Source organism: Myxocyprinus asiaticus, chromosome 26 (genome assembly GCF_019703515.2).
Source record: "Myxocyprinus asiaticus isolate MX2 ecotype Aquarium Trade chromosome 26, UBuf_Myxa_2, whole genome shotgun sequence".
In the NCBI taxonomy this organism is placed as follows: Eukaryota; Metazoa; Chordata; class Actinopteri; order Cypriniformes; family Catostomidae; genus Myxocyprinus; species Myxocyprinus asiaticus.
This window is the reverse complement of record NC_059369.1, coordinates 42,337,501-42,439,767: the sequence shown is the minus strand read 5'-3', so window position 1 is coordinate 42,439,767 and position 102,267 is coordinate 42,337,501. Positions and strand designations below refer to the sequence as shown.

General features: G+C 37.6%; 2 protein-coding genes across 2 annotated transcripts; one reads left to right on the top strand and one right to left on the bottom strand.

Annotated features, from left to right (window-relative positions):
- Window positions 1–29,500: 29,500 nt before the first annotated feature.
- On the top strand, window positions 29,501–32,945 carry gcsha (glycine cleavage system protein H (aminomethyl carrier), a). The gene is made up of 5 exons (XM_051656546.1): window positions 29,501–29,687; window positions 29,986–30,065; window positions 31,832–31,895; window positions 32,007–32,138; window positions 32,474–32,945. The coding sequence occupies exons 1-5, from the start codon at window positions 29,537–29,539 to the stop codon at window positions 32,569–32,571; spliced, it is 525 nt and encodes a 174-aa protein (XP_051512506.1). The 5' UTR covers window positions 29,501–29,536; the 3' UTR covers window positions 32,572–32,945.
- A 33,122-nt stretch (window positions 32,946–66,067) lies between these two features.
- Window positions 66,068–92,112, bottom strand: LOC127416897 (zinc finger homeobox protein 3-like). Its single transcript, XM_051656487.1, has 8 exons — window positions 89,395–92,112; window positions 87,611–87,836; window positions 78,718–78,807; window positions 78,464–78,585; window positions 77,435–77,635; window positions 75,547–75,655; window positions 69,671–74,986; window positions 66,068–69,504 (listed from the first exon to the last, which is right to left on the bottom strand). The coding sequence occupies exons 1-8, from the start codon at window positions 92,110–92,112 to the stop codon at window positions 68,225–68,227; spliced, it is 10,062 nt and encodes a 3,353-aa protein (XP_051512447.1). The 3' UTR covers window positions 66,068–68,224.
- Window positions 92,113–102,267: the final 10,155 nt, after the last annotated feature.

The following is a 102,267-nucleotide window of genomic DNA, read 5'->3' as shown; positions in this document are numbered from 1 at the left end:
ACACTGGGCGTGTCCTTTGACATGACGCGCCGCAACGGCTTGAGGCTGTCTACACTGGATGCGTCGACACGAACGCCCTAATTTGTGTAGTGGTGCCAGCACGTGCAGCGCGGCACCCGCTTATTGTCGCCGCAACGGACGCGCCGCATCAGATGCTTCCAGTGTAAACAGCATCATTGTTTATAATGGGGTTCTATTGTTTTTGACGCCACACACCGCTCGCGTCCGGTGTAGACAGGGTGTAATGCTTCACTCCAGCGAGTCATGTGAATGCAGCTTTTCACAGGTCCAATCTGGGTTTCTTTTGTACAAAAAATTAGAGGCTGACACGTCGCAATGTTTCTGCCCTATTCCAACCAGTGTTCAGAACTCACACAGAGCTGAGTAAAATTTAGGATATAATGTGAAAATTGGCAAATACATTAATGCTCGTAAAAAATAGTAGTGCGTTAAACATTTTAAATCAATCGCATGCATAACCGTGGTAATTACGACAGCTCAAATTTTAACATTTTAAATTTATTATTATTAATATTCTATTATTTATTCAAAACAAGCGTTGAAGTGTGACATCATATCCTGATGAAAACAAACATTTTTTCTGTTTTTTAGAAAAATGTGCACTAATGAATCATGCACATTAAGACCAGGGATATTTATTAAGCACGTAAAGCATGGAAAAGCATGGAGCTACACCAAGACCATGGGTTTAATTTCCAAGGAACAAACAAACTGAAAAATGTGCGTAATTTGAATGCACTGTATGTTACTTTAGATACAAATGTCTGCCAAATGCATAAATGTAAATGTGTGAATTTTGATTTGTGTCTATAAAGTGCAATGTTGTCACACACTGACCGCAGAGCCCTCTAGTGGAGGTGTTATCAGGAGCGGTGTATTGTAACACCATAATGCCAGTGCTGTGGTACCACTTTATGTTGATGCCACCAGGTGTGTTGATGACATACATGGTCCCGGTGTCGTCCATATGGATGCTCTGCCTTGTGAGCGGCAGCCGGGCTGTAATCTGATTCACCGACACCTGCGTCAGATCAAACCGTCATTACAAACCAACATACAGTACATCACACCCACAAGCAGAGATTTAGAGAAAGTATTACAAACAAAATGATGATTTTGACTTTCCAAAATATTTTCAGCATCCCAAACTATAGCAAACAAAATTTCTGAACACGTATTTTTTTTTAAAGATTTTATAGCACATTTAGCGCTGGTCATACATTAGCATTGGTTAGCATCTTTCAACACCCGTTTTCTCAATGTGATATTTTGCTCAATTAGCGTTATAACTTGTTCAGACCCCTACTTTGAAATTTTACTTCTAAAATTTACATTCCTGTTAATTCTCAGTACTTTTCATTAAAATTTAATTGGGAATTTTAACTCTTGTTAAAGAAATATTCCAGGTTCAAAACAAGTTAAGTGCAATGGACAGCATTTGTGGCATAATGTTGATTACCACAAAAATGAATTTCAACTCGTCCCTCCTTTTCTTTAACAAAAGCAAAAATCGAGGTTACAGTGAGGCACTTACAATGGAAGTCAATGGGGCCAATTTTTGGAGGGTTTAAATGCAGAAATTTGAAGATTGTAATATTATAAAAGCACTTACATTAATTCTTCATGTATTATTTGAGCTGTAAAGTTGTTTAAATTGTAATTTTTACAGTTGTTTTAGGGTTAGTTGAAATTACATCATCCATGTAAGGAAGTTGTAAAATTTGCTATATCTTTACACAGATGTGGTTAGTAAGTTATTTTATCACGCTAAAATCATGTTAACACACATATTGTTTATGTCTTGTGGCTATACTTTTGAAAAAGTGAGTATTTTAACATAAAAAAATATTGGCCACCATTCACTTCCATTGTAAGTGTCTCACTGTAAGCTCAATTTTTGCTTTTTTTAAAGAAAAGGAGGGACGAGTGGAAAATAACTTTTGTGGTAATCAACACTATGCCACAAATTCTGTCGATTGATCTTAACTTGTATTGAACCCGGAATATTCCTTTAATCTATCATGCTTGAACAATTTGTTGTATGGCAACTTCATTGCACACAGAATGCTTGTTTACATTTGTGTTGCACTTTAAATTGTGACCATTTATTTATTTACCATATATGTATTTATTTTGTTGTTTTTTGTTTGTTAGTTTTTTCCTTTGTTACTGTTTTTTCTTTTTTCATTATGCTTAAAAGTACCTTAAAATGTTTATAACAAATTATAAATAAAAAGAAAACATTTTATAGAGCAGTTCATCTTAAAAACAACATCAAGATGCTCATTTACTTTTATGCACAAAGCTTTTCAATAAACATTTTGCTAAACAAGCTTTCGAAAAAAGAGTCTGACAATTACAAACCACTGAATTGATCATATTAAAACAACCACAGCAAGTTGCGACATATTCTGAGGGGTCTATTTTACTTTTGTTATAATAAGTAAACTTTTGCATATTTAAAGGGATAGTTCACCCAAAAATTATCTCATCATATACTCAACCCTCATGCTATCCCAGATGTGTATGACTTTCTATCTTCAGCAGAACACAAAGATTTTTAGAAGAATATCTCAGCTCTGTAGGTCCATATGATGCAAGTGAATGGTGACCAGAACTTTGTAGCTCCAAAAATCACATAAAGGAAACATAAAAGTAATGCATAAGACTCCAGTGTTTTAATTCATGTCGTCAGAAGTGATATGATAGGTGTGGGTGAGAAACAGATCAATTTCTAAGTCATTTTTTTACTATAAATTCTCCTCCCTGCCCAGTCGGTGGCGATATGCAAAAAGAATATGAATCGCCAAAAACAAAAGGAGAAGAACTCTTAGGAGGGCTGTTTGAAAGTGGAGCTTTATAGTTAAAAGGACTTAAATATTTATCTGTTTCTCACCCACACCAATCATATCACTTCTGAAGACATGGATTAAACCACTGGAGTCATATGGATTACGTTTATGCTGCCTTTATCTGCTTTTATGAGCTTAAAAGTTTTGGTCACCATTCACTTGCATTGTATGAACCTACAGAGCTGAGATATTCTCCTAAAAATATTAATTTGCGTTCAGCAGAAGAAAGAAAGTCATACACATCTGGGATGGAAATGGCATCGATTTGAAAATGGAAAATTGGGACATGGTCTGTAGCGCCACCTATAGGCTCATGTGGGCCACTTTTGGTGTAGTAGTTAATCGTGGCCTGTAGTATCAATGTGCCAAATTTCAAAACTTTTTACCAAGGAGATCTTGAGTTATTGGGCAATTAATAGCTACAGGAATAAGAATAAGAATGAGAATACTAACAAAAACAATAGGTTTCCTCCTACCGGAGGAATCCTAATAATAATAATAATAACTGAAAAATATACCATGAACCAGAGCGTTTAACACAAATAGCATACATTCTTGTTTCATAAAACGGCTACAACAGTGATCGTCAGGAACATTATTTGATGTTTTCAGAGTTTGGACATAAACTTTATTACTACCTGCTGGTGGAATCTCCAAACTGCAAATACAGGAACTGAAAATGTCTGAAATGTCTTAGCACAATAATCTATTTCCCAGGAAATTGCAAAATGCACTTTGCGGCACTTCATTAACATACAATACACCCACAGTTTGCGTGCATACACCCACAGATAGCGCAAACAGTTCCACCCAAGCCCACTTGCCCTTTGCGCTGGCATGAATATTGTGCTTAGAATTAGCTCGTTGCACATAGCACTACACTTAGCGTACTCGTGAAAATAGAGCACTTGAACTGTATTTATTATTAAAGCATCCAGCCTGATGTCATGAAAATTACGTGAATGTAGAAAATAATATAATATGGCTCCTTACACCTATTTTGGCAGTTCTTAGGTGAAATGTCCTCTGTGTGGTACTAAAAGCTAGTTTTTCTCACAAACAGATGAGGCTTTTAAGGTTAATGCTCTATCTTGAAATCAAGCTTGAAATCACCAAAACCTACCTTTCTACCCTACCTTAAACATAAACCTAACCAAATGTGTCATAAAATCAAATGTGAGGTGAAAAACGCAATTGCTGAAGCATCCACGTCATTTTGTGGTGCTTCTGTGACACTTTCGTCTCACGTGTCATCTCGCTTGCTCTTCAGGACTCATACCTTTGCATCGCAAGTGCAACGCTCCATCAGTTGAGTTATCGCGCAATTGAATCACACTAAAACAAGCTTGTAAATGTAGCTGGTTATGTAATGCAAACGCTAAAATGCATTGCTTGACAACAAGTCAACTGCTATAGTAAAAGTGCTTGGATGTCATAAGATAGCATTGTGTGAGTGGGCGAAAAGTATGTGTTTATGAACTGATAATCTGCCATTTTACAGGTGATTTGTGTGAAAGTGAATAAAAGTCGTTGTTGTTGAAAGTGCAAAGCATGTCAAAATAATTTTGCACAAATATAGATATAGTAATGTGATTCTATATGAGACCAGGCTGAAAGCATCCAGTGTGGACTAAATGTCCTTGTGTGTGTCTTACATGGGCACTGCCACAACGGGCAGCAGGGGTCTGTGTTGGTCTGGATTGGTGTGCCCAGCAGGTTACACTGCGGTTGACTGATGTTGTATCTACAGTGTTGGGAGGAGTTATGCAGCATCAGCTGTCCATTAAAGCAGATATACTCACTGCACTCATCCACACGCAATGAATCCGGAGGCTGAATGGACACAAAACAGAAAGACATCAATAGTTTGAGAGAGAATATAAACCCTGTATGCCCCATAATAACAGCACTTTTGATGTATTCTGATAGTGCGCTCTATGTATGCAGTGATGTACTGTCTTTGAGCAGCATTTATGGATGCCTGTGATCTGTTTCTGGGTAATATTGGGCATCAGCATCCTGGCAACAGGACAGGAAAGACTCAGGAATTTTGTGGAGTAATGCGTGATTGGCTGACCGAGGCATTTATGGATTAATGTTTTCAGAGTGTGTTTGGGTGTGTATATTTATGTGCAACTGTATGCAAGTCTGAGAGGGGAAATGGAAGATTTCAAGTCTCACTTCATACTGGTGAAATAATCACTGATGTCTTCTGAAATTCGTGTCAACAGTTCTAAAGTAACTGAGAGCAAAACTTATTTTCTTTGGAGAGCACATGTAACCAGTCCAGCTTGACCCGTTCAAAGCGGGATTCGAACCGGTGTCAGCCAGCATGGAAGGTGGGCGCGCTAATGAGGAGGCTAAAGGCTACAGCCCCTATCGTCAGTTGCTAGTGCACCTCTTGAGGCCAGGGGAGTGAGGTTTTACACATACCGCACAGCTTTCACGTACTAGCTTGCTCCTGTTACACACACACACACACACACACACACACACACAAAGGACTGGAATTGTAAGGAATTCAATGATTATGTTTCCACTTAACAATTCTTGTTTCTTAATGATTTAATTAATAATGCTTTATTATTTTGTGGCCCAGTCTTTCCTTCTTATCACAGTCAACTCAGATCGCAAACTCACAACTCTGCTAAACAGGCACGTGCAGAGGGGGTGGCTCTACGGTCTCGAGCCCCTGCCCTTTTGCTGAGGTGCCCCTCTGAGCTGTCCCAGGATGTGCAAATGCCACCCAAAATGAAAGCTTGCACACCCAGAACGTTTTTTACACTTAGCAATAGTATGTAGGGGTGTAAAAAACATCGATATTATGCTGATATTTTGATGCATTCTTTACAGAATTTATAAATCAATTATAATGACTATGATAATACCCAATATATTGCAGAGACTCCATGCGCACTCTCGAAATAGACGTGGGGCACGTGACTGAGGGAAAAAACACGCTCTTTAAAGTAAGAAGGTTTAGATCTAATTTCCACCTCATTGTTCATAATTGCGCATGTCTATATTAGCAAAATAAGTTAATTGCTGTTCTTTGCTTCCCCAATTGCAATCTATTATGCATATTGTGGAATATTTGGAGAATACACTTGGAAAGGAAGGTGACACTGTTCTGCACCTACTCGCGATCAGGATTTGTCCTTAACGTGTAACACGCCATTAAGTTTTTAATTCTGTGAGCCTGCCTGGTTTAAAGATCACAATTATCTGCCTGTATAGATGACAGATTTAATGTATATTTCAGTTGTTGGATCGGTAAATGTTCCTGTGCTGATATGCAAATCTGTTATGCATAATCAGCAGTCTACTCACCATCTGTTTGTGTTAGTTTGCATGAAGTCAGACATGATATTATCCTTTATTCATATTAATGTAACAACAGTATTATTATTAGGATTCCAGTCCAGTCAGGAGGAAAAAATTTCTGAAACCTGATATATATGCCACATTTCTCATGAGGAACAAAAAAGACTCTAGAACCCATAAAGTCCACCATGATGGATTTTCCTGTACAGTGAAAATTTGGGAAAACATACAAAAATCTACTCCTCCTGAACCATAGCTCCAATTGACTTGAAACTCAGTATGTATGTGTAGGATACATGTCTTTCAATTTGATATTTAGCAAAAAGGAATATAATCCAAAATGGCTGAAAGGTGCACATTTATGTAAATGTCCACATTGTCTCAATACCTCTATGCCCATAAATTGAACGCCATTTTGATGGATGGTTTTTCAAACATAACAGGCTTCAAGATGACATGACTCTGTACTACTCTGCCAATTTTCACCTTGATATGTGAAAAGATGTTGGAAGATGATGGAATTAGAGCCAAATCTGACCCAAGCTAATAAACTAGTCTCTGCTTATTTCAACATTTCCACTATAAATATTTTACTATTATGCGAGTATACTCTTGTCCAATGGTAATGCTACAAAATCAGCCATTGCTACAATTGCTTTGAAATGTTGTGTACATGTTTGAAGTACATGTCTCTACCATGTCAATTTTTAAATAATTTGCAGTTTTGAGAAGGAATCCGCATTGCTGCTTACAGCTATATTTATTATTATTATTATTATTATTATTTATTATTATGAACCAAACCTCCAAGTATCCATAAATACAGGCTTATCTACTACCTAAAAACCACCCCAAAAATTATTACGTTCCAGTATCTGTAACTGGTCTGTATCTGTAAAAAGCTACTATTATCTTTTATTTTCGAAATTAAGAAAAAAGTTACGAGTATTTTCTATTGTAACCAGCAAGTAAAATCTCTAATGACAGTTCATGTTGTTGAACCCATCTACCACACGTTACATTCGTGAGGAGCTTGCTACTTAAAAGAAAGTTAATAGAAGGATAAACTTATTGTTAAAATTTACCGGTGTTGAAGTATTTAATTTGTTATTAGACAAGGCAACTTCATGAGTAGGCTAGTATACAAGGTTAAAGCCTGTAATTTTATTCTTAAGAAAAAAATTAAGACAAGAATTCTTAAAAATACTTTAACATGCTCTCATTCTTACAATCTTCCTATAATTTATTCTAAGAATTTTCTTATTTTTTTCCTAGAAGGAATATTCCGGGTTCAATACAAGTTAAGCTCATTCCACAGCATTTGTGTCATGATGTTAATTACCCCAAAAATACGTAAATAAACAAATTATTTTGACTCGTTCCTCCTTTTCTTTAAAAAAAGCAAAAATTCGAGGTTACAGTGAGGCACTTACAATAGAAGTGAATGGGGCCAAATTTTGGAGAGTTTAAAGGCAGAAATGTGAAGTTTATAATTTCTGTTAAAACTTGTGTATTATTTATCTTTGTGTATTAAAGTTTTTTAAAACATAGTTTTTACTGTCATTTTACGGTTTACGGCGTTATACCCTCATGGCAGAAAAGCTGTAAAATTGGATATAACTTTACACAAAAAAGGTTAGTTAAGTTATTTTATTACACTAAAATCACAATAACACACATACTGTTTAAGTCTTGTAGCAATATTTTTTGAAACAGTGAGTATTTTGACATTTACGGATTGGCCCCATTGACTTCCATTGTAAGTGCTTTACTGTCACAGACTTTTTTGTTTTTGTTTTTTAAAGAAAAGGAAGGACGAGTCGAAATTTATTTTTGAGGTTAATCAGCATTATGCCAAAAATGCTGTCGATTGAGCTTTAACTTACAGTGAATCATGTATATTCCTTTAAGAAGATTTTCATGAACCCGGAACCCCGGTTCTCGATCTCCAACCCCAAAACACACAAACACACACACACTCTTACTGTGGGTAGAAGGAACGGAGGAAGAATGGTTGTTATTCCAGCTGTTTCCGGTGAAGGTATCACCTCAGAGGATGTTGGAAGAGCAGCTGTTGTTGTTGAGGGCTCCTCAGTTGTCGTGGAGACAGATGTTGTTTCCGTAGTGATGGTTGTTGAAGTAGGTTCTGGTGTTGAGGTCTCGGTTGTAATGAAAGGGGTGGTGGTTGTTGGGGAGGTGGTCTCTAGTTCGGTGGAGGTCTCGGTTATATTCCAGGTGGGTGGTATTGATGTGGTTAAAAACGCTGTTGTGGGCTCCGAAGTGGGCATAGCTGTGGTGGTGGATGGGACTGTACTGACAAAAGAGGTTTCTGTGGTTGGTGGAGAGGCAGTTGTGGGAGTTTGAGTGTGAGTGGTTGTAGCCAAAGTGGGTGTAGAAGAGGGTGTAGTTGGTGGTAATGTGGGTGTGGTTGGACTGCCAATCAAATCATCAGTTTTCACAGGAGTAATTAGGACTGTAGTACTGGCAGAAGTTGTTGGCACTGTTGTGGTGGAGGGAGTCATTGTGGTAGTGATTGTAGTTATAGTTTTGGTAGTAGGAGCGGAAGTGGGTGCTGCCGTGGTTCAGTTTGATCGGGTCACAAACATGTAAGGAGTTGGTGTAGGAGACAGAATTACACCTGTAAAGACAAACACATCAGAACCAGCACAGGTGCTGAAAACATTTAAAGGAGATAGTTCACTCAAAAAAAAAAGTCATCATTTACTTACTCACTTATGACATTCCAAACCTGTATGACTTTCATTCCTCTGTGGAAAACAAAAGGAGAAGTGTTCTGGCAGCATTTTAGTATTCAATGGTCTGTCAAGCTTAAAAAATGACAAAAGAGCACCATTAAAGAGATATTTCACCCAAAAATATACATTCTCTCATCATTTACTCACTCTTGTGCCATCCCAGATGTGTATGACTTTCTTTCTTCTGTTGAACACAAATGAAGATTTTTAGAAGAATATTTCAGCTCTGTAGGTCCATACAATGCAAGTGAATGGTGACCAGAACTTTGCAGCTCCAAAAAAGCAGATAAAGGCAACATTAAAGTAATCCATTCGACTCCAGTGGTTTAATCCATGTCTACTGGAGTGATCCAGTCAGTTTTGAGTGAGAACAGATCAAAATAAAACTCCATTTTCACTGCACATCTTGCCATTGCAGAATTTTGCCACGATCATTATTTCAAGCTCTATTACATTTCCTAGTGCTTGACACATGTGCAGAGCACTAGATGGTGCTATAGGAAGTGTAATCGAGCTTGAAATCATGATCACCAAGGAGACTTCTGGAAGATTTATAATAAAAAAGGAGTCACATTTTGGACAGTTCTCACTCTAAACGGAATCGATCACTTCAGATGACATTAAACCATGGAGTTTTATGGATTACTTTATCACTGCTTTTATGTGCTTTTTGGAGCTTCACAGATCTGGTCACCATTCACTTGCATTGTATGGACCTACAGAGCTGAGATATTGTTCTAAAAATCTTCATTTGTGTTCTGCAGAGGAAAGAAAGTCATACACATCTGGGATGGCATGAGGGTGAGTAAATGATGAGAGAATTTTCATCTTTGGATGAACATCCCTTTAAATGGCTTATTTAATGTTCTATCCTAACTATGCACAATTATATGGATAGTTGCATTTTATTATTAATTTTTAACAGTAGTTTTTCTCCGCTGTCTGTAACCCTCTCAGAACAGACCTGCAGTTGAAATCAAACTTATACAGCCCCCTTGTGGCCAGATGATAAACTGCAAAGAGTCTCTTTCAGTTGGTTCATCACAGACAGTGCGCATGTGTGTGTGTGTGTGTGTGTGTGTGTGTGTGTGTGTGTCTGATAATGTCTTCCAGCCTGTGTGCGGCTGTGGGTACAATGTGGCCTTTTTATCTGTAGGCCAAGTGTGTATTTAAAGCCCAAAGGGGATCTGCTCACCACATTGTGACATGGAGCAAATACATCACTGTACAGGAGCCCCCACTCTCTCTTGGCATATGGCTGTCGGCTGAGATCCCCTCACGTGGCCTGCGAACTACAAAATCACTCTCACACTGCATACAACAAACACATAAACCCAAAGGAAAAGAGCGATATAGTCAGAAGTTTAAAGGTTTAGATCAACTTCAGAGCAAAGTTTATTAAATCTTTCAAAGATCCATTTATTTAGCAATTAAATAACTGTCATTCGGGCACTTTAATCATTTTTAATATAACTCCAATAGATTTTTTTAGGTTTAAAATATTTGCTAGTATATAAATATTTGACTGAATGACAATAATAATAATAAAAAAGTATATTTTGCAAAAAGGAAGCCTTTAAAAAAAAACACTGTTTAGATTATTGTCATTGGGACATTCTTTTAATAACAGTTAAGCACATTTCCCCCAATTTCTCATTACTGTATTATCCCAAAATCTGTGTACAGTACCTTAAATCAAACAATGATATATTATTTAGAATTTTAAAGTATTTTACATCATGAAAGCATTAACTGTACTGCCTTTAATTTGTGCCAATATTAATAATAATAATAATAATAATACAAAAATCTGAGTAACACTTAACTATAAGGTTGAATTTGTTAACATTTATGTTGACCACATTAGTTAACATGGATAACAATGAGCAATACTTTTTCAACACTTTTTAATCTTGGTCAATGTTATTTTCTACATACACTAATACACTAATACATTTTTTATATGTTAATATAATTGTGGGGTTAAATGTGGGGTATATGTTAACATTAGTTAATGCATTCTGAACTAACATGAACTAACAATGACCAATGGGGGTTTCATAAATTCACATTAACTCAGATTAATAAATACTGTAAAAAAATTATAATCAATGTTTGTTCATGATAATTAATGCTTATTTAGTCATGATAATTACTAATATTAAAGGGATAGTTCACCCAAAAATGAAAATTCTCTCATAATTTACTCACCCTCATGCCATCCCGGATGTGTATGACTTTATTTCTTCTGCAGAACACAAATTAAAATTTTTAGAAGAAAATCTCCATTATGTTGGCCCACACAAAGTAAATGCATGGTGACCAAAACTCAAAATGTCCAAAAAGGACATAAAGTCAGCATAAAAGTAATCCGTAAGACTTCAGTGGTTAAATCCATGTCTTCTGAAGTGATACGATAGGTGTGGGTGAGAAACAGAACAATATTTAAGTACTTTTTTACTGAAAATCTACACTTTCACTTTCACATTCAGCCACCTACTGGTTGGGGCTGGTCAAATGTGGAGATTGACAGTAAAAAAGGACTTAAATGTTGATCTGTTTCTCAACCACACTTATCATATAGTTTCTGAAGACATGGATTAAACCACTGAAGTCTTATGGATTACTTTTATGCTGACTTTATGTCCTTTTTGGACCTTCTGAGTTCTGGTCACCATTCACTTGCATTGTATGGACCAACAGAGCTGAAATATTATTCTAAAAATCTTAATTTGTGTTCTGCAGAAGATAGAAAGTCTTACACATCTGGAACGGCACGAGGGTGAGTAAATGATGAGAGAATTTTCATTTTTGGGTGAACTATCCCTTTAAGACACAGAACCTTACTGTAAAATGTTACTAGCAAATGTATCCAGATATGATGAATTCTATTACTGTTTCACAGTAATTACAATCTAACAAGAATCGTCACTGAGAATAATGAGAATTACAAACAAACTCAAATGAAAAACATCTGTAATGTATGTATTACAGTTACATAAAAACACATTCTTGACAGGCATCATGAGATTTACCGTGGTGCTAAGTGTTTCCAGTTATCCTCTTATTTAACAAGACTATCTTTAATTACCTCAAAGTATTTGTGAGTAACAATCTCATGATACCCTAGACTCTCTATTGAAACCCAAAGCTATGTATTACTATATTTTCATGTAACATTCATACCTGTCCGACGGCCCAGCTGTCTCCAAAGGCCTGAGCGTTACTGACCTCCATGTTTCCGGCTGTGGTCATGTCATTTACTGTTACCATGTCAAAGTTTACACACAGACCACTCAGCTGACCCTGAAACACACACACACACACAAAGACATAATAGTAAAAAACTGCAATAGCAAATTAAAATATTTGATTAAATCTTTCTAAAAGTTTGTGTAGGTATGAGACCTTCCATTGTGGTCCAGCACGAACATGGACAGTCATTTTCCAGTCCCGTAAAACAGTTAAGTCCTGAGCGTGGAAGTGGACCACAGTGTAGTAGCCAGCACCCCACAGCTGAAACTCATGACCTCTTCCCACAACAGTAGATGAGCTCTGGGGTTAAACACACAGACAATGCCATCCACATCAAACACAGGTTACATACACACTTCAAGATCCAACAACATCCATTCAACAACACAAAAAGACACTCCTTCAAAGGTTCTTTGAAGCCCCGTAGATTCAGCAAGGAATCCTTATCCTATCAAGAACCATTTTATAATGAAGAGGGATTCTTGAGTTGGCTATATAAAAAAAAATCGTTATATTCAAAATTACATTAAATTATATAGTTGTATTGGTTATCGATACTGTATTGAGGAAAAGTAAAGCCCTCCAGTGTTCTTTGAAGCACCAGTACATAAATGGTTTTCTGAAGAATTTAAACAGGTTCTCCTATGATATCAGGCTGTAAAACCCATTTTCAAACCTTTATTTAAAAAAATGCTGGTTAAGACTGCTTATGTGCTTAGAAATGCAATACTCACAGGTTTCCCAGAGTTATCACTGAAGTAGATTTTGGTGAGCCCAACATAGATGAGCAGATTCTTCATGCAAACAATCCCGCTTTCATAGCAGTCTTTATTCTGAGCCATGATGGAGACCTCCGTGTCCCCAACAGTCTACAATTAGACACACGATTAACACAATACACTTCATTGTGTCTATCTCTGAAAACATCTTTGTTGTTGTAGTTGGGACATGGGAAATGCTAAAAAAAGGAGTGATTTGTAAATTCTATTCACCACGTGTTATGTTGAAAGCATTACAACAACACATTATTAGATGTTTTACCTTTTGACTTGAATTTTATTTTTTTTATTTTTTTAAACATACACTCATTTCGGATCAGATGATTGCAACAAGCTCCAAAACATTTACAAAAATCTTGTGTCTTCTGTGCCCAAATGCTAAATAAGTGTTATCAGAAGAAATGGTGATGTTAAACAGTGTTAAACACTAAACTGTCCCAAGTATTTTTTATTTATTATTTTCTTTTTTTAATTGGTGTTGTACTTAGGGCTAGAGATTTGTTCAAATCCCTAACACTAAGCAGGGCCGTAACTATAATATACACTGAGGGGGAAAAGTCCCCCCCAATAATCAGATATGGCCAGATTCCAGCGCCACGCAGCATGCATGCATCAGTGTCAGCAGTTCAGGTTAAGAGTGTAAGTGTCATGTAAGATGTCAGTATACACCAATCAGCCACAACATTAAAACCACCTGCCTAATATTGTATAGATCCCCCTCGTGTCGCCAAAACAGCACCAACCTGCAACCCAGAACAGCATTCTGAGATGACTATTCTTCTCACCACAGTTTTACAGAGTGGTTATCTGAGTTACTGTAGACTTTGTCAGTTCAAACCAGTCTGGCCATTCTCTGTTGACCTCTCTCATCAACAAGACATTTCCATCCACAGAACTGCCACTCACTGGATGTTTTTTGGTTTTGGTGCTTTGTTTACTCTAAATCTCCACTTTCACTTTTACATCTGAAAGTAACATGTGGTGCCTGTTTAATTTCACTTTCACATCTGAAAGTAAAAGTTACAGCAGAGATTAAGAGTAAAAAAGGACTTAAATATTGTTCTGTTTCTCACCCACACCTATTATAATGCTTCTGAAGATATGGGGTCATATGGATGACTTTTAAGTTTCCTTTATGTGATTTTTGGAGCTACAAAGGTCTGATCACCATTCACTTGCAGCCTGATATCATGAAATTGATGTGAACGTGACAACATTTTTGCAATTCAAAATTTAAGTGCTGTATAACATGTTTGGCTGCAGGTTTCCAGTTAAATGTCCAGCTGGGGGTGCCAAAAGCGAGTAAAATAGCGTCGTGTTCAGACGAGGTTTTAAGGTGAATTTTAGAAAGATGTTTTTAAAACATTCCTCCCTAACATAAAACTTTTGCCTGAACCTAACCAATTGTGTTTTAAAATATAAATGAGACGTTAAAAAAGACATCATTAACTTATCAATGTCTAAACCAAACCATTAGTGTTTTAAAATGCAGAAGCAAAATGAAAAATCACATTTTCTGGACCAACCAGATCATTTCATGCCACTTCTATGATTATAATGACTATGTAATGTCAGCTTGAAGTTCATAGCTGGACTTGAACCGTGGTCCTCTGAGTCCAACGCCCTATCAGGTGAGCAACCACACAAGCTAATCATGAGGGAATACGTGTATATAAGTAGGTGGGTCTGTAATGCAAGCATTAAAATGTATTGTTTTTCAAAAGATGTGTTTGAGTAAAAGTGTGTCTATATCATACAATAGCAGGGTCTGAGTAATAAAGAGAAAAATAAGTATTAATAAAGTCGTAATCAGCCATTAAAGTCATGATTTGAGTGAATAAAACACACAGCCGTTGTAGTGCCTCTAGTGTTCATTTTACCTGGAATCTGCAGGGAATTGTACCTAGAGACACTTACAGTATAACAAGTTTTGCAAAAATATATATAGAGTCACGTTTTCACAATGAGACCAGGTTGTTCACTTGCATTGTATGGACCTACAGAGCTGAGATATTCTTTTAAAAATCTTCATTTGTGTTCAGCAGAAGAAAGAAAGTCATACACATCTGGGATTGCATGAGGGTGAGTAAATGATGAGATCATTTTCATTTCTGGGTGAACTATCCCTTTAACAATCAGGATTCCCAAACAATCCTTCCAACCTGCCCCCTTCTATAATTGGTCGTACACACAGGTTGTCCCGCCCCAACCTCACACCATTGGTTGAGCTAGAAATTGACATGTCAGACCACTCAAACAAACAGAACCTAGTGTGTTCTGTGAGTATATGCATGTATGATGTGTGTGACTAAAGCAGTTTCTTTTTGGCATAATGGATGCAATGGCCATGCATTTGGATAAATGCATGGCGTAGTCTGATCGGTAACAGATTGCCCTTTGTTATGTGCGGCTCTTTGCTGGGTTCCTGTGCTGGGACTGATATTAACTCTGCTTCCATTACTGCAATCCTGTTCTAATTAAAAATCCCTGCTGATTTTCCCAAGATTACAGGCGGTAGAAGCATATCTCTTTTCCTGCTACTCTATCCACCCATACTGAAGTCCGAAAAGTGTGAGAGCATGCAGACACACTCCTTGGCCCTTCGTTAAAAATTCTTCGGCTTTAAAAGGGTGACACTTTCAACTGGTGAAACACAGTCTTTGTTAAAGTAAAGTTGGTAAACGCCTTTCCACTTGGTCCTAAGACTTGCACACAAGGCAAATGATCATCAGCGTTCTACAGCATTAGTATACAAAGATACACTTACTGTACTCTTAAAAAAAAGAGTGGTACCATGGTAAAATGATGGTATCAAATGGTAATATCATGGACTTAAAATGATACATGATAAATACAATTTACTGAATGATAACCTTGTTCATCTCCCATGGTTAAACTTTAAATAATTCGATGGTATAACCAATATGCATGTCCAAAAAACATTGTATTATCATGGTATATACCTAAAAAAGCAATTATTGGGCGACTGATAAAGCAGATATTGAAAGTGGAGGGTATATTATACCACATACTCTATATTGGTATATTATAAATAATTCAATTTAATGTTGGAAAATATACATAAATATATTAATAAATAATATGTATATAAAATTGCTGAAATTACATAAACACTTATTTCACACTCTAATTACTTAATATTCACAAGAAAATGTTTATTATTACAATATTCACTAAATAGGGTTTACTTATGTTGATAAGGCTGTTATTAAGTTTATATAGTGCAACAGCCTGATTTCGCACAGGTAAATAGATTTTTAAGGAAATCTTATTAACCTTAAAAACAGACCTACTGTAAGCTCTGAGGTTGTTAATCAATGGTATATGCTTCTTTTGAAGCCATCACTTCCTGTAGTTAATTTTTAAAAAATTTAGTCTAATAGCAGTTTTCTGGTGAAGAACTACACTACCCATAATCCTGAAGAGAAAGATCCACCAATCAGAGAATCACGATAAAGAAAGCATGCTAAAAGAACTCTGTAGGAACCGCCCACTCCCATGATGCACTGTGAATGACGCAACTGAATCTCTACACTCTCAAACTGCTTATATATTTGTATATATAGGGGTATTTTGTAGGAATGTCATAAAATATTGATACATCGATTATTGATGTATTATTGGAAAACTATGTAAGTTGTGCTCCGTGGTGCTGCAGATTTTTGAGCAGCCTCCGTAGTCCGGCGCCGCAGGTGTGCGTACCTTCTTAGAAAATGATTGTTTCTAATTTTAGAACATGCAATGTTGTCCGCCATACGCGTCCGGAGTGCGACACCCTTTAAGTTACCCTGCCGCTCACACTTGATCAAAGTTGCATTGAGAAATATATATGAAGAAACAAAAACTATTGTGCTACGAGTAGCCTTATTTATATCTGAGAAAAATGCAAATATATATATATATATATATATATATATATATATATATATATATATATATATATATATATATATCGATAATCATCTGGAAAATTTTCTGCATGAAAAAGGCATTGATCCCAAGTCCTGTATTTTGCAATAAAAATTAAAACATATTGTTTCTCTACGCATCAACGGTAGTGTATCAACAACTTTAAGTCAATAATAAAAATAATTTTGGGGGGGAATTTTTCCCCTTTTTCTCCCAATTTGGCATGCCCAATTTCCAATGTGCTCTAAGTCTTTGTGGTGGTGTAGTGACTCGCCTCAGTCTGGGTGGTGGTGGATGAATCTCAGCTGCCTCCACGTCTGAGACCGTCAACCTGCGCATCATCACATGGCTTGTTGAGCGTGTTACTGTGGAGATATAGCACATGTGGAGGCTTCACACTATCCACCGCGGCATCCATGCACAACTCACCACATGCCCCACTAAGAGCGAACCACATTATAGCGATCACAAGGAGGTTACCCCGTGTGACTCTACCCTCCTTAGCAACCGGGCCAATTTGGTTGCTTAGGAGACCCGGCTGGAGTCACTCAGCACACCCTGGGATTTGAACTAGCGAACTCCAGGGGTGGTTGCCAGCATCTTTACCACTGAGCTACCAAGGCACCTCTAAATCAATAGTTTTATATTTTTCCATAATTTTTTATTTGATTACGACATTCGCAATGCATCATGGGATTGTGATTCATTCCTTCGTGAAAGATGTTAAGTACATAGTCTTGTACCTTTGTCTTTTTGTCTGATTTTCAAATACTTTTTTGCTTCAAATCAAAGTTTGTAATGATGTGATTCACCTCGGAGCTGGTTGGTTTGGTTCATGACTTAGAACTCTTTGATGAAGGATTTTAAGTAATCCCAATGGAAAAAATGAATGGGAAAAACACTTCCAAGGCGCCTGAAAAAGTGGATGTGCACTGTTTGCCGATAATGTTACAATGTTGGCTGATATATCACCCTGATAGATTATATATTGATCACACATTGAGGATGTACCTTCACCAGATACACCTGGCAGTCGGTGACGTAGTCGTATTCCAGACCATCAAATGTATGGTAATGACAGTCGCTGTATATGGTACACACAGCTGGACATGGTGAATACGTGCAGTTAAAGAAGCCACAATGACACACACTGGAGAGAGAGAGAGAGAGAGAGAGAGAGAGAGAGAGAGAGAGAGAGAGAGACCCCATGTCATCCATTACTAAAATAAACATACACAACCAGTCAAAGGTTTGGACACATAGACTGAATGTATCCATTCTTCTGTTAAAACTTGTGCAACTATAAAGTTGTTTAAATTGTCGTTTTTATGGACGTTTTAGGGTTTACAGTGCCATGTCGTCATGGCAACGAAATTGTTGACAATGACAGACTCTGTCTGTCGTGTGTGTGTGTGTGTGTGTGTGTGTGTGTGTGTGTGTGTGTGTGTGTGTGTATCTGAATTTAAGATCTGTCCAGTATTCACTGTACTCAACGCTTTACCTCTGAGGAATGTACTGTTGACCCTCCAAGATGGAAACAGTTTTTCCAGAGGTAGATCGAGGTGAATGGGAATAAAGGGTGGGAGACTGATAAAATGAAGAAAAGTAAAAAGGAGAGTGAACGTTTACCTCTCTCTTCTGGGACACACTCCATATGACCATTTCTGCAGAGGCTGAAGAGAAATCACACAATAATATATTATTATTAGCATGTGAGCTAACCACAAGGCCACAGTTTCTGACAGTCAAACTAATTAAAGCTAAACATTTAACAACAAAATCCTCATGTCCACACACTTACCATGGTCCAGAGGAGCTGACGGACACTTCTCCAGGTTGATATATTGAGCCCATGAAATAACAGTGACACTGGGAACTGAAGACACCTGACACCCAATTAGAAATGTATAAAACACATCCTTTTACGCTAGTACAGTGAAATTGCGAGTGTATTCAGACGTACAGTAACACACAGCGCTGGCGAGCGTGATCATAGAACGTTCCATCAGTGCAGCTGCATCCTTCAGCACAATCACCATCACACACTTCACCACTGCTGATTGATTGACAGGTTCTCCTGCACACTAATGTGCATGGGTGATACATCATTCCACCTAAACACACCATACATACACAAACACACACACACACACATTTAAGATATTATGAATATTATGAATATTACAGTATATCAGACAGACAGAATTAGAAATCGGACAGACAGATAGATAGATAGAATGAGAAATAGACAGATAGACAGAAGAATGAAAAATTGACAGACAGACGGAATGACAGAGAAACAGACATACATACATACATAAAGACAGAATGAGAAATCGGCAGGCAGGCAGATAGATAGAATGAGAAATAGACAGACAGACAGACAGACAGACAGACAGAATGAGAAATGGATGGATGGACGGATGGACGGACGGACAGACAGTATAGATAAATAGACAGACAGACAGACAGACAGACAGACAGACAGACAGTATAGATAGATATATAGACAGACAGACAGACAGACAGACAGATAGATAGATAGATAGATAGATAGATAGATAGATAGATAGATAGATAGATAGAATGAGAAATAGACACAGACAGACAGACAGACAGATGGACAGACAGGCAGATAGATAGATGATAGATAGACAGACAGACAGACAGACAGATAGAACAACAGACAGACAGAACGAAAGACAGATAGATAGATAGACAGACAGACAGACAGACAGACAGAGAGATAGATAGATAGACAGATAGAACAACAGACAGACAGACAGACAGACAGACAGACAGACAGACAGACAGATAGATAGATAGATAGATAGATAGATAGATAGATAGATAGAATGAGAAACAGACAGACAGATAGACAGACAGAATGAGAAATCGACAGACAGACAGGCAGATAGACAGACAGACAGACAGACAGATAGAATGAGAAATAGACAGACAGACAGACAGAGAGATAGAACAACAGACAGACAGACATAACGACAGACAGATAGAACAACAGACAGACAGAACGACAGACAGACAGACAGATAGATAGATAGACAGACAGACAAAGAGACAGATAGATAGATAGACAGACAGACAGACAGACAGAATGAAAAATCGACAGACAGACAGACAGACAGACAGACAGACAGAACAACAGACAGACAGATAGATGGAACGACAGATAAATAAACAGACAGATAGAACAGACAGACAGAACGACAGACAGACAGACAGATAGATAGACAGACAGACAGAGAGAGAGACAGATAGAACGACAGACAAACAGACTGACAGACAGACAGAACGACAGATAGACAGACAGACAGAATGACAGACAGACAAACAGACAGATAGATAGACAGACAGACAGATAGATAAATAGATACTCCAACTCATCCATTACAATAAATAACTTCATAATTAATTGAATTTTAAGTTACTAAAGAAATTTCTGCACAATTTATATTTCCCCACGGAATTAATTTTAATCATTTAATCATAAACCTTTAGATCAAAAGACTTTTAAGATTTTGACAAACATAAATTCAGTCAAGTGTGACAAAATTTTTGACTGGTAGTGAAGACAACTGGATGGATGGATGGATGGATGGATGTTTGAAGTGATGCAGAGACTAGAATAATGTTTATAAATATTTAAATGAGAGAATAAGCAACGAACCACACTCAGAGACATGTGCTCTGAAGTTGATGATGACGTGATGTTCGGCGCAGATGAAGGTGTAGTGTGACAGTGCAGTACAGAGGCAGGTGCTGTCACATCGACAGGCCTGGTATCGGCATTGCTGGTGATACACGCTGGGACTCACGTAGGTGTGGCACAGTGCAAACACTTCCTCCAATAGCACATCACACTGCGCCGCGTGCAATACTGAAACATACATTAACTGTGTCACATGATGGTCTTTACATATTAGGTAGAGTGTAAATGTAAGAATTGTTTAAATAACTGGCTTTATTTGCAGTGGTTTGTTTCTATTAACGGTCCTGCTCGACCTGCTCCGAGCGGGATTCAAACCAGCGTCTCCGGCATGGGAAGCGGGCACCCTAATGAGGAGGCTAAAGGCTATAGCCCCTAGCATCAGTCGCTAGTGCACCTCTTGAGGTCAGGAAAGTGAGGTTTATACACATTGCACAGCTATCTATCAGCTGGTAGCCAGCTTGTAGGTAGCTGTGCAGTATGTAAACCTCACTCTCCTGGCCTCAAGAGGTGCACTAGAAACTGACATTAGAGGCTGTAGCCTTTAGCCTCCTCATTAGTATGCCCACCTCCCATGCTGGAGACTCGGATCCCGTTCGGAGTGGGTCGAGTAGGACCAGTTACATATACAGGTCCCATTCTGCAAGATTTGCCCTGAGATAGAGGCCATGAGTGTCAGCATGCATTGTTTTAACACAGGGGTTACCATTCACTTTACAATAATTCACTGAAATCTTATTAAAATGATTTACAAATCACTTCAACTTGCATTTTTTAAGAAAAAAAAAGCACATTTCTTTTGATGCAAACATTTATGAATATTACTATTACTTTATTTTTACTATTATAACTATTTTAATACTTGGCACATGATTTCAGATCTTACCATCGGGGCAGTAACATCCATCCAGACAGTGTAGGTGGGTGCCCAAACACTCCTTCTCAAACGTGCATGTTGGTGGACAGCAGCTAATACAGTCTCTGTGGACAAAGCTGTCGCCACATCCATCCGCTGAAACACAAACTGTGTTAGGTTTTCTTTCTGGAGCTGCAAAGCTTGTGTCATGCATTTGTGTCAACTTTATAATGTGTGACTTCAGGTTAAGGGTAGCCATGTTTCCATCCAAGTTGCGAATTTAATTTAAGCGAAAAACCATATCACAAAAATGATGTGCAAACAAGCACCGTTTCCATCCCATGTGTTGAAAATGTCTGGGAGCCACAGTGCATCACTATAATATACTGTATTTTTCAAAAGTGTCAATAAACCTGCTCTTTGCACAGTTCAAATTTGTATTCAACTTATTTGCTCTGCAAACTCTTTGCAGGCTTTGGATTTTAAGGACACTGTTATTTCAGGATGACCAGAGCAACATTTCAGCACTTCTGGTTGGTCCAGCTATGAACTAATTATTCAGTCACATTACTTTTTTTATGTGCATCTTGTATTCCTAATAAATTCAAAAGGAGTTTATCTGGAAAATGTGTTTCCATCATAGTTTATGCGCATTTGTTCTTATCGCATAAAAAATGTATCCACCTCAAGCGAGCGTATACGTTTTTATGCGCATTTTGAGGCAGTTTTCATGTGATATCCCAAAATGTGCATTTTGCGGTTTGAAACCCAGCTAGTGATGTCACTGAAAGCAGACTGACCGCATGTGGGAAAACTGTCTCTCCATTCTCTGATGGGGTATCCTACATGAGAACAGGCTCTGGTGTACTCAACCAGAGTCCGGCAAAATCTGATCTGGAATTAAAACATTCATTAATGTGAATGAACACAAAACAGCCCAGAAATACAAGTAGCTCTAAGACCACAGGGAAAAGGTCAATAAAGGCAAGACCGGGACTAGTTATCACACTTTTTACACCAGTGAATATTTCTCAGGGCTACTCAACATTCAACAGAGCTATACAATATTCAACACAGTTTTTGCCCTGGAAAGAATATACTATCATTAAACACACACAGCCCTTTTGTGACAACTTGCCCCAATTGTGGTAAGATTAAATGTGACAACATGCCCCGACCTGACTGTCATGAAAAATACCTATGTCCTAAGAACCCATTTCAATCTACATAGAAAATAGGATTATTCATTAAGGATATATAAGACTAAATGAAACTGTAAAGGCAGTACAGCTGCTCTTATGACCTCTTCAGTCAACAGCTGGGTCTAAACATTTTCATAACTCCAGCAGCTATTTCATCACTGTAAACAGTGTGCAAAAGAACACAAGCATACATACACAGACTTGCACACACACAAACATACATGTATACATTAACAAACACACTCTTGTGCCCTATGCACACTACTGTCATTACTATAATTAATCCTGTAATTATAATCCTGTTGGAATTGGGAGGTGTGGAATGCTGGATATAGGCTAGAGAGAAAAAACGGGAATGAAAGAGAAAGAGAGAGCAGGTCGACTTGTAAAAGCTTAAAACAAAAATAACGATCATTATTGACATTATTGAAATGGCACATCTAGAATTTGACACTGTGATCACTTTACAATCAATAGTGTTCCCATATTATTATGCAGATCACTGCAAATGGTAAAATTAAAGAGTTTTCATACATTTAATTGCACTGAACTTTAAGATACATTACCTGGAAGAACTTTCTAGTCTGAATAGATTCATTAAGATAAGTCAGAATCTCAACTTATAGAATCTGTAACTCAGACAGTTACTTGTAGACAGTAACGTTACACTTACACACACATGTCGGAAACACAGCTGGCGACAAATGGATTTGGGTCAATGTTCTCATGACAGGAGACGAAAGGGAAGAAAAGCAAGAACTGCACTTCTCAATGGCATCCTGCTCAGAGAACACACACACACACACACACACACACACACACAAACAATGTTTTAAACAAAAAGCATTGCAAAAACATGTTTTAAGATGAACAATCCTCCAAGTCAAAAAAAAATAAAATAAAAATAAATACAAATAAAAAAAATATATATATATATACTACTTGGTATGCAATGTTTATATTTTTATATAAGGGTAAATCTCATGAAAACTGCAAAGAAATGTCCAAGTCTTATTTAATCCCATGCTGTAAGAAAATAAATAAGAAATTATATTTTGCATAAAGAGCATTTAAGCACAACAACCCCCTCCTAGTAGCCTACAAATTCTACCATAATACCATACTGTACAATTTTACTTAACAATAGAAAAATACTTAACAAATATATATATGTGTGTGTGTGTGTGTGTGTGTGTGTGTGTGTATATATATATATATATATATATATATATATATATATATATATATATATATATATATATAATATTTAAAATTGCATTCAAATATACATCTGAATGAAAAAAATAATAGTTAATATGGGATGTCATTCAAACCATGCTCAGTCATTTTTCTTTCTTTCTATCTTATTTTCTATAACAGTGGTGGCAAAATTACCAGTTTTATGGCATTTTAGTGGAAACTATGGTAATCAATTTTTGTACAGGTCATCTGCAATGGATTCAAATGTAACCTACCTTGGAGCACAACGAGTTCAAAGGTGAAAAGTGTACAGAGTGAAAACAGTTTAATGTCCCGCTGGTCGTTCATCTCACGTGCGTCCTTCAACGATCATGAAATGATGAGTTTCATTTTAAGAGGGTCGATTGAAACCACCGACGAATGATACAAATTATTCCTACAGGACTGATCAGGTTAAAATCACTCGGTGAATCAAACTAATGGGGTTCATGCCCGAGTAGTGACGGTTTCAGTGAGAGGAAGAGGATACCTGCGCGCGCTTGCGGAATCAGGACAGAGGCACGCGCACCTGCGCGCAGGTAAGAGCGCACCTTTATCATCTACCCGATTAATGAAGTAAAAACATCTAACAGGTAGCCTAATATTTCACTTTACTTTCCTTCAGCTTTATACAGTCAGATCCAATTCTGCACAACGCGGATGTCAAAAACTCAAATGAATAAATAATAAAACTCTAATAAAACTCTATCTGGCTGTCAGAAAGATCAACGGATAGTTCCAATTCTATCTAAACTCAATTTAAAATACCGATAACACACACGTGACAGATAGGAGACAAAAGTCACGTCCTGTTCGAAGCGTAAAATAAATATAATATATTATAATATAATTTAAAGTCAGTTAAAATATAAGTCAGCTTACTGTACTTGGAGTTAATTCATCAAATGTATATATTAAAACAATTAAATAATAACTATGTTAAAAATGGGTAAAAACTACACTCTGAACTGTATCACAACAACAGTTTTGGTGGGGAAACAAATCTGCATATTGAATATCACTGCTTGCTAAAGTCACATAAAACAAAACATCAGTATTTGTATAATTAGTGGAATTACTAAAAACACTTTCAAGGAGGAAAAAGGAAAATATCATGAATATCAATGCTTGGGTCTCTAAAGGGGTTAAGATAATAAATAAGTAAGTAATAGTCTATAAACTGTGCTATTCAACTGAACTTCAAAATAGCTAAAAGTTAATAAAAATAGCCTATAAACTGCACTATTAAAGTAAACTGCAAAATAGCAAAAGTGAATGAAAACAGCCTAAACCGCAATATTAAATAGGGATAGACCCAAAAATGAAAATTCTCTCATCATTTTCTCACCCTCCTTCCATCCCAGATGAGTATGACTTTCTTTCTCCTGAAGAACACAAATGAAGATTTTTAGGAGAATATCTCAGCTCTGTAGGTCCATACAATGCAAGTGAATGCTGACCAAAACTTTGAAGCTCCAAAAAGCACATAAAGGCAGCATAAAAGTAATCCATAAGACTCTAGTGGTTTAATCCATGTCTTTAGAAACTACGTATATGATAAGTGTGGGTGAGAAACAGATCAATATTTAAGTCCTTTTTTACTATAAATCTCCACTTTTAAACAGCCCTCCTAAGCGCTCTTCTCTCCTAAAAGTTCTTCTCACAATGCGTTTGGTCATGTAAATGCAATAAACGGCGTTCCTTTATCGGTGTATGGTCAAAAACGGCATAAGAGTAAGAATAAACCGGTCTACACAGGTCGATTTTTGCCCATTACGCCGATTCCCAGTGGTATGTAAACACCTTAAACAGTTTTATACCGGCTTATCCAATGTGCGCAAGTGTTGAGCGTGTTCATCTTCACGGTTTGATGTTAAAAGCTGAGCATAATGCAGTTATTTAAAAATTCATGAAAACACTAATTTTTTTAAATGAGTTGATTTTTGAGAGTAATCAGCATATTGGTGTGCATATAAGCACTCGATTCGTTCATTGACCATATTTGCAAGTTACACCTTTGCACCTGTAGATGGCGCTAAATAAAAGTTTTTTACTTCATTGCATGGAACCAAAAGCAGACATTCATGACCAGAAGTCTAATTATCCTTAATTAAAATGTGCCTGTCTACAGTGCTACTAAAACACTTCAGCACTGCAGAGTGATTTTCTCTCATTCAGTCGTTACTACTCATTCACGAACCAGATGACTGAGTGAGTCGTTCGTTTCATTACTTTTACTAGTTCAGTGAAGGGGTGAATTCGTTCAGCGGGTCGAACCACTGATATGCTGCTATACAAACCTCACTCGAATACTATTTTCTCATGATATAGTCAGTCTTTACAGGCATGAAAAGCCACCAAAGCAGTCTCGCGCTTCAAACAAGAGCTTATTGACTTCGAAAGGGAGAGACGTCAGTGAACGAGAAATATGAGTTAGTGTATGGAAGTGAACGAGAACGATTCATTCACTTAAAAGATTTGTTCAAAAAGCTGTTTCGCTCACAAACAAAACATCACTATGACCCATACCTATCATATCGTTTCTGAAGACATGGATACAACCAGTGTTGGGCAAGTTGTTGCATAAGTAATTGCATTACTTATTACTAATTACTTTCTAAAACCCTGATCAACCTCGACCAGATGAAAAATACAAGGATAGACATGCAATCTTTCAAATAAATCCTATAAAATCAAATAAATTATTCATAAGCTGGCCAAAGAATTTAAAGAGGCGGCATTAAATTAGAAAACATACATTTTAACATTAGACGTTAAATTTCGATTTTAAATTCACTATTGTTTTATATAGAATTGTTCTAGAGTCTATACAGTATTTAACGCAATTACATCAGAAGTAACTGTAATTTAATTACTGTAATTAATTACTTAGTAATGCATTACACCCAACACTGGATACATCCACTATAGTTGTTTGGAATTGATTACTTTTATGCTATCTTTATATGCTTTTTGCAGCTTACAAGTTCGGGCCACCATTCACTTCTATTGAATGGACCAGCTCAGATATTTTTCTGAAAATCTTTGTTTGTTTTCAGCAGAAGAAAAAAAAAGTAATACACATATGGGATGGCCTGAGAGTGAGTAAATGATGTGAGAATTTTCATTTTTATGGTGAACTGTTCCTTTAAAGGGGTCATGAATTGGAAAATCAAACTTACCATGATATCTTGACATATAAGAGTTCATAGCACTATAAAAACATACCGTAAATTTTAGAACCGAAAACTTCTTCGTTAGTCCAAAAAAAGGCTTTATTGAAACCAAGGTGGCAAAATGGCTTGTTCTTTACTTCCAACTCACTAATACATCATAGTGAGGTATTACATCAGCACAGGCCAGCCTCTGAATAAACTGATTACATTTGAAGAAAACACTTAAAGGAAATTGTGACCAGTTACAGCAACTAAAATATACACTTTCGCTTAAACGTATCGTGGTGCCCAAAAGTACACATTTAACATAAACACGTGCATTTAACCCTAAAATTTTGATGTTTAAAATGTCACACGTGATGCGAGTTCTCACGCAAAAAACAATATAAATAACAATGATAAGATCTGTATTAGATTAAGGAAGCTTGGCATATGGGACAGCAGCAAAATCCCATTTAGTTAAACTGGACAGGATTCAAGCACAGGCATTAAGAACTTGCTGCGGAGCATATCAACGCCATTTTCAACACTACAGGTAGAAGCAGGTGAAATGCCTCTTTATATTAGAAGACAGCAACTGATGGCAATGTACTGGACAAACCTTAAAAGTCAGGATGCACCACATCCAACGCTGAAGATATTAGAGACATGTTGGGAAAGGGGGATGAATAAGCATAACAGTTTTGGGTGGATAATTGAAGAGATGATAAATGAAATGGGTCTAACTACATACAAGTATGCACCAAGAGTGGTACTGACACCAATTCCTTTGTGGATTCTTCCACAACCAGCGGTGGATCTAACATTATTGGAGGCCAGACAAAAAGAGAGTAAAGATGAACAGGAAGTAACAAGAGTAAAGGAGTGTATTTGGCTAAAATACAGAAATAATATTCATATATTCACAGATGCTTCAAAAAATCCAAATGGAGGACAAGTAGGAGTTGCAGTTACTATTCCAAAATTAAAGATCTCAAAGAAGAAAAGAATAACTGACCAGGTATCGGTATATACAGAAGAATTGATGGCTGTTCTGTTAGCAGTACAATGGATAAAATATTCAAAAATACATCATGCGATTATATGCTCAGACTCATGCTCGGCATTAGCAAGTCTTGACATACAACATTCAGAAACAAGGCAAGATATAATATTGGACATTCTTCAAAAGGTATACATCTTACAACAACGTGGAAATGAGTTACAGTTCGTGTGGGAGTTAAAGAAAATGAGGAAGTGGATAGATTAGCAAAGCAAGGTATGGAAGAAGAGGTGGTAGAAATTGAAATATCACATTGTAGGTCAGAAAGCAAATCAATAATAAACAAAAGATGCTACAGAAATGGCAACAGTATTGGAATGATGAAATTAAAGGAAGACATTTATATGCAATTCAAGCAAAGGTTGGGAAGGGAAGAAACAGTGGAAGAAATAAAAGGGAAGACAATATAATATCAAGACTAAGGCTGGGGCATACAGGTCTGAATAAAACATTGCAGTTAATATCCAAACATCAACTGGTGTGGACAGAATGAAGCAGTAGAACATGTGATTATTCACTGTAGGAATTATGAATGTTATTGGAGGAAATGAGGAGGATAGGAGAACAAGTATTAACACTAAAGAATATATTAAATCTAGAAATAGGAAATAATACAATTACTGCAATATTAAGGTTCCTGAAAAATAAGTGGAATATAAGATATAAACGAATCTGAGTTTCTGATCCAAGCTGTCATGTGCTAATAAGGGCGATCTGCCAATATACAGAAGAAGAGGAAGAAGAAGAAGAAGAATTCTCACGCATACTTCGCCTTATCTTTTTTCCCCCTTTTTTTCTTTCTTTTTTTTAATTGCAATACTTTTTTTTCTTTCTTTTTTTTTTAATGAACTTTAATAAGAACAAAACATAATTTACATACAAGAGTACATATAACCATACATGTCAGGGGTAAAAAGTAAATAAATAAAAAATTAATAAAACAAATAAAGAAAGAAAAAATAAAGAAAGAAAGGTATTTTACAGGAAAAAAAACAACTTATACCTATTAAACAGCTGTAAAGTTTTCCTTGCTTTAAAGTTTCTACTTTTGGATATTATTTCTAAATATATTTTAACATCGATTTTAAATTGTTCAAAATTTGGCATTTTTTCATTCCATTTGACTTTATGAATAAAATAACGGGCAATTATAATAATTAAATCAAATATAAACAAGATATTTTTATCACCAACAAATGAAAGACATTTTAGCATAACATCAACTTCTTCAAAGTTAACAAGAATCATAGCTTTTCTTTGTAAGTAATTATTGAGTTCTTTCCAAAACAATCACACATATTTCGCGCGCACGTTCCATTCGAATGATGACATCATCGTAGCGCGCCGACGTCCATTCATGTGCGCCTTTGAGAAAAAATGGCGATGTGCACAGTATTGCGATGTGCTTCTGTAAGTTTGACCTCCTCACTGCCTCGAATTTCACACAGAAACGCGCTGAATCAAGCTAGACTGTTGGTGAGGACATGCTGTAACAGATCGCTGAGCACAACCACTCGATCCTGCGCAGGTATCCACACTTATGAATGGTTATAGGTGCCACGCGTAAAAGTTTGTGATCACACTTATATTGACGTTTGATATTTGGAGAGTAGAGTGGAAAACGCTTACAAATATTGCTATAGTGCTGTTGTGTTGTTTTGGCAGTGATCAATCAAGTTACATCCGAGTTAACAACATTACATGCATAATTGACAGCATGTTTATGGACATAGTGTAGTTATGTTAAATTTAGGTTGTCTAGGTTACCTGTTATCTTGATCCAGCTGCGATCCAAACAAACCTGCTCTCTGTTTGTATCTCTGCAGCACTGAAGTTCACAGACAAACACGAATGGGTTCGTGTGGATAGTGGCTTGGCAACCGTGGGCATTAGTCATTTTGCTCAGGTGGGTGGGTGAACCTTGGGAACCATTAATAGACAATATTTGCCCGCCCCCATCATACAGTGCATTCTCAATATGAACTACTAGATTGAGAATTTACCTCTTAAATTCAATCAGAACTTTTGTCAAAAATATATTTTAAAAACCTCATAAAGGGATCACCATCCATGTTATTGTATTTTAACTTGTTAAATCCGGTGCTGTAACGTATTACGTGTAATCTGGATTACGTAATCAGATTACAAAAATCAAGTACTTTTAATTGGGTTAAATTACATTTTAAAATACTTGTGGTCGAATTAGTTACTTTTTTATGGATTACATGTTAAATAGGCTACGGCATTGAATTGCTCATAATTTACTGATCACAGTAAATAAAAAAAAACTTAAAACTTTTTTAATTTTTCACTCTAAATCAGTCTACCTACAAAATACGTTTGGGAGTGTTTTGAGAAGAGAGGGGGAGGGTTGTGAAATTGCACACATATGAAATTATACTTGTCATTAGCTATGTGTTTGGAAGGGTTTTGTCCAACAAAATGCCCAAATACACATCATTTCATATTCACAATGTAAACCAATTAGCGCCGTAAAGTTTTAGTTTCGTGAATTGCTTTTGCACTAGGCTTTAAAAATGTAAATGAATGCACTTTTGCTTTAGTAATAACTTTGAGGCCTTTTTTGTGACATTCATTCTTAAATATAACTGGTCTGGGTTGCGTTTCCCAAAAGCATCGTAAGCCTAAACAGATCGTAGAAATCTTTGGCGCCAATGGTCTCTACGATCAATTTAATCTTGGGATGCTTTTGAGAAATTCAGCCCTGATCTCTTACCACACATGGATGGCGTTTGTCCAACAGGTCCATATTTCTAGAAACTTCCATAAGAAATGCCTGTTAAACTCAAACATAAACTCAAATAAAGAGTTAGGATGGAAGAAATCCAAAAGTAATCGGATTAGATTACTATACTGACTGCAATTTGTGTCATATATTTTGTAATTAGTATTGATTACAATTCAGTAATAATCTACCCAGCATTGGTTAAATCACTTACAAACGAACCATTTAATCAGTCAACATTAGTTTATCACATATATAAATATGCTTAAATAAAGGAATAATTTTTTCTCCCCATTATTTGAATTTAGGGGGCATTTTTGGCCCTTTCAGTGGCATTTTTGCCTGTGCCCCCGCTTAATTTCTGACCCTGTCCGAGTTGTCATATTTTATCCCCAAAATAAAAACAAATAAGGTAGTTGTATTTTGCTTAACCATGACATTTTCGCAATAATTAAGCACCCCAGTTACCATAATGCAGAACAACAAAAAAATTTAATGATGAAGAATTATTTTATTTAAATTATAAAATATTCATACATAATGGTAGAATTTGTTGTACTGCTTTAATTTATGCTTTTTGTAAATGTTTATATTCACCCTATTCCAGTAAAGACAATCAAATGAAAATCACCATAATGGGAATTTCAACGATGAGAATAATAGGAATTGCAAGTAAAATGTGTGGACACGTTACTGAGGATTTGGGGAAAATGTGCCTTCTTGTCATGAAAATGATGTCTTATTGCAAAAGGTGTTAATGGTCCAAATGATAGGCTTTCTTTTCTTTTGATTGTGGGTTGAAATTGATATGTCCTGGATTTTTGTTTTTTGTGTGAAGCCCTGTAATGGCTTTATTGTTGTACCCCGGGGTTTGTATAAACATTAAATGAGGTATACTCACTGTAGTTGTGTTCTGATGCTTTCAGGAAGCACTGGGGGACGTAGTGTACTGTGGGCTTCCTGAAGTTGGCACAAAGTTATCACAATCGGGTATATCTGCTTCTTAAACGTTTACATAAAATTGTTCTGTAAGCATCGGTGAGCGTAATGCATAATCAGCTGTTGTTTTATTTGGTTATGTACACCCTGTTTGTGCTGTAGATGAATTTGGTGCTCTCGAGAGTGTTAAAGCAGCGAGTGAGTTGTACTCTCCTCTGACGGGGGAGGTGACGCAAGTTAACCACGACCTGGCAGACAACCCTGGACTGGTAAACAAGTCCTGCTATAAAGACGGTGAGACCTGGGATGCCTTTATCCTAACTTATCTTGACTCAAACAAGCCTGAAGTCTTTTAAGGTAAAAGGTAGTGCACCCAAAAATGAACATTCATGTTGTTCCAAACCTGTAAGTTTTCTTCACACAAAATGAGAAGTTACGCAGAATGTTCACGCTGCTCTTTTCCATGCACTATGTTTTCTAAAGCCAGTTATTCACTGAAAATCTGAGCATAAGAGGGTACATTGTTGATTTGCTATAAGAGTATTATAATATAGATGCACATTAACAATTCTAGTGTTTCTGAGTTGTTACTGTAATGGATTTCAATGAAGTGTGCGTTTTGTTTGCAGGCTGGCTGATGAAGATGACTGTATCTGTTCCTGAGGAATTGGATGGATTAATGGATGAAGCAGCTTATGAGAGATACATCAAATCTATAGAAGACTAGACTAGCATGCTGCTGGCTTGTGTGAACTGGGGGAGAATTTATAAAGAATTAAGGAATGTGCATTTCATCATCAAATGCATTTCTGTTTGTAGTTGATTTAGTTTAGATATACTTATCTGAAATAAATATCCACATGAACCCACACTCAGTGAATGAGGACCACATGGACAATATTATGCACTAGGCTTCAAAAGCAACAAGCAAATGTGTTATATTCATTATGTTTTCTAGCCACAGAGATCTGGATGTCAGACAAACAGCTTATGTAACAGTTTCAACTCCTTAACAGATGTTACACTGATGTTCCTGTGAAAGCGTGTCAATGCTTGGAATAAGCTAGAAATGAAATAAATGGAAATTTGAATATTAAGCAATTGTCCGGGTGACTGAAGAGTGGAGGACTGCTATGTTAGGAGGTGAAATAGTCTATTTGTTGATTTTAATGAGTGACTGCGACTGGTAAAGCTATTAACATTAATATCATTAAACAAATATCCAAACTCACCTGCTTTAAAGAGATTAAAAGTTATTTCAAACACAACACTGCAAATTAACTGTACTATATAAATGTAAGAAACCCTCTTTAAAGAAAACATTTTAAAATGTACATTTATGTTAAATTTGAATGTTTCAAGACCGTATCAAACACCATAAAGTGGGAGTGTAGACAGGTTTGAGAAATGTAATAATGCTGCATATGGCTCGGTCCCTCCTTCGGTGTAAGTCTATGAGGTTTTTCACCTGTTTTATTGCCCACCAGGTGAACTTAAAGCCAACTCCTCATAATACCACTCGATTTGAGGTATCATTAATCTCCGTAGCATAAATGGTGTTCTTTGTAGAATAATAAACCAAAGTAAACAAAGAGTTTGAAAATGTTTTCCATTCTAACAAATAAGAATGAAGTTGTAGCATCATTCCTGAGTTCATTGAGTAGTTTTACATGCACAGTATTGCATCGATTATGCTTAGTAAGCTGACAATGTATGCGGTCATGTAAACGCCTTAAACAGCTTTCCTTATCAGGGTAAGGTCGTAAATGGGATTTTTGCCCATTGCTGAGATTTTGTGTTGCATGTAAACACCTTTACCGGGTTATCCAATGTGCGCAAGTGTTGTGTGCATATCTGTTTACATTTGATTACAAGATTTTTTTAATAAACTGACTTTTTGGCAGTTATAAGCATATTAGTGTGCATGTAGGGTTGCCAACTTTCTACCAGGCAAATAAGGGACTCTATTTTCAGATGGGCTCCTGCTCGAGATGCTGTATAATGGTTAAAGAGGTCCATCTAGAGCTTGTTTACATAGGAAAACAATTGAAAAACATTGCGGATGGATGCGAAAACGTAAAATGCTTAAAATGAAAACCACCTTAATACAACAACCAGGAAGAACCAAATTTCTATCAATCTTGACTTCTAATAAATACTTTTTTAAAGTATGAAGCTGCAATCAATGGAGAAAGACTATATTTTTCTGTCAAGTGTTTTCTTCCCTATAATTAAGCTTAAGCCTTTTCCGTTTTCAAAGCTCAACTAACCTGCTTTCCATTTAAACTTGGGCTCATCAGTTTGTAGACAGTATTTGACTAATGTGTTAAAATAGTAGGCCTATTTATCACTTTCAGGGCCACTGTCTAAGTTCAAGTCTTAGTACCATTTTAAGCAATCATGCATTATAACCTACTGAGACCCAAGCTTGACTGCTGTGTGCATTTTAAATTTCCATTTTTGATTTGTAACTAGTAGCACCTAATAAATATGCAAAAAATGTTTTTTTTTAGTTTTCCTAAAAATTAATGTCCAATGTTCTTTCTTTGCACTGTCAAACAAACAAGTGATAGCCAGTGCTGAAGCATTTCACCAATCAGAAATTAGCATAATTTATTCTGATACAAGTAATGTCCAGCATCAGTGCCAACCATGTTCAAATAAAATTATACATGATAAATTCTGAATCTATGCACTGATTATCATTGTCCCATGTCTGCCAAACATGTTGAGTGGTCCAAACATCATCTGCAGCCAGAAAATGAACTTTTGACCGAATGTTAAATGTCAATGCACTTGGATGAATAGAAAGCTATAGGATGATCCCTTGCTCCCTATTTAGTGAATGACTTAACCACCAGTGTGCTGTCTGTTTGCACTGGTTTCAGAACAGTTTGAAATGCACCTTATTTTCATCCTAACTCCTTATAAAGCCTCTGAAAGCAACATTGTTCCGCTTTTGGATGAACCCATTGCATCTCAATGTGATAATGCACAGTTAATATAGTATTTCTAAGGAAGAAATGCACTAAAGTACACATTAATGTACATTGTGTTATGCAGCATGGCATTCCGCAAATAAATCGCTCAAATTTAAAAAATGGCATGTCGGATGAAACTAGAGACACTAATCTTTTGACTCAAACAGGTTTTAATGTTAAAACTTCATTAGGTTTCTTACCAGATGTAGTTTTGTTGCCGTTTCACCCAAAGACAAACACGGCTGTGATCGGCGCCATGTTGTTTGGTCACATGACCCCAGAAGTCAAAATGTAACCCTTTACTGACAGCACAGAGTCTTTGGAACTAAGATCAGACAGTTTAAATCAGAGGTGCCCAAACTTTTTGTGTCCTCATTTGTGAGTCACTTTAGATAAAATGTCTGCTAAACGACTAAATGTAAGTGTCTCTTAAAACATGGTTACTGTCTCTTTAAGAACAGCGCATCTCCTCACAGTGAACACATGGTACTTCTGTGCAGTTTTGCGGAGTTTTGGAGAGATGGAGATACAATGGCTTGATGTAATACTATCAAGTAGGATATTGTTTTGTTTTGTGAAGATATTAAATATATGTCTTATCATAGACCTATGCTACACTGTCCTGGATTTCACACAGTATTACCATTTATTGGGACTGCCAAATGTAATGGGATTATTTAATTAAACAATGCTGCATTTAGCCTACTTTTATTTGACATTAAACCTGTTTTCCTGTTGTGATATCAAAAACATGAATTGTACTTTTGCTTCTTTTCTTAAGAGGCGATTAAGGCTGAATGCTTGACATTATGAAAGGAAATAAAAGCTATGAAGCACATTTCTGCAAATGAAAAAATTGATAGGCCTATTAATTTCGTTGACTCCAAAATATGATTATTATTAAGATCCTGCCGAAATATGGCATTTGTAATGCAAAAATACAACAAAAAATGTTAAAACAAATAGATAAATTAAAAACGAAGAGCTGCATCAATGGCATATTCCATCAATGCCCTCCCCCCCCATTATCTATGGCAAGGGGGCCAAATAAAAGGTCATCACGGGCCATTTGGGCAGCTCTGTTTAAATGAATTCAAATTATGCATTACTTATAGCGAAACCAAAACAAAACGTCGATGCAAGTAAATAGGCTAGTGTTTATCACAAGGGAAATGTAAGAAAATCACAGTAAGCGTTTTAACTAAACCTGTTCTGCACTCTACTTTTGTACAAAAAATAAAGCATTTTTTTCTCACCTTTACTGAACCTCTCTTGCAGAACATGTGAAAGGTGTGTGTTTAAGGTCCGTTTCTCTCTATTTGTAAAACACTCTCAGCAGTTTGGATATGAGATGCTAAAATACGAGACAAACGACATCCTGTATGGATTTCATATAGAACGCAACTTTATATTAAATACAGGATGGTTGGCAACCCTATGTGCATGTAAACACACTCTTTGGCTCTAGGCACTGGCATGTCAGTTCATCTGTTATCTGAGGGCGACACCTCCGGGCACTTTGCTGTATGGGTCTCTGGTAGGTGTCCGCCTGGCCCTTCCTCGTGAGGCTGTGGGCTGAGGTAGATCCTCCATGAGACAACAGTCCCTCTCTAACCACTCTTTACACTGTGCACTCTCGCACATCACACTGGCTGTGAAGTCTCGTTCATTTAGGAAGGCAATGGTTTCGTCACGTTTGCGGCTGACGTAGCCTTTCAGCACAGCGTTGTACGGGTTATCATGGCCATCTGGATCCTCAGACTGCTGTTTAAACTCTATGTGTGTGATGACTGGGAAGAAGAACCTGGTCCCTTCACAACATCCTTCATACTGCCCAGAGCTTCCTGCACCAGTCTGGCAGGCAGAGGCAACAGGTCGCAGCCTGATCGCTGGACTACATACTCCCTGAAACGCTGCCTCACCAATGCAACATCCTGCAGAGACTGTGCACACTGCTTCTCAAGGTCAACAATGATCCGCTATGGGTAGTTACCTCCTAAAACCACACCTGTGAACACAAAATAAGGAAAGATGAAAGAGGCTATTGGACGTGTTAATGTTTTGCAATTTAGTTTTTAGTAAAGTGAACCAAACAATTTAACTGATATTATGGTGAGTCTCTGGAAAACATGTCCAGGTTAGATTCCACCTCAAAAACAAAGGAAAAAAGTAAGAAATTATATTTTGCATAAAGAAAATGAAATCTATTTTTTGGACCACATATATATATATATATATATATTGTATTATCTCATTATTTTAATCACAATTAAGCACCATTCCCACCTCCCAAAATTCTAATTACCTTTATGAGTCCTGGTCCATTTTTTTAAAGGTATTTTAAGGTATTTTAGGATTTGTTTTTTTCATTATCATTACTGTAATACAGTGACAATTATTGTATTATAATGACACAATTTAAAATTTTTATAAGCATAAATTACAGGAAATACAACAAATTGTACCATAAAGTATACATATGTTACAGTGTAAATAATATATAACTATTTTTATTTATTTTGAGAATGGGGGAGGGAGGTGCTTAATTGTCATGTAAAGTTGTTTCTTCAACTTTGGGCACTTTTATGTCCCAGGGGTTGTTTTTAGTAAAACAAACAACATTTTTATTTTTTTTATTTATTCCTTTTTGTTATATGAAGGTCTCATTAAAACTGAATTGGAAACTTTTTGCTAGGCCTTCATCTTTTATATTTTGCACTTTTCAGATGCCTTTTGTGTGTATAGATTTTACTATTCATTAATCTATGAATATCCATTATAAAAATACAAATTATTACAGGTTTAAAAATTTTTATAATATAAAAAAAGAGTAAAATATATATATAACCATTTCAACATTTATTGATTTCTATAATTTTTAATTTATTTTTAATTACGGCTGTCCCACAGGTGTGACTTATTTCCACCACACCAAACAATTTTGCCCCTAATACATTTTTCTTCAAAAGTTAGTGTACTTGTTAACCAAGTCAAGAAAAGTGTCATGCTTGAGATGGAATATGAGACAAGTGATGTTTGAGAGAAAAAAACAACAAAACAAGGTAAATACAGAATATCGTGAGCAGAGTATTTTTATTGGGTGTCATTTCCAATCAAGCTTTTTATGGCTATGAAATTAGCCTTAGCAAGACAAAGGAGTCTGATATTTTATTTTAAAAATGTTAAAAATGTCATTTCCATTAGTGTCATTTCCAACGCTGAATTCTGTTGATCACAATACAGAATTTGAGTTGTGCTGGAAATGACACTGTGGTGGGAATTTTCATGACTTTCAGACACAAATGACTAAAATGTTATACATTTCTGATGTGTATGTACTGTTGGACAATGTTAGAAGACAAATAAAAATAAAAAAATATTGAGAGTGTGAAAAATGTTTTTATGAAACTTAATAAAAATCCAGAACTAAAAGTGGCCAAAGTTGTAGGAACGCCCTTAAGACAGTTGTTGACATGAAAAATATACCTTGATAAAGCACATTTTAAATGGTAAAATGAAAAATGTATCTTCATCACAAATTTAAATCTGAATATTGAACACTTGTGTGTTGTCTCTCATCTACATAAACATTTTTTTCATTTTGATTATTCCTTTCAAGTTCAGAGCTACTTTTTTTTATCAGATATATCTGTATTTGCCCAGGTTGATATACTGTATTTGATTTATTTTGCAGTGACAGGAAAGTGCAGTTATGTAATGATACCAGCAGGGGGTAATCTTCAGATTTCATGTAAAAACATCAGATGATCTTCGCCTAGCTAGCACCATCATCATCATTTAATCGATATACTTGTTTAAGAATTATTCAATATTCAGACATTTAAAAGTTTTACAGCTTTTAGATGGGTTTTCTCCAAACTACTGGAATTTTAACACTAGCACACTACTTGATTTAATAATTGAATAATGTTCATTAAAATGTATTATATTTATATCCACTTTTAAAACGTATTAATTCGTTCTCTTGGAAGCATAGACATACTGTAGATACCTGTATAGACACACTGAGACACACACATACGCCGTGCATGATGTAAAACAATGTGTTACTATCTTTTTCTTTCATGTGTATTGACTTACAAGTGGACTAAAGCCTTTCTAAAGAGGAACAAATAGCTTTAAAATGAGAACTGAACAGGGAGCTTGTGCTTGAGGAGAGTGTAATCAATAATGTTTAGACGGTAGAACAAGTCTAACAGACAGCAGATCAATACCAGCTCGCCCACACCTCCCTCCCTCCCTCCCGCTCTGTCCCACTGACCTCATTGTATGATCTGATCAAGTCTTTATTTAAAGCTCAGTGGCTGGTGAGTGAAGGCCGAGAGAGGGGAAGAGAGAGAGAGAGCAGTTAACCAATCAATATAAAAATGAAATGAGAACTAAAGGGCTACCCAAGACTACCACAAACTAGATTTTAACTGTACATTTTCTGAAGAAAAGGTGAATGGTGCTTCCTGTGCAAAACTCACTTGCCACAATGGTAGAGTGCTGTGGGTGGTTACCAGGGCATTGCTATGTGGTTGATAAAGTGTTACGAATGTTTTTAATGTTGTGCTGCTGTATGTGATTGCAAGGGTTTGGGTAGTTGCTAGGGTGTTCAGAGTGGTTGCAAGGGTTTTCTGGGTGGTTGTTATGATTTTCTGGGTGGTTGCCTGGGTGTTTTGGGTGGATGCAAGGGTTTTCTGAGTGGCCTATTTGAGTTTCTGCATGGTTACTATGGTTTTCTGGGTGGCTGCTATGCGTGGTTACGAGGGTATTGCTATGTGGTTGCTAAAGTGTTTCGAATGTTTTTAGTGAGGTGCTACTGTATGTGATTGCAAGGGTTTTGGGTAGTTGCTAGAGTGTTCAGAGTGGTTGCTTGGGTTTTATGGATGGTGGCTGTGGTGTTCTGGGTGGTTGCTAGGGTTTTTTGGGGGTTACTAGGTTGCTCTGGGTGGTTGCTATGTTTTTCTGGTTGGTTGCTAGGGTGTTCTAGGTGGTTGCTAGGGAGTTTTGGGTGGTTGCTAGATTGTTTTGGGTGGTTGCTATGGTATTCTGGGTGGTTGCTAGGGTTTTCTTGGTGATTGCTAGGGTGTTCTGGTTGGCTACTTGCTGGCACAGGTCAAACGAGCCCAAGTTAAGTCGCTATACTATTCTGTATATAGATATGGTTCAGGTCCCTTCTTCAACTATGGGATTTTCTGTTTTATCTTCTGCCAAAAAACAAAACAAAGAAAACTGTGTGTCTGATCACATAGAAAAGTAATAGCAAACTCCTCAATGAGCCCTGTGTTTTGAGGTATCATTCCTCTCCATAATATAAATGGTGTGGGACAATTTTAAGTTTGAAGGGATAGTTCATCCAAAAATGAAAATTCTCTCATCATTTACTCACCCTCATGCCATCCCAGATGTGTATGACTTTTTTTCTTCTGCAGAACACAACTTAAGATATTTAGAAGAATATCTCAGCTCTGTTGGTCCTCACAATGCAAGTGAATGGTGACTAGAACTCAGAAGGTCCAAAAAGGACATAAAAGCAGCTTATAAGTACCAGTAATCCCTACGACTCCAGAGGTTAAATCTGTGTCTTCATAAGTTATCTGATAGGTGTGGGTGAGCAACAGATCAATATTTAAGTCCTCTTTTCTGTAAGTCTCTACCTTTGACATGCCCCTACCAGTAGGTGGCTGAATGTGAAAGTGAAAGTAACTTCCACACCAGAATGTGGACGTGAACTTGTTGATTTACAGACTTAAATATTGATCTGTTTCTCACCCATACTTAACATATCACCTCAGAAGATATAGATTAAACCACTAGAGTCTTATGTATTACTTCTATGCTGCCTTTATGTCCCTTTTGGACCTTCAAAGTTTTGATCACCATTCACTTGCATTGTATGGACCTACAGAGCTGAGATATTCTTCTAAAAATCTCAGACTATCCCTTTAATTTCCATTCTTTGGGTTTATTTTTTATTTTTTTATTTTTTATAAATAAATAAATATATGTATGAGCAATAGTAGTATTCATGCTCCTTGGCAAACATGAGTGGATACAATTAAATACATAAAATAACACATCAGTTTTGAAAGTTGTGTATTTTTTTAAATGAAAATGGACAGTTGTCGAACAATTCTCATTGAAAGAGAGAGAGAGGAAGGAAATAAAAGGATGCGTAAAGAAAATAAGGTATATAGGTGGAATCTCATATGGAGTGTGTTGCCATGGAAACGCAGGGACTCCTTTCAGTTGGCTACTTTGAGACTGATCTCCAGTTTCACTGACTGCTCATACACAGCCACATGAAGTGACATAACTCACCACACAAAATCTAGGGTAAAATCTATTGCCACAATCTTGTATGCCATATTTGCCATTCATTTGCTATTGTATTCTGGCTTTTTAATATACATAAGCAAATATGAATATGTTTCTGAATCTGCCTCTCATATCCCACTTTTTTGTCTCACTTTCTCATTAACGCTCTGTTCAGACACTGTATAGCAGGTGACAGGGAGAACTAATCGCTATGAAGATTAAAAATAAATGAAGAGAAACGTGTTTTAGAAAAACAGTGGAACGAGAATCATAAATCATCCAGGCTGGATCAGGTTCCTCTTCACTGTCTGAACACTGACACACACACACACACACACACACACACACACTGACACACATTAAAAATTACATTACTGAAATCACATTACTACTGCCTTTCAGGAAGGACACATGAAGGGGAAAAAGAGGAAGAAGTTGACAAAAAGAGAGTCACATTAGATATGGTATGAAGTGGTAGAGTTTAAAAAGAGGAGAACCAAAATATGTCATTTTTGTCTCTAAGATTTTAAAGTTGAATGCAAGTTATTATTGAGAGGCATGAGAGCATATTTTTTATTATTATTATCATCATATTTTAATATTTTTTTTACTAATACGTAGTATTGTTATTACGTAGTTATATCATTAATACATAGGTATATTAAATATCATTACATTACATATACAGTATATAATTTATTTAATTATCTCTATATACACTGGCGCCCAAATATTTGGAATAATGTACAGATTTTGCTCTTATGGAAAGAAATTGGTACTTTTATTCACTAAAGTGGCATTCAACTGATCACAATGTATAGTCAGGACATTAATAACGTGAAAAATTACTATTACAATTTGGAAAAAATGTTCAGAACTTCTTAAACTACTTCAAAGAGTTCTCATGAAAAAATCCTCCATGTACAGCAATGACAGCTTTGCAGATCCTTGTTATTCTAGCTGTCAGTTTGTCCAGATACTCAGGTGACGTTTCACCCCACACTTCCTGTAGCACTTGCCATAGATGTGACTGTCTTGTCGGGCACTTCTCACGCACCTTACAGTCTAGCTGATCCTACAAAAGCTCAATGTGTTAAGATCCATAACACTCTTTTCCAATTATCTGTTGTCCAATGTCTGTGTTTCTTTGCCCACTCTAACCTTTTCTTTTTGTTTTTCAAAAGTGGCTTTTTCTTTGCAATTCTTCCCATAAGGCCTGCACCCCTGAGTCTTCTCTTTACTGTTGTCCATGAAACTGGTGTTGAGCAGGTAGAATTCAATGAAGCTGTCAGCTGAGGACATGTGAGGTGTCTATTTCTCAAACTAGAGACTCTGATGTACTTATCCTCTTGTTTAGTTGTACATCTGGTCTTCCACATCTCTTTCTGTCCTTGTTAGAGACAGTTGTCCTTTATCTTTGAAGACTGTAGTGTACACCTTTGGATGAAATCTTCAGTTTTTGGCAATTTCAAGCATTGTATAGCCTTCATTCCTCAAAACAATGATTGACTGATGAGTTTCTAGAGAAAGCTGTTTCTTTTTTTGCCATTTTTGACCTAATATTGATCTTAAGACATGCCAGTCTATTGCATACTGTGGCAACTCAAAAACAAACACAAAGACAATGTTAAGCTTCATTTAATGAACCAAATGTCTTTCAGCTGTGTTTGATATAATGGCAAGTGATTTTCTAGTACCAAATGATCAATTTATCATGATTACTCAAGGATAAGGTGTTGGAGTGATGGCTGCTGTCTAGATTTGATCAAAAATGACTTTTTTCAAATAGTGATGGTGCTGTTTTTTACATCAGTAATGTCCTGATTATACATTGTTATCAGCTGAATGACACTTTGGTGAATTAAAGTACCAATTTCCTTCCAAAACAGCCAAATCTGTACATTATTCCAAACTTTTGGCTGCCATATATAAAAATTATTATATTTATGATATAATTTTTAATAAATATTAAATGTAATATATAATGTATAATAAATAACTGAATGTAATAAATAGAAATTGTAATAAATGGAAATGTATATAGATCTTTTCAAAACATGTTTATTGAATTAGGTACTTTATCACTTACTAAAATATTGATCTGCTTTTATTCTTAGATTTATCATAAAGTTATCATTTATCATAAGATACTTAATTCTGTGTGTCTTAAGACATTTAATGTGAATCTTGCAATATTTACACTTTAATGCAATGGAAAAGAATACTATTATCATTGTATGCACATTTGTCTTAAAATCTCTTATTTATTTTCTCTGAATGTAAATAACTTATTTCTTTTATTTAATGCAGAGTCGTGCATGTGTTGAGTAGACTTTCTGCCATGTACCATTGAGTATGTGACAAATACAACTTTGACTTTGAGGTTAATTGAGGCAAATACATCATAAAATTGTCAATGGTGTCAAAGTTGTTTTGTATTTTAAACAACTGCAATTTTCCCAAGGCCTCTATGACTGTTCTACTCTCTCTCTCGCTCTCTATTTATTTTTTATTTGTAAGCATGAAGTTAATTCCTTGAATTTCAGTGGTGTTTATCACGTGACCTTGTATTGCATCTATATGATGGATGAATTAAGAAATGTTTAGATCTTGTCCCTAGGTTGTGTTCGGGGACAAGTGTTGTATGCATTATATTATTGTGTGTGCATATACTGTATTGTGTGTAATTATAATAATTTGTACTTGATCTGTCTTCTGGAGCAAACCACCAATCAAATTTCGTGTAAGTGCAACTTACTTGGACAATAAACATGCATCCTGATTCTGAAATACAGTCTGCATACAAGCTCCTTAGAGTAGCGTAGTCTGTGCTGCAAATAATGTTTACAGCACAGCACAGTGCAGTGAAGACCAAGGGGGTAGCAGCCACGGGGTACGTGGGCGACACGTCCCCCACACTCTTTAAAAAGGTGATTTTTGTCCCTCGCACTTTTCCAAGCTAAACCTATACCGAGTCCAAATAGTGGATTTGTATACAGTATTCTTTGCGTTTTGTTATTTTGGGCTGATTGAGCGACCATCCAGCCAATCACAGGTGAGTTTTATGAGCCGAAACAACCCTTACACAATATGCCGTCAGTCAGAGAGTCTAATCAACGCAGCTCCGTTCATTTCTATAAAGTTGCTTTCAACAATGCTCATTTATCCATGTCTCTTATCGGCATTGATCTTGATCTAAATTAATTATCTAGAGATGAGGAACACACAAATGAGAGTTCTCTATCGGCATATCGTTCTTGATTGGCAGCATTACGTGAAATGCACTTCAGAAAAAAAAACAAAGGACAATCCTTCTTTTAAGCACACATCATAAGTGGAGATTATATCAGCACATGAGTCTTCATTAAGTTATGCTTTTTACATTATGTTTGATCGGTTATTTAAGCATATTACTAGATCTGTGTTAAATATGTAAAGCTATTTTTAATATCAGCTCCTGTTTTTTACCTCTATGTTGGTGTGCAGTCGACGAACTGTAGGAAAAAAGATAGATCTGCTGTTCTTAGAACACTTAGGCATTTTACTGAATTGAATTGATATGTAGACATGCGTTTTTTATACATGAAAACATACAGATATTATTGAAACTCATTATAGTTATTATAAGACTATTATTATTTTGATAAAAGTCATGCTCAGCATCTCACAAACTGTAGGGAAATTATAGATTTGCTTTGTTCTTATAATGCTTAAAACCTCAAATAAAGTCACTTTGTAGGTCTGTAGACATACACATTTTAAAGGATTAAAATTTTCTTTTGATCGCTGATTCAGTGACTAACTCATTTCACACAAGACACTCATTTGTCACCTTCTGGCATCACCAGAAATGGTCACTGAATCATTAAATGGATCTGAACGAATGTTGGTGAACGTAGTCAAAACACTGGACCCACAATGCACATGCACAGAGTAAAAAATTAAATTGTGCACGTGCACATTTGTCATTATTGCAGTTGATTAAATCATTTATTCAGGACCAGCTTGTGCTCAGTTTTTTATTGTCACGTGTGAAACAGAAGCAAGTGCCCTTTATTTAATTGTGCAATTATTTTGCAATACTTGGATCTTTCAAATACTAAAAATATTACAAGTAAATAATCCATATATATTAATATAATACTTATATCATACTTATGTATTAATATATACTATAATATATCAATGCTGCTCTGTAAATGTTGGGTCTGCGTGAGCCACCTACTGACAGCTGCCCCCACTTTTAAAATGACAGCTACGCCCCTGGTGAAGACAACAGTCAGGAAATCACTTCAGGCTGCAGTTTCATAAATGTCCTCTGGAGGTCACTGTTTGACAGTAAGTGCATCATCAGCACAACAGCAGCTGAATCACACTGCACTGATATCAGATTGCAGACAGAAAATGTCAGACATTATTTGACTTTATGTTATGCCAGTGTCTTTTTGTATGTGTTAATTTTTGTATGTGCACATTTTTCTTTTGCGAGGTGTTAGAACACAGGACAAACACGACAAATGGACAAAGAAAAACCAGCAAAAAATGAATAGTGTAATAACAGTAGGGAGAACAGAAGAGGAATCAGGGGAGGAGTGCGTAATCCTTTGTTCTCCCCTATTTACTTGGAGCACTTGTCTGACTCCTTATCGGCAGAATTACATTTGGCAGCATCTCTCTCTCTCTCTCTCTCTCTCTCTCTCTCTCTCTCTCTCTCGACACACACACGCACACACAAACAGCATGTTATTTGCCCTTCAGGGACACCAACATTTTTGTTATTTCTAGCTGTGATTTTTATGTGTGTGTCTAGATCTCAGGCCAATGTACATCTGCGATGCTCTCACAGATAAAATGCCAAATACTGTACTAAGCTATGAAATCAAAACTTGTGCTTTAATATAATATCACACATGAAGAAGAGAGCTAGTCATGAACTGCATGTGATTAAGGTGTATTTGGGAATCAAGAAAAAACTAAAATACACTGTATTACAATAAGTGCAAATGCCCAGTGTTGTTTTTATCTGAACTAATTTAAAGTTATGTATAGTTTGAACAGAAATTAGGGCTTAAATATAGTGTAAAACGAATATTCTCAGTTCAGTGTAAGTTCTGTTGACAGTATTTGTGGCATAATGTCCATAGACCATTTAAACTCGTCCCTCCCATCCCAAACAACAAGCAATTATTGTTGTTAACGTGTTTACAATGGAAGTCTATGGGCTCAGGCACCAGAAAAGTAGTTCCACCCCAAAATGTATATATTATTTTCTCTTTTTTTTCTCCTTTTTTATTCTATTCAAGTTTAGTCTAGTCTAAAGTACAATTTTGATAATCTATGACTCACTATACATTTTGCAGTGGTGCCTCAGATGAGCTGTTACTGTAATGTGGCACTTTTCCTCTCAGTTCCACCAGCACACTTCAGTGTGATTTAGGTAATGGCTGATGAATAAGCAATGCTATTTCATTTTTCTTTGGGAATGTTTTTGTTGTTGTTGTTGTTCGGCAGAGCTACGGCTGATTTAATGATATTCATTTGAGTCTAGGAGAGCTTCACAGACTATATAGCTTGGAGCAGAATACATTTTGAGATAGAGAAGCTCCTAATCTTCAACCATTAGCCGTAATAAAGAAAAGTGCCTGAAGTATTCCCAATGCAAATGGAAATAGCATGAAATAAAAAAGCGTAACAAATCTGAAATTATACGTTTGTTCAAAAGGAAAATGAAGTAATAAATAAAACTCCTATAAGGTTTGCTTCCTATATGGAAAACTAGAAGGGAGTGAAAGCTTGCATGCAAACACACATACATGTAAGAGCATCTGACAAATAAGATGCTGGCACATAATAAAACACCTGCTGTTGATCGCCATGGCAACGCTACCTGACAGCCCTGTGGCATGCATGGCAAGTTATATTCCACGGTAATCTTACAGTAATATCACACCTCTTCTGTCTCTTGTCTCTTGGAAGGTTGTGTGTGTGTGTGTGTGTACGTGTGTGTGTTGGTGAGAAGATTTACTCTCTGCGGCCCTGCTAATGGACAGATGTGAGAATAATGTAGTGTAGAAGAGCAGAGATCCTGAAGCTATCGACCAAGAGACTCTCACACAAGCATACACACCCACATTCACACATATCTTGAACACCATATCAGAGCGGAGGTCAGAGCAGAGGCTGATGGAAAATGTGTGATTTATATTCCAACATAGCCAAGTGGCCTCCCATTATACTGTTACTCACCTTACTGTCTGTGTATTGGTGCATCTTTCTTTGCAATTAAATTTCCACTTGAATGTGCGTATGCAATAGTGAGCAGTTTGGTAGTCATATTCAAAATGACATATAGCACTGTTATTAAAGGGGTTAGTTAACACGAAATTGAAACTGTCAACTTTTACTCATCCTCATGTAGTTTCAAACCTATATGACTTTCCTGGAACACAAAATGAGATGTTAGGCAGAATGTTAGCCTCAGTCACCATTTACCTTCATTGCATTTTTCCTTACAATGATAGTAAATGGTGACTGAGGCTAACATACTGCCTAAACGCTCCTTTTGCCTTACTATCATTTTAAGGCAACACAGTATTCGTTTCTGGATGAGAAAGAGAGACGTGGGTGTTAATATATTAGTGCATTATGGGTAGGATTACACAGAATTAGTGTACTTTTCACATTTTCTGTGCTAATTGTGGGGAAAATCTGCAGAATGGGCTTAAATATAGTGTAAAACAAATATCAGTGCAAGTTCTGTTGACAGTATTTGTGGCATAATGTCCATAGACCATTTAAACTCATCCCTCCCATCCCAAACAACAAGCAATTATTGTTGTTAACGTGTTTACAATGGAAGTCTATGGGCTCAGGCACCAGAAAAGTAGTTCCACCCCAAAAAGGATGATTTAAACAACTTTATAGCTCAAATAACAAATAGGTTTTACCGATAAATGCAAGTGTTTTATTAACAATACAAGATTGACATTTCTGCTTTTAAACCCTGTGGAACGCTGGCCCAATTTACTTCCATTGGAAGTATAATATTGTACCTAAGATTTTTGCTTTTTTTTTAAACTGAGTGATGGGTCACAAACTATTTTCTCTGGTACTCAACATAATCCAAAAAATGCAGTAGATTGTCCTTTAAATGGAGATTAGAATCCTACACTATTATTCATATATTATTCATATTTTTCAGGAATAAATGTAATGGCCTCATTAGGCATTTTCAAAGACATTGTTGTCTTGAATCACTGAATATAAATCATCAATCTGATGTAATTAAATTGGCATTATCAATCATGCCTGGAATTGTAAATTGTGTTTAAATATTCTCATCTGTTCCTAACATTTTGTATGACCCTCATTTTTCTAATTTTGTCACAATAGATTTTTTTCCGTTGAGCGTCTATTTTGATAGTAAAAGTAATGCTTAAGACAAATTATGTTATGTCAAACTGATATATACCCCAGCTCGACTGTTATTCAAAGGAATGTTCCCTGTTCAGTACAAGCTAAGCTTAATCGCAGAATGTTGACTACCAGAAAAAATTCATCAAAAAAAAAAAAAAATAATATATATATATATATATATATATATATATATATATATATATATATATATATATATATATATATATATATATTTAATAAAAAGCAGTTACGCAGTTACAGTGAGGCACATACAGTACAATGGAAGTGAATGGGTCCAGTCCATAAACATTAAAATACACACAGTTTCAAAAGTACAGTATATCTACAAGATGTAAACATGATTTCAGTGTGATAAAATTGCTTACTGGGATTACAGGGTTTTACCAACATTACGTCGTCATGACAACAAAGTTGTACTGAATTATTTTGTTACAACTCTGCACAGATAAGGTTAGTAAGTGATTTTATCACAACAAAATCATACTAACATGTATAATGTCTTGTGGATATACTTTTGAAACAGTGTGCCTTTTCATGTTTATGGACTGGCCCCATTCATTTCCATTTAAAGTGTCTCAATGTAACAGATATTTGCTGTTTTTTTTTTTTTGTTTTTTTTTAAGGGGATAGTTCACCCAAAAATGAAAATTCTCTCAACATTTACTCACCCTCATGCCATCCCAGATGTGTATGACTTTCTTTTTTCTGCTGAACACAAATGAAGATTTTTAGAAGAATATCTCAGCTCTGCAGGTCCATACAATGCAAGTGAATGGTGACCAGAACTTTGTATCTCCAAAAATCATAGAAAGAAAACAGAAGTAATCCATATGACTCCAGTGGTTAAATCCATGTCTTCAGAAGCAATATAATTGCTGTGGGTGAGTAACAGAACAATAATTAAGTCTTTTTTACTCTAAATCTCCATTTTAACTTTCACTTTCAGATTTGAAGATATGGATTTAACCACTGGAGTCTTATGGATTACTTCTATTTTTCCTTTATGTGATTTTTATTCACCATTCACTCGCATTGTATGGACCTACAGAGCTGAAGAAATAAAGTCATACACATCTGGGATGGCATGAGGGTGAGTAAATGATGAGATAATTTTCATTTTTGGGTGAACTATCCCTTTAAATAAATTAGGGACGAGTCAAAATTATTTTCTCCAGTAATCAACATTATGCCACAAATGCTGACGACTGAGATTGCATTGAACCCAAGAATTTGTCTCATTAAATAGAAATTGAGAATGAAAACACCTATAAGCATATATTTTAGACAAGGATTGGTTTGTTGCATTGCCCTTGTATTGAAAATGACCTATTTTGTGGTTACCTTGACTGTTTACATCAGACATTCTCTAGCCATGATCTACACAGAAAGTCTGAGTATTTCCTCCAACAGCATGTGTATCCATGTACATTGTAATGTGTATTGGGAGTTGATGCTCAGCTGGGTAGACATGCCCACAGGGTGGACCATTTTACCCTGAAACAATCTAAACACTCCTTGGTAATCTTGACGCTGTGGCATTTCCCCTTTACAAACCCTCTGAGACAGAAAGGTGAAGAGTAAACAAACCGAAAGGCAAATGGGAGAGCGAGATTAGAGATTTTAAAAGGAAAGAGGTAACAAGACAAATGAGACTTTTCAAAGCCGAAAACTCAAAGAACATTTGCATATGCATTCTATTAAATGATATGCTAATCTAGTTGATTTACATAGCAGTGACCTCCTGTTGCAAAACGCTTCATGCTTAGATTCTCTGAATGAAAGGACAGAAAAAGAACAGAAGGGAAAACAACTTGTTGGGGCCCACCGAACAGGCTGGCATTCCTCGGGAAGCAGCGAATCATAAGGGACACAGAAAATACACTTGTGATCTTTGAATGGCAAGAAATAAAAGATATGTCAAACCTGAAGAGAAGGAAGGAAACGCTATAGAAAGTTAGTTGCTGTGGCACGTTCGAGCGTGCACATACTGAAGTTTTGTTTGCGATTAGCTTAAACACAGTAGGAACACACATATAAGAAAGGTTTTTTACCACTCTGACATGAAAGAAAGCTCATGGAGAGACAGAATGAGGGATGAAAGGAGAAATAGGGTGAAGAGGTAGAAAGGGAGGGTGTGGGGGGAAGGGCATGGCGCAGCGTGGCGAATGAACATGAAGGTTTTGTGAGGTTGGCACGGTGCCATCCACTCAGCGCCAGTGCCAAAGAGGGCGTGTAGGCAGGGTGGCATTACAGAGGAGAGAGGAGGAGAGACAGATATCGAGAGAAAAGAGAGGGATCGCCCTGCTGCCAATCCTCCAAATAAAATATTTCCTAGAATTTTTGAGCATTGGATTCAAAAATTGGAGGTTCCATCCGTCAGCTCGTCAGCATGGCAACTGCGTGAGTATGGATGCTTAGAGCGTACATTAAATTGCAATTAACTGATTAACTGATGTCATACATCTTAACGAATTTCCTTATCTTCTTACTGTTTCAGAAAAACGCAGATCTCTTCGCCATGACCCATAATTCGATTCCCATGCGCTTCGATCCCTATCTCCTTCCTGATTGTGCCAGGCTCTAAGTAGGCACCATTTTGCATGCCCCCCAGAGAGGAAATGACAAGCGGAATGCTTGCAGCAACATATGCCTGATGTCGATGCCACCAAATGCGGGTCATAATGGAGATATGCGACTCGTCTTGTTATTCTCGTTGGCATGCGCAAATGTTCGGCAGTGTGCCAGGATTTGCCTCTGGGAAGTTGGCGCTAGGTCGGGAATGGCAGAGTGCCAGAACGTTTCTGCCGCAACCTACCCCCGACGAGTGCCACTTGGCAAAGACAAAGAGCCCCAGGGACGATATACAAAACATGATTGACAAACACAGTGATCCGACAGCTTAATTAACACTTACAGAGTTTGTTGGGTTAATTAGTGTGACAGATTTGGTGAAGAGGAACGTGGCTAGAACACATATGGGAACAAAAGTGATGGGCGACCCGGACTGAAGGAATGTCGATGGATGCCAACAATCCACATGCCCTGTCTTCACTGTGCCAAACCCTGCAAAAGTTCGCTTGGCATTCGACAGGGTTTGAAAAACGATAAATAAAAGGAAAAATAAGAATTGAGACGAAATAATCTGTCATTTGAAACCAGATTTGCACCAAATAAGTTCCTTCAAAAAATGTTAAGATGGTGGACAGGGGGGATAATGAAGAATTTTGGCAACAACTGAGGATACAAGTGAACAGGGAGGAGCTAAGAAAAACCAGAGGCCTTGACTTATGATGCAGTGACTCAACAAATCAATCAAACTGAAATTGTAGTGACGTTACGGAATACGACTTCCATCTAGTGCAAAAACCCAGAATGAACTCTGTATTGGTCTAGACGAATGCATACAAGCAAAAGGGAATGAAAATTGGTATATAAGGAATTTCTTCTGTAACACCTAAATGGACCTACTAGAGCTTTTTCTGCATGTGCAAAGAAAGGAAGTAATGTAATGACATGAGCAAAAGTACTTGACTTTGAGCATGAATACTTGTTCTGGAGCCCTTGAAACATCCTGTTGAATCTGACATGCGATCAGGCAGCCTGGAGAGTGAGTGAGAAGATTCAGTTGCACTCTGGATGTGTTTGACAGCGTAGAGAGGAGTATAAATAATGCAGATTTTCTCTCCTCCTCGTCCCTTTTCTCTCTGGAGGAATGGATCTGCACTTCTGTGCTCTCTGAAACTTGCATTGCATGCACGGTTCAAACTAACACCTGTAACTGAGCAAGGATTTGTTGTGACCAAGAAACCGGCATTGTTTTTGGTGTAACCTTTGTAAAACATCTTTAAATTTGACGTTAATAACCACGCCAAAGGGGTTGTTTAATTTCCTGATTTTTCAGTTTTTTTTTGTCTTTTTTCTGTACCGATTGCAGATGATTATGAACAGATTTGATGATCGTGCTGTATTAATGAGGTTTGTATCGCCGGGATGCTCGTCTGTACTCCTGTGGGGATCTTAATTTTACCTCATCTTTATTATGTAAATGGATTATGCCATAAAAAGAAAACACAAAAGGGGCGCAGTCGAAGGAGAGAGAGGAGAAGGCAACAGTGGGGGGGTGAGGAAAGAAAATGGAGGATACACACCCTCAAAACACTCCTTCGCTGTCTTAAGCACCAAAGAGCAGGAAACCGCTGCGAATCTGAAAGGATTTTTCTCCTGCATGTACCAAGTACCAAGATGGAGGACTAATTCATTTAATTTTTGCCTTTTACCCCTTTCCTCTGGTTATTTCTGCTGCACCAGATCAGTAATGAAGTGACAGAGCCACAGATAGAATTTACTGGGTGAAAAGAGAGCGAGAAAGAAAGAGAGAGCAAGAGAGAGCAAGAGAGAGAGAGAGAGGGGTTAATATCCTGTGCTTAATCATGGCACATGAGATTGGCTGTATGCATATCTCATTTGCATCTCATTAAATTGCTCGTGCACCTGCAGAGAGAGGGGAGGGGTGGAGAGGACGGCTCGCAGAGAAATGTTTCAAAATGCAGATTGTCTCCAGAGCAGTTACTTCACTTTATATTATGAATTATAAATGAATATTTAACATTTATGTATTTAAATATGCATTGTACATGATGACTTTAAAAATCGTGTATGATATGTTTTTGTTTTGTTTCATGATGAATTGCACATGAAACATTTTGCCTATTTTTGTGCTATGCATTCAAATTGTTTAATATCCATAATTTCTATTAATAAGAGTGAATATTCTATGGCCTTTATATTTAATGTCTTAATTGCACAATTCGTTAAAATATCCAATGCCAGTGCTCTATGACATTCAAATCTTAAAAACAATCCCTGGGAGGATAAAACATGTATCTACATATAATTCAGATATTGGCATATTAGAAGCATAAAGCAATCAAATCTCTTATGTTTTATATGTATAAGAGTATGTAAAGTCCACCAGTTTAATATATGCATGATTAGTATGCAGCTCTTTGCGTTCTTTTAATAGAACTCAGGGTGAAGACTATTGTCTCTGATTCCAGGATGTGCCATCTGCCCGGCTGTAGAGACTGGCCTTACTCTTTGTATTCCACACAATGGGCTATTCTACATTGGACATCCACACATAACTCAAATAAATCATGCTCCAGCCAACAGGACACAGGAGGAGCACTGAAATATTTTCCATAAAAGAGAAGGAAAGGACTGCACTCGGAGTTGAGAGGAGATTAGAAAAATTAAATTTTTTCCATTACAGACCTAAATAATGACTGTCAGTTGGAGGGAAAAGTGGGAAGGAGAGGAAAAGAACGAGAACGAGAAGGAAAGGACTAAATAATGGAAGGAAGAAAAAAATAAATAAATGAAATGGAAAAAGAAAGCACTGGAAGAAGGAATGAAAAAGAAAAGGACTGGAAAGGAGAAAAAAGACAAGGAAAAGGAAAGGAAACAGTAAAAGAAAATTGGAAAGGAAAGGGCAAAAAAGGAAAAGGAAAAAGTAAGGAAAAGGAAAGCACTGAGGAAAGGCAAAGAAAAGGGGGAAAGAAAAAATGAAAAGAATTTGGAAAAGGAGAAGATTAGAAAAGAGGGAGGAAAAGAAAGGAAAAGGTAAAGAAAAAGACTGGAAAGGGAAATAAAAGGGAAGGGAAGGGAAGAGGAAAAGGTAAGGACAAGAAAATGGAAAGGAAAGGACTGCAAAAAGGAAACAAGAAATGAATTGGAAAAGAAAGCACTGGAAGAGGGAATGAAAAAAAGGACTGGAAAGGAGAAAAAAGGAAAAAGAAAAGAAACAGTAAAAGAAAATGGGAAAGGAAATTACTAAAAATGGCAAAGGAAAAAGTAAGCAAAGGGAAAAAGAAAGCACTGGGGAAAGGCAAAGAAATGAAAAAAAAAATAGGAAAAGGAAAGGGCTAGAAAAGAGGGAGGAAAAGAAAGGAAAAAGAAAAAAGGACAGGAAAAGGGAAATTACATGGAAAGGGAAGGGAAGATGGAAAGGAAAGGACTACAAATGGAAAGAAACAAACTGCAAAAAGAAAAAAGAAAGGAAATGGAAAAGGAAAGCAATGAAAAAAGGAAATTAAAAGGAAAAGAGGAAATGGAAAGGACTAGAAAATGGAAAGGAAAACAATGGAAAGGAAAAAGGGAAAGGAAAGAAAAGAAAAAAAGGAAAGGAAAGGAGAGAGAGGTTGAAGATAACATTGAAGTTCAAATACTTGCAAAAAACTCCCTGAGTATATCATTTTTCAGCAATATTTCATAACTAAACTGCAAGTAAAAAGAATGCCCTACCTCCAAACCCAAGAATGGCTACTCTCCGACGTTACTTTAATGTAATTACTCTGTGACGGATATATATTTAAATCTGTATGTAAACACTGAAGCAGTAAGGTCTACGTATGATAGAAATGTCTGTATCGATTATCCACTATGAATGTGAAATGTTTAATCTCGTTAAAAATCTCATGCCTAAATTAGACTCCCTCAGCAGCTTTTTAAATTGGGCTATCCATCATATATAATAAAGAAGTGACAGTGTGTGTATGCAGGGGGTTCTAATATAATTGTTTTTAAAATATTCTCATATTAGCTCTGTTGTGGGAAATGGCACGGCTATGTGCAAACCCTCTAGGTTTCCTTGACATGGTAAACAATAAGATCAAAAACACAAACAGAAGCCAAAATAAGCCCTAATCCAAGCTTTTGTGTGGACCAAGTCACAAAGCATTGCAGAGGGACGAACGGTGCTTCAAGGATGTATACTCTTTTAAGAACAGAGAAGAAAGGATAAGAAACTAGAAAGAGGGAAAGACCTGTGGCGATGGCCATCACCTGGTGAGATGTTGTGTACGATTAAGTGTGTGTTTGTCTGGCACGCTTCTTGTCGTTATCAAGTGGGCACAGCTCAACGTAACCACTACACTGCATACTTTTCTTATGCTAATGAGCTACCCTTGGATAGACCCCTCCTCCTCCATACCTCTCTAACCTTGATACGCACCTGCCCACTTTTTCTGAACCATGCCCACCTGTGCCCATACTTGCTACCTCTTTAAATCCGTTGGTAACTTGCAAAACCCAAAACTCTGACTGTTTCCTGCACCCCACCGCACCACCTGTCCCAAGCCATACACTCTACACAGGGTATAGGGTCCCAAAAACCAAATAACCAACCTTCATACACCAGACTCCCTGAGGTCATAGGGTCAAAGATTTTGCATAATTTATCATATCAGTGCGAGATGTTCACGGCAGCCACGTGCAGCCTGTTCATGCCCCTGCTGCCTCTGATTAGCATCTCATTTCACAGGCTTGATTCTTAAAAAGAACACCCCCCCCACTAACATGATGGCTCAGTTCCTGACCTGTACAAACAGATGCTCACCCAAAATATTGTACAGCGTGTCAAAGGAGCAAAATAGTGTCTTAGTAAATGTTTGGATGTGGCATTCTGCGACTTGTGGTATTACTATCACTAACATCCAAGCAAACGCTTTTATGAATTTCACAATGTAGCATTGTGGTTGGAGATGCATGTTCAATGTATATTGTACAATGGTTTAAAAACATTCTAAAAAACAATTCTGAAATGTAAAAAAATAATGTAATCAATACATTGCGTGTAGTTTACGCATTTGGATTATGAAAAATGATCTGAGAAAATGATAAATTGAGAAAAGTTACATTTTAGTAGCAAATACGTCTTAATTTCATAAATATAAAATGACTGGGAAAACATTGTGAAAATAAAGACCTGTAGCTCTTCTTAAAGTTGTTTAAATGATGCCAGTGTAATGTACTTTTACGACAAAAACAAAACTAGACCAAACTGTGTAATTCCTAACTTAGTAGTTGAAAATAGCTTTGTTGCAATTACATTTTTGTTATGATTTAAACACCCTCAAGATGTTCAAACCCTGCTCATATATTGTGACTGTACATTTACTGCCTTACTTTATATAATTTGATATTGTTGAGGAGGGATCACGGATAGGGGCTCCAAAATACTGTATCAATAGGTGTTTCTTTAACTTCGGGCACTTTTACAGTATGTCCCAAGAGTTGATTTTTATCAAAACAAACGTTTTTGTTATTTGATATGTAACTTTTTACCAGGCTTTCATCATTTATTTTTGGTACTTTTCAAATCCCTTTTATGTCAACATTTTACTGTTTTAGCCTTGTCCCAGACTTTCAATATCTGGGATGGCATGAGGATGAGTAAATGATGAGAGAATTTTCATTTTTGGGTGAACTATTCCTTTAAATATATATATGTATATATATATATATATATATATATATATATATATATATATATATATATATATATATATATATATATATAATTTAATATACATTAAATATGATGTATATGTATATATATATATACAGGGTTGGGGAGTAACAGAATACATGTAACAGGATTACGTATTTAAAATACAAAATATAAGTAACTGTATTCCACTACAGTTACAATTTAAATCATTATAATTAGAATACAGTTACATTCTAAAAGTATTTTAATAACTGAAGAGATTACTTTGCATTTTATTGTCATTTGTTTCATTTAATATTGAGTCCTTTCAGATGGAAAACATTTATACATATAAATGATGTGATCCAAAGTGCATTTGAACAGCGGTGAAACACTTTCTTATGATGTGTTACATTCATACGAGCAGACAGAGAAGTAAGTTTGAAGTAAGTTTGGAGCAGAAGAAATAGAAATAAACCTTGTGTAAATTGTCAGCTTTATGTTAAGCTAAAATGCTCTTTCTAGCCATTTTACATGCACATGTTACCAGGCACAATCATATTTTTTATCAAGAAATTTCACGTTGGATCATAATTTCTTTTTTCTAGTAAGACCTTTGATATTAGGGCAAAAATCGTATTCTTGATAATAATTTTTGTATTGTTTTCCTGTAAAAATATCTAAAAATCCTTAAAACAAGATCAGTTTGATTAATCTGGTTTTAGAAACAACACTGCATAAGATATTTAGGTTTTTCAGAGAATGTATTTTTAACATGTGTATTTTGTCTTACTGTACTTGCAGAGATTTTATAGTCAAAACAAGTAAATAAAAAGTTAGAGTATTTGTTAATCAAGTTGACAAAAGTGTCTGTGAAGAGCATGTTTGAGATAAAATATGAGACAAGTGATATTTGTTTAAGAAAAAATCAAGGTAAATATCTCTTCTTAATTAAATTCTATTAAACATGATACAGAATTTGAGAAGTGCTGGAAATTACACTGTGGTGGGAATATTTATGACTTTCAGAAAAAAATTAAAAATTACAATATGATGCATGTACATAAGCTGTTGGACATTGTTAGTTGACATAATTAAAAGTGAGAGTGTGAAAAAAAAAAACAAAAGCAAAAAAACAAAGCTTTACTTTTCACAAGTGCACAGTGCTAAAGGTGCCCAAAGATGAAGAAACACCCCTATATAATAATAATATAATTATACTAGTATATAAAACATTGTGCCACTTCTGTGTTTTATGTCATTAAAACTCATACTGTAACACTATACAAAGATTGCAGAGCCTTTGAAAGAATATTCTGGGGTGAGAGGGATATTTTGGTGGTGCACTGATAAAAGTCACTTTTCAACCTTACTCTGTTGAGCGAACGATTCTTTAAGAGAAAACCCCTCACAGATGAATTTTCCTGCCATTTCCTGTAAAGAACTACATATGGAAATGCAGATGGCGGCCCTGTGAGCATTAGTAACCAAATCTATTTGAGCTTATCGGGGAATCAAGAGCACCACAGACCTTGTGATAGATGAGCAAATCTAGTCAGCCATTAAAAAGTCATTTCAGAGACAGATAGCTTGCAGATTCCCCTCTAAATGTCTACTGCGGAAAACTTACTTTAATGGCGTGCGAGAGAAAACAGAAACAATATAGCCTATTTCCAGAAATAGAAAGATAACAGGTGACATCCTGCGGTTTACACCTAATGGGGTTCTTAAATGAAAAGCAGATAGATGATGGCATGTATCCTCGGCAGAATTTGCTGTTCCAATCTCTCAGCGCCCCCATGCTAAGGGTGTGCATTGTCTTAGTTAAGTAACATAGTGGTGGTTTTAATGAGTTGGAAGCGGGGTACTAGCCGGTACTATCTCAGATTCTGGGAGATCATTAGAGCTGCCTTGACCTGCTTCACTGGAGAGAGACAACATGACACTCACAGTCCGTGAATCTCTTAATGAGTCAACCGAAAAATAATGATAATGCCGCTACAGGCTAATCTTCTGTGAAAAGCCTTCATAAGAGACGAAGCAAACAATATTCATTAAACAAGAATAATTAAGAGGAAATTGAATTATTTTATTTATTCTTAAGCTTTGTACAGAGAGGCAGCAAAATCAGATTTTTTTGGGTGTATCCCAAATCCGTCTAGTTGTTAGTAGTCAACTTTTTGCAAATCTGATCCAAGCTACATCCATAAGTGGTTTGAAATTAGATGAAAATCATATATATATTTTTTAAATGCATCTCAGTCTGAATTGGACTAGCGTAAGCATGGGTGGGCCTGGGTGGGCCGGTGCCACCCATCATTGTCTTATGCCCCTATTCCACCAACAGCCAAAAGCTTACTGGCCTCAAATCACAAACTGCTAACGTCAGAGGCTGTTGGGCTGGATAATGTCAGAATCAAAGCTGTCATTATAAAAAACTAGAGCTCTCTCTCATTACAGCGAAGCAATGCCTATTTACACTCTTTTTTTTTTTTTTACTTTATCCTCTTTTCTCCGCAATTTGGAATGCCTGATATTCTAAAATCACAACAATATCAGTGATGTGTCGGCACCATAGAAAGGTACTTGCGCTGCAAATTAATGCCGCTCTGTCTCTTTAAGAGGAAATCACAGCTCTGAGCTCATGAATAAAGATGAGCTGGCCTTTCTCCATACATCATAGATCATGTATCAGCAGGGCCCATCTATCAGAGTACAAGAGGAGCTGAAATGCGCACCGCAGCCCTGCACTGCCCAGTATTAAAACTAATGTGAGGGGGGAAGGGTTTCATAAAGAAGGGACAACGGCACCACCAACCACTTTGTTTATGAAACACTGGTGGGCTTCCCTTGTGGTGGCGCGGTTACTCACCTCAGTCCGGGTGGCGGAGGACAAGTCTCAGTTGCCTCCACTTCTGAGACAGTCAATCCTTGCATCTTATCATGTGGCTCGCTGTGCATGACACCGCGGAGACTCCCAGCACGTGGAGGCTCATGCTACTCTCCGTGATCTAAGCACAACTTACCTTGCGCCCCATTGAGAGCGAGAACCACTAATTGCGACCACGAGGAGGTTACTCCATGTGACTCTACCCTCCCTAGCAACTGGGCCAATTTGGTTGCTTAGGAGACCTGGCTGGAGTCACTCAGCACACCCTGGATGCAAACTCGCGACTCCAGGGGTGGTAGTCAGAGTCAATACTGGCTGAGCTACCCAGGTCCCTTTATTTACACTCTTAACACCCAATGCGCCAATGAGACTTGCGTTCAGTTGATGAGCATCCTGTATCGTGCAGCAGCTCCTACCTTATTTTCCCTGTCTAATAAAATATTTCTAACAGCTGCCACATATGTGAACTGACTGCTATGAACTGTATTAATTAGGCTATATATTTAAATAACTTATAACCTGTTCATCAAAACCAGATCGAGTTGACATGCTGAATTAAATAACTTTGGATGTTAAAATGCTCTTAAATCTCCTAAAACGCTATACTCCATCCACTTTATTTTTTAAGATAAAATAAGGTTAATTACAAATATCATATGAATTGATTATGAATTGTATTAGTTTTAACTTCTTTTTGTAGAAGTTAAAACTTCCACAAAAAGCATAATTAAGCATAAAACAGCATAAATAAGCTAATGGTACTCTGAAATAAACTATTTTGGATAATAAAATATGCTCTCAAATGTCTTTTACTTTTTTTTAAGATTTACGCATTTTAATTTAATAACAAAATTCCATCAAACTGAATTGTGTAATGTTTAATAAAATTAAATTGCTAAAACTTAAAATGTTTATTTAATGTTTTATTTTATTAAAGATTACTCAATTTGGGGGCCTGGGTAGCTCAGCGAGTATTGACGCTGACTACCACCCCTGGAGACACGAGTTCGAATCCAGAGTGTGCTGAGTGATTCCAGCCAGGTCTCCTAAGCAACCAAATTGGCCCGGTTGCTAGGGAGGGTAGAGTCACATGGAGTAACATCCTCGTGGTTGCGATTAGGGGTTCTCACTCTCAATGGGGCGTGTGGTAAGTCGTGCGTGGATCGCGGAGAGTAGCATGAGTCTTCTGTGTTGTGAGTCATGCACAACGAGTCACGTGATAAGATGTGCGGATTGGCAGTCTCAGAAGCGGAGGCAACTGAGACTTGTCCTCCGCCACCCAGATTGAGGTAACCGCGCCACCACGAGGACCTGCTAAGTAGTGGGAACTGGGCATTCCAAATTGAGAGAAAAGGGGATAAAAATTATTTATTTATTTTTTTAAAGATTACTCAATTCAATTTGACAGAATTTGGTTATGAAATTTAAATGCATGAATCGTAAAATACATTTTTTGTGTATGTGAAGTTTATGTATTTTGATCATGAAAAATTATCGAAACCAAACTACAGCTTTGAGAAAAGTTATATTTTAGAGGCAAATACATCGCCATTCCAAATAAATTGATATAAAACATTTGGAAAACACTGTGGATATAAAGTAGTTTCAAAATATTAGTATTATGAATTTTTACTACAAAATCAAAACCAGACAAAACGGATCAGATTTCCTATCCTACAAAATGACATTATGGACAGTAAGCCCTAAATATATTATTTAATGATCTGATAAAAAAACAAAAACAAAAAAAAACAACTTGGTGGTATTCTAAAATCACAACAATATCAGTGATGTGTCGGCACCATAGAAAGGTACTTGCGCTGCAAATTAATGCCGCTCTGTCTCTTTAAGAGGAAATCACAGCTCTGAGCTCATGAATAAAGATGAGCTGGCCTTTCTCCATACATCATAGATCATGTATCAGCAGGGCCCATCTATCAGAGTACAAGAGGAGCTGAAATGCGCACCGCAGCCCTGCACTGCCCAGTATTAAAACGCAATGTGAGGGGGGAAGGGTTTCATAAAGAAGGGACAACGGCACCACCAACCACTTTGTTTATGAAACACTGGTGGGCTTCCCTTTTGATGCAATTTTTACAGATGATCTTCAAGCTAATGTGTTGACATGCAAAACCAAAGACACTGTTGCATATTCTGTCAATTATGTCTAGTAAATTACTGCAATGATTCTCCATTAGCCTCTTCAGAGTCGCGCAAACAAATTGTCTGCTGCATTATGCAGTTTCAGAATGCATCATTGCAATATGCATCACACAAAAACATGTTGCGTTTAGCATCCCCTTAAAGAGAACGTTTACCCAAAATTGAACATTTCTGTGATTCTTTACTCACCCTCATGTTGTTCCAAACTCATATGATTTTGTTTCTGTGGAACTCAAGAGGAGAAATTGTGAAGAATGTTGATGCTGCTCACTTTAAGAGTACTTTTCATGGAAGAAAGAAAGCCATACGGGTTTGAAACTACATGTGTGAGTAAACGGTGACCAAATTTTCATTTTTGGGTGAACTATCCCTTTAAACGCATCTTCCAAATAACAAGCTTTCACACACACAAACCGCCTGACGCATCACATTTAGCTTTGACAACGACTGTGCATGAGGCAGGATCTTCATATCCCACCCTGCTTTTTCATTTTAAGATATGCTGCTCGAGAAAGATTCAATCTCTCTGATGCCATAAAAAAACCCGCTCGGTTACAGCTTCTGTTCACACAGGGCCGTTAATATTAATAATATCATCCTCACTCAGAGGAAACTCATCTGGCCAAATGTCACAAGTTTAATTCATGACTGGTCCGGGCTGACCTGGGGGGAGGGGGGGCTTGCGGCCCCTAATACCATGCAGGCAAACTGGAATAATTTAGCATGTTAAACGCGAAGTCAATTAACCTTCCTCCGCCAATGACGTGCAGCCCCCACTCGAACCGGTGTCATTTTATAGAATCATCTATACCTCGCCGGATAGATGAAGGTATACGAAGATGCATGAGTCATTAGTGGGAAATGGTTTCTGTTTTCTGCAAAGCCGTGGACTAATTGTACAATAAAAAACAATTAGTGTGTATTGATTCGTTTATGTAGTGATTTACCTCAGCCCGAGACAGGATTATGATGCGCTGTAAGAGTAAGTGGTATGATCTGTGGCTGTGAAGCTCTCAAATCTTTAAATCTCAAGCTTTACCACCTAATTCAAATCAAAGGAATTTAATGTTGAAGGCTGTTTTAAAGGGATGGTACACACCAAAAGTTATTTACTCACCCTCATGTTGTTCCTAACCAGTATGGCTTTCTTTCTAGTGAGGAACACCAACGGAAAAGCTGCTTTCTTCTATGAAATGAAAGTGAATGTGGAAAAGCACTATAAAACTTCATAAAAGTAGTCCTTGTGCATTATATTCTTAAGCCTTCTGAAGCCTTATGATAGCTTTTGTGTTAGGACCTGACTGAAATTTAAGTCATTATTCACTGAAAAACTTGCTTTGAAAATATTGTTTAACAGCCATGGTCATGATTCACTTTCACAGGGAAAAGAGCAGCTTGGACATTCTGTTATAAACAACACATTTTGCGACAAAGGACAAAAATGTATTAGAAAAGTAGTCCATACAACTTGTGCACTATTTTCTAAGTCTTTCGAAGCCTAAAAATAGTTTTCATGTAAGGAACAGACTGAAATTTAAGTAATTATTCACTGAAAAACTTGCTTTGAAAATATTGTTTGATAGCCGTGGTCACCATTTACTTTCACAGTGAAATAGAGGTCTGCACGGGCCTTAAAATTAAACCCGAACCCGACCCATACCCAAGACCGTGATGTCTGACCCTACCCGGCCCAAACGATACCGTCAGATTTTAAGCCCGACCCGAACCCGAAATCCCTCACTATCTAATTTCTTCTGATAGCAAGTTCTGTTGCAATAGGCTGTATTTTATGTAAGCATATAGGTAACATTCGCAACAGTACTGAAACTGTAAACATACACAGTTTTAACAAGGCACAGCAGCCCCTTATTACACTAGAGCAGAAGGGGGGAAAAAAGCATTGACTTACCATTTATTTGCTGAAACTTCACTTGGTGCAGAACAATATGGAATAATATGAAACACTGCAACAGTCCCCTCTATGCAGCCTGAACTTGTTCAGATTGTTGAATCTTTGTGACAACTGCGCTGAAAACAGTCTAGACACAGCGCAAAGAATGAAACAGAGCGCAGGTGTCTCAACATGCGTTTTTGAAAATATGAAGTTATTTTTAACTTGACATTGTGTTTAAACAGTGCCAGTCCTGCGCAAGACGCTGAAGAAAAAGCGAGATGCGGTGCACATGTCAAAGACATTCGTCCAGCATGTGTTTACATAGGAAAACAATGGGAAAACAGAACAGATGCGCGCAAAAACACATTTGTGTGAACAGCCCCTAACTCGTCCGTTCGCGCATGTCTGTGAGTAAGAGCGCATGTGTGAAACAAGTTCGGTAAGCCTGTTTATTTTTTCATTCATACAAACCCGACCCGAACCTGAAGTCCTACTTGAAAAACTGACCCGAACCCGGCCTGAAACCCGTCGGGTTCTTGGGTCCCATCGGGCCAGGGTTGTGTTGCAGACCTCTACAGGGAAAAGAGAAGCTTGGACATTCTGATATAAATAACTCATTTTGTACTCATTTAGCTTTTATATGAGGAACAGATTAAAATGTAAGTAGTTATTCACTAAAAATCTTACCTTGTGTTCACCATTCACTTTCATTGTATGTAAAAGAGCAGCTTGGACATTCTGCTACAAACAACTTATTTCATGAAAAAAGAAAGAATGTCACGTGGGTTTGACTCAACATAAGAGTAATTGATGACAGATATTTCATATTATGGTGATCTATCTCTCATCTTCCAGCACTATACACCCCTGACAATCACACTTGCTGTCAATCCCTCTACACTGCAAGCGAACAACGCCATGCGACAAAACTATTCCGCTCCCGTTATCAACGTATTAACATGATCGCTTGCAGTGAAGACAGATTAGTTTATTTTTATGGGAGCTTTCTAGTTTTGCCATGTCTCATTGTTTGGTTCTCAGCAACAACAACAACAAAAAAACTTTTCCAAGCATTGCATATTGGTTGTGGGAACATTGCAATGTAAGTACAACTCTATTTAGCAAAATGTCAATTTCACATTCTAGAGGCACTGATTTTTAATTTTTCAATAGTCTTGTTGTTGAATATTGTTGAAGTATATACCATCCACATTATTTGAACATTACAAAAAAAAAAATATTTAAAAACAACGAGGGTGTGGAAAAAATGATGTCCTCTTATCAAAGCACTCAAATTATAACTTCAAAATTAGCTTAAAGAAAAATTGGTAAAGGGCATTCAAACATTACAAACTTTTATCAGATACTAATAACATCATAACATTTGCACAAACTTCATATAATGTTCATTTTAGCATTCCGTTGGGTGGGAACATGCATAAGTCTGTCTCTCTCACACACACATACACAGTGGAAAGACAGTCCATTGCAGTAGCCTACTTCTAATCTAAATCAACTCTTCCACAAGCACACATGAACTTGAATCTCAGTTTGAACTTTTGCTGCATTGATTTCGTCTCGTTTAACCTCCATTGATTTCCAGTGTGTTGGCTGATTGCCCGTCTCCTTTACACTGTCTCAGCAGAGTAGTAGGTGCATGCAATCTGATTAAAGACATAGCTGAAACACATTATCAAATCATAGAACTTCGATCAAGGCAAAATTGCTGTGCAAAATATGTTACTTACAGTCTTCATTTTCAGATCCGCTCTGAGCGGAATTCGAACAGGCGTCAGTCAGCATTTGGAGGCGGGCACGCTAACAAGGAGGCTAAAGGCTACAGCCTCTGGTGTCAGTCACTAGTGCACCTCTTGAGGCCAGGGGAGTGAGGTTTACACATACCACACAGCTATCACATACCAGCTAACTAGTTTAGCAAACGTTTGTAGAGACAGGTGCGTAAAACAGTACATTATTCTCTCTTATGATAATCGTACAACCATAGAACAAATGCCAGCATTGCACAGCATCATTTATTCTCCTCAATTTGATTGCTAGGAGACATCTCCATTGTCAACTGAACATCTGTTAAGCTAATGGGAGCACTGCAGTTCATTTCATTATAAGTAATTTTCTAAGCATCGGCAATGGAATGCCTTAATGGTCGGAGAATGCAGCATTCATTGCGGCCCATCCAAACGTCCTGTTTCAATTATAAATATGCAGACATAGTAAAGAATAGTAAAGGAAACAGATTTTATTCACTTTGAATGCTTGTATATAAGAGGACGGGAGACATTAGCCCAGTGAGTCACATGAATGAACACAAGTACATCATGAACATGTACATTATTTGGCGATCGCTACAGTAATAACATTTCCAGGAACACGCAGAGTAAACAGTCTCTCACAGAAGGTCCACACTCAGAAGTGAGAGCACACGTTACACTCAGTCCCATTAAAAGCAGAACACAACAACCAAAAAAACAAACAAACAAAAAAAAAACAATAAATTGAAATGACAATGTGATATTTGGAATACAAACTTTGTATAAATATAACATCATTGGTTTTCAACATTGGTTGGATAACATCATGTAGTTAATCATCATGTAGGAGAACATCATGTAGTTAATGGAGAGTTCACAGTCTTCGCAGTCATGTGTGACAGAGCTGCAGTGGAACAGGGGACAGGGACTTTGTGGTTACTGACGGTCGTCATTAAAGCTTCAGCAAAATCAAGCATGCATCTTAGTACAAACCTACATTAGCAGCACACTCTATTTCCTCAACAATTAGACCCAGTACATTTAGTAGAACAAACAATAAGAAAAGAAATCCAAAGAGATAACCAGACAAAAAGAAAGGCCAGACACAGAGGAGCACACTGAGTGATCTCCACCTCTATATATTACAAACAACAATGGCTGCACAACAGTGCTGTCCCATATCTTCAGAGTAAGCTTTCTGTTTTGTTTTGTTTTTATTTTTGGTTCTCTGTGTGTTTCATATATGAGGTCACAAATGTTCTAATAAGTTGTCTAAAACAGTATTCTCATAGCTGGCTCCATCGTTTAAAAAGATTTCCATCCCTTAAAAACAGCAATATTTTCTCAAGTATAAAGTTTTTTTTTTTTCCATACTTTGTATGCACCAATGGTAAGACTACTTCATCTTTGGATTTTCCTTTAAAGAAATACTGTAAGTTATTACTGTTTCATAATATCATCACTGTTATTATTGTTATTCATGGAAAGTACAGAAATGTTACAAAATAATATACCGTGTAGTGAAGGACAATGAAATACTACCGCCTTAAAAGTGAAATTACAGGATTGAAGGCAAAAGAAGAAAATAAAATTAAGTGCACAAATGAAATGTTCAGTTTAAAAGACAACTAAAATAGAAACTATCTCATAGATGTGCATCGTCTAATTCATACACAGATAGGGTCTATCAACTTGGCTCAGTGCAGGAAAGGAAGTTGTTTGTACAGTGACAATTTTTAACAGCATTAGAAGGTAAATGCTATGTTTTAACATGAGCATAAGTGTCTTTGACTGGGACATTACAAAAGTTAAATATACAAGTAATTTGTTTTAAATCTACCATACAATTAAGTCATTTGTATTCAACAATCTACGCAACACCAAAATGTTCATACATGTATCTATCATTAGCACAGAATGTTTTTTTTTTTGTTGTTTTTTTGTTTTTTTTCGAGAAAGCTAAATCATACTTTTTTTTTTCACAATTTACATTGGTCTGCAATACACTTTGTGTCTGGACGAGTGTGTCCACTTAAAAAAAATAAATGCAATTTCAGAACTTTGAAAACAAATCAGAATTTGACAGTTTCATTCATTATGCAATTCTTTTGGGCTTCATATATTTTCTATTGGTATGTCTTGTAACAGAACAAAATCGAGAGCTGTTGACCTGAGAGAAGACAACATCAAAGTACATTACATCACTTCATTAAGCCAATAATATAATATCTTAACACTTGACAGGGCAAAAAATAGTGTGGGTGTTTTGTGAGTGTCTGTTTAAAAGTATATGTTAAAAACAGACTTTTGGTTAGTTAGGTCATAATGAAACCATCTTAGGTTCTTCACCAGTCTTTAGCTGTGCACCCTTTAGTTCCCCCACATATACTCAAGTTTTAGTTAAAAACCAGCATATTGAAAAGGAAAAAACATTCTACTGACACATGTTTTTGGTTACAAGCACTGGAAATGCAAGTTGTATCCTACAGGATTCAGTCCATTTAAAACAGTCTGTCAAACTAGCTCTGGGTCATGTCTTTCCCCCAGTGTAATCTACAGTGGAGATGTTTAAATTTTACTTTCCTCCTGTTGTTTTTCCCCATGGAGTCTCTAATCAAGCTGGCCAAGCCATAAAAACAATTGCTCCTATATATTATGTCAAGTCTTGTCCCTTGTCTAACTCGTCGCTGTCACAACACCCATCCGCAGAGTCTGTTGGTTTTACGTGACAAGCCTTTGCAAGGCTTGTCAGGCTTGAGGTAACGTTTGAAGGCGAAAGAACATGATGTGAAGCCGGTGAGCTTTGGGAAGCCTCAGGTAAAGCTGAAGTCTGGGAAGAGCTTTGGGAACATGGTCTATCTGATGTACTCTGGTCAGAATTTGTTGGTGTAGGGATAGAGGTTTCAGAAGGAGACTGGGCAGCTGAAGAGGAGCTCTGGTCACTGGGTGGATTTGGCTGAGAGGTAGATGAGGGACTGATGTGAGGTAATTGTGGAGAAGCATGCTCTTTGGCATTCAGTCTCTCTGCCACACTTTGTCTATGCTGAGGGTTCTCCAGGTGCTTCATGAGCTCTGCATGCCCAGCAAGAGACTCCTCACAGGCGAGGCAGTCATTAAGATGACAATCCTTGCCTTCCCCTCTATCCACTGCTTTGGAGACAATACAGTGGCTTTGAAGAATGTTATCGTTCAGTTCTGGCTGCTTAGAGTTCATGAAGGGGGAATCTGAGACACTGGGTGTGCCTTGCTTCTCATCATGTTTGGATAAATCCAGGACAGGTCCTCTAGTGTGGACGGTGTCTTGGCTTGGTTTTGGTTTCTCTGGTAGCTGCACTAGTTGTTTCTGTTGCAGCTGTAGTCTTTGTTGCATCAGTGCACCCTGCAGATTTTGTTGATATTGCTGGAGGAGGGAGCCCGGGGAGAGTCCCAATAGAGCCTGTGGCAAGACTGGAACATATGGGAAAATGCCATCCATGCCAAACATGGGCTGCAGGAGGCCACCGGGCATTGGTGTAGGGATATGGGGAGAGAAGAGTGGAGGAAATCCAGGCATCAGACAGGGCATGAGGGAGCTAGGGAGCAAAGCACCTGGGTCTGTTTCCATTGCCCCATGAAGAGCTTGTAGCTGAAATGGATCTATGGCATATTCCCTTCCAGTATTTGGAGTAGATACTGCTATTCTGGATGAGTCTAGCTCCTCTTTAGCATTACAAGAAGAGTTTCCCAATGGAGTACTGTCATGTTTGTTCATGGGAATCTTGTTACTCTCAGTGTCATTTTCTTTGGGAAACTGGAGTTGACGTTTTTGTTGTGTGGTCTTAGAGGTCAAAACAGAGTTGGTTGTGCTAACTACATCTTTGTCATCCATAGCTGATATGGCAGAAGAGGACATCGCAGGTGGTTTTGCAGGAGGGTCATTGGCACCTTCCAAAACTATGCCAAAACAAAACAATTCAAGATTACAGGAAATCAGAATTTTGATATGAATCAATAAAACCAGAACTAACTAACTTTAAAATACAGCATGGTCTAATGTTGTTTTTAAACTGATTTATTTTTTTCTATTCTAAAATCACAACATATATAATTACCTACATACCTGTTTTCATGGAAGAAAAACTTGCCGTCATTGTGCTGCTACCGCCTTGTATGCTTGCAGAGGCGTTTGTCTGCTGACTTGAGTACATTGAGGATTGGTTCAGACACTGAAGGGCAGTTTGGTTAAGTCCTAGAACATCACTTGTCTTCTTCAGATTATCTACCTCTTGCTGAGCCATCAGCTGGCGAGAAGATACTGAGCCCAAATGTTCCTTGTCCCTCTCCATCCGGCCACCCAGGGCCTCCTTCACTTTAGCAAGATGTTGCTGAGAGAAGACGTGGTCACGAATAGAAAAGCAGCCAGTGTATTTGACTGAGCACAGAGTGCACTCTGTCTTGGGTCTATCAATAGATGTACTCTCTGTACCAAATTGCTTTGCAAGGCTAATCTTCGCCTTTCTCTCCTTAGCACGAGCATTCTGAAACCACACCTGAACCACCCTCTTGGCAAGTCCAATGTCATTGCCCAAGGCTTCACACTCAAGCATCGTTGGTGTTTTATAGTCACTAAAGCAGGCTTTGAGCACTTTCACTTGCAGGTTGGTCATTTGAGTCCGGTAGCGTTTTTGACTGTGTCTGTCATTGTCAAAGCCATGGCTGTTGGAGCTGCCAGGGCATGGTGAAGCTGGATCGGCCAGGCTGGAATTTTCACTGTAATCCAAGACTAAATCATTATCAAAATCTTTAGCATTGAAGCTCATTGCTGGGCTAACCAGTCCAGAAGACATCTTCTCATCACTTTCTGAAGATGCCCCTCTTTCGGTGCTGGGAGACATATGGTTCATACTGCCATGTGTATCCTCTAGCGAGTAATTTCCTTCATCGGTTGAATGGTCATTGGTCATGTTTGTGGTAGCCTCACAGTTATTCAGTTTGCTCTGTTCAAAAGTCTGATGGAAGACTGACATGGAATCTTCCATACCCTCACCCTTCATAGGCTTTGGGCTCAGACGCTGCTGATGTGAGGACAGATCCATGCTTTTACTCTCTGGAGAATCCAAATCATTGGTTAAATTAAAAAACTGAGGATAATTGGCAAAATCAAAGCAATCAGCTTTGATTTGAGAACACTCCTGATCTTGAGTCATACTAGATACTGCCATAACGTAGCCTGAATTTCTGGCTTCATGCCAGTGACGTGAACGTATGTGAGCAGCAAGAGCAGTCTGTGCCTTAAATAGAGCTCGACAGAAAGGGCAACGGCGATGCATTTGAGTTGGACCCAATGCCCGAAACTGACCTTTCCTCTCACGAGCACGGGTGTTCTGGAACCATACCTGAACCACTCTTTTCTTAAGACCCACCTCATTGGAAATATGGTCAAGCATCTTGCGTGTTGGATTGGAGTCCAGAAGATATTTCTGGTATAATACCTCAAGCTGCTCTGGTGTTATGGTGGTCCTCATTCGTTTGTCTCGTTGTGGTTCATCCCCATTATTTTCCCAGTCATTTTCCACAGAACCAGATCCTGCCTTCTCCTCAAGTTTCCTTTTCAGAGAATTTATTGCTGAATCAGGAATGGCGGTCACTGCGGGATTCACCGCTATCTGGGGACTCGTTCCTGAGAGCAGATGCCTTGCCAGTAGGGGATTAGAAGGGTCAAACAGCATAAGAGGAATGTCTACAGGATGGTCCAGGAACTGTGGGGTAGGGAAGTAGCTTTGAGTAACTAAGTGCATTTGCTGGTGCTCTTGCCAATGTTCAAAAGAGGGGAAGCTCAATTTGCATTGGATGCAGTGGTAAGGGCTCATCTCCTTGGCTAGCTTCTGCTGCTCAGATGATGGAATCGCTAAAGGACTAAACATTTTTGGGGAGCTCTGTGATGGAACTGGACTTGTTTGGGATGTGCAGGAAAGCTGTTGTTGTTTAGGAGATGAGTGAGAGGGAATCTCTGTGCTTGCATTTAGTTTTTCCTCACAAAGGGGCTTTGGCAGCTGCATTTTGTTCTCTAGTTCTTCAAACTCAGAGTTGGTACTAACAGCCTGTTTAAGGACAGAGGATGCTTCATTAGTATGTTTAAGTTCTCCAGTGAGATTTTTTGTGTGTAACTGCTCAGAATCTGACTTTAAATTAGTGCTGGACACAGATGAACTAGAAGGACTTGAGCAGAAGGGTGCTTGTGTAAAACATAAGGGTCCAGATATTGGACTATGACACTCAGGCTTAAAATCCATTGCAGATTCACTGAGTTCATTCTGCATCATTTCATCATCATCATTATCATCATCATCATCATCATCTTTGTAACACTGCTTTTTCTGATGATTGATGAGATCAAAAATGCACTGAAAGACCACGTTGCATTTTTTACACTGGAAATTGTTATTGCCAGTACGAGAGTAGCGGTCATTAGATAGGTCTCTGCGTTCAGCATCCTTCCCTCCCTCTCCTTGGTTCTCGTAGTTCTTCCGAGCTTTTTGTCTGGCATTTTGAAACCACACCACAATCACACGGGTGGAGAGATTGAGGAGGTTAGAGAGTTGCTCAAACTCATCATCTTTAGGGTATGCATTGGCATCAAAGAAATCCTGGAGCACTCTCAGCTGGTAGTCAGTAAATCGGGTTCTTGAAGATCTCTTCCCACCATAACACTCTTGTCTTGGTGGATCAGGAGAGGGTGGTTTGGAATCCATCTTTACATCTTCCAGTGTTGTGATAGGAGGGTTACTGAAGTTGTACGGAGAATCCTTGTTGCGCTGGCGTTCTTTGAATAGAGTGTTCCGAAACCAGTGCTTTATGACCTTGTGCGGCAAGCCAGATTTGTTGGCCATATCATGAATTTGATCCTCATTTGGGGAGTTGTTGATATCAAAATACTGTCGCAGGATTTTCAGCTGGTCATCCGTGATTCTGGTTCGGGGTCTTTTGCTTTGTTGCTGCAACATGGCTGGAGTTAACTGCTGTTGATAGAGTTGAATCAAATCAGGTGGTAGACCAGCCTCCACTGGGGGCAGATGGACAGGTACCTGAGGATTCAAAGCTTGCAAAGGTATGGGAGGCATCAGGAGAGGGGGGAAGATTGGCAGTTCCATCGGTAAGGGAATTGGAGTTATTGGAGCTTTAACTTGAGAAATTGAGACAGCAGCAGGAGTGGCACTGCGTGTAGGTGTAGGAATAATTGGTTGCACTGATTGTTGTTGCTCCTGCACAGGAGAGGGAAGAGGTGTAGGCGGTGAAGGAGAAGGGGAGGAGACAGGAGGAGAAGCCTCAGGAGTTGCAAGTTTCAAGGGGAAGAGTTTGTCATATTGCTCCCTGTATTCCTTGGCAAACTTCTCCAATGACTTGATAGGAAATATGGAATGATGAATCTGCTCTTTATGGCTCTTTAGTATCAGTGCATTTGAAAAAAGCTTCCTGCAAGACCCACACTCCAGCTTCTCCAGGTCCTCAGAATTGTCTGCCTCTTCGGTTTCAGCCACATCCCCACCATTTGGTAACGTCTCTGCAAGATTTTTCTGATATCGCTGCTTATTTTCATTGAATTGCATGACTAACTCAAATCCAATGTTTTCAAGCAAAGCCTTCGAAGCATTCCCAGGTGCATCATGGGCTATTCTGGGTGGAAAGAACTCATCGAAAATCTCTCCATTGACTGACACCTCTTTGTTTAGGTCTTTTTGTTCCCGAGATTTGGGATTATCTATTTTTTCATTGATGACCAGATCATCCATCTCCTTGGATTCTTCATTTTTCTTATGTCCATCTGTGCTCTTCTCACACCGTGGATTACTTGCCAGTTTCTGTTCATTAATGGTATAATTTTCTGCAAGGTCCTCAGTGGGAGTCTGATGATCATTATAGGTTTGGTCTACATTTTGTTTGTCTTTAGGACAATATGTCAGGCCATCCTTTTTGGAAGACTCAGCGGTATCATAATTTACAGTAGGCTTTAATGTGCTTAAGGTTAGCCCAGAGCCTTTAAGGCTCAACTCTGGATTCATACAGAACTCTCCTCCTGGAATGAGAAAAGGAAGAAGCAATTGCTGTTGTTGCTGCATTGGAAGAAGAGCCTCTGTTGCCATGGGAAATGGGTGTAGAAGTGCAGGATTGAATAAGTGGGACTGAAAAATAGTAGCTTTTTTCTGGAGCTCTTGCTGAAGATGGGCTTGAGCCTGGACTAACTGCTGTTGTTGCTGAAGTGGTTGTTGTTGTAGTGACATCTGTTGTTGTTTGGTTGCTGAATCAATAATGTCTACCAACTTCTTCCTCACTTCAGATGTTGAAGGATGGCTAGTGTCTAGGTTTGCAGATGTGCCACTGGGCTCAATTTTATGTTGGTGGCTCAGGCCAGGGTTGTTCATGGAATTCATAGGTTTCAGAGCTGTAGGAGTGTTGGACACTGCTTTGCCTAGGAAAGGGCCATTAGACTCTGAGGTGGAGTATGATGAATTAAGTTTGGATGCACGAGCTTTGGTCTGGTGCAGGACTGAACGCATATGAATCTCTAAGGTGGAACTCTGGCTATATGCTACATTGCAAAAGCTACATTTGAATGGTTTGTGGTCTGTACTGTTGATGGGCTCTTGTAAGCCAGTTGACGTGTCTTGCAGTGACCGTTTAAGTTTGTGCAAGTGTGACACTGAGTTATAATGAACCAAGAGAATATTATTCTGGGTGAAAGACTCCTTACAAACAGTACACTTGAAAGGCCTTGATGGATCCAAAAATTTCTCCATTGTGATATTTGGGCCTTTTCTAAGTGGCAAAACAGGCTGTTTGAGTTCACATTCAACACTGTCTTTACCCAAACCTGAATCATTGTCAGAAACACTTAGTTTCTCCTCCAAGTCACATTCTTCATCATCTCTCATACCATTTTCCTCTGGTGATCCCTCATCTTCAAAACCTTGGTCTACAGAGACCCCGGACTCACCATTCATCATTAAACCACCATAAATCTGTTGTATCTGGGCCTCACTTAGCTCCAGGTGGCTTATCTCAAGGTGTTTCCGAAGGGCCTGCATTGTACGAAAACTGCGTTGGCAGAGGCAGCAAATGGTTGCTGCTCTGATGGCGTGGTACTGAGAATGCGTTTGCAACTTTTCAGGGGTTTTGAAAGCTAGGCTGCACTGATTGCACCGGTACTTGTAAATGTGTCGGTCAGATATTGGCATTTGAGATTTCTGGCTATGGAGCTGGTTGAAGTGTGTCTGGAGTGCACTTGAGGATGTAAAGACTTTGTTACAGCTTTTCTGCCAGCAAGGAAAAGCAGCACTGTTCTCCTTGGTTGATTCTGCATCTTCTGAGGGTTGCTTATGTACTTTTGCTGTATCCTGAGGTGTGGAACCTCTCTCAGGTTCAGCATCTGTTGACATTTCTAAAGAACAAACAGAAAAATAGGATTTCTGTGAAAATATAATGATGCAATAGGGATAGTTCACCCAAAAATGAAAATTATGTCATCATGTCATGTTGTTCCAAACACATATGACATTCTTTGTTCCATGGAACACAAAAGGAGATATAAGACAGAATGACAGCCTCAGTCACCATTCACTTTCGTTGTATGGAGAGAGATGCAATGAAAATGAATGGCGACTGAGGCTAACATTTTCACTAACATCTCCTTTTTGTTTCACAGCAGAAATAAATGCAAATGTTGTTCATATGTGGTTAAAACAACATGAGCGTGAGTAAATGATGTCAGAATTTTTGTGAATTTCTGTGAACTATCCCTTTAACTACAAAAAAACAAAAAAAGAAACAAATATAATTTGTTAAGTAGAAATATTTATACATTTAATCTGAATTAATTATTTTTTCAGAGATATTAGATGTTTACCCTGTTTAAAATTACAATAAATACAGCACTATACTCAATGATGACCAAGATTAAATTAGAAAAAAAAAAAAAAATGAGCTGGTATTTATACTAACCGTCCAGTCTCTTTGTTTCATTAGCATTTAGACCAGCCATTGTCTGTTGGGTATCTGAATTTTGCACTGGTAAAAACATCTTCTCTGGCAGCACATCGGAAGCAATCACCTGATCACAAGGGGAAAAATAAATCATAATAGGTTTCATTAATCTTTTTGTGGATTAATTAATGGATAAATCTCATTATTAAGTCATTTGATTGTTGTCTGTTAAAATGATTGGTCATTATGCCGTGCTCTCGCTACATTTGCATTAACGATGCATCGTGCTAGAGAATAGACCCTTAACTTCAGATGGCAAAATGGAACCGTGCTCATGATCCAACACTTAAAGGAGTTCAAAGGTTAAGTATGAATGCAAGCCCTCTTTGGTCCGTGACAAAACAATTAATCAACTTTGGATGTAAAAAAGCCACTTTATTTATCTTCCTCTGCTTTTCTCCTTCTGTACTCATTCAACTTTAAAATGTGTAAATCAATGCAACTATAAGAGGGAACGGGAGGGAGTGCAACCAAACAAAATGGCAGCTATTTACATCACAATGCACACCATTTCAGGAAAGTGCTGCATTAAAGGGACAGGAGGCAAGCACACGAGTTTTCTCAAGGTCACATTTAATTTAGAACATAATTACCAGGCACGCTTCATAAGGAAAATCACCTAGTGCCAGCTCAGAACTAATGAAGCACAATTATTTTCATTACTGTATTTCAGTTCGGCTGGGGAGGGAGGAGAGGAAGTCAAAGAGAGATGGCACGATAGAGGGTAAGTAAATCCAAGATTGATAGTAGAGGTGAGAACACATGAATGAAAAGACGCAAGCAAAAGCCGACTGAATTGACAAAAATGTCCAACCTTTCAGAGACAGTGAGGCATGTCTGCTTCGGGTTCAAACAAGCTCAGGGTGCATTAGTATCAATTTATATTCTGCACATAAAAAAGCTCATTTTAATATTCATTGGATCTGCTGCAGCTACCTCCCCCCACTCACTGTCGTTACTCGTCTCCCAGAACGAGACGGCCAATCTTGAGTCACTGAGGAGCAAACACCTCTCCGTACACAAACATTTGCACAATTGTACAAAAAGTAAAATTCTGGCATAAATACAATTTTTACACTAAAGACAACTGGTACAAAATAGTGGTCAACTGATATGTTTTTTTTTTAAATGCCCGATCTCTAAAGAGCATGGTGGTCGACTTAATGCAGATAAATATATAATAAATTCTAATGATGTAGGGTACACAAAATTACTGAATTTAAATGCGTAAAACTTGTTCTACACAATACACTGCAAAAATTATTATCTTAATAAATATTTGTGTTGTTTCTTAATATTCTTAAAACAAGACAAATGTATTGAAATTTATGAGAAGCAAAATTGCATAAGAATACATGTTTATTTTTTCTTGATGTAAGTAAAAAAAAAAAAAATGCCAATGGGTTATGAAAATACCCCCTTAAAAACTTCAAGATATATTCTCTAAAAACAAGTCATATTATCTTACACTATTTTGCTTCTTGAGTGAAATATTTTTACTGGAAAACAAGACAAAAACTGATTAAAATGTATTTATTTATTTTACTGTGTATTTACTTCACAGTATATTTGAAAACAAAAACTGTGCACTATCCATCGACAAATACTACAGTTAATCGGCCAAGATCTATTGCGTATCATCTCAAAATAGCCAAATATGAGCCAATTTATCTGCCTGGCTGATAATTCTACCACTAGTAATACATGTAGAAAGTATCTGGAACGGAAGTTTGCAAATTGCCTAAATTACCTGGTTGAATTCATTCTTTGTAAAAGCACAAATAAAACATTTCACACTATATCAATGTGCACTCAAATCTACCTGACACACAGTGTATGTGCTCACCGTGTTGATGAGTTTCTGAGTACAGTCTGCAGTAACACTGTGCAGATTTGTGAGGTGGGTATGCAAGAGGGCAATACTCTGTAGTGTGTCCTGGCACAGTGGGCAGCGGAGAGCAGGCTGAACTGCATGCTGATTCATCACGTGACTCCTTAAACGCTCAATATCAGAATGACAGAACCGACAGAATGGACAATGCCGCATCTGAGAGAGAGATAAATAGAGATACTTACTTACAATAATTACGTCTTGTCTTCAAAGCATCCTGTTCATTTACATAAGGAATTGCTTAACTTTACAGTTTAGTTTTAGTTTACTTGTTCTGATCTTTACTGTGGTAGTACCATGATACAGTGATGTATCAGATGCTTTTTTTATATATATGCCATGGTATTGAATGATTATCATATTCATGTACCATAGTATTTATATGGTAGTTCGAAGAGAAGGGTCCAAAAGACTCAGATCAGTAGAAATGCTTCTATTCATTTCTTTTTATTTTTTTTTTTTTACTAATTACATAATAAGCATCATGATTTGTGTGAAAAGGTGAATTGAAAATGTACATACATTTCAGAATTCCTTAGCATTTGTTATGTCCCCTTTTGCTTTAATGACAACATGAACTCAAGCTGACATGCTCGACAACAAATTTGTGCAATGATCTGATGAATCATTTTATCCAGCATGATTAAAGAATGTTGAAAAAGCATCCTGTGTGCTTCAGTGGAAGCAAGGAAATCAGAAATGTAATACAAAAGAGTTAACGTTGTCATTGTCACAAATATGCTTTTCTGATTAGGGACCTAGAAGCAGTGTAAATTTTTAAATATGTATTATCTATTTTACGTCATAATGTTTCGTTGTTTTACATTTTTCAAAAACCAACACGTTGTTTACTTACAGGTTTGAATTCACATTTTTTATTGTCCTGATTTTTTGGGATATACAGTAGCATATGCCCCAAAACAACATGGTAATACCATGGTACATTTAGGAATTTTTTTGTTAGTGGGGAGATTTTCAGCAGACCTCTTCATGTCCTCGTGGCCGTTTGCAGGGAGAGGGCTCATCTGAGTCGCTAGATCCAGACGAGGGACGCTTGGGACTGGAAGACGACTCGTTTTGCTCCACCTCCGTTTGAATAAGGGCTTCTGTGAGCAAAAGATGCAAACAGAGAGACAATTCAAGGGCATGCATTATTTACTGGAACACTTGGCTTATTGTAATAGAACTATTTTATTTTTCAAATAAACTGCATGTCAAATCAGTGAGACTTTAAGGACCTTTTTTATTTCCCGCTCTATCTCCGTGTTTATTTCTGTCTTCCAGTTTAGCTGTAATCTCTGTGGGCGAGTCCGTCCCATTATGATCTCCTTGAAAAGAAGAAAAACATCTAAATCAGATATTTTTATTTAAGAACAGGACTGTACCACCACAGATATTGAGGGGGGAGGTACAATATACTCCCCAATGGTCTGTTTAGTGGTCGATCAATATGGGTCAGATTTTTTATATTTGGTTACATTATTGAGGCATTGCTTTTTTCAGAAAATATGTGCCTTTCAGCACCAGGTTAAATGCAGGACTATATTCAAACCCATAGGGGTCAGTCTACACTAGCTCGGAAAGACCCAAGCAACCTGCTCAATGACATTAACACAAACACACTGCAATACAATACAGTAGCTAGTTTTATATAAACATCCTAATTTTCCTATAGATTTACACACACTGAAAATATATTGCTACTGTAAAATATCTAAAGGAGACATGAGAGAGAAGGAAATGAGAAGGAAAGATGAAAAGAAGGATGAGATTGAGTTGGCGTTGTCAGCAGAGCTTCATTTGACCTATGGGGATTAGAAAAGTCACAGGAGGGAGATAATGCAGCAGAGGTCAGCGGGATCACACACAAAGAGTCAATTTCAAAGCACAAATTGAGGAACAATGCTGCCATGACAGGCTTTAAAAATTATCATTATACAATAGGCCTCTGTTTTGCCCTCAGTTTTTGTCTGTTGTATTAATTGTAGTTTTGTTAAAGGGATAGTTCATCCAAAAATGCAAATTCTCTCATGATTTATCCCCAGATGCCATCCCAGATGTGTATGACTTTCTTTCCTCTGCAAAACACAAATGAATACTTTTAGAAGAATATTTTAGCTCTGTTGGTCCTCACAATGCAAGTGAATGGGTTCCAAAAATGTGAAGCTCCAAAATCCACATAAAGGCAGCATATGACTCCAGTGGTTAAATCCATGTGTTCAGACACGATATGATAGGTGTGGGTGAGAAACAGATCAATATTTAAGTAATTTTTTGTCATAAATTCTCCTCTCTGCCCAGTGGGGGGTGATATGCACACAGAATGTGAATCACTAAAAATAGAAGGAGAAAGTGAAAATGGAGATTTATAGTAAAAAAGGACTTAAATGTTGATCTGTTTCTCACCCACACCTATCATATCGCTTCAGAAGACATGGATTTAAACACACTGGAATCGTCTGGAGTACTTTTATGTTGCCCTTATGTGGATTTTGGAGCATCAAAATTTTGGCACCCATTCACTTGCATTGTATGGACCTACAGAGCTGAAATATTATTCTAAAAAACGTTGTGTTCAGCAGAAGAAAGAATGTCTGACACTTCTGGAATGGCATGAGGGCGAGTAAATGATAAGAGAATTTTCATTTTTGGGTGAACTATCCCTTTAAAGCCATTTTTTAAAGCAGTTCCTAAAAAATTGCATTGACAGTGCATAGCAGAAAAACACAGTGGGTTTGGAAATTCTTCTGTTTTACATTTTTATAATTTAATATAGTTTTTCATTATAAATCATATTATTAGTGTAACAATTTAAGTGAAAAGTTGAATTTTAAAAATTAAGTTGAATTTCTAAATTTCTGTCTTAGTCTGTACAAAGGAACATGGTTAACATGGTCAATTTCACAAATTGGCTTACTTGATTAGTGACCTAGAAACTGTACAAAATCTTATATATTTCTTATTCTTTTTATGTAACAATATATATATATATATATATATATATATATATATATATATATATATATATATATATATATATATATATATATTTATTTATTTATTTATTTTTTTTTTTATAAATCCAACAAGTTTTTGTTTATTCCCAGGTTTAAATGAGATTCTGAATATCAGATTTTTTTCAATGTAATCATTTGGGACCTCACATCATCTGTCCAAGAAAACAAGGGATTACCTTTGCACCATGTCCACAAACAGGGTAATACCATGGTGCATTCTGATACTTTTATAAGTGGAGAGAGTTTCAGCAGACCTCGTCTATACTTGCAGCTATTTGCAGACAGAGAAAAGATGCGTAGGACCTCTATTTATTCATTTTCTATTTATTTCCAGGTTAGTTTCAATTATATTAGCTATTAAATTCCAGATTTTCAATGTGGACTAATGGGGCTTTTCCACTGCATGGTACAGCTCAACTCGACTCGGGGGTTTTCCACTGTGGACAGTACCTGGTACCTGATACTTTTTTTAGTACCACCTCGGTCGAGGTTCCAAGCGAGCCGAGCCGATACTAAATGTGACGTCAAAACCCTGCAGATCACTGATTGGTCAGAGAGAATCGTCACTACCAGTGTCACTGGATTTGCGACACGGGACATCAACCCGCTAGTTTTAAAGTTAGCAACAGCGATAGCAATATCATTTGTTTACGCGACTTTCGAATTGTAAAAAGAAATGGCTGTGTGCAAAAACACGCCGTGGTCAATAAACGAGGTGCAGACGTTCCTCTCGTTAGTGACGAATTAAATGACGCGAAACGAAAAAGTCTTTCAGGAAGTGTCTTGGCTGTTGGCTGCACACAGCTACCACCGGACCTACCAACAGTGTAGGGAAAAGTTAAAAAAACGTAAAAGTGACTACAGAACCATCAAGGACCACAACAGCCGGAGTGGTCCAAACATAAGAAAATGGACGTAGTTCGACCAAATGGACGCTATCTATGGCAATAGACCGGCGATCAATGGGAGGGAGAGCGTCCTGGACTCGGCGTTGTTGGAGTCCACGATGGAGGATGGTACGTTTTGTTTCGTTAACTCTATATTCTGCTTGAAAGCTTCACTTTATTTAGTTGACCAGCTACTGGAAAGCTTGCTTCTAAAACAACCAGGCCAATTTAACTGTTACACTTGTGTAAAATCACCATGCAACAACTGCTTTATGCAGCACAATGAGCTAGTAGCTAACAGCTAGCGGTCGTGTTATTGTTTATGGTCAGTAATGTTTGTGTCGCATTTAAGATGATGTCACGGCAGTAGAGGTGGTGCAACTATGACGATCAGCCTATAATCCCACCCACGTTGAGGCAGCACTAAACAGTAGTGGAAAAGCAAGCTCAGAAAAGTAAAGCGAGCAGAGTTGAGTCGAACCGTAACATGCAGTGGAAAAGTGCCATAAGACTCATTTTTGGGGCTACTATTTTATCAAATCTTCTCTATGAACCCTGAAGGCCCATAAAATGAAAGACATTCAAAGGTGGAGCAATGCTCTTGTTGTTCTTTTGCAGCATCTAAAAGCCTCGACTGAGCTTAGTAGGTACAAAACACACAGCCTCGGGACACACTAAACCAGATATCCCATTCAGCCCTCCCTTTCCCTCTCTTCATCCTCTTCTCTCTCGCTTTCTGTCTTTCTGCTTTCTTAGCAGAGTAATTGTTCTCCTACATGGGGGAAGGGAAAAGAGGAATGGAGTTGATTTGGGTGGGTTATTGTGTGTGTGTGGGGGGTATTATAGAAGAGGGGAAACAAAAAAAATGCATGAGGGTTGTCATAACAGACCAATCAAAGGCAGGCCGAGGTATCTTCTGCTGGTTCTTTGAGAAGGTGATTATGACAGCGGGTGAGAAAGAGAGGGAGAGAGGCCATCTGAACACCAATTATCCTGACAGACACGCTATTGATTTCCTATCAAACCAACACACCCATAAACACAGAACACATAACCTGAAACTGTCAAATCCGCTCTAGTTACGACCGCCCCATTGAGTCCTCTCACTCCGTCATTCTCTCAAAAGTCACACACACTGCCCTTAACATGACCAAAAAATGAATCTATTGTTGATCATCTCTCGAGGGGAAAATCAAAGCTTAGGGATAAAAAAAATAAATAAAAAAAATAAAAGGATATCAACAATAAAATACATAGCATTTGAGGGGAACGGTTAATAAGTGAAAATTCTGTAAATGCATTCTCCATTTCCAGTTTTATTTATACAGTGATTTTCATAATAAATGTTCAGGGCTCAACAAAAAAGATGTCTGGAATGGGGCAAGTGTGAGACTGTTTTGGGTCAGTTGACAGTATTGTCACTTGCTAAATCTTTAAGTGGTCTTATGCCTTGCAAACATGTAAATTTGGTTCTGAGTGTGATATATTGAGCATTGTTACAAATATAAATATATCAGTATATATCAATATAAAGTAACATTATTTAGCTGGCTAATACAGATGATGTTTTGTCAAAATTGTGAGAATAATTGGTGAAAATCATGTAACAATCAAACTTATCAGTAATGTTTTGCCACCTATATAATTGTTTATCCACAAAGGTGTGTGTATGAATTCATAGCTTTCCAGAAGTTAGATTATAGGTGTATATTTTGTACAGTAGCTATTGTTGCAAATGTAGAAAAATATATTTACTATTTTATTTTTATTTTTTGTAAAGAAACTTAAATGTATACAGTATTAGGATGCAAATAAAATAATTTGCTAAAAACAAAACATACTTTTTTGTTGCGGAGCCCGTGAAAATATTTGCAGGTCAGCAGAAAAAAAAAATCCTTATTGTTGAGCCCTGCTTATTGTTTCAAAGCAGCTTTACAACAAATAGACACTTAACACCCCCCCAGTGAGCAAGCCAAAGGCAACAGTGGCAAAGAAAAAAAAAAAAACAATTAAGAAGTTTAAGTAGAAGTGCCAAAAAATCTTGGGAAGAACCAAGACTCAGCCTGTACTCTTCTGATAAGATACACTTTAAAGGGTTAGTTCACCCAAAAATGAAAATTCTCTCATCATTTACTCACCCACATGCCATCCCAAATGTGTATGACTTTCTTTCTTCAGCAGAACACAAATGAAGATTTTTAGAAGAATATCTCAGCTCTGTAGGTCCATACAATGCAAATGAATGGTGATCAGACCTTTGTAGCTCCAAAAATCACATAAAGGAAGCATAGAAGTAATCCATTAGACTCCAGTGTCTTCAGAAGCGATATAATAGGTGTGGGTGAGAAACAGAACAATATTTAAGTCTTTACTCTAAATCTCCACTTTAACTTTAACTTTCAGATGTGAAAGTGAAACTAAACAGGCACAAAATGTGACTTTCATATGTAAAAGTTAAAGTGGAGATTTATAGTAAAAAAGGACTTAAATATTGTTCTGTTTCTCACCCACACCTATTATATCACTTCTGAAGACATGGATTTTAACACGAGTTTAATATGGATTACATCTATATTTCCTTGATTTTTGGAGCTACAAATGTCTAACCACCATTCACTTGCATTGTATGGACCTACAGAGCGGAGATATTCTTCTAAAATCTTTGTTTATGTTCTGCAGAAGAAAGAAAGACATACACATCTGAGTGTCAAGAATAAGAGGCTCAGGACCCAAACGCAAAGTGAAAAATAAAGGTTTATTTAATACAAAAATAAAACACAAAAATCCAACATAAAACTCCCACTAGTAGGAAAAAACAAACATAAACTACCCCGTAGGGGAAAATGTAAAGTTATTCATCCAGGCTGGGCAGAGGTTACGGGGAACAGAACCGACCGGACCAAGAACAGGAACAAGGATGAAACAGGACCGATTAAACATCCCCAACATACAGACAAGACTGACTGGAAAACAAGACTGGAAATGAGACGAACTGGCACAGGACAGCAAACACGAGGAGACTAAAATAGGGAGAGAAATCAAATGGGTTAACAGGGGACAGGTGAGGCAAATTAACTAATAATAAGCAAACAAGGAGGCGGGGTATGACGTAAAACAGAGAGACACGTGGCGATACAGAAATAAAACAAAGCCACATGCTCTCACAAGACAACAAATCACCCAAATGGCATGAGCGCACATCGCCAAGACAATAAAAGCAATATACAGCCATGCCAACCGACAAACAAGACGAGAGAATGTGTAGCAATGCCAAACAAAGCGATGCCACTCATTCTCACACTAAATGGAACCTGAGCGTACATCGCGAGGCAAATACCACGCAATGCATGCAAAAACAAGATAGGACACCTGTGCGAGAGTTCGGCCACACACAAACCCGAAATCTCAGACTGAAGTGACCGAACCTCAGCAAAACGTGAAGACAGCTCGTGACCCAGGCGCGCAACGCGAGGCGCACCCGTGTTCACGAGAGACAAACATAAACTATTGACATGAGTGCATGCTGCCAAGATGACATAAGCACGATGCACCCACATCAATAACAGACAGACATGGATCATGAGTGTCCGGATCACGACACAGACCGAAACCGAATCAGACAGGAAGTCAGGACCCAGACACCATACTCGAAATGAAACAAGACAGACTGAAGAGCGCACAGCAGGGAATACAACCGAAACAGTGCGCTCACACAAAGACAGACAACGAAACACAAGACAGACATGGGACGATGATGCCACGGTACTGTCAGACCAAAACCTAGATTAACTGAGTGACAGGACCGTGACACTGAGATGGCATGAGTGTGAGTAAATCATAAGAGAATTTAAATTTTTGGGTGAACTATTCCTTTAAAATAAATGTGCCAAATATTTGCAATTAACATAAAATGTTATAATAGTCATGTGTTTATTGAGAAAAAAAAAGAGAAAATTATCAAACTATATAGTTAATGACTAAATACAGTATGTTACATGTTATGTTCAAATTGTAGCAAAATGTAATTATCTGTTTTATACATAAGCTGTTAATTAGACACACACACACACACACACACACACACACACACACAAAACATAACCTGCCTGCCACAACTGAAACATTTCAATTCTATACATTTGAAACAGCTAACGTATGCCATTTAAAATATCTTGCATTATTATAAATGATTGTTTCTGTGCAGATCACTCGGACAAAACAGATGGCCAGTAATGAAGTGATCAGATGCACACACACATGCTAACACACCCCCTGCACGCACTCAACACACACTTCATCAGTACTTCCTACTCGTCCCCGAGATCAATATACAAATGCTCAGCAACATTGATCCAGTATTGATTATAAATTAGAGAATGCCCTGGTGTTCCGAAAGAGATCAATAACCAGCCATTCAAACTCCAGCGCTCCAGGAGGTCGGAAACAGCGCTGATACGATGCTCCTACAGGTTCAAATTCACACTGAAACAGCGACTCACTCTCATTCACAGACTTCAGCATTGATTGTACAAGACACATCGACTACTAACAATATCTAGTGAATGTGTGTGCACGTATGCAAAGGTATTTGGAGGTAATTGGAGTACAACACTACAGTATTTAAGATTTTTTTTTTTTTTTTTTTTTACATACCATCTAAGAAAGAGATAGTTTTCTGCATATTTTTTTCAGTCCTGCATTTTATTTATTTATTAATTAGAATCATTACTAAATAAAATAATAATAATAATAATATATACATATATTTATATTTCTCCCCTTTTCTCCCCAATTTGGAATGCCCAATTCCCAATGCACTCTAGGTCCTCGTGGTGGCGTAGTGACTCAGTTAGAGGACGAATTTCAGTTGCCTCCGCATCTGAGACCATCAATCCCTGCATCTTATCAAGTGGCTTGTTGAGCGCGTTACCGCAGAGACGTAGCGCATGTGGAGGCTTCACGCTATTCTATGCGGCATCCACGCACAACTCACCACGTGCCCCACCGAGAGCAAGAACCACATTATAGTGGCCATGAGGAGCTTAACCTAACGTGACTCTACCCACCCTAGCAACCGGGTAACTGGGTTGCTTAGGAAGCCTGACTGGAGTCACTCAGCACTCCCTGGATTTGAACTTGCGACAATATTTACATACTATTAATAATGTTTTGCTAATTACAAAAGAATTTTCCGTTTTTAAAAGAAAAAGAATCTGAGTGATTCATGCTGTCTTTTCCCTTTAAAATTGGAGAATGTTAATTGAAGAATGATAATTAACTCATGCCTTGTTAGTGGGTGGCGCCTTTATTGGCAGCATTGACTGGCTAACCCTCTAGTTTAGCCTCTTTCTGGCCAGTGAAGATGTTACAAACTTGATTATTGGCAAGTCAATTAACAAAATCAATTCCCACCATTCTGTAAAAAAAGCACACACACACACTCACTCACTCACTCTCTTTCCTTTTCTAATTTTCTTTCTCTCACACATAAATGTCTACATATATATGCAGACACATGTTTTTGTCTGTATATATAAATTTGGCTATTGTTCAACTCATTAATTTAGCTTATTCTGGGTCTGAACTAAACGCTAATTGCCTCTACCACCCGCTTTTCTCAATTACCCCAGTCTAAATTTCAAGCCTTGTTTCATCCCTTTACAATACTCTACTTTCCTAGCACACAAATATATCTCCTTCATTTATATACATATACTCACACACATGCTGGGTGCCAAGGTTGGGCTATTGTTCAACTCATTAGTTGAGCTTATTCTCAGTTTGAACTTAATGCAAATTGCCTCTACCACCCGCTTTTCTTAATTACCCCAGTGTAAATATCTGCACTCTTTCCTTTTCCATTCTTTCTGCTTTTTGTGTCTGTCAGCCCCTCCCCCTCTGATGTTCTGTTGTATGTTTTAATCCTTGAGCACAACACACAAGGCACTGTTAGTCTTTTGATTTGGGTTTTTAAAGAATCCTCCTCACTTTCCCTCTGACATCAATTTAGTATCAAAAGCTGGTGTGAACATATCCTATTTTGAAAGCATGTATGTGCTCAGTGCACATTTTGCATTGTGCAATAACCTGAAATTTCACGACATTTGGAACTACCTGGTTTCTAAACAACAAAAACTGTTTACATTTTTAAAGCTTTGCATATGCAACTTGTCCATACACAAAGCCATTTAAAATTTACAAAGCGATCAAGCATGTGTGCCTCATACCATTTTCTTGAGTGGGGCTTTTTCGGATTGTAAAGATGGCACTGAGCTCCTCGTCATCCTGCAGGCCCTTCTGTATTTGCTGTATTCTGAGCAGCTCCTCCCCTTTCTGGTGGCTCAATGAATGAGAGTGCTGCACTAAAGAAAGACTGTTCTGAGTGGAGAAATCACACAGCACACAGTGCAGCCAGACACCTTCAGATTCCACCCCATCCAGCTGCTGCAAATACTGCGAGAACAAGTGAAGAGAAAGATTAGTCATAGTATGCATCTATGTTTTTTAAATGTAATCTGGTAAATATTTTATACAAGCTGTAGTCCTACATAATTATAGTAATGAGAAGGAATGGAAAGAAAATGAAAAATAAAAGAAAGTGAAAAGGAAAATGAAGGCAGAGGAAAAGAAATAGGATGAACACAAGGGTAAAGGTAAAGGGAGATAAAAGACAAGGAAGAGGAAAGGCAAAGGAAGAGGAAAAGAACAGGGTAGAAAAGGAAGAGAAAAATTAAGAAAGGAACAACACAAAGAAGTGAAAACATGAAAGACAGCAAAGGAAAGGAAAGGAAAGGAAAGGAAAGGAAAAGAAGAGGAACAATAAGAAAGGGAAGAGGAAGAGAAAAATGAAGAGGATGAACAGAAGAGGAAAGGCAAAGGAAGACAAAAGAAAAGGAAGAAAAGGAAGAGGAAAATGAAGAGGAAAGGCAAAGAAAGATAATACTTAAGGAAAGGAAATAACAAATAAAATAAAGTGAAAAAGAACATTAAGATGAGGCAGAGGAAAAGATAAAGAATGAACAGAAGGGTAAAGGCAAAGGGAGATGAAAGAAAAGAAAGAGAAAAATGACAATGAAGAACTGAAGAGGTAAAAGGATGAGGAAAAGAATATGGAAGCAAAGGAAGAGAAAAAAATGAAGAAAGGAACAATAAGAGGAAGTGAATACATGAGAGGAAAGGAAATGAAGAGGAAAAGAAAGGGAAGAGAAAAAGGAAGAGGAAGAGGAAGAAGAACCAAAAGGCAAAGGTAGAGGAAAAGAAAAGGGAGAAAAAGAAGAGGAAAATAAAGGAAAGTAAGAGGAGAGGAGGTTAAATCAATGAGTAAAAACACATACTCCCACTCTCTTCATCCAGCTCACATTTCAACACCAGTAAATAACATGCCTAAGTACATTAGCGGAAGCTGTATATTGACTAGTCATAAATTATCAATATGTGGCTTCCTCTAATGTGGACACCATAATATAGATTAATACAGAATCAATACAACCCTGTAGAAACACCTATGTAGATGTTACTTAACAGTGCTCAGATAAATTCCTCAGAAGGCTATCACTAGTAAAGCCCTCCCTTTGTCTGAGATCTGGTGAAAGCTGAGCAGACAGAAACTACATAAACACACACACACACACACATACAAAGACAAGAACGCATACAAACAACTCCAGAGAGAAACACAAATCCACTTGTTTTACAGAACTCTAAACTGATTAGAGATGTGCTGATTTAGTGGACCACATAAGCAAGAATGAAAAAATAACATACAATATGTCTCAATTAGCAAAGAGGCCTCACAGGCCTTGCAAGATAAGAGAAGTGGACTCAATAGGGAGCCTTGAGTTTTTTTGCATTTTACTGACAATAAAGCCAGACCCCAGACTCTTTTCTCAGCTAAAATAGCCCTAAACCTGATTTGGAAAGTTTTACTTACAGAATATTTGCATGTGTGGCATGCAGTTTCATGAAGATTAATGCAATTCCAGGGTTTCTAATTTTGAATAGCGTGATTTACCTTGTATAATCTTAGGCTAGTCTCGTGCCTCGAGTTCATGGTGTGTAGTTTCAGTTTCTCCATACTGTTGGCCTCGTAGTCACATGCATTGCACCTGAGCTGCAAATGGTTTCCTGCAGTGACACACCTGAGATGCCACTCTTCTTCCTCTTCCTTGATGTTTCCACAGTGACTACTGGCCTCTCGAAGGTGTGCAGCTAGCTGGTAACGCTGTACATGTTTGTCTGTCTGGCAGTGCAGCTGGAAGTTGGCTCGGAGAGGCGTGGCATAATGGCAAATCTGGCAATGATGGGTGTCGCCGGTTGTGCTCCTCCAATAGGCACTGGGCAATGAGCGCTGCATGGTCAGGTGCTGACTGAGCTCCTCTAGAGTGTCACAGGAAAAGCGGCTGCACAGAATACATTCAAACAGTTTCTGCGAAGAGTCACGCAGGACCTCATTGCTTGGAAGAAAAGCATTGGAGTCAGGAAGCTTGGTCTGGGGTTGGCAGTGGCGGTAAATCTCGGCGGCTTTGTGCTTGCGCTGGCGTTGCATGTGAGCCAGGTTCTGTTGCAACAGAAGCACATTGTGCGTGTGCTTCTCGCTTGTCATGTGAATGCGGAGGTTTCGTGCCACATTGGTTTCATAGTCGCAAACTTCGCACCGCCATGATGCACGTCCTCGGAGCTTGGATGGAGAGGGGGAGTTGGCCTGAGTGGGGTGTGTAATGGTTGGATGTGAATGGGATAAAGGACTGGGCTGGGCTGCTGGGGTGTGTGCCTTTGACTGTGTCTGAAGGCTCTGCATGTTGTTGAGGTGCTTGTCTGACTGCATGTGGATGCTTAGGTTGCCCTTGGTGGTGGTGGAATACTGGCACACCTGGCAGCGGAAAGGCTTGTATCCACAGGAATAAGTCTCGCCTCTTGCTAGGCGTGGGTGGCTCTGCCCGCTGCTGCAGTATGGGCATTGTTCCGACTCTGACTCTGGGTGCTTCTCCTTCATATGGGCCTCCAGAGTTTGCTGGTACTTGTAGTGCCAGTTGCATTTTGGACACTTTAACGTCTTGCAGGAGTTTCTAGTATGAGCCATAGAGGCCTGAATGCCATAAGTGTAAGATGACCCTTGGACATCATCTCCAACAGCAAAAAAACCTCCGTCAGCAGCCACCACCAACCTTCCTTTAGAGGCCATGTCTGAATGTCCTTCTTCGAGAACAGACTGACTGGTCTGGACAAGGGTGGGACTGAGTCTATGGGATTTGGAATGGCTATTATTATTGGGCAGGTTGGAATGAGTGACAGCAGGCCTGTCATTATCAAACAACCTGTCAGTTGGTTCCATTGCTATGGTGCTACCATTCTCTAACTGGTCATTTGGTTCTGCTGCTGTGGCACTCTCTTGGTTGTCAAGTTGTTCTGTAGAAGTGACAGTGGGCGGGTTTACCACAACAAGGGAAGCAGGTGCAGGGTCCTCGTGGCAGTTAAAGCTTGTTCCACACTCTGACTCAGAGTCTGTAAGGGTTTTGGTGTTGTTCATAAAGCTGGTTGCTATTGTTGCAGAGTTTGGAGGTTTGGAAATGCTTTGGTTTGACAGAGCAGCTTCAGTACTGTGCTCTTGTCTGCTACTGCTGCTAATACTGTGTGCACTGTTGTCCGCGGTGCTACCTTCCTCTAAACACATTCTCCTCTCTGCTCCATCTTTCCATCTCTCATTCTCCTTGCCTTTCTGTGTGCCCTCTCTGCCCAGGATTGAGGGGTCTTTGGCAGGGCTTGGTTCTGAGGTAGCAGGGGAGATTCTGGGTGGAGAGGGCAGGAGAGGGAGTTCTGGCTTAGATGTCCGAGCCTCTTTGTTCTCTTTCCGTCTTGTGGCGTCCTTCGTGCTGTTCCCAGAGGTTGGTGGTGCTGGGTTAAGTGGTACCACAGACTCACAATTCTTTTTTGGTTCTAGGAAACAGAGGAGCGGGAGGCCGCCTGGGCCTGCAGGCTGCAATATGGCAGAGGTGTGTTTAAATGAGAGCAGATGCTGTTCTTCATCGCTGAAGGTGATGTTGTGTTGCCGTGAAGCATGAGCCCTAAACGAGTGTGAACGGCTGAACGACAGCCGACACAGAAAGCACATCAGGATGGGTTTGGTTAGACCGCACCGTGTAACCCATGTCTCTGAAAACCCTGCCACGTCAGGAGCACTATCTTTGGATTGGCGGGTCACCAGAGCTAGACTATCGCTGTTGTCAAGGTGATGCAAGTGGAAGACATGAAAAACCTGTGGTGCCAGACTTTGAGAAGAGGAAATGTAACAGGTGTTTATGACAGAGGACGGGGCATCTAATGAGGAGGAGGGCACACCTCGCGTAAGCTGACTCTCTCTCTCCGTAATGTACGCAGAGCCATCACGCTGGTACAAGATATCTCCAATAGGCTGCTCCTCACCTTCTTCCTCTTCCACCTTTCTCTCACCTTCATCTTTGAACATCTCTCTGTTAGAACATTCATTAACCTGTTTTTCCCTAATTCTGTCTTCACATCTCTCTGCTAGTCCCTCCTCCTCAGTTCGCCCCACTTGTCCACCCTGTTTGGACAGAGTTACTGTGCTCAGATGAATAGCTTGCTCTTTGGCCAGTAGGAGTGGACTGGGGGCCAGTGGTCTGCAGTGCCCAGGAGGCTGTTGTGTATGGGGGCCAGAGGCTCCATCGTTGGAGACAGAGTCACAACACTCCATCCTCTGATCTACTGAGAACATTCATCCCACCCTGACCTAGAGAAAGAATGAGAGGGAGAAGAAGGGAGGAAAATGTCAAATGAAGAGCACTTTACAAACTGCATTACAATTTTAAAATCACTTTTAACGCACAACATATGAAGTGTTTTTGTACCAGAGTACAGTGAAAATCTTTAAAGACTTTTCCCTTTAAAAGCATCCTGAGCATTAAAATTACAGCAACACATGGCACACTTTAAATTTTAGAAGCATAACAAACATTTCTGTCACTGTTCAGTGAGGAGTGATACAGGGTATGATGAAGGAAAGCAGTGAGAGGTCTAGACTATGATCAATAGCTCTTTGCCACGCTGTATTACCGAGAGCTGAATATTACATGAGAGACAATTCCAGGAATCACCAAGATCTGTTCAATTAAATGTCTCTGTCTGTCTCTGTCTCTGCCTCCCCATCCCCCACCATCTGCATTGTATTTCCCTTTAGGCAACTGAGCAGAACATGGGGCCATGTCTACGGGGGATTGCACAGTGACAGAGCCTCTGGAATAAGATCCCTATTGACTCTATAGTCCCAGGTTTCTCAAGAGACACGGCCCCCACAGGCCTTGATCAGTAAAGCAGCTGAAGTGAATTAAATTGAATTATATTAAAGCAGCCTTTCACAACAGGGTTCTGCTTCTATTAGGTGCCTACAATAATTGCATTTTGCATTAATGCAAAGTAAAAACACACTTTGAACAGGCACGTGTTTTTACGACATACCTCTGATAGCCACATTTTACAAATGCAAACGTATGATGTTGCAACTTAAGTCTGCCTTGTGGTTACACTGTGGGCTACAGTTAAATAATTTAAATGTGCTTTTAGTCATTACTGGGTTTATCTACAGTTAACTTACCTAAATAGTGTAAAAACAAGCAAGTGGACAGAGGGTGTCTGGGGGGGGTATATGGCTTACGGATGGCAGTTGGGGGGCTAAATACTCCATTCTAGGTTGAAGAGTGCAGATTCTTGAACTAAAATTCATCTGTTATATTGAGCTCCCTCTGATCCTCTCTACTGGAGGAGGCTAAAGTGATAATGGGAAAATCAATAGCGTGAATGCTAAGCATCTTGCTGGAAGCCAGAGCAGGATGCTAGCACATCAGGCAAAGGGATGTGTTCACTCAATTAAGCTCAAACTGGTCCTCAGACCAAGAACAACATGCTTTAATGGTACCAAGCAAAATGCATGAAACTCCATAAGTAATCGTTTTTAAGTCATCTATATGCTAGTGTATCCTTAAATGTTGACAGAATCCACTTTTAGCAGATACATAAGCATTTAATAAGTAGGGGAAGATGGGGGAAGATGCCCCCCAGGGTAAGATGACACCCCCCCCCCCCCATCTTAACTATTTTTCTTGACCATAGATGGCACTAAATTTCATCTCAGCACCTTTATTGAATGTCTGTGCTCCTCTTAATCTTGACATTTCATCTGAATATCAATGTTTGTGAGATTTATTCCATCCAAACTGTTTTGAGGTGAAATGATCAAATTTTTTGGTCAATGGAAAATAGTGATCTGTGACATTTTATTATGTTGGATATTAAAAGATTTTATGTCTATTTGTTAATGGGGGATCTGTGGACACAGTAAAGTATTTAGATTTTGATTATTTAGATTATTGTTAAATACTTCAATGAATTAGATGTACATTTTAAACATCTCTATTCCTTGTAACCTAATAGGCTACTTGAGTGGAATTCAATCTATATTCATAGTATTGCTATTATGACATGCCTTCAATTAAAAATATGGGTGTCTATATACTGTATGTATATATTCATAGTCCTGCACAGTATATAATTCATAGAATAAGTTTACCTTTCAGATGAATCTCTTTGGATTCTGTTATTTCATTTGCCTGTCATTGTTTAGTTATTCAGTTATTCATCTAAACTGTGAAAAATTTATATTTTACTTTAAATTTCAAAAATACAATAATAAGTATGATATCAGAAGTTTACCCTGGGGGGGGCTTCTTGGGTAAGATGGCCCTTTCTCATAATTTTAAATTTTGTGCTACGACAACAAAATTAGCAAATGTTTCTATTTATTTCCCTTGATAATATGTTGGATGATGCATCACCATTCTGTCCATGATAAAAGTTTATATATATATGTTATAATTTAGAAGTAAATGAACATTGTTCTTAAGGGGGCGTCTTACCCTACATTCCTTCTCCTGAGGGAAAACAGAGCAAAAATATTGATGACCCAGACTGCACTACACAGATTTTTGTTCAATCAAATGCTTTCTAGAATGAGAGTGTCCTTCCCCTGATAACACGTTTCTGACTAGCAAGTAGCAATATATATGCAGCTGTCATATACTTCACAGGCTTTTTAAAGACCACAAAAGCTTACATGTTTAGAATATTATATTAAAGATTTTTGTTTCAGGTCGATGAATATCCATTCTTATTTGCACTATTTAAGTGTGTGCATGTGTGTGCATGTGTGTGCATGCGTGTGTGCGTGTGTGTGGGGTGTAATTAGTGATGTATCTCATTAGCAGCCAGGTTAAATACTCATCTCTCTGGGATTCCTGATAGGGGGCACACCGTTGGAATCAAGACACATCTTAAACCAATTACTGTGTGTGGATTTGAACCAATATGTAGGCTAAGAACTAGACAAAACAACACTAACCCTAACATTAACCCTTTCACTAACCTTGTTAAACTAATGACAAAAGGACAACAGTATTTAAAGTACAACTCTCAACATCTTTTACAAATATTTGTACTGAGGTCTTTTAGGGAAACAATTCCCTAACATCTGCCACAACAGGAAACTATACATTGACAGCATTGGTAACTTAGAGTTAAATTAATAGTTTACCCAATAATTCTGTCATCATTTGTTTTTTTTTTCAGTGTCAATTTTTATTTCATATTGCCATTAAACAGTACAAAATGTGGCTTAATGCAAATACAGGATGTACATATAGAGTCCATGGTAAGATATGGTGTGGGCAGTCCCACTGTTTTCAAGCTGTGTGGTTGTGTTGGAGAGAGTGATTTCGCATTCACAGAACAGAATGCTGATTCAGGATCTCAGCTTCCCGTTATAATATTACCATAGCAAATATTCTATTGCATGCATGAGACATTACAGCACAACTAGCCCTTATGAAACAACATGCTTTACATGTCCACCACAAAATGTACCTGAGATGACATCTAAAAGTTAATTTTGTCAACGTTTAGACGTACACTAGCAAATAGATGACCTCAAAGCTAACAGCCATGCTTAAAGCTTCAAAACTCTCAGTTTGATTTTAAAGGGGTCTCTAACATTGGCCTTTTTCACTTTACTTTTATCCTGTAAAGAAAAAGCCCTTAAAATATGCATGAATGCGTGAACACACTTAAATGAAACCTGTTACGAGGGTTGAGCTGTAAAATAACAGTCAAATCAAACCAAACTTAACTAGCTAACCCCACACCATCTCTCTCTCTCTGTCACGCAAACACATACACATTTTCTCTCACTGTATTTAGACAGCTGTCCTCTCTGCTGTGCGCTTGTTTTTGGTCTTTGATGTAATGCCCCATTTCATTAGAGACACTAGGCCATTCAGGAGCGATACTTCAAAGAAAGAGAGAGAGAGAGAGAGAGAGAGAGAGAGAGAGAGTAAGAAAAAAAGAGTGGATGAGTGTGGTGTGGGCAAGTTAACAACTTATATAATTTAACATCTTTTTCATGGAAAATTAAGACCTGTTTAAAGTAACTTTCCTAGAAAACAAAGGTCTTAAATTCAATAGCAAAGAACAAAACATGGTGACAGGAAGTACAATGTTCATGTGCTTCCTGTAAGACATTCAAAAAAGGAAGTGGCACACAAAATTGTAGAGTCAAAGGTCAAAAGGTAATTCTGACATTATGAAAGAGCCATGACAGTGCTGTGAGAGCAGCCACCTTCGAAATTAGCCATGTATTAAAATTCTGTAAAAATCTAGATTTGTTTACATTAGTCCCACAATATTCCACACATGGACACTGATCCTGTACATTCTGTCACAACAGTACTCACACACACTTTTCGGTTTCTATGGTGAATGTCTGAACGTCATGTGAACATATTGATTTAAGCTGCAGCGAGATACGGCAGGATTAGGAAATCAGTGCTACACTGAAAGAGTTCTTACTCATTTTACTTGATCTTATGCCTCTGACAATGCATTTAAAACACTTCAAAATACACACACATACACACAGTCAATTTTAGCCCCTTGTTAAAGTTAACATGAAATCAAAATGAACCCCATTTACTTTCTTGATACATGTTCTGCTCTTACTGTGTATGATTCAACCACCTGTCACATAGAGACCACTTTTCAACATCCAATCAATTCTTGATAGATAAAATCAAGTCCCGCCCAACATGTTTTTCTCTTTGAAAATCCTGTTTCACTTTGTTTCCTAGAGTTCCAGTATCCTAGGATCAGCCACAATATCCAGACTCACTGACAAGCACCATCTCCTATCAGACATTTTTGCATCGGCTCCAGGGTGTTTACCTTCCCTTGTGGCGCGACTGGAAATGAGTTGCGCAAGCAGCGTGGGAAACCCAGGTTCGGATCCCACGTTGAAACTAGGAAGTAATCGTGAATAATCAGTGACGAGCACGATTGGGAGGTTGCATTCTTCCCTCTAACATTATATTTCACTCCACTGATGGTTATGTTTAGGTTTGGGGTTTGAGTTGGGGGTACGATTTATAAAACATGCATTCCTCTTCATTGTATTACAGCCTGTACAGCTAAAAACAACTTGCTTTTGGCGCCCCGGAAAATGGAACTCACACGTGCACACATAAGCCAAATCACACTTACCGATGTGGCCACTGGGGGCAGTGTTTCGCATTTAGGTAAGAACAAACCAATTTTAGCTAAAGAAAAGTCAACCTATTGTTTCCGAATTCACATGTTGTTACATGTTGACTTCATAACAAACGGAAAGTACACTCACTGTAAAAAAAAAAGCAGTGCTGAAAGCACTGTACACTAAAGCATTTATCTGAAAGCATTATTCATGTAAATATTCTGTTTTCATCACACAAGTATATTATGCATGATGTAATGAGAGATAAAGGGAAGATCATTTTTTTTTTGCAATATTGTGCAAGAACTCCTTTTAACATCTCATCATAATCCATCATTTAAATCATAATCCAAAATAGCATAATAAATTAATAAAATGCAGAACTGGGTATTTGGATACAATAAAGAAATATTTAACTATTATAATTTTAGTAACCTGTAATAATAACCTACGATGTATGAAAACTAAAACTTCACAAACTTACACAAGCCATTCCTTTAAAGGATAATTACTAACTTGAAAACTGGTGAGGAAAATGTATTATTTGGTGCCGTGACTTGCAGGTTTTTCACCATTTCTAATTACCTTTTAGCAGTCCACTTAAATAGTCCTTCAGTATGACAAATTATTTTACAAAAGTACAAACATTCCATGTAATCTCTCAGTTAGTATGAGGCCATGATAACAGCATAAGAAAAATATTTAAAATAATTTTAGTCTGCAGGACACTACTGTCAATGCTTGACATATCAACTACCAACCTCTGAAAGCTGAAGTGTGTCATTTATAAAAATAAACATTGTTTTCAAACACATTTCCAAATACACTCCGGTCTAGAATTTTTTTCGAATTTAAACAGACTGTTAATGGCTTACATTTACATATCTTTGCATATTAAGATGGAACAATATATCATGTTTTAACAGAAAAGAAATAAAACACACATCACCTTTAAAATTGCAATTGCAAATCATCAAAAAGTGAATGACTTAACAATAGCATTTAAGGAAGTTTGCAAAGAGGCCAGACAGTCATTCAGGGCTCTACCCCTCTTCTCTCTCAATGAATACTATCCATTTATTTAATAAAAGAAAAAAGACTATATATAATAGTATTCAGTACCATTCACAACTGAAATACATTTCAGCACTATATGAAAGCACTCTGGAAAATCTCTCAAGCTTGCTACTCTGTTTCTCTCTCCATTTCTAAGAAAAGGTATTCAACAATCACACACTGACCTTTGCATGACTGCGGTTTATACACCTTTTATAAACTATGCCTTCAATCTATGTATTCAACAGCCACAGCAAACAGCACACACCTTTTTCTGTCTGTGCTGAGGCAGACAGCGTAATATAGTTCAATATTTGCAGTACATTCTGGCGAGAGTTGACGGCAGCGCGGAGGTCTTTTCTCCTACACACACACACACACACACACACACACGCAGTCTGTTTAAGGCGTGGATGGAGAGCAGAATTTGAACTGACAGGCTGGGCCCCCATGCATTGTTCTCTCAGTTAGTGTGTGTCTGTGTGTGTGTGTGTGTGTGTGTGTGTGTGTGTGTAGAAAGGCCTTGGTGACTGATCGGCCGATGTGCCTCACTTCTGCACAACCCCAGCTATTATTATGATAAACAGAATAAGTCAAACCCCGAAGGCAGTGTGTGCACACACAGACACACAACTGACTGCACACCATTTAATATTCAGATGTTGCAACACCTTATTTCCAAACATGGAAAAGTCTACATCTTTAAAGTGAATTGCGAGGTTGGAGGGCACTAATCTTTCTGTTAAACAAAAATATATACATACACACCATATTATTACTTTGCATTTAATTGTTACTCTTGTTGTATGTGAATGATCAAAATATATATTTAGATAATGTACAGCCTCCAAATTTTGCAAAGGCAATCGAATATCAAATTATTTATATAAAAGCACCCAAAATTGTTTTCAAAAACACTTTCTTTGACTCAGCAGCACTATGTGTTTGACACCACTACCCTGCAGAGCAGTTCTGTCTTCTCTCGCTGTGTCCTTTTATCCCATCTTCTTCATTTCACCCTTTTCCCTAACTCTGTGAACTCTGACCTGAGAGCCAATCCTCTTTCACCCCACACCATCTCCAATGTGTGTATGTGTGTGTGTGTGTGCGTGTGTGTGAGAGAGAGAGAGAGTTTTTTTAAAAGAAAAAGCCAGTGCTTGCTTCATTTGTATCAGCTCGACAAGCAGTGTTTACTATCTCGCAGTAGTACAGGTCTAGCAAAAGCACTGTTTATCCAGGCCAGATACCAAAATTATACCTAGAAATGTAAAGTTATAGGTATATTTTATGTATAAAGTGCATCATTCTGACATTAAGTGAGCTAAAGCTCCTGAAAGCTTTAAAATAATATAATAATAATAAAAATAAAATAAATAAATAAAGGAAAAGAGTTTTTTTTATACACAAACTGACATTCAGTGATGTTTTTAGGGGCATAAGTGAGTCTGGTTGTCTACTAAAGCTATGTAACATACAAATTATAACATCTAAAAATGGTTTGTAATAGAGTGACTAAAGAAGACACAAAAGCAAAAACAAAAGGACAGAAAAAATGCCCAAATACACAAACACACATAAGCACATCCACACACACACGGACACACACAGTCTGTTTATCTAAATGGGGACATACCAACGACTTCCATTGTTTTTATATAAAGCTAATAATAATAATAATAACTATAGACTAACCTAACAGAAAACATTTTGCATTATTATAATTAAAAAATATATATATTTTTGCATTTTTACAATATGTATATATATATATATATATATATATATATATATATATATATATATATATATATATATATATATGCACTTCACTTGTGAATTTTACCTCCCCTAAGGTAGGTTTTGTCAGATTTAGCTAACTTCAGGGCTATTTTATTCACACACATAAACACAAATATTTTGAGGAATAAGCCAAACATGCCAAACATGCCCAGCACATTAAGGGCAACTTCATTCTTTTTCACTTTTCATTTAACAGTCAAGCAATCACATCATCAAACTATTCTTCACTTTCTAAAAAGCAAAGACAGGAAGTTGCATCCTGATGACCACATAAGTTTTAAAAAAATATAAATGCACCATGCACAACTGTGGCGACGCGGAAGACGCGCAGAGGTTTCAGTGGTGGCACCAGCGGTCGGATACTTTGTAACGTTGCGCGGACTGATTTGCGCTGCACGGGGATTAACGGGCGCCTCCCGTAGTGCATGTCAATACTGATGCTTTCGGGAAAATCGGAAGCCTGATGCGTTTGAACGTCGCGTAATGCACCAGTGCTGACATGCACAACAACAACAGCACTGGTCAAACCGGACACGTTCGTTGTGCTTTTCTTTATTTCTCTCTGTTTTTTCTTACACGACTAACAAGAGGGCGACAACTCTTGGTGAAAACAGGTAGGAGAACGTCAGAAGAGCTTTTCTAACTTCAATCAGAACTCCGCAAAAGCCACTGGCATCAAATAAAGTACATAGGATGTACTTAACGTTAGTGACTGTGTTATACCTATGTAATGACAATGTAATTAATTAGTAATAACAAGAAGAAAAACAAACAGGTCTACAAATAAGCATGCATTATGTAGTTAATTTAATATTATGCAGTATTTCTGTAAACACACTATGAAACGTGCAATATAAGCAGCGAATACACCATGCATGCAACGAACAGTCATCAGATACAAACTTACATTTGGACGCGTCGCTTGGTATTCCAGTAAACACACTTATAGATCCCATTCGCACAGATGCACGCGTTCACTTCGCGTTATGCATCGTGGTGATGAAGTTAAAGGAGGTATTTGACTGTTTCTTAAAGCATTTCAAATGGTTTTGTTTTTGGTTGTAATGCAGACGTCGGACGCGCCTTAGCTCTGTTCGAGGAAGGAGGAGAGAGTGAAAAAAAATCAGTCCGGTCTTTATTCCTGCTAATTACTTTCCTGCAAAAAATGGCTGGAATTAACAGACTGCGCATGTGCTGATTACACAGTCAAGAGGGGAAGAGATAATTAGCTCCTCCTGGATCAATAAGATTCCACTATGGGAGAGAGGGAGGATGGAGAAGAAGGGAGGGGGGAGAAGTGATGGAATTAGACTATATAGGGCAATTGTACATTTGCACATAAACAACCAAAACAAAGAGGATACAACAATGTTTCACTGTGATGAGATGCTGGTATGAAAAATGCGGGCAAAAAAACCTTTATAGAAATATTGAATGGGGTACTTGATGAAGACACCATGCTAAAGACAACGTATAAGTAACCACACTCTAAAATGAATATTCCGATAACCCTAAATTCAGATTAATAAAAACAAAAATCAGGTTCTGTTGTGGAGATCACAGAAAGTTTGGACAAGTACTGCAATAAATGCTTTTCTCTTTAAAATACAAAATCAGATTATTTGTTGGATATAAATGTAACTGTGTACAAATATTGGATACAGCCTAACCTATTTAATGCAGTCAATGTGGAAATTGTAAACTTGTAATATGTAGGCTACTGATCATTCATTAGTATCGTATTAAAGAGGTTTATTTAAAACGCAGTTAGTGCGTCATTTTGAAATGTGTACTAATAGCTTTTAATCTCTGCTGTTTATATTGTTTATTGCACTGTTTCAAAGCATTGCCGAAAAAACCTCTTATTTAGCTGATATAATTGATATTATTAATTATTATTTACGTGTTATTATTATTATCATTATTATTACTATTATTATTATTACATAAAAAGGGTGCATATAGCTAAAATATATATATATATATATATATATATTTTCAGTGTTTTACAATTGCCTGTAGTCTACAGCATATTTTATAGGAATAACTACTGTTAAAGCCCAAGTTATGAAAAACATAACATCTCAATAATAATTGCATTACTATTTTACCAGCAGCACATGGCATATGTTAAACCTGTTTCATCTGTTCACGCGCAGGAAAAAATTGTTTCAATTAAAACTTCTACATGAAAGGAGTGAGTGTTGAAGTGTTTTTCACTTTACTTGTGTCTTTTGTCATGATAATTCTTTTGTGCTCTTTGTGAATGTGTGTGTGTGTGTGTGTATGTGTGTGTGTGTGTGTGTCCGTGCACACGCGTGCTTGAATGGCTCTCGCGCTGATATGGTCAACGTTTCCGTTTTGTCATAAAGCTGACACTGCATTGCATGCAGAATTGATTTTTGCTACTTAATATGCACACGATTTATTATTATTATTATTATT

Bases quoted from the DNA above. Each gene is read 5' to 3' on its own strand.
- gcsha (XM_051656546.1), top strand. From the start codon at position 29,537: ATGGCGATGTGCACAGTATTGCGATGTGCTTCTGTAAGTTTGACCTCC. The intron at 31,896-32,006 runs GTATATCTGCTT...TTTGTGCTGTAG, and splicing joins CACAAAGTTATCACAATCGG to ATGAATTTGGTGCTCTCGAG. The intron at 32,139-32,473 runs GTGAGACCTGGG...TTTTGTTTGCAG, and splicing joins CAAGTCCTGCTATAAAGACG to GCTGGCTGATGAAGATGACT.
- LOC127416897 (XM_051656487.1), bottom strand. From the start codon at position 92,112: ATGTTCTCAGTAGATCAGAGGATGGAGTGTTGTGACTCTGTCTCCAAC. The intron at 78,808-87,610 runs GTATGAGGCACA...CTTCTTTTCAAG, and splicing joins AAGCCCCACTCAAGAAAATG to GAGATCATAATGGGACGGAC. The intron at 69,505-69,670 runs GTATGTAGGTAA...GTTTTGGCATAG, and splicing joins TTTTTCTTCCATGAAAACAG to TTTTGGAAGGTGCCAATGAC.